This window comes from Marmota flaviventris, chromosome 3, assembly GCF_047511675.1.
Source record: "Marmota flaviventris isolate mMarFla1 chromosome 3, mMarFla1.hap1, whole genome shotgun sequence".
Taxonomy (NCBI): Eukaryota; Metazoa; Chordata; class Mammalia; order Rodentia; family Sciuridae; genus Marmota; species Marmota flaviventris.
The window spans coordinates 90,584,839-90,729,017 of NC_092500.1; the positions used below are offsets into that span (position 1 = coordinate 90,584,839).

The window sequence follows — 144,179 nt, forward strand, 5'->3', positions numbered from 1 at the left end:
TTAGAAGTGAGCTTCACTTAACCTATGGAGACTGGAGATAAGCAGTTAGGTAGTTGCCTGGGGTTTGGGTAAGAGATATACTGGGATAGAAAATATTTGGGGATAATGGAAATGTTCGATACTCAGCCCTATGTCTTGGATTTCTGAATACTCTTCTCCCTTAAAAAGAAGCAAGGTTTCCTGAGATATATTTTGTGAAAACAGCACAGGAGGATAGCTAGCTTTGGAAATGCAACTATATTTTTGCAAACTGTATTTGCCTACTATCTTAAATAGGAGCTTTCATATGCACGTATATTTGTGCATACTGTTTTGGTTTTTTGGTTGTAAATGTTCACTGAGAAATAATTGAACTTTTTCTTTTTTTCTTTTTTTGGTACTAGGGATTGAATCCAGGAGTGCTCTATCACTGAGCCACATCACTAGTCCTCTTTATCCTGTTTTCCATATATCATCTCCATTCTCTACTACTAAACACCTATAATTTTTCTTTGGAGACTTGTGAATCCTAAAAGAATACCAGAAACAAGGTCAAAGGCCAGCATTAAATTGGATTATCTAAAGATGTAGATTTATTGGGCTGAGGTTGTGGTAGAGTGCTTGCCTGGCACTGGATTACAGCATCACATAAAAATAAATAAATAAAACAAAGATATTGTGTCTATCTACCACTAAAAAATGAGAAAAAAATATATATTTTGTTGTTGTTGTTGTTTGTTTCGTTGGTTTGGTTTGGTTTTGCTTTCTAACCACTCCATAAACTCTACATACACTGAGAGCTTTGTAGACTGATCTTTTCCAGGTGAATGACTCTCTATTTATAATGAAAGTCAGCTCCTTCATAAATACTCCTTTACAGATCACTTTTTAGGAGATAAAGAAAAAATAAATAAACAAACTTGAGAGTGTGAAATTCTGCAAAGAGTGAAGGCCAGATTGTTAAAATCTTATTTGAAATTGATTCATTTATGATAATACTGTCTTAAATAAACTTTAAGACACACTCTGGCTGTTACATATTATGAAATTCCTATTACAGTTAGTTACCCACTAGAATTAGTTACATACAAAAAAAGCCCAAGCTTTATGCAAAATATAAGGAATTACCACTACTTTGTACTATCATCATGCAATATTTACATGAGAAAAGATCAATTGCTTCTTTTAAGTTATTTTTAGGTAGGGCTGGGGATATAGTTAAGCAGTAGAGTGCTTGCTTAGCATGCACAACACCCTAGTTTCAATCCCAGCCCCTCAAAAGAAAAAAAAAAAGTTATATTTAGAAAGTCTTTTATATATTTTTAATTCTATCATTTTCTTATGTGTTCTTTTTAGATACACATGCAGTAGAGTATATCTTAACATATTATACATAAAGTATAACATATTCTAATTAAGATCCCATTCTTGTGGTTGTACATGATATGGAATTTCACAGGTTGTGGATTCATATATAAACATAGGAAAGTTATGTCCCAATTCATTCTACTGTCTTTCATATTCCTATCCTCTTTCCCTTCCCCTTCCCTTCCTTCCCCTCCCCCTTGTTGTGTTAGCATTTGCATAATAAAGAATATTTGGCCTTTGGGTTTTTGGGATTGGCTTACTTCACTTGGCATGATAATCTCCAGATCCATCCATTTACCAGCAAAAGGCATAAAATCATTCTTTTATGGCTGAGTAATACTACGTTATGTGTGTGTATGTGTATATATATATATATATATATATATATATATATATATATATATATATATATATCAATCACATTTTCGATACGTTCATATGTTGAAGGGCATCTAAGTTGGTTCCATAGCTTAGCTATTATGAATTGAGCTGCTATAAACACTGATGTGGCTTTGTCACTGTAGTATGCTGTTTTTAAGTCCTTTGAGTATATACCAAGGAGAGGTATAACTGTCAAATAAATGCTAGTTCCATTCCAAGTGTTCTGAGGAATCTCAGAACACTGAGGAATATCTGTACTGCTTTCCAGAGTGGTTGCACCAATTTTCAGTCCCACCAACAATGTATGAATGTACCTTTTCCCCCACATCCTCCCCAACATTAATTGTTACTTGTATTCTTGAAAATTGCCATTCTGACTGGAGATGGAATCTCAGTGTAGTTTTAATTTGCATTTCTCTAATTGCTAGAGATGTTGAACATTTTTTCGTGTAACTGTTGACCATTTGTATTTCTTCCTTTGTAAAGGGTCTGTTTAGTTCCTTTGCCCATTTATTGACTGGGTTATGTGTTAAGTTTTTTTAAGATTTTTTTGTGTTGTTTTTTTTTTTTTTTTGGAGAGAAAAATGTTTAATGATATGATTTGTTATAGATATTTACATATTATTTTATCTTGAATTTTAATTTTTGTAAAAAAATAATTCAAGAGTTTAAGTATCCAGTGTTTAGGGCACATAGTTTGTTGTAATAATATTATTTCTTTTATCATAAAACTAACCTAATTCTAGTTGATTTCATAATTCTCCATAATAATATTTAGCCATAGCTATTATGAAAGTATATTTGATAGCCAATTTTGAAAGCTATTGTGAAATGATATCCAATTTAATACATGATTTATTATTTCATGGTGGTTGGGGCAATGCTATGACTTATGACCTTATGATTGTCACATGCTGAACTTTAAAGCTCTACCAGCCATTTGTTATGGACACTGTTTATGTTACTGTTTTAATGTTTCTTTTGTAATTATTAGGAATAAAGTTTCCTCATTTTAAGATGCAAAATTTGGTGCTTTATGTTCCTCCTCAGATTCCTTTGTGACAATTTGATTTTGGTATTCAATCACAGAAATAGTAGAAAAACAATAAACTAAAAATGAAAAGACCTAGGTTTTAAGGCTGAGCTGAACCAGTATATGACTTTGGGTACTACGATGATTTGGAGTTTAAAAACAAAAAGTTCTTTACAACTGTCTAGTTGTTTTCAAAACGTGTGTGTGTGTCTCTGAAATTCTACAATCTTCTTAAACCTCTCAATTTGGTGAAGGAACTGGGGTAGTTCATTCTTTGACATTTTCTTTATACATTATAAAGTATGAGACAAAAAAATAAACTCACAGATTTGGTATTTCTGAAAGGATTTAAAAATAATATAGTTGGTGGTACATACAAAATAAAATGTAAATATTGCTATAGTTAGAGCTCAAAAGCTGGGGCTTCTGGGTTCTCAGAGCCTATTTTGTTGCCATGATTTTAGGTTACAGTTTAAAATGGTTTGAGTACTCATCTACTCCCACCCCCTCATTTTTTCAGATGAGAAACTGAGATCCATACAAGTGTTTAGGGAAAGACTACAAAAATTAATTAGTGGTATAGCCAGGGTGAATAACCAGTTTCTCAGTTATCTAAGTTTCCAGGAGGCTTCTTTTGAACATCTTGGTCTCTTCTAGAGATCTGTAATCCCAGTGGTTCAGGAGACTGAGGCAGGAGGATTGCAAGTTCAAAGCTAGCCTCAGCAAAAGCAAGGCTGCTAAGCAACTCGGTGAGACTCTGTCTCTGAACTTAAGCTTCTGGATGACCATCCACTCTTCCTGGGCTCACAGAGAAGGCCTATAGCACTTCTCTTTCCTTGGCATCTTCTAGCATGGAAGTGGGGAGGGACTTTCACTTACACAGTGCTTTTATTTGTAAAATTGTTGCACTCTAATCCTCAGATACTTCAAACAGGACATATACAACCTGCATGTTCTATATGCCCTTTGCTGTGTTTCCCATTTCCTCTACCATTTAGATGATCTTGTTCATGTTCATCATCACTGTTCTTCTTGGTTACCTTAGGAGCAAGGGGAAGATGATCACCTAATTCTGTCCTTGAAAGTGTCCTCTCTCTTTAAAAAAAAAAAAAGGGCTGGGGATGCGGCTCAAGCGGTAGCGCGCTCACCTGGCATGTGTGCCGTCCGGGTTCCATCCTCAGCAGAAACTCCAAACCCGGTTCCAGCAGCCCTCCACCACACAGACAGGGGCCCCCACCACAAGAGCCTCCCTCAGGCGGCCTGTGTTAAGTTTTTTGAGCTCTCTATATATCCTGGATATTAATGCCCTGAGGGAGCAGACGGAAAAAGATTTTCCCCCATTCTGTAGACTCTCTCTTCATACTCTTCATTGTTTTCTTCGCTGTGAGGAAGCTTTTTAGTTTGATGCAATCTCATTTATTGATTTTTTTAATTTTACATATTGTGTTTTAGGAGTCTTGTTGAGGAAGTCAGCTCCTAAGCCGACATAATGGAGTGTTGGGCCTGCATTTTCTTCTAGTAGGCACAGGATCTCTGCTCTAATGCCTAGGTCCTTGATTCACTTGAGTTGAGTTTCATGCAGGGTAAGAGATAAGGGTTAAATTTCATTCTGCTAAATGTGGATTTCCAGTTTTCACAGGACAATTTGTTGAAGAGGCTATCTTTATTCCAATGTGTGTTTATGGTGCCTTTTTCTAGTATCAGATAACTGTATTTATGTGAGTTTGCCTCTGTCTTCTATTCTGTTCCATTTGTCTTCATGTCTGTTTTGGTGCCAATACCATGCTGTTTTTGTTATTATAGTTCCATAGTACAATTTAAGGTCTGGTATTGTGATGCCTCCTGCTTCACTTTTCTTGCTAAGGATTGCTTTGGCTATTCTGGGCCTCTTATTTTCCCAAATAAATTTCATAACTGTTTTTTCTATTTTTATGAGAAACGTCTTTGGAATTTGAATAGGCAATGCATTAAATCTGTATAGTGCTTTTTGAAGTATGGCCATTTTGACAATATTAATTTTGCCTATCCAAGAGTATGGGAGGTCTTTCCATCTTCTAAGGTCTTCTTCAATTTTTTTCTTTAGCATTCTGTAGTTTTCATTGTAGAGATCTTTCACCTTTATTGTTAGACTGATTCCCAAGGTTTTTCTTTTCTTTTTTTCTTTTTGAGGCTATTGGGATAGTTTTCCTAATTTCTCCTTCAACTGATTCATCATTGATGTACAGGAAGAAAATTGATTTATGGGTGTTACTCTTATACCCTGTGACTTTGCTGAATTCGTTTTATGAGCTCTAGAAGTTTTCTGGAGTTTTGGGGATCCTCCAAATATAGGATGATGTCATCAGCAAATAGGGATTGTTTGAGTTCTTCTTTTCCTATTTGTATACCTTAGAAAGTCTTTTACCTAATAACAATTTAGTGAAGATCTGCTAAAATATACAACATTGTATAAGAGACAAAAATATAAAGCAAAAGCAGTATGGTAAATAAAGGTCAGTTATCATAATTGGAAAGTATGATTTTGGCAAATAGCCTTTTAACTTGGGTGATAACCAGTGACATGTCACAAGGAACATCCTTAATCAATGGATTCATTAAACTGATGCCAGAGGTAAGTAATGTTCAAAAGAAATCACTCCCATGATGGAAAATGGGAAATTCCTTTTTTTTTTTCCCCTTCCCAACTCCCTCTTGCTTCTTCTATTACCTAACTATAATCCAGGTATTTTTAAAAACTGGTCATGGGGCTGGGGTTGTGGCTCAATGGTAGAGTACTTGCCTAGCATGTATAAGGCACTGGATTCAATTCTCAGCACCGCATATAAACAAAAAATTAAATAAATAAAATAAAGGTCCATCAATAACTAAAAAAAAATATTTTTAAATAGCTGGGCATGGTGGCACAAGCTTGTAATCCCAGAGGTTCAGGAGGCTGAGGCGGGAGGATGGCAAGTTCAAAGCCAGCTTCAGGAAAAGTGAGGCAATAAGCAACTCAGTGAGAACCTGTCTCTAAATAAAATACAAAAAAAAAAAAAAAAAAATTGGGCTGCGATGTGGTTCAGCGGCCGAGTATCACTGAGTTCAACCCACAGCACCCCCCACACCCCGACTCACACACAAAATAATCCCAGTTCTAGTAAAATCATTCTCCACCTACTTCGCACCTTCACCCACAGCTCCTAATATCTCGGGGCGAGTAAACAATAGTATCTACTCTCACTAAATTTATGACAACAAACCATGTGTACTATTTCAATGTTATCTGAAATAGTTCCATCACATTTTCTTACTCCATGTACTCTTCCACAAAATTAGTTTTGACATTCTCCTCTCTCCCTGGAAGCAAGACTGGAATACTTCCAACCACTTAACCTGACACTTACATGTTTAATAAGGATATTGAATGTAACCAATTTCTCTATCAAAGCTCTTTTCCAAACTAGTAAATGCTCCACCTTTTACTCAGTTGCCCTGAAAACCAAAGGTCACCCTTGGCTGGCCCCTAGACACACACACCCACACACATTACCTCTAATACAAAGAATAATTTTCCCCTTGTCAACTCCATTGTTGCTGACTCATTTAAAGCACAGGGCCTTTTTTTCTACACGCGTGAAATTTGAATAACTTTTCCTGCTTCCACTTGTATGGAGACTACCTTCTGCTCTCCACAAAACAACTTGTAATTCTTTAAAAAAAAAAAAAAAAAAAATATATATATATATATATATATATTTAGTGATAGGTGGACGCATGTCTTTATATGGTGCTGAGGATTGAACCCAGTTCCTCACGCATGCTAGGCGAGTGCTCTACCTCTGAGTCACAACCCCAGCCCAAGTTGTAATTTTTTAAAATAAATCCTATCAATTCTTACTGATTCATAATCCTCTAGTGACTCTGAACATATTTAAATTAAAACCTGACATACTTTCCAATGGTAGATTACACCTGTATCAGCAGGAAGCTAACTAAGGCCAACATGCCAAATCTGGTCCACTATCTAGTCTTGTAAATAAAGTTTTACGGGAACAGAGTCATGTTCATTTGTCTATACAACATCTCTGGCTGCTTTTCTTCTACAACAGAGAAAAGTAGCTGTGATAAAGCCCCCAAATACTAGTTTTACAGAAAAGTTTCATCAGCCCCTGACATCCTTATACCCCGAATAGTGCATCCCTGTGTTCCAGCCACACCAACAGCTTCCTGTCCTGAAGCAGGCCAGCTCACTCCAAGGCACAGGTGTTTGCCTGAATTCATGCCCACACCTTATCCCCGTGTCCACATGCCTTGTTCCCTTCTGTTACTCACATCTCTGTTCAAACATCACTCCTTCAGAAAGAACTTCACTATTAACTGAAATACCACCATACTTGTCTCTAGCTTGTCACATGCTGTTTATTCATAGCCCTTATCACTGACTTCATATATTTATTGTGGTTTATAGTCTTGTCCTTTACTTCTCCCAGAACATAAGTTCCATGATAATGGGGCCTTTCATTCTATTCATTGCTGGTATCTCTGGAACACTGCACATGATTGGGTTTCAGTTAAGTATGAACTCAACAAGTTTTCATGATCTGCATTTGTGCTATTTACTGAATGTAGGTTTCTCCCACTAAATCTATATGAATGATCCCCAACTTACTTGACTCAACTATGATTTTACTTTATCATGGTGCAAAATCAATATACATTCAATAGAAACCATACTTCAAGTGTACAACTTGGATTTTTCCTGGGCTAGCAAAATGATACTTCTGCAATACCTGGCAGTGAGCTATGGTTCCCAGTCAGCCATGTAATCAGGAGGAAGAAATAACCAATACTCTACAGTGCGCTACTGCTAAATTACGATGCTCAGTGTATTAAATGCAATAATTCCACCTACCATACTTTCAACTCATAATGGGCTTATCAGGATATAACCCCATCTTAAATTAATGAGTATCTGTAATAAATTGAAATTTACACATTGATTCCCAAGGGGAGGACCAATACTCAACCCCATTGAGAAGGGGTCATGGCATAGGTGGAGCCACCACAAAGAGCTAGTATAGGCGGTGTCATGACAAGATGTGGGAGCGACTGCCAATACAATGGGTCCAGCAGACATGACTTCTGCCTCAGCAGTGTCAGAAGGCAAGACCACAAAACCAGGGTGTCTGGAAGTGGAACAGTGAACTGAGAGTATTACTCTCAAGACTTTTTAATGGAGTTTGGTCTATTAGATCTTGGACTTACTGACTTGTTGCCTGTTTCTTCTTCCACTTTCTCTTTTTTGGAATGGGAATATCTATCACATGCCTGCCTCACCATTATATTTTCGGAGCACATAACTTGTTTGATTTCAGACTCACAAACGGGGAGCAATCAGCTTCAGGATTAATCATAAGCGAGTCCCACCCATATCAAGTTTAGATATTTAGATAACACTTTAAATTTTAGACTTTAAAATTGATGCTGGAATGAGTTTTAAAATTTGGGGTAGGGGTACTATGAACTAAAAGTAGTTTATGCAAAAAAAAAGAACATGAATTTGGGGGGAAGAGACAGAATATTAGACTGAATATCTGTGCTCCCCAAAATTCACATTGAAATCCCAACCCATGAGGTGATAAGATGAGGTGATAAGCACTTGCCTAGTTTATGCAATATCCTGGGTTCCACATCTAGTGTCAACAAAAACTGGCAGCAGAGGTAGCAGGTAGAGCCTTTGGGAGGCTAACTCTGTCAGGAGACTAATGTCATCATGAATGGGATTAGTGCCCTTATAATACAATAACCAGACAGCTCTCTTTCCACCATGTGAGGACCCAATGAAAAGCCAGCACGCTGCATCCTGGAAGAGGGGCCCTCACCAGAACCTGACCTTGCTGGCACCCTGATCCCAGAGTTCCAGCCTATGGAACTGTGAGAAAGAAATTTCAGTTATTTATAAGACACATAGTCTGTAGTACTTTGTTATAGCAGTCTAAGCTGTCCATTCTTCCTTTTTCCTCATTTAATTTCTCTTCATTCTTCATTTAAGTTCCTATATTTTGAGTAGTGGAGAGGGGAGAAATCTTTAAAACTGCAAAAATAGAAATATTGTAATTTTGCATAAGAATACTTAACCTCAGCTGATATAAATTACATAACAATCTGAAAACACATTACTGATCACTGGATATACTTAAATCTCATTTATACCAATGAAGCTACAGCCATGTATGATAGTAGATTACTGTTATTTCTAATGGTTTGAACTTCCAGTTTCTGGTCCAGCATGTAAGAATCCATCCCAACAAGAAGAAACAACTCTTCTCAGATCCATCCAAGAATTCAGATCACTGAGCAACCACTGCCACAAAAATTGGAGATAAACTGGCAAATACAGAGAACCACCTTGTAGAAATGGAAACCTCCACAGGAACAAGCACTAAGGCAAGGAAACATGAACTGGAACTGAAAAACTGCTACATGCTCACAGTGGACAAATCTGAGAGTTAAAACTCCACAGGGGGCTAGTCACATACTTCTGTGAGTCTTACCTCCAGTTCTATCCCATTCACACAGTAACGTTTAGGGAAAAAAAAAAAAAAATCCCTATTATGGTTTAGACATGAGGGGTTCTCCAAATGTTCATGTGTGAAACAATGCAAGAATCAGAGGTGAAATGATTTGAGTTATGAGAGCCTTAGGCTAATCAGTGCACTAACCCCCTCCCCTATAAGGATTAACAGGACAGTAATTATAGGCAGGTAGGGTGTGTCTGGAGGAGAAAGGTCCTTGGGGGTGTGCGGGGAGTATAGATTTTGTCCCTGGTGAGCAGAGTTCTCTCTCTGCTTTCTGATTGTCCTGTCCTGAGCTGCTTTCCTCCCTGATGTTCTGCCTCACTTTGTAGTGACACCCCCTTTCTCCACAGAAAAGTCTTAACCGGACTTCTCCAGAAATCTTCACCATCAATGATTTTCAGACTGTCAGCAAGAGTGTCTACAGAAGAGTTCAATATAGATAAACTTCCTAATTTGGTGTTGTCCTGTCTTACTTGGCCACTGGCCAGAAAGAAATCAACACTCCAGGTGCTGGACACTCCCTTACTAGTTTTTCACAAACATGTATCCAGTATAGTTGTTTGTAAAAATGTGTAAACAAGGCCTCTGGCCTTGAGCTGGGACTTCACAGAGATGTCTACATTTCTAAGATAAGAAAAGTTACCAATTGGGCTCCATGGTAACAGCTGGTAGGGGGAGGAAAGAAAGGGGAAGAAGCAGCTCTCCCTTTCTCAGGCCTTGTCCTTGATGGGTTAACTTGCCCAGAACAGTGAAAGAGAAAACTGCTTTTAAGTGAACTTCTACAGACTGTAAACTTCTGAGCCTCTCCCCTTACATGCTGGGTATAAAATTCTCAAGCTACCAGAACTTGGGGTTCAGGGGACTGATTAATTACAGCAAAAGCTGTGCCATCTGAACCTGGCTGCAGTCAAATAAAACTTTCCTGATATCATCGGTGCCTTGGTTCATTTGTCCCTACAACCACCTCAGGCACAGAGCAATGGAGTCAGCTGTCAATGGATTGAGACCTCTGAAACTGTGAGCACCAAATATTTTCTGTTTTAAACTTAGTCTTGTCAGGTCTAGCAAAAAAAAGCTGACACTTTTAGCAGGGGAAAGAGAAAAATACCCAGTTCATTCTGTTCTTCTTAAGGCTTGACTTCAAGGGAAACTGTTTAATCAGAGCCTAACCAATTGGGGTTTCAGAATCTCACCAACCTGGGATAAACTGTCTAGGTGGGAAAATGGAAATACCCAAATCCAGCCCTTTCTAAGGGGTCATCTTGTCTAACGTAAGGGAACAGTCTGACAATCACATATGAAGGTCACAGATCAAGAACACAGTCACTAAAAGAAGGAAATCTAAACACAGGACTATAAAGCATTTCTCTTTAAAAAAAAAATCCTCCCACACCTCACCTTCAATCACTAAGGACTTATTTATTTACCACCACATACTTCTACCCAGTGTATCATGTGTTCCTGTCAACCAAAAATTATAAATCATACTAAAAGGCAGAAAATACTATTTTTAATAGACAGAACAGGTATCAAAATCACATTCAGGCCAGTAGGCATGGTGGCATACGCCTGTAATCCCAGCAGTTTAAGAGGCTGAGGCAGGAGGATCACGAGTTCAAAGCCATCCTCAGCAAAAGTGAAGAGCTAAGCAACTCAGTTACACCCTGTCTCTAAATAAAATACAAAACAGGGCTAGGGATGTGGCTCAGTGGTTGAGTGCCCCCCACCAAAAAAAAAAAAAACTTAGGATGATGGGCATGGTGGCACATCCCTGTAATCCGAGGAACTTGGGAGGCTGAGGCAGGAGGATCTCAAGTTCAAGGCAAGCCTCAGCAACTTAGTGAGGCTCTAAGCAACTTAGCAAGATCCTGTCTCAAAATAAAGCATAAAAGGAGCTTGGAATGCAGCTCTGTGGTTAAACACCCCTAGATTCGACCCCTGGTTCCAAACCAAACCAAACAAAAAACAAAACTCAGATATGGCAGGGATGTTGGAATTATCAGATCAGGAACTTTAAAAAATCATAATATGCTAATAAAAACAGTGTATGCTATACAAGGACAGAGAAATAACATAAGCAGAGAGGTAGAAATTCTAAGGAATAAAAAAGAAATGTTAGAAATCAAAAATCCTGTAACAAAAGTGACATTGATGAGCTCTTTAATCAACTCAGGCAAGGAAAGAATGTCTGAGCCTGTGGATACATAAATAGAAACTTCCAAAACTGAAATAAAAAAAAAAGAAGAAGATCCAAAAATGTTGGACAACTGCAAAACATGTGATATGAGAATACCAAAAGTAAAGAAACAGAAGAAATATTTGAAGCCAAATGACTGAGAATTTCCCAAAATTATTAGACACCAAGCCACAGATCCTGAAAGCAGGATAAAACCCAGAATTTATACCTAGATATATCATATTTAAACTGCAGAAAGTAAAAAAAAAAAAAAAAATCTTGGAAGAAACTAGATGGGAGAAAATCCTATCCATAGAGCAGCAAGTGTAATACCGCTGCTTCCCCCTCCTGCCTTCCTAGGCAAGGCTGCTGCTCCTTCTTAATCCTTTTACACTCCCACTTTTGCCTGCCACTCTAAATTTTAAAGAGAGCCCCACCTACATGGTTAAGATGTTAACTGCTATATCTTTCTTTAGATTTACAGAACTTAGGACATCAGATCAGCCTTAGAGTGCTGCTCCTCAGTTTTCAGCATTAACATAAAACATGTAACTTGCTGTGAGACTAAACCCAAAGTCTGATTTAATACAGAAACTCAACAGCAGAAGATTGAGGTCTATTGAAATGTTCTGGTCAGGGGAAAAACAAACAAGGAGACCCATGTCCTGGATGATGAAGACCCTGCTCAGCATAGTCTTTCTACTTGCTGAGTCTTTCTACTTACTTTCCCCCCTCTCCTTTCCCTATTAAAGCTCTTTGTACCCCCTGAGTTACCGTAGGTGGAGCTCCAAGGTAATAGGCCATCTACCTTCTCAAAATTGCCCATTCTTGAATAAACCGGATTCTTCCTACAACACTCCTGAGTACTGGCCTCTGAAAAGTGGGCATCATGGACTTTTATTCCAGAAACACAAGGATAACAATAACATCAGAATTCTCAGAAGTTATTCAAGCAAGATGATAATGGAGTGAAATATTTCAAATGTTGAGGGGGACCAACCTAGAATCCTTTGTGAAATTATCCCTCAAAAAAAAGACAGAAAAGGCTGGTGGCATAGTTCAGAGGTAGATTTCTTATCTATCATGCATAAAGGCTGTGAATTCAATCCCCAGCAATTTACACGCACAGACACACAAGCAAAGGGAGAAATAAAGACTTTCTCAAACAAAATTTGAGGGAATTTGTTGCCAATAGATTTGCCTTGCAAGAAATTAACTTCCTCCAAGAGAAAGAAAAATAATATGGTCATAAACTCAGACCAATAACGGAAGAGCATTAGAGGAAGAATAAATGAAGATAAAATGTGTAATGGTTTTGTAACATGTTTACATGTTTACCTTTCTGTTTGTCATAAATTAAAAGTAATATCAATTGCTGGGCAATCCACTGCATAAGTGGAAATGGTTTGCAAGGACATGAGCAAAACTTGTTTAAGATGTCTGTCACCAGACATTTTCTTTTATAGATGTTTATTCTTTTAACACAGTCTTACAAAATACATTGAAATATTTGACCACATTATCAAAAACAAATACTAGAACAATCTCTGGTTTAAAATCAAGCATAACTGATACAAACTCCAGATTCAGCTACTTGCGGACTGTATGATCTTAGATAAGTTACCTGAAAAACTCAATTATGAAAACCTACACTTCATGTTTAACTGTAAGGATTAAACATGAAGGAGATAAAAATTCACCTAGCCCACTGTCCAGATAATTTTAAATGCTGAATGAATTGTTAAAAACACCATGAATCTTACAGCATCCTCTATGCACTCCTTCATAGATTAACTTAAAGTTAACAAGTTTATAACCAATCTCTGATATACAAAAACTTAAGAGGTTGCATTTTGTAAATCTCACTCCAGTAGTATGTTGCTTTTAATTTTTTCCTTATTAATTTCAAAAACTGTTATCTTGTACGAGTGGTCCACTTTATGCTTTGGATGTGGCCCTTGCTGCGCTGCCACTGTAATTTATTTTTAAAAGGAACATGCTTCTTTCTCTTCCTCTCCCCACCTCCTTCCTAATCTCTCCTTCTCCCTAATCTCAGAAGAAACAGGGATTACCATTCTTCACATCCTAGGCAGAATTATTGTAATTAAGCACACAGGCACCACAAGAACATAAGTAATTCAGACCTGGGGATGGCACCAGATCTAAGAAGTGGCTATCTCCCAAATTGTCAAGTGAATTACAGCTCCAAAGACACAGAATGTAGCCTTTGACTCATCTCTTAAACTCCCCTGTCCCCCTTCCCCAATGGGCAGAATCACAGCCTCTGGACAGGAGTCCCCTGTGTTTTCTCCTTTGCTAGCAATAAAACAACTTTTTCCTTTTTCTCAAAACTTTGTCCTCTTTATTGGATTGGATCGGGACAAGGACAGAGCTTTCACTAACAATTTTGTTCCATTATTAAAATTTTTTGAATGGCAGGGGCTGAAAAGGTGAAAGACAAAGTTTCTTACTTTCTCCAAAGGATGGAAGAAATGACCTTAGAAAGTAAATTCTAGAAATGTCTCAACCTTCAATCTTCATAACACTTCAAAGTAGACACCTGCTCATCTCTCAGGAAATGCCAACTATGCATACATTTTTGTGGTTTATTATAATTATCTTATTTTGCTTTCTTCCTTTTTGTCTTCAAGCAAAGATGATAAAATTTCAATTATTTGATATTTCTTAAATCTGTGTGGTATATACATCTCAGGCTCAAATTCCCTTATAAGAATCATCAACTTCTCTATGCCAAATGCTATTTTCTATTTCAAGAAATATCCCACATTGATAAACTCCTGTATAATTTGCAGAATGACACAAAATAAGTAATGATAGAGGAAAAAAATAATTTTTGGTCCAAGCTCATTTTAATGAGGCTACTTTCCTGCCACTTGGAAATACATCTATCTAGTCAGGACTTTGCTGCCAGTTTTGAAAGTAACATTCCACAAAGGCAAACTATTTAAAGAATTTTTTCCTCCAGTAGTGGGGACTAAACCCAAAGGTGCTCTAAGCACTGAGCTATATCTTCAGCCTTTTTTTTTTTTTTTTGGAGACAGGATCTCAATATATTGTCCAGGCTGCCCTTAAACTTGTGATCTTCCTGCCTCAGCCTCCAGAGTAGCTGGGTTTATAGACGCATGCCACTGCACTCAGCTTGAATGTTTTTGATATCTTACTGCTTATGAAGACAAAATGAACAATTCATTGTATTGGATAAAAACGTACTAAAGTAATATGATCACAGCAATTAAGTGTTGCTACTATCAAAGCAACACTTAAGTAGAAAGTTCGCTATCTTCATAAGTAATTAGAGCATTAAAGTCAAGTCTGACTGATTTACTAGGTATAGTTGACTAAGAACTGTAAAACAACACATTAATTTACCATTAATTTAAAGAATTCTAATTTTTCAAATCTTGGAAAATTACTTTTCAGTGAAACTTAAATGTTGGAAAAATCTTATTTACTCCTTACTGGAGAGGCCGAGCAGCAGTCTTTGGGCTTGTCTCCCCATCCCCAATATAAATTATCAAAACCTTTGGTTAGTTTTCTAACCAAAACCTTAAGTGGTTCCCCATACATATTTCAAAGAAAGCTCTAAGGCAGAGAGCAAGATCTTCAACAGCTGGTTCTCCCTCCCATTAGGTTTATCTCCCACCATTCAGTCCCCTAGTCTCCAAGACACCAGGTGTCCCACACTCTAGAACAGTATAACAGTAATTTCCTCAACTTGAGCTACTCCACCTTCCCCTCCTCACTCCTTGGATGATGCACACATTCTCTGAAAGTAACTCCAAGTTCTCCAAGGGGAACCTGCGCTAATGCTACAGAACTGGGCCAACCACACTCTGTGCTTCCATGTAATTCCAGGCACACCACCACCAAGCACCTTCCTCTATAACAGAACTCATGTTAATGTTACTATGATCTCCTACTCCCAAATCTGTAAAGCATAAACCCAACACCGTACTCATTTTTAATGCAAATAAAACACATGCTGGGTACTAAATATTTGCAAAATCATTCAATTTCTTTTAATTTGGGGGGCAAAGGCTTTTTTCCCTCTGGAAAGTTTCACCTTGTCCTTCCTTATCAAGTTTGAAAGTCACTTCCTCTGTGATATCATTTGCAAGGTTTATCTAAATGCAGCATCAGAAACACAGCTTAACCTCTTTATACTTGTTTCCTCCACCCTCCACCCTAGAAAGGGGACAGTAGAATACCAGCCTTCCAGTTTGTATCAGAGATGTATAATGAGATGTATTATGTGTCTAAGGTACATCATCTGGCACTTGATGCCTGATGAATATTCATTCTTCCTATTACTTCAAGTAATAACACTAATGACTTTATTCCGAATCGTTCCCTAGAAGATTTAGAATGGCTAATTTAAACCAATATTTGGTACACAGAAACAAAGCAATTGTCTTTCTGTTCCTAAATTTTTTATCACCAGCAACTTGAACCACTGAGGTCATTCTTAACCATAATTTAGTAGTTGATAAACCTACCAAAAAGTTCTTCTTCCCCAGCATTGCTTAACAAAAAAAATTATTTCTATGAGGTCTTATGTTGAATCCTTCCTATTTGTAGCTCACTCAAAAGGTGCCCAAAACCTTGTCATTGCTCAGATCCAGACTCACAAGCAGTTTATGAACTCCTCCCTGGAGGTAAAATGATAAACTTTATTTATGTGTAACACAGACTTTTAAAAAAATATTCTAATTATATCCTTATACTTGAAAATCATCTTCACTATCATTCCTGATTCATGATTTCCCCACCTAGATATCTTTTTTTTTTTAACACAATGCCTTTATTTTTATGTGGTACTGAGGATCAAACCCCGGTCCCGCCCGTGCTAGGCGAGCGCTCTACCACTGAGCCACAATCCCAGCCCAGGATCTTACTAAACATCCTAAATATAACATTTAAAGCTTAATTCCTAAATTCTTCCCTCCCCAACCCTCCTCCACGTTGCAGGCTTTCCCTCACTGTCTCAAAGCACTACATTTTACTAGCCATTTAAACCAAAAATCGTCTCATACTATGTGAACTATTAACCCTACCTTCAAAGGAATACCCAAATCCCAACTATTATTTTTTTTTATATAACAATTTAAAGCAGTTCTAGGTTCAAAGCAAAACTAACTACTCACTTCTTATCACCATTCATTTTGGTTCAAGCCAGAATTAATTAATTTGGAGACAGGAACTTGCTAAATCGCCCAGGCTGGCCTTGAACTTGCAATTTTTCTGTCACTCCCCCAGAGTAACTGAGGTTACAGATCATAACAGCCTATCAAGCCACAGATATTTTTAATAGCCTTTATCTATTCTTCCTGCTTCTGCCTTTGATCCCACAGAATTAATTCTTCAGAGTAGTCAGAGTGATCCCTTTATCTGACCTCTTTTTTTTTTTTTAATGAACACAATACCTTTACTTGTTTTTTTTTTTAATGTAGTGCTGAGGATAGAACCCAGTGCCTCACATGTGCTAGGCAAACGCTCTATCACTGAGCCACAACCCCATCCCCTGAGTGATCCCTTCAAAACATGACTCAGACCATAACTTTGCTCAAACTCTCCAATAGTTTCTTGTCCTTCCAAAGATAAAGTCTTTTCACATTAACTTTAGCCTTACATAACACTTAGCATGATGAAATGTTAAGTTCCAAGAAGCTGGGATTGAACCCAGGGCCTTGTGCATGCAAGGCAAGCACTCTACCAAATGAGCTGTATCTCCAGCCCAGTACATTTTGTTTGTTTGTTTGTTTTACCTCAAGTCTCCTCCCCACTCCCAATTTTTTCTTTATAGCACCCGCACAACACACTACATATTTTACTCATTATGTCACCAGTCATCTCCCATCTACACACTTGTTTCATGAGATCAATACTATTTACTTTGGTCACTGCTAAATCCACATCTATATTAGCACCCTGTAGTTTGCAGGTGCTCAGTATTAAATGGTACATTTTTCTGTATGTATTCACTGTATTTCATTCCTGAAATATATAAGATCTTTAAGATTTTACTTTCTATTAGTATTTTTATTAATTCTATAAGCAAAAAGTCAAGTTAATAATGACAATGCTAGTACAACCAATTTCTTTCCTAGAAATAACTTATCCTTGCTAGGTAGTGACATAAACCTGTGAATCCCAGTAACTCTGGAGTCTGAGGCAGGAGGATCACAGGTTGGAAGCCAGCCCCGACACCCTGCCTCAAAGTAAGAAAGGGATACAGATGTAGCTCAGTGGCAGAGGATCCCTGAATTCAATCCTAAATACCATAAAAAATAAATAAGCAAAAGAAATACTTGTCCCAACATCTCCAGAATATAGAAAGAGATCTCCATCCAAAGTCACACAACTACCTTAAAAACTGATTATTAAGCTTGTATAACAGGTCATTTTTAAAATAACTGCTTAGAATACTATCTTCAATGCTGCCCAACAATATCCCAGAGTAGGAAGTCTTTTGTATTTATTTAGTAAATCTTCAAGAGCAATCTGAAGACACAAAAGTTCAGATAACTGTTTATGTCCCCAATATCTACTTTAACTAGAAAAGCTAAAAAAATACTGAAAAAAGTGTTCAATATCACTAAATAAGGAGAACACCTTAATATTTATATATATTTAATGATACACTTCAAAATAATTTATGCTGAACGAAAGCAGATATATAAGAGCACATATTGTATCATTCCATTAATACAGAGTTCTAGAAAATACAGAACACAAAGTAGTTCAGTGGTTACCTGGGGTTTAGGACATTAGGATGGACTGCAAACAATGAGGAAATGTTCTGCATTTTGATTGTTTATGATGTTATATACTTCTGTCAAAACTCACTGTCCTTACTTTTATGCCATTTTTCCACCTTAAACTGCTTTAACAGTCAAAGAATATGTACTATTATGGTAGGGAAAAACAACATTCAGATCCATTCAATGAGAATTTACTTTGGTACCATCTTTTTCAGGAAAACATTCTGGCAAAACCAAGTTACAATGGATGTGCTTTGCAAACTCTTTAAGCCAGCTAACAATTCCAAGAAATAACACTATAAAAATATCATCCCAAGTATACTTTCAAGGATGCTGCTGTACTACTGGATATCTAAAATTTAAAAATAAATAAAATCTCAGTGCAAACCCAATAGAGAATGGTTAAATATTTAACAGTACATGATGTCATGTCACTAAGAAAGAAATCATATCTATGTGATTGCCCTGAGTGGAAAAAAAGACCAAAATCTCAAAACTAGGTGTGTAAGAAGTTGAATGAGCACATTTTGGGATAATTAAATGAAATATTAATCTGGAGACCAGGCAAGGGTGGTTAATTAAAGGTAACAACTTTTACTCATTCTTATTTTCTATATTAGTAAATTAATGTACTTATTTTAACTAGGTATATGTGACAGCAGAATGCATTTTGATTCATTGTACACAACTGCAGCACAACTTTTCATTTCTCTGGCTGTACACAATATAGCATCATACCATTTGTGCAGTCATACATTTATTAATTCTTTGATTTGGAAATTATTAATTCCTTTGATTTGGAAATTATAACTTTAATGACATAAAAAGCAATTTTAAAAATACTGATACTTAGGACAAATTTCCAAGAAATGTTGACTATCCTGAATTACATTTTAAAATAAGCCATTTGGAAGAGGCCACACAGAGCAAGGAAAAAAAAGCAATTACAAGTCGGGCACAGTGGAGCAAGTCTGTAATCCCAGCGATTCAGGAGGCTGAGACAGGAGGACTGCGAGTTCAAAGCCAGCCTCAGCAAAAAGCAAGACACTAAATAACTCAGTGAGACCCTGTCTCTAAATAAAATACAAAATAGGGCTGGGGGTGTGGCTCAGTTGCCAAATGCCCTTGAGTTCAATCCCTGGTACCACAAAAAAAAAAAAAAAAAAAAAAAAAAGCAGTTACAAAACCCTACTGAGTTTAGGGCAAATTTTGCAAAAAATGATTATCCTGAATTACATTTTAAAATAAATCAGATCTTTCACATGATTACAGAACAAGACAATGTAAACTTAAGCTAACTTCTACAAAGACTAACATTTATTAGGTAGACACTGCTGTTCTGGCATTAAAAGATAACCATTAGGGCTGGGGTTGTGGCTCAGAGGTAGAGCCCTTGCCTAGCATGCATGAGGTAGGTGAAGGCATGCCTCTCATAACCACAGCAATGGGTCCACTCCTCAGCACCTAGATTCAAAGCCTCCTTTCCAAAAAATTAATGCTTCTCTCAAGAGTAAAGGCCCTCTAAAATACAACAGTTTCATGCACATGCAAGATCCCTCTGTGGTCCAAATACAAATAAATCTATGAAACAGCCTTAACAGAAATGTAAATCCAAGGCAATTTCATAATAAATTTGTAAGATTTAGAAAATGTAAGTTTTCTTATCAGATATAAAACACTGAAAAAGAAAAAAGGTCCTGGGGGAGGGAAACAATCCTCTAGAACCATGACAAAATATTCAAATAAACAAACCAAATATCAGGTCCCTCTTTCAAAATAGTGTTATTTGAAAATGCTATTTGTGGGAATGTAGCACAGAGGTAGTGCTTGCCTAGTATACTAGCATGTGTGAAGTCCTGTATTTAATCCTCATTACTTTAAAAAAAAAAAGGGGGGGGGGGAATGGGTGAACAGATACAAAGATAAATAAAAGGGAAAAGATAAAAATGTTATTCATGTTTTAAAAAATATTTTTAAAGGCTCTGCCAAAAAACAAATATAATGAAATTTTTTTTAAAAAATTACAACTGAGTACATAAAAATATAACATCAATAATGCTTTTATACTGAGAATGTTTAAACAAACTAAAGCATAATTCCCTTTATAAGATTCCTATGAAAAGGCATATAATATCACAGAATGTGACAAGGTCACTTCAGCCCTACCAGTGCTTTATTCTTATAATTCTCCAAAATATCTTAACCACAACAAGTACTCACCTATTATCCCAATTCAACAAATAATAAGGCTATTTTGTGCTATGGATAATCATGCTAGGAACTGGCTATGGCAGAAGCACTGAACAGATCACAATGGTATTGCAATATACATTCATCTCCTCTCTCACACTGTAAAAGCAGTTTGGGGAAATGGAAAGAATGCTAACCTGGGGGGTGGGAGGGACTGGGTTATAATTCCTGCTGTAACCCACTTACAAGTCTGTTTTAGCTTTCAGATTAACAAAGCCATGAGTGATATCACACAAACTTGATTCAGAAAATACATCAGGGTAGGTTAAGAATTTACAACTTTTTAAACAATCAAGAGTCAGTACATTTCATTCCAACATTTTAAGGCAATTTAAGTGTATAATAAACCATTAGAAATGACAAAAAGACTCTTTATTTAAAAAAAAAAAGGAAAACTTGCAAATGTTATTTATACTAAAACCATAATGCTAGATTGCAAAAATGTCCTACACCAGGTCACAAGATTCTTTAAATATTTAAGAAAAAATTATACATATAAGCAGGAAATTTGTCTAATGAAAATTTTTTATCCTTTAATAAAGTATTTTCCGTAATTTTAGAATAGAAATATATTTTTAATTAAAAACCCTGAGACAACTTCTCTCAAAAAATTTTTTCATGTCAAATTATAAATCCTTTTTAATAAGTAGACTATATCTAAGTATCTCATTATGAGCCTGCCTGTTATACAGACAAATATATCCTTTTTTTTAGAACCTACAGTTTAAAAAATTGTTTGCCTTTCAATCACTTAATGCAGAAAGCTGTGATTAGACTCCTCCACTGAGTAGTTAAAATACTTCAACCATATTTTCCCATTTTTATATTTTACTCAAAATATATAACATTTTGTCAACTGTGTTTTAAGAATTCAAAGAGCAAACAACAGAACATATTTTAAACAACTTAACTATGGCAAATTCTATCAAGGAGTATTTACATTTTGAAAACTTTTATTTGTATGTGAAAGGGAAAGTTTTATACCCAAAGATTTACTGACATGATTTATCAAAACTTTCAATGAGTAAGACTAATCTGAAACTATTCCCTGGGGATTAATTACTATCTATCTTAATTTCTGGGGGACCTGGAAAGAACAGGAATGGGTTAAGCGGGCTGGGTAGAGTGGTAGAGTGCTTGCCTAGCACATGCAAGGCCTTGGGTTTGATTCCCAGCCCTGCAAAGAAAAAAAGTAATGTGTGGCGACTTAAGGGAAAATTTATATATAAAAAAGTTTATTAGAAAAATAAACAACTTTAAATTATACAATATTTTCTACTTCAAGAGTCTTTGAAATAAAGCAGATATGCCTATAGATTAAACATAATCTGATTTACAAAATCTCATTTAATCCTATTTTATAAAACAAAATATAAAAATACAAATGGTGAAATAATGGATTATTGTTAACTATTAAGAAACCCAACATAAAAGTTCCCATAACACCATTTGTGCATGTACCTAATATGGCAATATTTACTTTAAACTATATTAAAAAGCTTTCACTAAAATTTAATATACTAGTTCATTATCAAAAATCAACATTATCATATTAAAATGCAAGTTCTGTTGTCTATTTAAAAAAAAAAAAAAAAAGACATATCAACTAGAAAGTAATTAGCAAACTTTTTCTTAAAGGACCAGACAGTACGTATTACAGGCTGGTAGGTCCTATTGATTTCAATATTCAACTCTACCACTACAGGAAGAAAGTATTTACAAACAACATGTAAATAAATGTCACGTCTGTAGATTGTAATTTGCCCTAACTAAACTGCACATGGATTTTGAGTGAGACTGATTATTTCAGGAATCATATTATAAATACAATTTAGATGACTAAACATTAATAAATATATGTTACAGATTAAAATTTTCACTTATTTTCCAGTCACAATTGAATGTGTGTGCATATATGTACACATACAAGTTACAAAACTCATTTTTAACTCCACGTTCTTTTTGGTGTGCTAATATTAGTGTCAGATAAGCAGCAAAAAATGAGAACACAGAAGCTAATCAATAACTAAGAAATTTGATTTTGATATCTATTTCTATACAATGAAGAAAACTAATTTATTACTGTGCCCCTAAAGAAAGTATTGAATGGATATTTTTAAATGTTATTTTTAAAATTTAATTGAATTGCTACAATTTGAAGCTAAATGTGATTTGCTTTGTTTTATTAGAAAAAATACTCAAGCAAGGTCTACAATCATCGGTCAATTAAGAATGACTTACAAGAACATGAGGCAATAAAATAAAAATACAAGTACAAACTATATATCTGAAACATTTCTATTTGGCAATTTTTTAACAAATCAAATTTTTAAAAGAACAAAAAAGATTGCAGATTACTTCGCAGATACAGAATAAAGCAATTGATGAAGTGCTTAAGCAAAGGAAAACAAAAAAAAAATAGAAAACACACTGCTTTTTTCCTTTTAAAAATAAAAATCACATTTGCTACAGATCATATGGATAATACCCTTATTAAACAACCTTTCCAGAATGTCTTCTAGTAGCAGTGCTTTTATTTGCACTTCATTTAATTTTATATGACTCATTTCATGTATATAACTCTTTATCCCACTGTTAACGAATAAAGTCTCCCATAATTTTTACTATTTTTTATTTTTAAAGCAAACGAGAAATGATTTATGCATCATGGAACCTTTCCCATTTTGGAACCAAAGGTTTAATCTATATTTTTGTCTATTCTTTCTTTAAAAAATTTTTGTAAAAACTGCTGGTTTTTATATCACTGTAGTAAAGTGAAAACTCCTCAATCAGGAGTATTTTTTGCAGTTTGACTGCATATAACCACATACTTTACAATATGTCCTTCCTACAGTAAGGAAATTGATTTCACGGTCACTGTCAGAAATGAGTGCCATAATTCTATTATGGGTATAGGTCCTCCCTCAAAGACTTTCTGGAAGGATGTTCAATGTGTTTTGTTCTTATAGATATTAACAGTAGTACATAGTCCCTTAAGTCTGCAAAAGACATTTATTGTTAAAGAAGGTGCTTTATTAACAATTCCTCTGGCAGCACTAGTGAATTACAATATCCTTCAATATTATTTCTACCATAATATATACATTTTTAACTTTCATGCCTCTAGAAAAACATCTACAGTACATTTCATAATATAAAAATATATTACAAATCTGCTGAATTATTTACAAGCAATGTTCTATTATCTCTATGCAACATTTGTTTGATACAATACTAACAAGTTACACATATTTCCATTTCTGTAAGTTAAAAAAAATTCCATATGGCTTCTTGCTAACCAAGCAAGAAAGTGATTTTATTTTCCTTTTCAAAACCAACTTTGGTGCATAAAGGATTCAGTTTGAAGATACTCTTAAAAAAAATACAATTTTTCTTATATTAAGAAAGAACAACTCAAAAACCAAATGCTTTCCTCAGAAAAAAAAATTAGAGTCATATAGGTTAAATGAAAATATGAAGATTATATTCAAATTTGAAATAGAGGTTTTTCAAAAACCGTTAACAGATTAGTTATATAGGTAAATATTAACATACTGTACTCCATGAGAAAACCCTAGTCCTGAAAAGGGAGTCACCAGACATACTGCAACACTCTTTAACAGTAATTTTCAGCCCTAATTCGAAAGACGAATTTTTAGTTGATTGCAAATGTCGGTTCACTGTTTGCTTAAATACAAATTGAACACTTTTCTTATCAGAGTTCTGCAAAAGAACACAAATGGCAACCAATCACATCTATTTATCATAATTGAAAGATTAATTATCTCTTGATTATTTTCACTCTAAATATTTCCTAATATGACTTCAAATCAATAGACACTGTCAAGACAAATATCCTTACAGTGTTTTTGGTATTTGTAAGGGCACATGTTGTAATTGTTTTTCTTTCCAATAAAACTATTGTAATCACTAGAGGGAAGAAAAAAAAAGCTTAAAGCAGCAAGCATGCAAAGCCTTTAAGAAGCTGTTCCACTACGTTGCCAGAAGAGTGTTTGCTCAGTCTCCCACAGTACCATTCCATGAAAATGTGGATATACAGTAATATATTAATATATTCCACAGAAGAGTCTACTTCATTCACAGAATGTTTACACTAAGCATAAATATTATTCTAAATACTGAATTAAAAAAAAAAAAAAAAGAGGAAGGGGGTTGACTCTAATGTGCAACTTTTCCTAAACCCATTGTCAGTGACTAAGACTGCAGGTGTCCCCGCTTGTTTGCTTTTTTATGTATTTATTTATTTTTTACCTCTTCAACCTCTTCTGCGGCATTGTTCTAGAAAAAGAGAAAAAGGAATTTTCTTTTATTCAAATGAAATAAATACACTGAGTAGTTCAAAAGAGAGACATTAAAAATATCTGTAATATACAGGCATTTCTACAAATATAGATCATCATTAAAAGCTATTTCTACACTTGTCTTTCTACATATTTGTCAAGCACTATGTGTATTTAGAGATATAAATAAATAACAAATACTATACAGTCAGGGGGAAAAAAGTTAATTCCCCATGGTGGTACACATCTATATTTTCAGCTACACAGGAAGCTGAAGCAAGAGTATCATTTGAGCCCAAGAGTTCTGAGGCCAGCCTGGGCAATATAGCAAAACTCATCTTAAAAAAAAAAAAAAATGAGCAATTTATTTCTAAAACATCTGCATATGATGGAAACAAATTTAGTTACATAAGACAGCTTTTTAGTAAATCTTTTTCATATATCCTGCTAAAAAGAATTCTAAGTTTAACACATGGGCTTTATTCAACTACTACTTCTTTAAAACTGATGTTCAAAAATCCCAAATAAATTTTCTTTCTGGATCCATTTTGAAGTTACATATATTTCTGGAAGACTTATCATACTTTCATTCTGACAGATTTATGATAATTGTTTTTCCCTTTTACTTAATTTCACAATTAATTTCATTGGTATTCCTAGTCAAAATCTAGAAATTTAGGTAATAATGCCATACCAGGGTAATGATGAAGCTTCTTTAACAGAAGAACAAAAATTTGTTCAAAATTAAATCCTGGATTTTCTGGGGTACAGTTAGGAAACATTAAATCCACAGAAGCATCTAATACATCTTAAGAGCATTCTCATTTCCAAATCACACACCATGAGAACATCAATTACTGCTCCTAAGAACTTTTGAATATCAATTCTAAGCTTGTATGATATCTTGTTAAGTCACTTTCAATAAAGTATTTAAATCGCCTACCACATAACACAAGAACAAAAAAACAAGCTGATTGATGTGAAAGGAAGAAGGGAAAGGGAGAATTACAATACAGGTTGTAATCACAGATTAATATCAATTACAACCCAATACTACACAAATAAATTCTAAACTAGGTGCTAGTAAATAAAGAATACTCCATTATTTTCTTTATACATGGGCAAATTGTTAACTTTTCCATATTCTAGTAGTAGATTTCTCCATACTGTCGACAATGAATTTCCCTTTCCTTCAGAATCTACCACATCATACACAGAACAAATTTCACTACACTCGGCACCCTTGCCAAAGGATAATTTTTTTTTTAATTTTTGTTATTAGAAAAAACTCAAATTCAATGTTACCACATGGCAAGTCATATGGAATCCTGATATAGTGAATAACTTTCCAAAAAGTTGAGTCATGGAATTAACAGAACCTTTGAAATGTTCGATTACTATAAAATTAGCTAACATCATGATAGTTAAAAATCTACATTTGAGAATTATCAATTATTATGTTATCTTATTCATGTCAAGCCTAATCCTATGCAAAATACATATTCAATTAAAATTTCATTAAAAAACACATAAAGTTCTTTCATTGAGTGCCTTTAAAAAATTACTTTAAAGCATTTTTACCACCTTTTCAATCACCCTAGCATATGTCATTTGGATAGACACAATAAGGAGTTCAACCAAATACTATCTATGTAACCTTCAGCATTTGAACTATTTAAACTCTTAACTGTTTTCCAATCTGTAAAATAGTACCACCTAATTCAAAGAGTTACTGTGAAGAAGAAGTATATGTATGTAAAGCATCTAGCAAAGTGACTTAGCACATAGCAATGTTGGTCTCTTCTCCCCTTACCCATACCTTCATTAGCACAACACACTAAAGCAAAGTTCAAGTCAGAAAAATGATTAAAAATGTGAACACTGAGACACCTCTTAAGAAAAACAATAATATTTAAACTGTTCTTCTGAAGTTTGAGGAAAGTTTTTTAAAAAAACCACACACAGTCAACTGGGCATCATGTTCCAGCTTGGGAAGCTGAGGCAGGGGGATCTCAGTTCAAGGCCAAGGCCAGTCTTAGCAATTTAGTGAGACCCTAAGCAACTCAGACCCTGTTTCAAGCTTAAACCTTAAAAAGGGGGGGGGGGGGGTTGGACGGGACCACCAATTTAGGCCCCCAACCAACCAAAAAAACAAATCAGATATATAAATGATTACGTATTTAAGCAAAAGGCACTTAATTGCAAATATTTGTATATTGTAATCTAATCTACTTAAACAGGCATATAAACTTTACGAGAATATTGTCTTTCTGGATTTTATAATTCATAACTTATTATGAAGTCATTTCTACATAAAAAAGTACCAGAAGACAGTAGCAATGGTGCACACATTTAAACTCAGTAACTTGGGAGGCTGAGACAGGAGGATTGCAAGTTGAAGACAAGCCTCAACCACTTGGCGAGGACCTGTCTCAAAATGCTGGGGAGAGAGGGTGGTGCCTGAAGCTAGGGATAAAACTCAGTGGTAAAGCACCCCCAGGTTCAAGTCTCAGTATCCACCCCTCACACACACACATACCTGGGGATGAGGGAAAAACACAAGAAAGGTACACTTAGTACTGAAATTCAGCACAAGGCCTGGAGGTGTGGTGCATGCCTATAATCTCAACGACTTGGAGGAGCTGAGGCAGGAAGATCACAAGTTGAAGTCCCGTCTTGTAAACTTAGCAACATGCCATCTCAATGATAAAAATTTAAAAAGTGTTGCGGTGTAACAGCTCAATGGTAGGGCACCCTTATGTGAAATCCCATTTTTTAAAAAAAAACTGCATATATTAGCTACCCCTAGATCCAAAAAATCCAAAATATTTTGAAATCTGAAATCTTTAGTACCAACATGATTCTGAAAAATTTTGGGCTTTGAAACATATCAATTTTAGATTTTCAGATTAGATATACCCAGCTGATATTACCTATACAAATATTCCAAAATTGAAAAAGCAAAACACAAACTCTGACATGTCAAACACTTATGTTTCTAAGTATTCTGTATAAAAGATGTTCAATCTATAGTTAAAAATAAATTCTACCAGGCATGGTGGTCCAATTCAGGAGGCTGAGGCAGGAGAATCACCACCTCAGCAATTTAATGAGGTCCTAAACAACTTAGTAAGACCCTATCACAAAATAAAAAAAGCTGGAGATGTGGCTCAGTAGTTAAGCACCCTGAGGTTAAATGCCTATTATCAAAAAATTTTTTTAAAAGTCTAAAATTAAACAAAACTTAAGATTACAATCCAAAAAATAAAGCCTGAAATAAAAAAATAAATTACCTGTATATGTTTGGGTCCAAAAGCAAGGCAGTATCTTTGGGTAACTTTGATAAATGAACTACTTTTGTTTTTAATTGATGTCGTTCACTTTCATTCACCCATACATCTGGCAGACTGTAAATTAAAAAAAAAAAAAAAAGTCAACAATAAAAAATGCAGTAACTTCAGATTTATCTTTCAGATGCCTTCACATTCTCCAGCCTTTCCTACAAGTCTAATAGGGCCATCTACATTAACAAATTTCCCAAAGCTCAGCCATCAACATGGTAGCACGATATGGAATTTCAGATTAATTAAAAAAAAAAGGTGAGGTGGGGGAGTACCATTAAATTTTAAAAATGAATTTAGGGATGAACAAGGAATTTTTGGTGGTAAAGTGATAACACACTGCCTGGCTTTTAACTCACTACATAAAATTCATTCTTGAGTTTGGTGCTAGGGGAATGTGGCATCTCCTTAAGGAAAATCCCAAAAAACCTAATTCCACTTAAAAGGAAGGGAAAATGTATATAAGTGACCAAAATCTGATTTCAAAGAATTTAATCCTTAAAAAAAATTTTTTAAGAAAGCATTTTGATATTTGGATTACTTCTTTTCCATTTTGGGAGAGATAAAGGACACCAGCCATCAATTTGCTAAAGATAAGAAGAGTTTTATAATTACAGTAATTTATAATTACTGTAATTTAAAAAACACAAAATGTAAAAGGGAATGATAACAGCCAGTATTGAGAATTGAGATGTAGCTCAGAAGTAGAGCACAAATAAGGCTCTAGATTTGATGCCCAGCAATGAGAAAAACAGAGCCAGTATTGATAATAAGCCAGAGAAATAAGCTCATTAATATAGTACAGGGATTACAAACTGTTTTCAGAGGGGGTAATTCCTATTTTTTTTAAAAAAAAAATCTTAACATTATGCATGATTTATAATAAATAAGAGATTTTCATATCTTTTGAGAAGCTAAAAATTAAAGTCAACATTTAGCAAAAAGGAATTAATTAAATAAATACCATGTCCACAAAACCAATACAGGGTGTGGATGTGTGTGTGTAGGGCAATAGAGCAGGGAGAGAACTGTGAAAAATGTTTTCCACATACTAAAGAAGTATGATAATCACAGAATTCAAAAGTTAAAACAAACTTGTGAATTAAATTTAAACTGTAAATTTCAAAATCTATTTAAACACTTTTTATTCATATAATACTCATATTAACATCTCCTAAGAAGTGAGTTAAAAAACATTGCAGAAAAAAATAACAAGGGCAAATATTAGCCATATACTGCTAATTACTGAAGTAGGCATATACAATAAAATTCTCTTCGTTTAAATTTATACTATTCTGGATGCTCATCAGGCTTTGTCCAACATTTTATGATACACCTTCATTAACTTTTTGTAACAAAATTTTAATACAAAGATAAATGGAAATTTATAAATTTAGGAACATATAGATAAGGAATACTCTAGATGGATAATAAAACTCAAAGAAAAATGTAATCATTGTTAGAAAAAATGGACAATAGTTTTTCTTTTCTTTATCTTGTACCAGGGGATTGAACCAGGGCCACTTAACCACTGAGCCACATCCCCAGCCCATTTTATTTTTTATTTTGAGATGGGGTCTTGCTAAGTTGCTCAGGGCCTCACTAAGTTGTCAAAGCTGGCTTTGAACTTATGATCCTCCTACCTCTACTTCTTGAGCCGCTGGGATTACAGGTGTGTGCCACTGTGCCCTGCAACAGTAGTTTTTCTATAAAATATTATGTGCTGAAAGACATTTAGAAATTTTCTATAAAAAAAAAATCATTGAAACAAAAGCATGGCTCAGGATGATTCCATACTGCTTGGAAGTTATTAAAATTCCTAATAAATACTAAAAATGATTAAACTAATTTTACTGAAAACAATAAAAAGCTAAGGTTTTCAAGCTTATAACTTGAGCTATGCACTCATATACCTTTCAGATTCTCTCTTTAATCCTGATAACCTCAAAACACTATACCGTTTGGTTCCTCTAAATCTTTTTAATAAGCTGAGTAATTATTGTGCTTAAGACTTTAATAAAGCAGGGCATGGTGGCACACACCTATAATCCAGCAACTTGGGAGGCTGCAGCAGGAGGATCACAAATTCAAGACCAGCCTCAGCAACTTAGCAGGACCCTGTCTCAAAATAAAAAATAAGAGGGGCTGAGGATGCAGCCCAGTGGTTAAATTCCCCTGGGTTCAATCCTCAGTACCAAAAAAGATTTTAATAAAAGTGTAATATACGTCCATTAGTTACAAATAATATTTCAAATACTTACATGTCTTCAGGCATCCAATGAAGCAAAAGTTTTATCTTTCCAGAATCCTCTTTTCTCTTAGCTATTACCTAGTAATGATATAAAAAGAAATCATAAAATAAGTTGTAAAATATCATTCTCCTGTACTGTTAAAAAGCACTTTTGCCCCTATTTAAGAACTTTAAGCGTCCAAACCCTACACAAGATACTATCGCACTCAACCCTCTTTCCTGCAAGACTGAAACTTCTAAGACACAGAAATCTATCCTACAGATTCTTGTTTCATACTAAATATAGCAGTAGCAGTGTTTATTATAAATTGAATTAACTAAACTTTCAGAAATTCATCCTAAAGAAACAAGCTTGAATTTAGAAAAAGCTTAAGGATATTCATGTTACAATGAAAACCTTTGGACACTCTGGCCCTCAAAAGGGAGAACAAAAATCCAAACTTATAGACCTAGTAGTTACTAGTAGTTACTTTTTTTTTTTTTTAATCATTATCTCCACCCAAGTCACCATAACCAAAGTTCAGTTCTTCAATCTTCTAGACTTCTTCGGGTTCCCCAAACCATTCTCCACTCAGTTCCCAGAGTGCCTGGTCCAAAGCACAGATGAAATAGTAGTACCACTTCCCTGACTACAATTTTACAGAACTTCTCCTGAGCACTTTAAGACAAGGTAATCTTATTATGATGCCCAAATCATTCAGGATCTGGCTTGTCAAGTCTCATTTAGTTTTAGGTTTTCATTTTACATTTTTCTGCCTTGAACTTCAACCTCATGTTAAGACTCACTTCCCAAACTATGAGACATATAAAAGACACTTTCTGATTTCTGATCTCTAATTTTTCAGAATAATAAACTCTCTGTGCTTTGTACCAACAGCACTGCAATTTGCAGAAGAAATGGCTGTCACAGATCAGACCCTAGGCACCTGGCAGTGATGCACACCAAATCCCATTCTAGGGGATTGCTCATATGAAAACTAAGTTCACAGCTTTAGAAAACTTGCTAAAGACAGTCTCTGAAAACATAAGCATGTGCTATAGAATTACAGTAAAAAGAATGAAAATAAAAGTCTTAAAATCTCAAAGATCCACATATATGGGTATCTAATGGCTTTCAAATTGTCTGTAAGTTCTGGCTCCAATTCAAATATATAGAAACTGCAAACTACTAGATTATATATACGAATTATAAATATGGCTTAATGAAAAAATGTAACTAGAGGTCATCTAAATTCAGTTACAAATTGAGCTAAAATGTTGAAAGTATACATAATTTAGGGAGGAAGGGAAGATACTAGGGTCTGGTTATGCTGCCCAGATTTACATCAAACTCTCAATCCTCTTGCTTTGATCTCCCAAGTAGCTGGCATCACAAGACATGAAATACCACAACAGGCTTACGGTAAACACACACACACACACACACTTTTAGTAGTAGATGGACACAATATCTTTATTTTATTTATTTTTATGTGGTGCTATGGATCGAACCTAGTGCCTCACGCATGCAAGGCAAGCGCTCTACCACTGAGCTACAATCTTAGCCCCTTATGGTTCATTTTTTATTACAAACTTTAAGATAATGCTTAAATAAAATATTAACAAGACTAGGAAAACAGTTCAGTGGTACAGCACTTGCCTGGCATTCACAAGGCCCTGGGTTTTATCCCCAGAACCACAAATAAAATAAAAACAAATCAAAATGATTATAGCAGTTATAATTTCCACATTAGCAAAATAGTGCTTACTGTTTTAATTATCTCAATCTCAATTTTTTAACAAGTTTTGTTTCAACCAGCCACATTTATGTCATCCTGTGAACATACTAGAAATGAGTAAAAACAGGACTTCAAACAAAAATATAACATTTGCTCCATTATATAAAACCTGTAGTTAAATTTAAATAAACACCATAATTCTAGACTTGAAAATGAAATTAAAAAGCTCAAGAACAGACTTTGAGGTGCTAAAACAAAATGTTACCACCACAAGCCAGGCACAGCGGTGCAAACCTTTAATCCCAGCACCTTGGGAGGCTGAAATAGGAGAATTCCAAGATTGAGACCAGCCACAGCAATTTATCAAGACCCTGTCTCAAAACAAAAAATAAAAAGGACTGGGGATGTAGCTCAATGGTGGAGTGCACCTGAGTTCAATATACCCAGCACTAAATAAATAAACCACCACAATAAAATAAGATAAACAATGCAAGTCAACAAAGTACCATAAGCCCACAAACTATTAACTAGGATTCTGCTGACCTCTTCTGGAGAAGGCTCAAAGGAAAATTGTTTTAGTTATGGAAATAGGACACATTAGGCAAACTGCATACATACCATTCTTTTGCAACATGTTTCATTATTAGTATGGTTATTGCCTATAAAAGTTAATTTGATAACAAGGAAATTTAAAGCTGCCTTAAGTATGGAACTTTCTGACAACTAACAGAAGTGATTCTGCTTAACATATACTGCCACCATCAAAACCTTACTAGTATGGAGAGAACTTATGCACCTACCTCATTTCTTTTCTATTGTGTCCCAAGAAGACCCTGCCTCATTCGAAGTCTCTTCCTTCCACTTTCCTTCCCTAGCAAAAATTCTTCTTCAGATTACATTCCATCTTTTTGACTTTTCCTCAGCCAAGATACCTCTGCCTCCTTGCTGTCACTTAAGGATTCACATCACTCATTTCTCAGTTTTCAAACCATCACATACGCACATATCATGGCCTTAAATCCTCTCACATAGTTTTTACAGCCAGAAAAAAATTTTCATCTGCATAGACTTATATGGAACCCTTAAAATTTTATTTTCTTCCTAGATTCTTAATAGAAGAAAATAAAATTTTAGTTACTTCATTTTTTCCTGATTATGGCAGGGGGTATCTGTAGTCCTCCCATGGTGTAAGGATTTTGTCCAAAGGACTATTTTAATGAAAGCATATGAAAGTTAATGAGCTGGTGCTTCACCTTTTTTGGGGGAGAGGGGGGCAGGGTGTTACCGGGGATTGAACTCAGGGACACTATACCACTTAGCCACACCCCCAGTACTATATTGTGTTTTATACAGAGGCAGGGTCTGAGTTGCTGAGCACCTCACTTTTGCTGAGGTTGGCTTTGATCTCATGATCCTCCTGTCTCAGCCTCCCAAGCCACTGGGATAACAGGTGTGCACCACCAGGCCCGGCAGTACTTCACTTTTCAATCATAACTCTACTTATCATTATCAAAAACTTATTTGTAGATACTTGTTCATTATAAGACCACCATTTCATTAACTATTTGGAGAACCCCAAACCTCGGTCCTTACACTACTTTCTCTTTTCTATTTACACTGGGTTTTTAAGTAATAACATCCAATCTGACACTTGCAAATATCACTGATATGCTAAAAATTCCCCATCCTTGTTATCTGTAGTCATATCTCTCCTCTAAACTCTTACATCCATACTTACTTGTGGGACAGAGCTACATCACTACATGCCTTAAAGGCCTATCATGTCAGTCCAGATTAGAGTTCCTAAAACTGTCTCCTCTCTTAACTTGCTCATACCACAGCCAATGGCAACTCCAACACTTTAGCCAGCTACCCTGGCCAAAAAGTCGTGGAGTCATCCTTTCATCTCAAACTATTTATAATTCTTGTCAATACTAACATTAAAACATACTCAAAATGCAATTCTTCACCAAATATACAAAATCACAACAGATCTACACCAAAGCATATTATAATGAAAATGCCTAGCATACAGAATAAGGATAGAATCTTAAAAGCCGCAAGAGAGAGGAATCTGATCACATATAGAGGGAGACCAATTCGTATCTCAGCAGATTTTTTCAACACAGACCCTCAAAAGCCAGGAGATCATGGAACAACATACACCAAGCTCTGAAAGAGAATAGATGCCAACCAAGAATCTTATAGGCAGCAAAACTAAGCTTTATATTTGTAATGAAATAAAAATCTTCCATGAAAAACAAAAAAAATTAAAAGAATTTACAACTAGAAAGCCTGCACTACAGAACATCCTCAGCAAAATATTCCACAAGGAGGAAATGAAAAGCAGTGATAAAAATCAGCAGAGGGAGGGATTACACTAAAGGAAAAACAGAGGAGAAACCAAATCATATTAAATACAAAAAATAAACAAAAATGACTGGGAATACAAATCATGTCTCAACAATAACCCTGAATGATAATAGCCTAAACTTACCAATCAAAAGACATAGACTGGCAGACTGGATCAAAAAAAACCTACGCAACAATATGCTGCCTCCAAGAGACTCATCTTATAGAAAAAGACATCCACAGACTGAAGGTGAAGGGTTGGGAAAAATCATACCACTCACATGAACTGCGGAAGTAAGCATGGGTTTCCAGCCTCATATTAAATAAAGTAGTCTTGAAACTAAAGTTAATCAAAAGAGATAAAGAAGGACACTACATACTGCTCAAGGGAACCATACACCAACAAGACTTAATACAAATATACATGCCCCAAATAATAAAGCATCTATGTTCATCAAACAAACTTTACTCAAGTTCAAGAGTCATACAGACCACAACACAATAATTTTGGGTGACTTAACACACCTCTTTCACCACAGGATAGATCTTCCAACCAAAAGCTGAACAAAGAAACTATAGAACTTAATACAATCAATAACTTAGACTTCACTGACATATATAGAGTATTTCACCCTTCAAAATGAGAACACAGATACAAAATATTGAAATCTCTGGGATGCTATGAAGGCAGTTCTCAGAAGAAAAGGTTCATTGCATGAAGTTCACTCATTAAAAGAACAAAAAGTCAACAAATAAATGACTTAACATTACATCTTAAAGCCCTAGAAAAAGAAAAACAATTCTACACCAAAAGAAGTAGAAGACTGGAAATAATTAAAATCAGAGCTGAAATCAATGAAACTGAAACAGAAGAAATAAAATTGACAAGTCAAAAAGTTGGTTCTTTGAAAAAATAAGAGACAGTTCCTTAGCCATGTTAATGAGAGAAGGAGAGAGAAAACTCAAATTACTAAAATCCATGATAAAAAAGGAAATATCACAACAGACACTATAGAAACATAGAATATAATTAGAAATTATTTTGAAAACTTGTACTCCAATAAAATAGAAAATATTGAAGGCATCGACAAATTTCTAGAGTCATATGATTTGCCCAAACTGAATCAGGATGATATACACAATTTAAACAGATCAATTTCAAGTGATGAAATAGAAGAAGCTATCAGAAGCCTACCAACCAAGAAAAGCCCAGGACCAAATGGATACACAGCCAACTTCTGCAAGACCTTTAAAGATGAACTAATACCAATACTCTTCAATTTATTTCAGGAAATAGAAAAAAATGAAGCACTTCCAAACTCATTCTTTGAGGCCAATATCACCCTGATCCTAAAATCAGGCAAAGACACATCAAAGAAAAGAAAACTTCAGACAAATATCTCTAATGAACATAGATGCAAAAATTCTCAATAAAATTCTGGCAAATCAAATACAAAAACATATCAAAAAGATAGTACACCACGATCAAGTGGGGCTTATCCCAGGGATGCAAGGTTGGTTCAACATATGGAAATCAATAAATGTAATTCATCACATCAATAAACTTAAAGATAAGAACCGTATGATCAACTCAATAGATGCAGAAAAAGCATTTGACAAAATACTGCACCCCTTCATGTTCAAAACACTAGAAAAACTAGGTATAACAGGAACATATCTCAACATTGTAAAAGCTATCTATGCTAAGCCTCAGGCCAACATCATTCTAAACAGAGAAAAACTGAAAGCATTCCATCTTTAAAAAAAAAAAAAATGTAACACAGGGATGCCCTCTTTCACCACTTCTCTTTAATATAGTTCTTGAAACACTGGCCAGGACAATTAGAGAAATTATAGGAATACAGATAGGTAAAGAAGAACTCAATTAGCACTATTTGCTGATGATATATGATTCTATACCTAGAAAACCCAAAAAATTCCAGAAAACTTCTAGAACTAGTAAATGAAATCAAAGTGGCAGGAAATAAAATCAACACCATAAACCAAAGGTATTTCTGTATATCAGTAACAAATCCTCTGAAAGGGAAATGAGGATAACTACCCCATTTACAACAGCAACAAAAAATAAAATACTTGGGAATCAACAAAAGAGGTGAAAAACCTCTACAACAAAAACTACAGAATGCTAAAGAAAGAAACTGAAGAAGACCTTATAAGAGATCTACTTTGTACTTAGATAGGCAGAATTAATATTGTCAAAATGACCATACTACCAAAATACTATACAGATTTAATGCAATTCCAATCAAAATCCAAATGACACAGAAAAAGAAAAAGAAATCATGAAATTCATCTGGAAAAATAAGAGACTCAGAATCACTAAAACAATCTTTAACAAGAAGAGTGTAACAGGGAACCATCCCTACACCAGACCTTTAACTATACTACAGAGCAATAGTAACAAAAACAGCATGGTATTGGCACCAAAATAGACTTGTAGACCATTGGTACAGAACAGAGGAGACTAACACAGAGACTAATCCACATAATTACAGTTATTTTATATTTGACAAAGGCACCAAAAACATACATTGGAGAAAAATAGCCTCGTCAACAAATGGCGCTGGGTAAATTGGAAATCCATATGCAACAAAATGAAATTAAACCCCTCTCTCTCACCATGCACAAAACTCAACTCAAAGTGGATCAAGGACCTAGGAATTAAACCAGAGACACTGTGTCTATTAGAAGAAAAAGTAGGTCCAAATCTCCATCGTGTCAGAATAGCCCCCAACTTCCTTAATAAGACTCCTATAGCACAATTTTAATATCAAGAATCAATAAATGGGATGGATTCAAACTAAAAAACTTCTTCTCAGCAAAAGAAACAATCAGTGAGATGAACAGAGAGCCTACTAATTGGGAACAAATTCTTTCCACATGCACATCAGATAGAGCACTAATCTCTAGAATACATAAAGAACTCAAAAATCTTAACACCAATAAATAAATAAATAACCCAATCAATAAATGGGCCAAGGAACTGAACAGTCACTACTCAGAAGATGATCAACAAATATATGAAAAAATGTTGAACATCTCTAGCAATTAGAAAAGGGCAAATCATCAATCCCTAAAAAACAAATGCCAAATGTCTTCTTTGATATAAGGAGAGTAACTAAGAACAGAGTAGGGTCGAGGAGCATGAGAAGAAGATTAACATTAAACAGGGATGAGAGGTGGGAGGGAAAGGGAGAGAGAAGGGAAATTGCATGGAAATGGAAGGAGACCCTCAGAGTTATACAAAAGTACATACAAGAGGAAGTGAGGGGAAAGGGAAAAATAATACAAGGGGGACAAATGAATGTCAGTAGAGGGGGCAGAGAGAGAAGAGGGGAGGGGAGGGGAGGGGAGGGGGGATAGTAGAGGATAGGAAAGGCAGCAGAACACAACAGACACTAGTATGGCAATATGTAATTCAATGGATGTGTAACTGATGTGATTCTGCAATCTGTATATGGGGTAAAAATGGGAGCTCATAACCCACTTGAATCAAAGTGTGAAATATGATATATCAAGAACTATGTAATGTTTTGAACAACCAACAATAAAAAATTAAAAAAGAAAAGGGCAAATCAAAACTACTCTACGATTTCATCTCACTCCCGTCAGAACAACAATAAGTGTTGGCGAGGATGCAGGGGAAAAAGCATACTCATACACTGCTGGTGGGACTGCAAATGGTGCAGCCTATATGGAAAGCAGTAAGGAGAATCTTTGGAAAACTGGGAATGCAACCAACATTTGACCTAGCTATCCCACTCCTTGGTCTATACCCAAAGGACATAAAAATGGCATGCTACAAGGACACAGCCACATCGATGTTTATAGCAGCACAATTCACAGTAGCTAAACTGTGGAACCAACCTACCTGCCCTTCAGTAGATGAATGGATAAAGAAAATATGGTATATACACACAATGGAATATTATTCAGCATTAAAAGAGAATAAAATCATGGCATTTGCAGGTAAATGGATGGAGCTAGAGAATATAATGCTAAGTGAAATTAGCCAATGCCCCAAAACCAAATACTGAATGATTTCTCTGATTTAAGGATGGTAATTCATAATATGCTGGGGGGCAGGGGCATTAAATTAACTCTAAATAGGGCAAAGGGGAAAAGGGGAGGGAGGGAAAGGGAGAGCATAGGGTTAGAAAGACAGTGGAATGGGATGGTCATCATTAACCTAAGTATGAAGAAACAAAAGATGTGACTCTACTTTGTGTACACCAAAGATACGAAAAATTGTGCTCTATATGTGTAATACGAATTGTAATGCATTCTGTTGTCATATTTAACAAATTAGAATTTTTAAAAAAAGATGCAGTCCTTACCATTTCCACTGCAACCACACTGAACCAAGCCACTATCAGCCTCAACTGAAAGACTGGACTCTTTTCTTCCTACTCCTGACCTCCTACAATCTGTTCTCAACACCAAAAACAAAGCAAGCACATTATAGTCTGTGAGAGTCAAAACAATAGTATATTCTTTAGAGGAAAAGGTGGAGGAATTAACTGCAACACTGAGAGTGATGGGAATATTCTGTATCTTAACTGTAGTAGTTGTTTCATAGGTGAATGCAACTGTCAAAATTCACAGAATTGTAGACTTAATTGGGTGCCATTTACTTTATATAAATTATACCTCAATTAAAAAAATCAAGGAAGAAAGTCAGGTCATGCTACTCAAATTCCTTCAGTGGCTTCTCATCTCACATAGAGTAAGTCTACAAGGTTCTCCCACTTACCTGACTTAACTCCTGCTGTCTAGTTCTCTCCAGCTACACTGATCTTCCTCTTCTCTGCTTTTCAAACATTTTTCCACTCTAGTTAAAATGTCCTTTTTCTTTCAAGTTTTTACAATTTTACTAACTTCCTTTGTTTATCATGTCTCCTCCACTACAGTGTACCATATTTGTTTTCTCTGGTTTTTACCATTAGTACCTGACCTCACAGTAAGTCCTCAATATTTACATGAATGAACAAATTTGCCCTAATGCCACATTCAGCCTGGTGACCACATCTTTATTGACCTTTTGTTCGTTTGTTTGTTTGTTTGTTTAACGACAGACACACAGACAAATGGACTGACTTCGAGGTGGTATACTTCAATTCCTACGATTCAGAAGGCTGAGGCAGGAGGATCATAAGTTCAAAGCTAGCCTGGGCAAGTTAACTAGACCCTGTCTCCAAATAAAAAGACTGGGAATTATAGCTCAGTGGTAGAGCACCCATGGATTTGATACCCAGTACTGCAAAAAATTAAATGAAAAAAAAATAATAATAGAATAAATAAAGACTTCTGGGGCTGGGGAATAATATCTCAGTGGTAGAGCACTTGCCTAGCATACACAAGGCCTTACGTGAAATTCCTGCCAAACTTTGCAAATAAATTAAAAAAAACAATTTCAGACCTACCGCATTATAAACCTATGTTTACACGCTTCAAAAAAATGACTTCTATCATCACTACTGAGCAAGCCCCTGACCTTGGTACCACAGCAAAATTCCCAAAGTAGCCATTTTAACTCCTTCCAGTCTCCAAACATTATATTTTCCCCTTCAACTCTCTCATCCTTATTTAGATAACTATATTTCCTATGCTCTTTAAAAGAATGTAAATATCGTATACCTCTCTTCAAATCCAAACACACACACCTCACATCTTACAATTTCAAATAAAATTTCCCTTTCCTCTTTCTATATGCAATCTTTTACTTTCTTTCCTTTAATTACACATCTTCAATTCTTTACTCTCTCATACTCATATCTTTACCTAATTTCCAATATTCACAATTCCACCCCTAATTATTTAAAAAGCTCGCTTCGAGTATACTGATACTTAAATATTGCTCTATTTTTCTATGTTCCTTTTAATATCACATATTTTAGTCTAATACCAAAAGGGTTCTCACTATAGAATCCATGAATCAAGCTACGGATAGAGGTCCCTAAGCCCTATGTAACTATACTATGTACATACATATAACTACACTGTGTCATACTGGAAAAGGCACAGAACATGTTTAGTTCCTAGTTTTGTCATCTGAAAAATCTGAGTTAGGAACAGCAGTGCTGTATGATCAATTAAAAATATCTACAATTTAATTTTATATGATATATTTAATAATTTGTCTTAAATTGTATCAAGTTTGCCTCCATTTAGATTTATTTCATAAATACAATCCATTGTTGAGTTATTTTCTTGACCCATTCAATCTTAATAGAGCTTATAAAATTATATATCCTTGCATCTAGACTAATCTAGACTGAAATTATATCACATAAAAATAAAATATTATAAATTCGGGAGGAGGCAGAAGGACTTCAAGTTTGAGCCCAGCCTAGACACTTAGTAAGATCCTGTCTCAAATTTTTAAAATATTTTTAAAAGGCTGGAGAAGTAGCTTAGTGGTAGAGTATCTGCCAAGCATGCAAAATACTGTAGGTTCAATTCCTACTAAGACAAACACAAATACTGTAAGATCTTATTTCCAACTATCTTCAGAAAGTAGTTATAGTATTTTACCACTCAATCCTTATGATGAATATCCACAAATACACTACTAGAACATTTCCTTATTTTTAAAATGAGAATATCGGGGAGACCCAGTAGAGTAGACTGTTATAATGGTAGTACTGGAAGTTGTTTTCTAAAATGGATTGGAATGGGGAATATAACAGGTGACATATATTTAGTGAGCAAGACAGATGAAAAATCAAAAGGGTCAGAAAGAACAATAGAAGTATACACAAATATACAAAAAAGTCTAATAACTGGGAAATAGCTATAAATGTAAGGAAAAGTAAAACTGCCAAGAAAATCTCATTACAGGAGATGGGTAAAGCAGATTCAAATCCAACAAGATATAGATGTCAACAATTATTTTAATATTAAATTCTTGTTCAATTGAAATATAAAAGTAAACCAAATTTAGAATATTTAATATTTCAACAGTGAAAATTAAATACTCATTTTTCTATGGACTCAAATTATCAATAATCTGGTCTGTAATTCACCTTTACTAATTTACCTACACCAAACTTAAAAAGGACTACACCAACTTAAAAAGGACTAGAATTGGTCACAGTAGCACATGCCTGTAATCCCAGCTACTTGGGAGGCTGAAGCAGGAAGACTACAAGTTTGAGGTCAGCCTGGGCAATTTAGAGAGACCTTGTCTGAAAATAAAAAGGACTGGGGGATATAGCTCAGTGGTAAGGGCATCCCTGGGTTCAATCTCCAGAATGAAGTAGGGTGGTGGATTGATGATTAGGTAACAAATGGAAAAGGACATGAAAGAAAACAATTATATTAACTCTTAGTTAACCTAAAAGTAAACTATACTTACTTCTTGTTTTTTCAATTTGATTATTTTTCTTCTGTGTTGAAAACCTGGTCACCCAACAAATATACTGAATGTCTACCATGTGCTAGCCAAAATTCAAGGCACCCAAAATATATCAGTAAAACAAAACATTTAAAATTTTCTCCCTCAACAAACTTTAATTTGATGGCCAATGATATATGACTTTTTAACTACATGTGTATATATTGAGGGTAAGGTCTACACAACACATGGGGTATGAATAAAAAGTTTTAGACCTAAAAGAAATTTAATATTCTACTTTAAAAACAAAATAAAACACCACAGAGGGCAGAAAAGACACCTCATTTACTTAAAGTCAAAGCCCAGTCTAATGCAAGTAGCACACTATGCCACAATATCTTTAAAACTCAAACAAAAGGCTTAAATATTCACTTTAATCATAAACATACAGAATTATAGGAACTATCTGCTTTATAACCACTAATACAAATAATTTTTAAAATACTGATAAAGCATAAAGGTTTTGTGACTTTGTTAAAATGTATTTTCTTAGAATTTGAGCAATTCAGAGTATGGTTTTAAAAACAAAATAGACCTTGCAAATCTTTTTAAATTTTTCTGTAGTTACAGATGGACTACATGCCTTTATTTTATTTATTTTGTAAGCGGTGCTAAAGATCGAAACCAGTGCCTCTCACAAGCTAGGCAAGTGCTTTACCACTGAGCCCCAGCCAGAGCCCAGCCCTCGCAAATCTACATATATATAATTTAAAAGGAAAAATTAAATACTTACGGTACTATGAAAAACAACGCTGTGTCCCTTCCCTAAACTTTCTATATGAGCTGAGAGGTTAAAGCATATGGCTCGGTGTCTTATCGCATCCAGTGTTTGTGCATCGAAGAAATCATGTGGTCGTGCTACAAGTCAACACAAAAAAAAGGTAAAGAATATTTAGAAAAATATAAAGTCTATTAAATGTACAAATAGTCCATTCGCCACAAAAATAAGTTAAAAAGATTAGTTTTAAACAAGTAATTGTTTAACCCTATCTAGGGTTTAAATGCAAGATATTCTTTGCTTTCAAAACAGGGACTCTGGCAGAGAAGAGAAAGATGGAGAAGATAAAGTTGGAAAGCAAAATTCTAACTAATGCTTGAATATGGATTAATTCTCCCCCATTAAAATATGAGACTCTAACCTCAACCCTCATAATTTCATTTGCAGCTTTTTCATAAAATTGTACCTTTTATTCCAACATCTCTCCTCAGCACCAGCTCTACATTTTCAACACAGATCAACATCTAATTGACATCCTCCATCTATGCACAACACCAGGGTCTCAAACTCACCATAGCCAAACATAAATACATTTCATGGGGCTAGGGTGTAGCTCAATGGTGGAGCACTTGGCTATCATGTGTGAGACATTGGGTTCAATTCTCAGCACCACATATAAATAAATAAAGGACCATTGACAACTTAAAAAATTAGCATTTTAAAAAAATTACATTTCATGGGCATTGTTTTTAATATGTAATAAAAAATTTTTCCAGTACCAACGAAGTGACATTTAGAGATGTTGATAAGTATTTTATTGAATACAACAATTTAAGAAATATTGACAATTTTTTGGAGGGGGGGAGATATTATCCAAGCTGGTCTCAGAACTACTAGGCTCAAATGATCCTTCTCATTTGTCCCAGTAACTGGGACCATAAACATGAGCCACTGTGCTCAGCCTAATATGTCATTGAATTTTGTGTGTGTGTGCGGTGCTGGGGAATCCAGGGCCTAACACATGCTAGGCAAGCACTCCATCAGTTAACTACATCCCCATCAATACACTTCTGAATTACAATCAGTCCACCAAAGTTCCAAACTCACGAGTTATCAGCGTGCGGGGGACTATGTGCATGACCTACTTTAGACTATTTCTCATTCAGAAAATGGGAATAAAACAACTATATATTGATTAAATAAAACAAAAGCATACAAAACTATCTTGTAAATCATACATCAATTTATACCAAGCCTTATGTAACATTTTAAAATAAACAAAGTAAGAAATTGTTTAGTGTATTCACAATAAAGTCATACACTGGAGAATGTTTTTTAAATTTCTATTTTTACTCCACTAAATACTACTACAAATTGGGCTATTCTTAGTACTAATAAGAAAATTGGGCTGGGGTTTTAACTCAGTCATACAGCACTTGCCTAGCATGTGTGAGGCACTGGGTTCGATCCTTAGCACCATCCATAAATAATAATAAAGTAACATCAACAACTAAAAAAAAATTTTTTAAAGAAAATTGCTCAAATTAAAGAGTTGGTTATGTTATATTCACAGAGCTTACTGATATATGTAATGTTCATGATCTGAACTCAAAATTCAGTTTTCCTAAAAACAATGAATTGGCTTGATTTCTGGTATAAAGTATTCTGAATTACATGCAGGCTGATGTTCCATACTGTGACTATCAATAGATTTCTCAGAATACCTATAAAAATAATAAAAATACAACAGTTTATTTTACTTATTTATTTGGTACAGGGGACGGAACCCAGGGGTGCTTCACTACAGAGTATTATATCCCCAAGTGCTTTTCACTGTTTATTTTGAACCATGGTCTTGCTAAGTTGCCCAGGCCAGCCTTGAACTTGCCTGCCTCCGCCTCCTGAATCGCTGGGATATAGGTGTGTGCCACAACACCCAGCACACCACAGGTTTTGTACAGGACATTTTCACCAGTAACTTTTCTCACTAGATTTTTTTTTTCTTTTTTTCCAAGAGAAAATAAGAAAAACACCATCTAGAAATGAAGTAGCAGAACCCACAAAACCAGGAGTGCAACCATACTTGGGGTGGGAAGCAGTGATGATTTTTACCTAATGCTTAGAAACAAATCTCTCTTCTGTAGCTACTGAGGAGAAAAATGTGGTTTCATAAAAAGTTTTCCTAAGAAAGAATAAGCACTATGAGAAAATAATAATTTACCCCTTCTAATCATTCAGGTTAGTCACTCCTCCTTCAAGATCAAAACACTAAAATCATCACTTAAGTTTCAAAAATGATGAAAAGAGCCACTGAACTTCTATGCAATGCAGACCTCCACTGTTATAATAAATATGAAGAATACCAAACTAAAATCTGGAGTATAGCTTGGTGATAAAGTACACATTCAGAATGTGCGAGGCCCTGGGTTCAATCCCCAGCCCCAGACAGACAGACAGACAGACACACACACACACACTCACTCTCTCTCTCTCTCTCTCTCTCTCTCTCTCTCTCTCTCTCTCCCTGCCCCAAAGCACATGTATAATTCATTAGAATAAGGGAAATAGCACTTTTGTTTATTTCTTCATTTCTTCCTTTTCAATATTCCTTCTAAGCAATTCCTTTCAATGTGTGTTAATATTACCTACAATGTATAAATTATGTATATTACAGCTGTGTACAGTCCATGCATTTTTCAACTGATAAATACATAATCAAAAACTATGGATAGGCAATTGGATATAGTGGTGGATCCTGGGGAGCAGTAGAGTGAAAGGAGTGAAAGGGTAAACATTTTTACCCCTCCGAGTGTCTAACTCACCTGGAGGGGTAAAAATTTTTCCATTATGGCTTATTCAAAGACAAGGACCAATGATGAAAAAATTACTTATCATATATCCTAGTGTCAAGGAAATCTCAGATAAAATATCTAAAGAGGAGATGGTGAGATGGTTAAAGATGACTGTGAAAACTTTCAAGGACATGGACTAGGACTCTGAAAAAGAAAAGGAGCTTTATCTAAACGTAGCTTTACATCTTGCTTCAGATTGTTTCCTTAAGCATCCTGATAAAGATGTTCATTTACTAATGGCCTGCTGCCTTGCCAATATTTTCAGGATTTATGCTCCTGAAGTTCCTTACACATCCCCTGATAAACTAAAGGATATATTTATGTTTGTAACAAGGCAGTTGAAGGGGTTGGAGGATACAAAAAGCCCATAATACAATAGATATTTTTATTTACTTGAGAACATTGCTTGGGTCAAGTCATACAACACATGTGTTGAGTTAGAAGACAGCAATGACTTTTTTACCTAATTATACAGAACATTATTTTCAGTTATAAACAATGGGCATAATCAGAAAGTTCATATGCACATGGTAGACCCCATGAGCTCTATTATTTGTGAAGGTGATACAGTGTCTCAGGAGCTTTTGGAAACCGTTTTAGTAAATCTGGTGACTGCCAATAAGAATTTAAACAAGCAAGTATATGATTTGGCAAAGTCTTTACTGAAGAGGACAACTCAAACTATTAAACCATGTATTACCATTTTTTTTAAATCAGGATCTGATGCTTGAGAAAATATCTATCAGTTATTTGTCAGAACATGTGTTTGACTTAATTTTGGAGCTCTACAATATTGATAGTCAACTGCTGCTCTCTGTTTTTCCCCAGCTTGAGTTTAAATTAAAGAGCAACTATATTGAGGAAGGACTCCAAGTTGTTAAACTACTAGCAAAAATGTTCAGGGCAAAGGATTCAGAATTGGCTTCTCAAAACAAACCACTCTGGCAGTGCTTAAGCAGGTTTAATGATATCCATGTACCAATCCACCTGGAATCTGTGAAATTTGCTAGTTGTTGTCTCATGAACCACCGATTTAGCAAAGGATTTAACAGAATATCTTAAAATGAGGTTTCATGACTCTGAGGAAGAAGCTATTAGACATAATGTTATCATCTCTGTAGTTATAGTTGCTAAAAATGATATTCTTCTGGTCAATGATCAATTACTTAATTTTGTGAGAGAGTGAACATTAGATAAACATTGGAGAGTGTGCAAAGAAGCCATGATGGGATTTGCCCAAATTTGCAAAAAGTATGCTTTACAATCAATAGCTGGAAAAGATGCTACAAAACAGATATCAAGGATCAAGGAAAACGGCTACATATATTTTACCAAAACAGTATTGATGATCAATTACTTTTGAATGGATCTTTCCTCAATACATGGTTCCCTAAAATTTGCAAAATACAGAACAGATGAAGTGCTTTTACTACCTGTACTTGCCACATTGGATTTATATGCTGTGAAGAAAGTCTCAAATGTCACACTCTTCTTTTTATCTTTTGCACTATTGGATTTTATGGGAAAGAAGCCACAAATAGCTGTATTTAAAAATGTAGACTACACAATATAAACATTGTTTAAAGGGTAAAGACACAATAAAATACACGACTATTTTTTAGAAATTTTGCCAAAATGAGATTAAGCAATTAAAAAGCAGAGCTAACTGACTGGGGGGGGAGAGCTATGGAACATGCCAGACCGATGCCCAACCATAATCCCATTGGTTAAGGAGGTTGAAGCAGGAGGACCACACGTTCAAAGCCAGCTTCTGTAACTGAGCAACACCCTAAGCAACTTAGAAAGACCCTGTCTCGAAATAAAAAAATACAAAGGGCTGGGGGTGTGTCTCGGTTATTAAAAGCCCCTGGGTTCAATCCCTGGTGTACACACACACACACAAAAAAAAAAAACCTTTGGAAAGTTGGGGATGTGGCCCACATGACTTGTCTAGTATGAGGCCCTGGATTTAATCCCCAAGCATCTCACACACACACACACACACACACACACACACACACACACACCCTTTGGAAATCATAAAAATAGACACCCTATGTTCCAGTGGTTATGTGTAAAAATGGTGATGTGGTTATGCAGAAGAATATTCTCAGAAGATGTGTTAAGTATTTGATTCAGGACCACCCCCCTACCCCCCAAAAAAGATATAGGTAGAGAGATGAAGCAAACTATCTACTCCCATCTACTCAAAAGGCTGAGGCAGGAGGGTTGTTAAGTTCAAGGCCAGCCTGAACAATTTAATGGGGATCTAGTTAAGAGGTAGAGAGCCCTGGGTTAAGTCCCTCATACTATCAAAAAAAAAAAAAAAAAGCCATGCTAAAGACTAAAACTTTTAAGCCAGATGTGATGGTACACACCTGTAATCCCAGCTACTCAGAAGGCTGAGTCACTGCAGCTTTGCATTAACAAAAATATTTCAAGTCAGGTATGGTGGCGCATGCCTTTATTTTCTGCTGAGTCAGGAGAATCCCAAATTACAGGCAAACCTTATCAACTTAGAAAGACCCTACCTCAAAATTTAAAAAAGGAGAAGGTGGGGACAGATAGTTCAGAAGTAAAGTACCCCTGGGTTCAATCCCCAGTACTGCAGCAAACGGAGGGATGGGGATAGGGGTCCATGTTTTAGAGATTAAAGTTATAGCCTGGATTTAGTATCTGGATTTTCTTCTATATCCCAATCAAATTCCAAGAGAAGAAGGTAAGGTGCAATCTTTTTTTTTTTTCCTTCCCCCTAGTTCACCACTGCAGAGAACTCGTTTTCATTACAGCTCCATTCATTCATTCATTCATATCCACTCTGACTCATATTTCTTCGTGATAGATTGGCTAGCCAGCTGCAGCTGGCTAAAGAGCTAAGAATGGTGCTAGACTCTGGGGTTTCAATCAATTCTTTCCCCAACACTTGCAAGCCTTATCATCTAATTATTTTCTATCCTAAACATAAAGGATGTATCTTATTACCTAGTAATTAAGCACATAACCATAGCACATACGTATTACAATGGACTGTAGGTACAGACTCATAGAGTATATTCAATTCTTTTGCTTTCACACATACTACTCTTGGGAATTGATGTATTACTTAAATTTTACTTGACTTTCACCTTCACTATTTTTCAAATTTCCTAAAATGTTTCTTTTTAGAAATACCAACATGCCATGTTCTAAATTTTCTTCAGCTATAACAGAAGCAAAGTAGCCCTCAAAATCTAATTCTATACATTGCATATTCTAAGGTCATATATAATTCTATGGCTACTGCACATGTGTCACTGAATTCTCACACTGACAAACAGGTATCCTTCCTGTATATTTCTTTTAATAGAAACAGATAAGCCAAGTTGAAAGACGGTAAAAATCGAATTTGCTTGAAAGGTAGAGATATAAACAGAATCTTTTAATATACACAGATTCTCAAGTGAAACACTTACGTAATGAGCGTCGTCTTTTGTTCTTTAATTTCCTCCTTTTGTTCATTCCAGCCTTAGAAGGAGATTCTTCTTTGGCCTTTGGCTGGCTAGAAACTTTTGAGGAGTTCTGCTGACTGAAGTGTGTGGGTACGTGGCGAGCTAGCCCTCCCTGAGAAGCAAAGCTGGCATTGCAGCCACCAACAACACACTAAATAAAAATAAAAGAGAAAAAGGACATCAGAGATACTGTTTAAGTGATGAGAATTAACCTAGCTAGTTAATACTTAGTATTTTCAGAAATAAATCAGTGCAATGGAAATAATTCTACAAAAGATACATGAGAGATTTCTTTTATAAAAGAAGTTCATTTTATACATAAAACAAAGCTATTAAAGATAACAATGTTTGTCAGTGGCACAAGTGGAAAATACAACTCAAGCTTCATGACTCACCAGTCCTACTACTGTTTCCACTACATGCAAGACAAAAAATGGTGGCATGTTCTTCCCAGAAATATCTGATTTTGAATTAATCACTTTTATAACAGGAGCAGGAAGTTATTTATCCCAACAAAAAATTACTGGGATTCCTAAATTTTTTAAATTTCTTACCTTAAGATATATGCTACTTCAAAAGCTTCACCAGCTTCCCTAATGTTCTATAGTGTTGTTACAGGTAGAAGAGAAATTTATTGATCTTTAAAGAATTTTCTTATAGCTAGGCATTTACTTGAGAGGCTGAGGCAAGAGGATTGCAAGTTTGAGGACAGCCTAGCAGTATATTGAGACCCTGTCTCAAAATAGAATTTGAAAACAACGACTGGTGATGTAGCTCAGTGGTAGAGTACATGCCTAGCATATACAAGGCCTAGGGTTCAATACCCAGTACTCCAAAAATAATGATTTTCTTATAAATTTGCTCAGTGTTGGTCTTTTGTGGGCCTTTATAAGTTCCATTAAATAATGCTTCTTCAGCCTTCTCTACTTGCAAGATTTCAATGAAAAGGACAACTATCCAAGTAACCTGGCAAATCTACCATTCTAGGAACAAATTAGAAGGTTCAGATATCATCAGAATTACAATATACAAATCAGCTACATTACTCTAGTTAGATCTTGGAATATAATTTTTCCATGTCTCTTATAACAAATGGCTCTCCATAATCAAATCGTTTTCCAAAATGATCCTCAAGCAGCAAAATCCACAACTGATACCAGGCATGGTGGCACACACCCATAATCCCAGCAACTCAGAGGCGGCTAAGGATCACAAACTCCAGGACAGCCTTTGCAACTTAGCAAGGCCCTAAGCAAAGACCCTATCTCAAAATAAAAAATAAAAGGGGCTGGTAGTATAAGCTCAGTAGTAAAGCACCTCTGGATTCAATCCCCAGTATAAAAACAAAAACAAAAAAAACACAGCTGGATTGATAACAGATTTTCTATTAATAAAATGGTGTTCAGTTTATTTAGTTTCTGACTTGAAAACCAAGCAAACACCAAGCACATATATTTTTAAGGTTCAACACCAAACCCACATGCCTTCAGGTTCTTTCTTTTGATTCAGGTACCCTCTATCAGTTTAAATTACCAAAAAGTTCAACACAATCCTCCAGTAGAAATTCTAACTTTGTCACAAATTCCCTAAATCTGCCTAAAGTAAACAAGTGCTGATACTCCTTTGAGCCTATCCTTACACATTCACTGTCTATCTGCTTATCCCAGCACATAACCTTCTACGCATTTTGAAGACATAAATGCACACTTATGAGTGACGATTTCTAGAAGGATCTTGTGAATCAAACATTTCTAAATATATCAACAGATATGAATAGCAATGTGCTTACAGATTGTGATAAAAATCAATGTGGGCTTAAACATTTCACAATGAGCTCCTTATACAGTGCCAATAATTATTCCATCTATTTTGACGTTTTGGGGAACTTTTAATAGCACTCCATATTACTGTTAAAAATCTTACCCATTTTTAGGTAAACCCTAATAAAAAGAAAAATACACCGTCATTGGTGTGGTCTTCAAATAACCTGCATCAGAAATGTTCAGCTATGTATTCTAACCATGAGAAGTTTAGAACCTATTGGTTATTGCCTTCTTAGACTTTTAAGAATTCACCAAACATATTCATAGAACTACACTGTTCACTACAGGAGCCACTAGTCAAAATAGCTATTGTAAATTTTAAAATTTATTTCATTGCAACTGATTTGTTACTATTATTTGTTGAGGTAAAATTTATATAGCATTTAGTTTTTAATTATTCTGTAGAAGATTAATAATCATCATCATCATATTGAAAAATACCAAGCTTGAAAGACTCACACTACCAAATCTCATCATTTACTACACAGACACAATAATCATTGTGATATGGTATTAGGAAAAGGACAGAAATACAGATAAATAAAACATTAGGAAAATCCACAATAGACCCACACAATATGTCAACTGATTTCTGACGAAGGAGAAATTTTAACTTTGTCACAAACTCCTTAAAGCCAATTAATGGAGAAAAATAGTATTTTCGAAACTTGTCTTTTTCCAAACATAGCACAAGAACCTAGCAATGGTTACACAATTCTCAGGAGGTTGAGGCAGGAGAGCCCCAAACTCAAGGCAAGCCTTAGAAAAATTAACAAGATCCCACCTCAAAACAAAATTTTATAAAGGGCTAGAGATATAACTCAGTTATAGAGAGCGTGCCTACCATACATAAAGTTCTGGGATCAATCCCCTGTACTTGATGAGGGGAGGGGGAAGAAACATTGGAATATTTGTTTATATATAAAAAGAAAACAAAAACAACCTAAACACAGACCTTACACCTTTAACAAATATAAAAATGGTGCCAGGGCTGTGGCTCAGTGGTAGAGCACTTGCATAGCATGCGTGAGGCACTGGGTTCCATCCCTGGCAACACATAAAAACAAATAAAGGTACTGGGTCCATCTACAACTAAAAATAAATAAATAAATAAATCGAAATGGACCATAGACCTAATGTAAAATATAAAAATCATGACTATCTAAAAGAAAACAGGAGAAAATCTAGATGACTCAGTCTTGTAGAAAAATTTTGGATATATTATCAAAAGCACAAATAATTAAAGAAAAAAACTGACAAGATAATTGATAAGATGGACTTCCCCATCTTACAATTCTTTTATCCATTACCTATCCTATTGCCTTACCCAAATGGTCAACCCCGCCCCCCCAGGCTTAGCCAAGTAAAACAGTTCAGGTACTAACACTGTTCAAGACCTTATTTGGGCAGGTGCTGCAGCTCAGTGGCAGAGTGCTTGCCTCCCATGTGAGATGCACTGGGTTTGATCCTCAGCACCACATAAAAATAAACAAACAAAGGCATTCTGTTCATACACAACTACAAAAAAAAAAAATTAAAAAGACCTTGCTTATAGGGCTGGGGTTGTGGTTCAGTGGCAGAGCGCTTGCCTAGCATGTGAGGTACTGGGTTCGATTCTTAACACCACATGTAAATAAATAAATAAATAAGGACCACCAACAACTTAAAAAAAAAAAAAGAAGAAGAAGAAGTAATTGCAAATAAAAATAATAATAAAAAAATAAATTAAAAAATTAAAAAACAAGAAAAGACTTTGCTGTATTTGAGGGACAGAAAAAGAGGGGATCCAGAAGCCTGGCAACTTAGTTCTTAACAAAAAAGTGATCTCAACAAGGATCTATGCATAAAGGGTGATATGGGCATTTGAATCCTTCACTCCTACACACACAAAACATTTTTATCTATTTAATCTTCTTTTTAATAAATGAAGTATACTATCTCAAAGTATACACTTTTAAAGTGCATATTTAAAATTTAAGCAATATATGACTTTAAATTTTAAGTTGGATGTGGATTTTAGTTTAGTTAGAACACTTCCTGTAGGATGCACAGGGCTTTGGGTTCAAAACCCAACACTACAAAAATAATAATAATAAACAAAAATAATAATATATTTTAAATTACATGCATGGGAATGTGGCTTAATGGTAGACCACTTGTCTACCAAGCAAGAGGTCCTGGTTCAATCCCAGTACCATAAATATTTAATAATTAAAAATTATATTACTTAAATTATAACTTTATTTTAATACTAATGTAACATTTGGAATAACATTATGTAAAGTTAAATCTAAACATACATTTAAATTTGAATTTTAAATAACAATTTTAAAGTGTGCCATTTTAAACTGTACACTTCAGTAGAATATTTAGAGTCCTCAAAACGTGGTATAACTACTAATTCCACATCCTTGGCAACACTTGTTATTTTACCTTGTTTTGAATAACAATGTTTTAGTGAGTATGAGATGGTATCTCATGATTCTGAACCGCATTTTGGGAAAGATTTCTCTCTTTTTTTAATGTAATACCAAAGATTGACCCTGGGGTGTTTTAACACTGAATAGTATCCATAGCCTATTTTTCTGAGACAAGGTCTTGTTAAAGTTGCCCATATGATGTGGTGTCAACTTGAGATCCTCCTACCTCAGACTCCAGAGTGGCTGAGATTTCAAGTGCGCTCCACAGAGCTTAGCTATGACCAATTTAATTTTTAACTTAAAATCTGATTTTTAACTTAGTTACTGTAAAATTTTAAGTCTATTTGGAACAACTTGGGTTTGTATACTTCAATTGGAAATAATGTGAAATTCAAAGAAAGTTAAATTGTTTAACATTTGAATTGACAAAGTTTTAAGTATAAATGGCCCTAATGAATTAATTTCCTACTGTTCATTTAACCATGATTGGCATATACTTATCGAGCATTTAAAAAGTACCCTTTCCCCCCCTTAAAATAAAATGGGGTCTCTCTTTCTCATTATGTTGCCCAGGCTGGCCTCAAATTCCTGAGCTTGTAATGTGCTTCAGCCTCCCAGGTAGCTGTGACTACAGGTGTGTGCCACCACATCACCCTGTGGCTAGTCTTATTTGAGAAGCGCTGTAAGTGTCGAATACACACCAGATTTGGAAGTGTTAGCATCCCTCTCAAAAAGTACATTTCATTAATGTTTGCACATGGATAACATTCTGAAATATTGTGTTTAAGTCAAAGACATTTAAATTTACTTTTGCTTTTTTTTGGGGGAGGGGGTACCTACGTCCTCAGCATGACAGTCAAGTGCTCTACCATCAACATACACATCAAGCCCTTTTTCAAATTCTTTTTTTTTAAGGCAGGTTGTAGCTAAACTGCCCAGTCCAGCCTCAAACTAGTGATACTCCTGCCTCAGGCTCCCAATTTTCTGGCATTTGACAGGTTTATGCCATCACACCCAGTTTCACTTTTCTCTTTAAACTATTTCCAGTGACACTGGAAATTTTTAAAATGTGTTTTATATATATTTCTATTAGGCAATATTACCATAGAATAAGCCAAGCAATGATTTTTTTTTCCTTACTTCGAAAGTTCAGAAGATACCATCTCTAACCTTTCTTCTACTCTAAAATCATACATTGGCATGATGGCACATGCCTATAATTCCAGTGACTGGGAAGCTGAGGCAGGATGATTATAAATTTGAGGCCAGTCTCAGCAACTTTAGTTGGACCTATTATCAAAATAAAATAAAAAGAGCTAGGGGTACAGGCAGGTAGTAGAGCACCACTGCTTCATTCAATCCTAAGTTTTGGAAAAATAAATAAAACAAATATCTGTCTGCTGAATCTAATAATTCTGGGAATACACCATTAAAAAAAAAAAGTTTTTGTCCTTGGTTTCAGTTCAGTACTGGTATAACTCAACAAACCTACTGAAAAACTCTACATTTCAAATATTAGAACAATTACTTGCCTACAGGTTAAGGAAGAGAAGACAGTAAAGGTTCAGATTCAAGCCCTATATTTTAATTCAGAGATGGTGGCTTTACCCACAATTATCTTTCCTAGAAAGCTTATACAGTCATTTTGTCCTGCACTACAAAGAACAGGCCCTGATAGCATCTAGAACTAGAAGAGTAAATCTAAGGGTATATTTTAATGAACAATGATTTGACACTCTGAAAATGGAATCAGTATTTAAAATGCTAATAGAGAATTATTTTTTCTTTGATTTTGATCAATCACAAATCTAAAGAAGAAAACAGAAAAGTATAATTTAAAATGAAAGAAAAACTGCTTTTATAAAACTTAAAATATATAATGGAATTTAAATACAAACTCCTTTCCTAAAAAATAAAATAATTTTAGGTGTCATCTATCAACATTCTACTTATTAGCATATATCCTCGAAGATGTGAGGAGAGTGACAAATCTGTAGCTTCAAATGACCTCAGTAGCTTCACTCTGCTTTACATAACCATTTCATGATAGTGAATATAGTTTTAGTGTTCAAATATTCATCTTACATTTTCTTTCACACGTATAAAAATGCCCATGATTTAAGCTACAACACCTGGTGTTCTAATGAAAAAGCAACCTGTTTCAACCATTAAGAAAAAAAGTGGTTGTTAGACATTCACTATTTTAAATGTTTTATCTCCTAAATCCATCAAAACATCCTACATATGTTGTTACCACAGAGGTCAAGCAACTGTTTTAAAATTTGGAACATGAAATTACTGGACTTTTTTCAAAAATTTATTCAAACAAAGTAATACTAAGACCATTTTTGTTATTATGAACACTGTTTTATTCAAAATTATATTCCTGAAAGTGCTATGATGTTTTACTATGGGATACTGGAACACAGAGCAGAAAGTAATGGATTCAAAAGATGTGGTATTATTAGCAGGTAAATCTGAAGGAAAATAAATACTCCAGGTAGAAATGTTGGTTTTAGACAAATATACTATAGCATTACAAGATAACATTACAGGAAACAAATGTGATAAGTACACAGGAATTTTATCTTTGTAACTTTTCTTTTTTGGGGGGTACCAGGAATTGAACTCATGGGCACTTAACCACTGAGCCACATTCCCAGCCCTTTTATTTTTTCCTTTGAGACAGTGTCTCCCTAAGTTGCTTAGGGCCTCATTAAGTTGCTGTGACTGGCTCTGAACTTGCAATCTTGTTTGCAACTTTTCTATGAATAAAAATATTGGTCTGGGGCTGGGGTTGTGGCTCAGTGGCAGAGCATTTGCCCAGCACATGTGAGGCACTGGGTCCAATCCTCAGCACTACATAAATATAAATAAAATAAAGGTACTGTGTCCATCTACAACAACAACAAAAAAAAAATTAATAAAAAAATTAGTCTGAAATAAAGCTTTTAAAACAGGTATAAAGCACAGCCTATAAAAGCAAAATGACAATAAAATATGATTCATATGAAAACTATAAATAATGTGGTATGGCTAGAACACAATTTTCTGTGAGGGGATAATGAGGGACTAAGACTAGAGAAGCAGGTAAATATTAAATAAGAAGATCATTTATGAATCATACATAATGGAAAGAAATTTGGATTTTCCTAGCCAGAGCAATTAGGCAAGAAAAGGAAATAAAGAGCATTCAAATTGGAAAAGAGAAGTTAAAACAATGCCTCTTCAAAAACCTAAAAACTCAACAGCAAAAACAACAGAACTATTAAAACAAATGAATTAAATGAATTAAGTTGTAGGATATAAGACCAACATACAAAAGCCAGTAGCATTTCCATATTTCAATACTTAACTGGCTCAAATAGGAAATTAAGAAAGCAATTTCAGTTACAGTAGCTATGAAAAAATTAGATACCTAGGAATAAATTTAATCAAAGAAGTAAAAGACCTCCATAATGAAAACTATGACACGGAAAAAAAAAATGAAGGAGCACACCAAAAAAATGTAAAGATATCCCATGCTCATAGATTATAAGAATAAACAGATGCACAGGTGAAGTTTTATACAAACATCAGCCAAGAAACACATTGCCCTACTCAGTGTCCTATACTTTGATGATTTGTTGCAGTTTAACAGTATAGCCATAATTCACATAATCAAACTAATAAAACTTTGAAACAAGAACTAAAGAGACATAGATTAATGATCATACACACACAAGACCCTGCATTCAGGGATGAGGCTGTAGCTCAGGGGGAGACTGCTTGCCTAGCATGAAGCACGGGATTTGATCCTTAGCACCACATAAAAATAAATAAAATAAAGGTATCGGTGTCCATCTAGAACTTAAAAATATATTTTTAAAAAAGGACCCTGCATTCAATCCAACACTAATAACAGCAATAATAATTGCACACACACATGCATAAACAAACACAAGATCTTTTCCTTTTTGAAACACTACTAACACCAAAAATTCTAATAACACAATCAATAAATGGGTAAAAGATCTAAACAGTATTTCTCAAAAGAAGAAATACAAATGGTCAAAATGAAAAAATATTCAATATCTTTGGTAATCAGGGAAATGCAAATAAAAATTACACAGAGATTTCATCTCATCCCAGTTAGAATCTCAATCATCAAGAATACAAATAACAATTGCTGACAAGGATGTGGCAGAAAAGGTATACTTATAAATTGCTGGTGGGAAGGCAAATGAGTAGAACCATTACAGAAAGCATTATAGAGATTCCTAACAGACTAGGAATAGAGCCACCATATGACCCAGCTATCCCAGTCCACAGTATTTATCCCAGAAATCTAAAATAAGCATACTATAGTGCTATATGCATGCCAATGTTTATAGCAGCACAATTCCCAAAGCTAAGTTATGAAATCAGCCTAGGTATCCATCAACAGATGAACAGATAAAAAAAAAGTGTGGTGTATACAAACAATGAAGTTTTACTCAGCCATAAAAAATATAAAATTTTGCCATTTGCAGGTAAATCAATGTACTTGGAGAACATCATGCTAAATAAGTAAAATCAGCCAGACTCAAAAAGTCAAAGGTCATATATTTTCTCTCAATATGAGGAAGCCAGAAAAAGGGAGGTTAAAAAAGGAATATGAAAAAACAAAGGGGGGGGGGGAGGGAGTCTCAGAAAAACAGAAGTAGAGTAGAGGAGGAGGAGGAATTGTAGAGAAAGGGAAGGCACAGGGAAATACTGGAGAATAAAATTTATCAAATTATGCTATGTCCATGTTCAAATATACCATAATGAATCCTGTATATATACAAAATATTATAATGTACTAATTAAAATAACAATAATAGAAGAGTGATCAGCAGAGCACAGTAGGTAGGAGATGGAGGAACACAGAAAAAGAATCAAACTATTATGTGCATGTACAAATATGGTACAATGAATCCCACTATTGTATAATTATGATGTACCAATTAAAAAAGAAATACTATCATTAGGGCTGGGGAGTATGGCTCAGTGGTAGGGTGTTTGCCCAGCATGCACAAGGAATTGAGTTCAAAACCCACCACTGCAAAAAATAATAATGGATAAAAATTAAACAATAAACGCAATTAATGGGGGTAGGCTGTACCTCTGCAGTAGTGCAATGCCTAGCATGTATAAGGCCCCGAGTTCAATACCCAACACTGCAAAAAATAAAAATGGAAAATAAGGTTGAAGATGTAGTTCAGTGGAAGACTGCCTGCTTACCATGCATGATATCCTAGGTTTGATTCCTAGTACCTGAAAAAAGGAAAGTGAGGGAAGCTGGGATGGAGGGAGGGGGAAGGAAAGAAAAGGGGGAGGGGTAGGGAAAAGGGGGAAGAAGAAAGAAAGAAAAGAAAGGAGGAAGCGAGGGAGGAATAGGGTACTATTACAATGAATTATAAAATGTACATGTTTAATATGAAATACTTCCTGCATTTCGGTCCTGTGAATTGAACCAAGGGGCACTTTGCCACTGAGCCATATTAATAGATCTGTATTTTTTATTTTGAGGCAGAGTCTCACTAAACTTCCCAAGCTAGCCCTGAACTTACAAGATTCTCCTGTGTCAACCTTCCAAGAAGCTAGAATTATAGGCATACAACAACATGCCCAGCTACTCAATGTTTTTGATAAGACATGACTGTTAAGTAGTCTATTTTAAGAATCCTTTTTAGATTATGAAGCTCTCAAAATAGTCAATCTGGAAAGAAAAACATTAAAATGTCCATATTGCCCAAAGTGATCTACAGATTCAATACAATCCCTATCAAAATAATAATGCTACTTTCCTCAAAAATAGAAAAAACACTCCTAAAGTTCATATATAATCACAAAATACCCTAAATAGTTACAGCAATTCTGTTGTTGTTATGGTACTGAACACAGGGCTTCATGCATGCTAGGCAAGCTCTCTATCACTGAGCTACACTTTTTTTATATTTTATTCTGAGACAGGGTCTTGCTGAATTACCCAGGCTAGCCTCATACTTGCAAACTTCCTGTTTCAGTCTCCTAGATAGCTGGAATTACAGACATGCTCTACCACCCCGCTAGCCAAGTAATCTGAGCAAAAAGAACAAAAGCTGAAACCATTACAATATCTGACTTAAAAACATGCATGGTAGTAGCATAAGCATATTACATACAGACCAATGGAACAGACTAGAAAACCCAGAAATAAACTCACATATTTATTTCAACCACCTGATTTTCAACAAAGGAACCAAGATGTATGAAAAAATAGTCTCTTCAATAAAATGCAGGTAACACTGGATATGCATGTTCTGAATAATTACAACCCTACCTCTTATCATACACAAAAATTAACTTGAGTTGGAACAACTAAGACAAAAATCAAATCAAAGTAGATCAAGTGAGACCCAAAACTATGACATTACTAGAAGAAAACATAAGACAGATGATTCAGGACATTGTTCTAGGCAAACATTTTTTTGGCTATAACCCCAAAAATACAGGAAACAAAAACAAAAACAGACAAATGGAATTACATCAAACTAAAAGTTTCTGAAAAACAAAAGAAACAATCAACAGTGAAGAGACAACCTACAGGAAATAAGCAATTATTTGCAAACTCCAATAAGAGATTAATACCTAGATTATAGGGGCTAGGGATGTGGGCGCAGTGGTAGAGCACTTGCCTAGCATGTGTGAGGCACTGGGTTCGATCCTCAGCACCACATAAAAATAAATAAATAAAATAAAGGTCTATCAACAACTTAAAAAAAAAAAAAAAAGGCCAGAAAATATATGGAACTCAGCAACCCAAAGGCAAAAAAAAAAAAAAAAAAAAATTAAAAACAGGCAAATGAACTGAAAACACATTTCTCAAAAGAAGATAAACAAATGGCCAACACTTATATGGAAAAATGTTCAACATCACTAATCATCAGGGAAATGAAAATCAAAACCACAATGAGGGGCTGGGGACGTAGATCTGCCTAGTACACACAGGGCCCTATTTCCATCCCAAGCTCTGGGGAAAGAAAAAAAAAAATCTCACCAACTAGAAGGGCTATTATCAAAAAGACCCCCAAAAATTATAAAATAAACTAAAAAAGACAAATGCTGACAAAGATGCAGCAGAAAGGGAAATCAGCCTACCGTTTATACCTGTAATCCTAGCTACTTGGGAGGCTGAGGCAAGAGGATCTCAAATTCAACGCCAGCCTCAACAATTTAGCAAGATCTTGTCTCAAAAATAAAAAGGGCTGGGGAGGTAGCTCATTAGTAAAGCACCCTTGAGTTTAATCTTTAGTACGAAAAAAAAAAAAAAGAGCAGGGGGTGGTGGTTCATTTCCTATTATTGGGAATGTAAACCAGTATAGCCATATGTACCAATAGAGATTTCTCAAAAAGCTACAAACAGAAAAAATAGATGAAGCAATCCCTTTTCCTTTTCAAAAGGAAAGGAAATCACCATGTTTAATAAATATGTGTTTCTATGTTCATTACAGTACCATTCCCAATAGCCAAAACATGGAATTAACCTAGTTGTTCAACAATGGATAAATAGATGAAGAAAATATGCTGTACACACACAACAGAATATTACTTGCCACAAAAAAAAAGGGGCATCACATCATTTGCAGCAATATGGATAGAACTGGAGGACATATTAAGTAAAAGGCGACAAAGAAAGACAAATACTGCATGATGTCATTTATACAAACTAAAAACGTTGATTTCACAAAAATGTAGTGTAGAACAGTGGTTACCAAAGTCTGAAAATGGTGTAGAGATGGAAAGAACATGGTTAACAGGTACAGGAGTATAGCTGGATAGGAGGAATAAATTCTAATGTTACCCTTTCACAGTAGGGTAATTATATAGTTGACAACAAATTGTATATTTAAAAATAGCTAAAAGAGAGTGTTTTGAATAATCCCCAAAGAAAGGATAAAAATTCCCCAAGTACCCAGGGCTTAATGCATGCTAAGCAAATAGTCAACGAGTGAGTTAACTGTCCACCTTGTTTTAAATTATGAGACAGGTCTCTTTAAGTTACCCAGTGTAGCCTTAAACTTGTGATACTCCTGCCTCAGCCTCCCCAGTAGAAATTACAGGTATGCAACCGTACCCAGAGATAATTTTAGTATATTTAAAAATTGCCAGACCTGGGAACAATATTGTACACCTATAATCCCAGTGGCTCCAAAAGCTGAGGCAGAAGGATCTCAAGTTCAAGGCCAGCCTCAGCAACTTAGCAAAGCCCTAAACAACTTAGTGAAACTCTATCTTAAAATGTTGCTCTAAAAAAAAAAAAACTCCTAGATAAACTAATTTCCCTGATCTGATCATTACATATATACCTGTCCTGAAATACCACACAATATGCCAAAAATATGTTCCATTATTGTGTGTACACAAATGAGATTTGGATTTTAATTTGTAGTGAGTTGGCGTTTCCAAGGCCATGTAAAATAGAATAACTAATTAAACTCAAAAAAATGAACTACAGTACACTGAAAAGTAGTAGTCATGTTTAAAATGTACTAAAGATCAAAGTGACAAAATCCGCTAGCATCTGGGGTGAAGGTGTTGAGAAGAAGGAGGTTATCTCCCAATCCTTCCACACCAGCTACTAATAGGGATTCTGTTACTTTTAAAATTACGGTATTAACTGGATGGATGATTTTTACCATTTACTGAGTCTAGAGAACAAACATGTCTGTAATAGAAAACCTCAAAATTTTGAACAAATTTGAAATGCTCTATTAGACATCCAAGCTGAATTTTCTATTCAGTAATTCAAAACAGAAAGTTAAGTCTAGTTAGAGATAAACCTTACAGAATAATCAGAATATATATAGCATTAAAATCAAAGGATTGGATAAGACCAGGGTTCAAAAGTTTAAGAGAACACTCTCTAATACCTAGAAGCTTGACAGAACAGAGGCCAGCAAAGCAGACGAGAAAGAAGTAGCCTAAATTTAGGAGTGAGGGAAGAGGGATGGAAAAAGGAGAGTGTTGACATGTAAGTTAATAAAAACAAGATCCCTGCTGGGCACAATGGCACACATTTGAAATCCCAGCAGCACAGAAGGCTAAGGCAGAAGAATTGCAAGTTCAAAGCTAGCCTTAGCAACTCAGCAAAGACCTAGGCAACTTAGTGAGATCCTGTCTCAAAATAAAATAAAAAGGGCTGAAGATGGACCGGGGATGTGGCTCAGTGATAGAGTGGTTGCCTGGAAAACATGAGGCCCTGGGTTCAATCCCTAGAACAACAAAAAAAAAAAGGGCGAGGAGGGGGGGCTGAGGATGTGGCTCAGTTGTCAAGTGCCCTTGGATAGGGAGGGAGGGAGGGAGGAAGGAAGGAAGGAAAAGAAAATGACTAAGAGAGAATAAAGAAAGTCAAAATCCTAGTACTGTAAACATTTGTCAAGTTTTCTGACCCTTTAATAATTAAAATTTTCACTGCACTTAACAAAATGGCAACATAAATTCTAAATGTACATTTAAAAAGTAGAGGTATGTACATACATAGTGAACAAAAGAGGGGTGGGCATCAATTTTATCTAAGAATTCTCTTGACACTTTACCAGAAATACTTAAAACCCTTGGCAAAGATACTATATTTACATTTTAAGAGTACTTTCCAAAACTTAAATTTCATAATGACCTTACACGCCCAATTATTTGAAGTGAAATAAACCTTCTACATCAGTCGTAAGACAAATACGTTTAGGGGTCTTAAAATCAGATTTAAATCTAAATGACACATGCATGATTTAAATTTACTTCCAATATCAAGTCAATTAGTTTTTGATATTAGTCAATCACCAATGGAGACTCTTACCCACTTAAATCTTAAAGGACAGTTGCTCCAGAAGCCACATGTGCAAGGAGAGACAAATTCAATATATAAAAATATGAGGGCTAGGGATGTTGCTTGGTGGTACAGTGCTTGTTTGGGTTCAAGTCCCAGCACCAGAAAAATACATACATACATACATTCACAGACAGACAGTTATCTGTTAGAGGACAACCAAAATAACAAATCATCTATTATAACCCAAAGAATAAAATAAGAATACACGAGTTCATTCTGTAGACAGATGGAGGCAAAAAAGGCAGGCAGGCAGGCAGGCAGGCAACAAGTCTGGTTCTGGGCTGGGAAAATATCCCAGTGGTTGAGCACCTGCCTATCTTGCATAACCCTGAGTTCAAACCCCAATGTCTACCCTCCCCCAAAAGTCTCATTCTGCAAGTAGAGCAAACAACTAATAAATTCAGAAGTTAGAAAAATACTTGTTTTGTAATTCTCACAGTAATTGATTCAGGCAATTGTCAATGGATACAAAAACTAATTTTGATGGGAAGTAAGAGTTACAGAAACTCAAATTCTCTCTCCATAAAACTATAAATTACAAAGATACAAATTAATAATTTTATAATGTATAAATAATGGTAGGTAAATAATGGTAAATAACTTCATCTGTGATGGCACAAACTGTCATCTTGATATGATTCAGTGAGAATTTTGTTTTTTCAAAAAAACACATAAACTAAAATCTAAATCAAGTCATTACCAAAACACCAAACAACTCAAAACTGAAGAGATAATACAAATAAATGGCTTAAATTCATCAAAAATGGTAGTGCCATGGAAGATAAGTAAAGACTGAGGCAACTTTAAGATTAAAGAAGCCATAAAAGGACCAGGGTTGTTGCTCAGAGCTAGAGTGCTTGCTTGGCATGTGAGAGGCACTGGGTTCAATCCTCTGCACCACATAAAAATAAAATTTAAAAAAAAAAAAATGTATTGTGTCCATCTGCAACTAAAAATATATATTTATTCTTTTTTTTTTTTTTAAGAGCCATGAAAACTAAATGCAGGATTGCATCATAGCTTCATAGTAGACTAAGTGTAGGTGGGGCCCTAGGCGCAATTCCCATCACAAAGAAACAACAACAACAACGAAATGCAATGCATGATCATGTACTGGATCCTAAATTAAGAAAAAATATATAATTAAGGACATTACTGGGGAAATTATTAAAATTAGAATAGCTAACTAATATCAATGTTAAATTTTTGGATTTTGATAACTGTACTAAGGTTATATAATGAATGCATGAAAGTCACTGTTAGGAAACATACTAAGATATTTAGAGAAAAAGAACAGGATACTGCTCCTCTCAAATAGTTCCCCCAAAAGACTGAACTGGTCTGACTCTATCTATATGAGAGAATACAGGAAGGGGAAAAGGGCAGAGAGACAGAAAATGAGAGAAAACAGATAACAAAATAGGTTAAGAGGTTAATAAATGGAAGGGATATTCAGTGGCAGGCAGATATGTAGATAAAAGCACTGTGGGACTGGGGATGTAGCTCAGCAACAGTACTTGTTCTGGAATGCATGAGGTTATGAGTTCAATCCCCAATATGGAAAAAGAAATTACAGGGGGGAGGAGGGTTGTGATCTGGCTCAGTAGTAGAACACTTGTCTAGCATGTCAAAGTCCTGGGTTTGATCCTCAGCAATGTGGAAAAGGGGTTAGGTGTGGCACACTGGACTCCAAATCACAGAACAGCGGCAAAACACTATCTGGTAAATCTGGGTTCAGAGAACTTGAGAGTTCTACATGGGAAAGCAGCATAAAAAATTCAGGAACAATCTCAAAATGAGCAAAAAACGATGCTTTTTCTCCCCCTATTTCATAAAAATGAATGAGTTCCAAATGATTTCCATCCTAAAACTAAAATTGGGGGTGTCATTAGGTGGCAGAGTTCTTGCCTAGCATGTGTGAGGCTTCACACGCAATATTGTACTGTCTTAAATATAAAACTAAATATTTATATTATATTAGAGCAATATATTTTCCTAATTATCATTTTACATTAAAACTATATTTAAAAATTAGAATGAGGGGGAAAAGTCTAATGGAAAAAAAGTCAAAGCTACCAGGTGTGGTAATGTGTACCTACAGTCTGCTACTCAGAAAACTGAGGAAAGGGAATGGCTTGAGTCCAGGACTTCAAAGGCCAGTCTAGGTTAATATAGGGAGATTTTCACATAAGCTTGCTTTTGATAACTATTGCTAAATTCCTCCTTCAGTTTATACTTTAACATGAAGGGTTTAATTTAGTGCCTATTTCTTAACCTTGCTGAAGCTCAGTTTGTTCAGCTTCTGCAAGGTTAAGAAATAGGGTAGTTTCGGGAACAAACTCACTAGTTTGACAGTTTACAGGAAAAAAACTCAGGGCCTGGCTATTGTGGTTTAGATGCAAGGTGTCCCCCCAAAAGCTAATGTGTGAGACAATGCAAGAAGGCTTCAAGGTGAAATGATTGGGTTGTGAGAGCCTTAACCCAATCACTGCACCAATCCCCAAACAGGCATTAACTGAGTGGTAACTAAAGGCAGATTTGATGAGGCTAGAGGAGGTAGGTCATTGGGAACACGCTTTTGGAGTAGACCTTTTTTTAGTATTTTTACTCCATCTGCTATTATTTTTATTTGTTTTAATGTAGTGTTGAGGATAGAACCCAGTGCCTCACACATGCTGGGCAAGAGCTGTACCACTGAGCCACAACCCCAGCCCCATAGAGTATATATTTTATATCTGGCAAGTGAAGTCTCTCTGCTTCCTGATAATGTCCTGAGCTACTTTCCTCTACCATACTCTTTCACCATGATGTTCTGCCTCATTTCAGGCCCCAAGAAAAGGAGTCAGCTATCTATGAACTTAGACCTCTAAAACCATAAGCCCCCAAATAAACTTCCTCCTCTAAAATTGTTCATTTCGTCACAGCAGCAAAAAAAAACAAAGCTGAATAAAACACTGCAATTGCCAGGTAAGCACTCCACCACTGAGTTGTACCCCAATCTACCAAGACTCTATCTTAGGGGCTGGGGTTGTGGTTCAGCAGTAGAGCGCTCACCTAGCACATGCAAGGCGCTGGGTTGGATCCTCAGCGCCACATAAAAATAAATAAATAAAATAAAGATAGTGTGTCCAACTACAACTAAATATATTTTTTAAAAAAGACTATCTTAATAAAATAAAAGAGCAAAGTACATGAATAAGAAATTTAGAAGGGGAAAAAAGGTCAAAAGATATAAACACATTCAAATCTTGACAGTAATAAAAAATGCCTAATAGAACTCCAAAGATATTTATTTTAAAATACCAGTAATACCAACAGCTTCAGCAAGGTTAAGAAATAGGCACTAAATTAAACCCTTCAGGTTAAAGTATAAACTGAAGGAAGAATTTAGCAATAGTTATCAAAAGCAAGCTTATGCGAAAAAAATGCACACAAACTTTGGCCTAGCAAAATGCATTCTAGAAATTTATGTTAATTCTCAAGATAAGTTTATAAAAATGTATTCATTGACTACATTGTTTTGGGTTTTTATGATACTGGGTATTGAACCCAGGAGTACTCTACTACTGAACTACTTCCCCAGCCCTTTTTGAGACAGAGTCTTCCTAAGTTCCCAGGCTGGCCTTGAATTTGCCATCCTCCTGCCTCAGACTCCCAAATCACTGGGATTACAGGTATGCTCTACCACCCCAAGCTACATGGCTCTTTACATTGGGGGAAAAAAATTAAAAATACCCAAGAAAGGACTAGTTAGATAAAATAGGATAAATCCTCACATGAGAATATTACACAATCTTAAAATATTAGTTAAATAAGTTTACTAACATAAAATGATGCCCTGTAAAGACCGAAAAAGTAGACTATGCATGTATAAAATGACCCCGTTTAAAAAAAAAAAAAAAAACAAATGACTTCACTTATTGAGAAACATGTCAACAACAGACATGTTGAAGAATAAACCATGGCTTTCTATATATGAAAAATTAATTATATTTATTATTTATGCTTTTTAATATCAATTTTAATAGCAGGAAGTATTACTTTCATAACATACGTAATTCCACATGACATGTGAAAGAAAAACAGAGACTATCAAGAATTAAGAAAAGCTGGGGCTAAGAATGTGGCTCAAGCAGTAACGCGCTCGCCTGGCATGCGCGGGGCGCTGGGTTCGATCTTCAGCACCACATAAGAATAAAATAAAGATGTTGTGTCCACCGAAAACTGAAAAATAAATATTAAAAAATTATCTCTCTTTAAAAAAAAAAAAAAAGAATTAAGAAAAGCTTTGTTGCCAGATGCAGTGGCACATGCTTATTATCCCAGAGACTTGGGAGATTGAGGCAGGAGATTGCAAGTTTAAGGCCAGCCTCAGCAATTTAGCAAGGCCCCAAGCAATTTAGTGAGACCATCTCAAAATAAAAAATAAAAAGGGCTGGGGATGTAGATCAGGGATAAAGCATGTCTGCATTCAATCCCTAGTACGACAGGAAGGGAAGGACGGAGGGGGAAAAAACTTTGTTGCTTTCCTGCACAATAATGCATGCCTGGAATCCCAAAGACTTGGGAGGCTGAGGCAAGAGTATCTTAAGTTTATAGCCAGTGTCAACAACTTAGGGAGCCCATAAGCAACTTAGTGAGACCCTATCTCAAAATAAAAAGAAAGGGCTGGGGATACAGCTCAGCAGTTAAGCACCCTTTGGTTCAATCTCCAGTGTCAAGGGGAGGGGAGGGGAAAGGTTCCCGTTGGTGTGAACTCCATATGTCTGTCAAAGCCAGTCAAGGTTGAGTGCTATTAGTACTTTCTTTCCCTTTCTCAGGTTTTATTTTAAAGAATTAATAGGGGGATGGGGCTAGGGCTCAGCGGTAGCATACTTGCCTGGCATGTGTGAGGCACTGGGTTTGGTTCTCAGCACCGCAAATAAATAAATAAAATAAAGGTCTATCAATGACTAAAAAAAAATTAAAAATTAAAAAAAAAATTGACAGGTTGAGGTTGTAGTTCAAATGATAGAGTGCTACGGGTACAAGGCCATGGTTTTGATCCTTAGCACCACAAAAACAATTTAAAAAGTGACTAAAAAATTACCAACTTGAAATGTTTTCAGTAAAGTCCATACACGTGTAAGAATTCTCAGCAAGCGAGGGGCATATACCTGTAATCCAGTGGCACAAGAGGCTAAGGTAGGAGGATCATTGGTTCAAAGCCACCCTTAGCAACAGTGAGGAGCTAAGCAACTCGGTGAGACCCTGTCACTAAATAAAATACAAAATAGGGCTGGGAATGTGGCTTGGCTGAGTTCCCCTGAGTTCAATCCCCGGTGCCAAAAAAAAAATTCCTCAGTGAGATTCTTTTTTAAATCAATTATTTCACAAGGTACTCAACAACAAAAAGACCACTGATTTCCTAAGATATGCATAAAATAAGTCCTCAAGCGCCCCCTCCCCACAAAAAAGCACCAAGAAAAGCCCATTTTTTGAAACTACTGGAGATTGAACCCAGAGCAGCCTGTTGCATGCTAAGCAAGCATTTTACCACTGAGCTACATGTACCCCAACCTTTCTCTTTTGAGAAAGGGGTCTTGATAAAATTGCTCAGGCTTGCAATCCTCCTGCCTTAGCTTCCCAAGTCGCTAGGATTACAGGCATGTGTGCCACTACACCTAAAAGAGAAAAAATTATTTAACTGCCAGTCTAAAAGATATTAGGAGATAATAACAGATAGTAATCTAAGGACAGAATAGGTGTATAAATATTGAACAGGAGCTATTCTGCATTATAACTAAGAAGAATTATAGTATAATTGGTTAAGAACAGAGACTCACAGCCTCTAAAATCCCGAATCTGTCACTGATTGACAATGACAGAAAATATTTAACCTCTTTTTGTCTGTTTCCTCATCCTTAAAAGGAGAACAACAATAATTTAAAAACTATTATAAATATTAGTAAAATATATAATGCAATAAGATACCTATGCAAAGTGCAAAGCACCAGGTAGTATCATTCAAGCCCTGGCTGTCATGATTATTTCTGCCATCCATTTAACCTCACTCAGTGCATAAAAAAATACTAGAATAATCAACAAGAAACTTTCTGCAACCAACTTAATTTATCATAGTTCAAGCTTCATAGTAATAAATTCTAGTTTTTAAAATATTTCAAATTGCCACCAAGTATCACATATATAAAACTGCATGATACCCCCTAAATAGTTTATTCTTTTTTTGCTTTGTTATGTACATACACGTTTTCAATATATGCCTAAAGTATCCTCCACAGCATGAGACACAAGACTCCATTAAAAAAGGGAAAGGGGACTAGGTGCAGTGGTGCACACCTTGTAATCCCAGCTACTTGAGAGACTAAGGCAGGAGGATCAAAAGTTTGAGGTTAGCCAAGTGAGTTAGGCTAGAACCTGCCTCAAAATAAAAGGAAGTAGAGTGCCCCTAGGTTCAATCCCCAGTACCAAAATATAAAGGGAAAAATGAGACAGACTAGGAGAAGATATCAACAATACACATGTCAGACAAAGGGTTTCTTTTCCAAACATATGAATAATTTCTATAACTGAATAATAAAAAAAAAACCACCCAATAATAAAATAGGCAAGACATGAATAGAACCTTCACCCAAAATATGATATTCAGACAGACACAGCACATGTAAATGTACTCAAGAGCATTATCAACAAGAGAAATAAAAACTAAAGCCAACAATGAAATGCTATTACTCACGAACCATGATGGCCAAAATTAAAAGTGCTGAGTGTACTAAAATACTACACAGCCAAGAGGAATGAGTGTGTGTACGCAATGAGAAGACAAGTAGAGGGCTGGGATGTGGTTCAGTGGTAGAGTGCTTGCCTAGCATGCATGAAGCCATGGATTCAATCTCCAGCACTGAAAAAATAAGATATGTAGAGAAATGCCTAAATGTCTACAGGGCAGCTTGATTAACATCAGCAAGAGAATAAACTGGTTTATCTGCACTACGAAATTTATTTTTTAAAATGACACATACAACAATTTGGATCAATCAAATAATTTAGTAAGTGAAAAATGACACAAGAGTTCATACAATCAAGACAGGATGACAGAAATCAGAATACAGACTGGGAGAAGAGATGGAGGACAGAAGGACAGACTAGAAAGAGACATTAGGAAAACTTGCTTTACTGAGAATACCCATTAGGGTAGTAGTTAAACATATGAAACAAATCATTAAGTTGCTAAACATGTTAAGTACACTTTAGACACTGTATATTACACCCAAAATAAACAAAGATAGTCACCTTAAATATCACCTCATTGCCTTCTTTCTGTAGTCAACTTCCACTCACCTTTTACTACTCTTTCCCAGCCCGTTGATTTAACTGATTCAGAATCCATGCATGTTCCCAAAGAACATTTCATAAGTCACTATTAAAAATCTGAAACATTTCATTATTTACATGTATTTAAATCTATATAACTCTAAAAAAAATAAGTTCCCTGAATGGTAGAGGCCTGTTTTTCTTATTCATCTTACTTCCATAATGCCTAGCAGAAGGAGTGTTATTAACTTTTACACATCCATAAAATTCTTTTTTTTTATTTAAATGATTGTTATGAAAGGTATTGAAGAGGGCTAGATCTGATCAGGATGCATTCTCATTATATGCATGCACTGAAATATTACACTGAATTCCACTAATATGTACAATAAATGTTAACGAAAGATTTTTTTTAATTATTTCTCTTGATTCACAGAATAATGTTACTAAACCATATGCCTTCAATTCTTTTTTGTTTAACAAAAGCTTCTTTCCCCTCTCCTATCAAAATTTTCCTACAGCTTCTAAGAAAAGGATTTAGGAAAAATACCCATTTGTACAAGGTTTAAAATTAACCTACATATCATAATCAACCACCTATAGAATGGACACCTTAAAAATATATGGAAATAAGTGAGAAAGTATCTTTTTTTTACTCTTAACAATAATAATCTCGTATTTATTGAATATACACTGCACAACAAACGCTTACCAAGTAACACAGAATTACCCAACTACATATTAGACAGGAAGTTAGGAATGCAGTTCCAGGTAGAATTTCTAATAAACATCAGGACCAAGATCTATAGTATGACTACAGAAGATTAGGGTGTTAACGTTACAGGACTCAGACTGGGAATGCAGCTCAGTGGTAGACCACTTGTCTATGATGTGCAAAGCCCTAGGGTTTAGTCCCCAGTACTGCAACTACATAAAGATATAATTTTCCACCTATTAGTTTGACAAAATCCAAAAGGTTAAGAGCACCCTCTTAGCAAGGCTTTAGAAAAGTCAAATGCTCTACCACTGCTAATGGAGAGGGTACAACCTACAGAGAAGGTAATCTGGAATATTTATAAAAATCACCAATGCTTACTCAACTCATTTTTTAGGAATTTCTCCTAAATGTTTAATTATACATATACAAAAATTTTTATATATGTTCACCATTTTTAATAGTAAGACTAAAAGCAACCCAAGTATCTATGGAAATTTGGTTAAATAAACTTACAACCATACAATATAATATTCTGAAGCTGCTAAAAGAAAATAAAAAATATTCTGAATTTATGTGGACAGATCCAAGACTAAGTCTATTCAAAAACTAAGGTACACATTCACACAATGTAAGATGTTAACAATGGCAGAAATTTCTGTACTCTAATCTTTGAAAGGTATCTATATATACTGATCCAAAGAAATAATTAAAGAAAAAAGGTACAAATAATGCTTACTAGATTTTGTGTAAAGGAAGGAGAATGAAACTACATATTTATGTTGTAGTTTTGTAGAATAATACTAGAAGAGTTCACAAGACTACTAAAAGTAGTTATATATGTAGGGGGTAAAGGATATGAGAATTAAAAAAAAAAAAAAACAAGATTTCTAAATCTAAAAGAAAAAAAAAAAACATTTTTTTACTTAAGAGACCAGGTGTCAAATTTCTGGTTTTCAGCAATCCTCCTGCCTTACTCCCTGGAACAGCTGCGCTATATGCACGTGCCACCACACCTGGTTGTAAATTTTTTCTGATTTTTTTTAAACTTATTAATTACTGCCTTTTCAAAAAACATTAAGTGATCTTTTAAAGCAACTTCATAGGAATTACCTCATTCTCTGATGAAACCCAAGGGAAATTTCTGGCACAGTATTTACATTCCAGTAGAAATTATGGATTTAGTAATTATTAAACCTCTTTAAACACACACTTTTAATCTGAGGTATATGCTTTCCAAATATTTTGTCTATTTCCAAAATATTAGGTCTAAATTTTTAATGAAGATAAAATGGAAAAATAATTTTTTCCAAAAAGCCTTTTTTTTTGGTTCTAGGGAATACACCCAAGGATACTTTACCACTGAGCTGTATCCTCAGTTCTTTTTCATTTCCTATTTTGAGACAGAGTTTTGTTAAATTGTGGAGGATCTCACTAAGTTGCCTGGGCTGGCTCCGCCTCAGGTTGCTGGGATTACAGGTATGCATCACCATGCCTGGCAATACTTTCTCTTTGTAAAAAATTTCCCAGACACATCTATTTGGACAAACTGATCTATAATTAAGCTCAGTAGTGTGATCTCAAAACTGAAAGGAATATCTTAAAGATCTATAATTTCTTTACTTCATACAATAGTCAGTGTTATTTGCTAATAATGTTGAAACCTCTAACACTGAGAAAACAATCAGACCACAAGGTATCAACCACAGTCAAGTGATAGACAAAGCTTAAAGTAATCAGTCTATCTACAAGTTGTTTTTAAGACCCTCACCTAATAGCAACTTTTTTTCTGTTCTTCAAACTAAATATTTTGGATTAAATTATCTACATCTACTTTCCAAACCTATGCACCTATATGAATATTAAAACAAATAGTTCTTTTAAAAAATTTTAGAAAGACAAAAGTATATCCAGTAAGAAACATGTCAGCTTAGGGGTGGGGGTTTTATTTTAATGACAAAATGCTTGCCTAGCATGCTGGAAGTTCTGGGTTCAATCCCAATACAAAAAGAGAGAGAGAGAGAGAAATATCTTAAGTAGAAGTTTAACAAACAAAACGAAAAAACCCTCACATACATACCTTGAAAGGTTTGTCTCCACTGTGTGTCAGCATATGCCTCTGTAACCAACTCTGACTGGTTGATGGAGTGTTATATACTTTACAACCTTTCCATAAGCAAACAAACACCTGTTAAAAGAAGAGCCATAATAATTTTCATCACTTATCTCAACAAACAGTTCAATTCCTTGTTAATGCAATGAACACAATGTAAGTCTTCAATTGAAAAGAAAAAGCCATTTAATGTATACAACAATCAAAATTATTCATATAACTAACTTTATGAATTTTCCATATACAGGCACTATTTTAATCCTACTCCCCTAAACCTGCTCACTCAATAAAGAACTGAAACACCAACTGCAAAGTACCATTCATAAGAAAATATATAAAATATAGACAATATATCTATAAGAAGACAATAAGCCATTATTAATATTTTTTAGCTACTACATAAGAGAACAAGCATTAATTTTTAATTTTAAGGATCAGGAAAATATAAAGGCACAAATAGTAAAAATTAAGATATCAATAAATGTTTAATATAGTATATATTATTCAAGAAACTGATGTTTTCAACTTCAAAGAATGACTTTTTATATCAAATTATCAACAGGTATGGTGGCACATGCCTGTAATCCCAGGAGTTTGGAGTCAGAGGTAGGATATTTCAAGTTTAAAGCCAGCCTTTGAACGTTAGTGCGGCTCTAAGCAACTTAGTGAGACCCTCTCACAAAATAAAAAATAAAAGACGTTGGTAATGTGACTCAGTGGTTAAGTGTCCCTGGATTCAGTTCCTGGTACCAAAAAAAAAAAAAAAAAAAAAATCAAATTATAGTTTTTCTATTCATGAATTCTTATTCTCACATGCATGGTAACATTATTTATTCTTATACAGTTCTATCTATAAAAATTTAATTCCAGTCAAGCCCAGTAGCCCAAACCTGTAATTTCGCAGTGACTTGGGGGGACTGAGGTAGAAATATCACAAATTCATAGGTCTCACAAACTTAGCAAAGACCTTGTCTCAAAGTAAAAAATAGAAAGGGTGGGGATTGGGAATGTAGCTCAGTGGTAAAGCACGCCTAAGTTCAATCCTCAGTGTTAAAAACAATAAAATTTAAAAAATTAATGAATTATTTCCAAAGCCAGGCAAGGTGGCACATACTTTTAATTCCAGCTATCCCAGAGGCTAAGGCAGGAGTATTATAAATTCAAGACCAGTCTGGGCAATTTATCAAGATTCTGTCTCAAAATTAAAAGGATTGGAGGTATAAATCAGTAGAATACCTAGGATTAAATCCCCAGTGTCAGCAAAAACAACAACAAAAAAAACTATTTCCAAAAATCTTAATTATGAAGGGGATTAAGGGTACTAGGGATTAAATCCAGGGTACTCCAAACTGAGCTAAACCCTCCTTGCCACACCCTTTTTTGTACTAAGGATTGAACCCAGGAGCACTTTACCACTAAGCTACCTTCCAGCCCCTTTCACTTTTTACTTTGAGACAAGATCTTGCTAAACTAATGAGGCTGGGCCTCAAACTTACCAATCTCCTGCCTCAGCTTCCTGAGTAGCTGGAATTACAGGCCACCACTACTATGCTTGGGTAGACATGCGCTTTTCTTTTCAGCTCCTGTGCCCCACACTCATGACTGAATACAGGGGTGCTCTACCAGTGGGCTACATCCCAAGTACTTTTCTTTTTAAGACAGGGTCCCACTAAATTGCCTAGGCTCTAGGCTGGCTTGAACTTGTGATCCTCTTGTCTCAGCCTCCTGAAACACTGGGATTAGAGGTGTGTACCACCATTCCCAACTGGACATTAGCTTTTCTTTAACAGATCTACATTCTTAGGTTTAATCAACTGCGTATGACTGGATTTGAAAAGTAACAACTCTAAAATTCTAATCTTTATTATCTTCCTATTACTGAGGTATCAATTTACTAATTGATGATACTTCATCAAATTCAACACTGTAAACTGCCACACAACTACTACAACCATTACCTTCAAATAACCACTTTTAGTCTGTTTTTTCCCTAAGGTAAGAACCATTATAAAAAGAATAACACTTTGAATACCTCAGCATAATACATACAGAACATATCAAAGATGTAGATGGAACTGAAGAAACATGCTTTAAGAGCTGGGGCTCTAGCTCAGTGACAGAGCACTCGCCTAGCATATGCAAGACCTTGGCTTCAATCCTTGGCGAAACACACACACACACACACACACACACACACACACACTCACACACCCCTAGAAAAAAAAAGATCAACAATCTAGGAATAAATAACTGAGGTCAAGTTTTCCTCTAAAACTTGACCTCTAAACCCTTTTGTCAAGGTCTAACAAGCCAATTCCACTACTGACAGTGGTCAAGGTTATTTAGATGCTGATGCCCATCCTGATTCCACAACAGATTTCTATTTTCTTTTAGTTAAGTAGATAGAGGAAGTCATAACATATCCTCCTTCATATTTAAGATTCCTTACGCTAGCATGTTATAAAATGATGCTTAAGGTTTTCAGAGTTTTAAAAGTGACTTTTAAAAAATAAATCTACAAAGAAGAATTAAAATGTTACATGCTATAGAAATTCAATTCTGTTTGATAATCACAAGCAGATAATAAACACTATCTACCAATTTCCAAAGCTACTAGACTCATTCTTAAATTATCAATCCAAGAAATAGATAAGAATTGGGTTAGTTTAAAATTTTCTCAAGTGCCAGGTGTGGTAGTGTTCAAGTGCCAGTTGTGGTGGTGCAAACCTGTAACCCCAGCAATTCATGAGCCTGAGGCAGAAGGATTACAAGTTTGAGGATAGCCTCAATAACTTAGCAAAATAAAAAATAAAAATCCCCCCTCCTCCAAAAATATTTTTTCTTCTCACAATTGATACCACATACTTGAAAATCCCTTAAAGTATTAGGGAAACTTTTACATCATTTTTGTAACCATTTTTTAACAGTGAAGAATTCTATTGATATAACTCTTAAGTGACCCCTATTCAAAAAATGTAGGACTTATAGCTGCTTTCATATAAACACTGCCTCTATTTATAATAACCCAACTACTACATTTGGGGAAAAAAAAACAACAACAGTTTTTTACTTATAACTCTTCCCCTAGCAGCAAACTGGAAGCAATGGCAGACCACATAAGAACTTTAGGTACAGCCTTTATTAGAAGTAGGTATGGTCTAGACTCCACATGCAATTATGTCTAGTAACACTACTAAAGCAAACTTCAGATTTGAAACTTTCAGTTTAATAAATTTTATAGAAAGTGACATGTATAAAGAAACCAAAGTTAATGATGTTTAGCTGCATTTGAGAAAATACTTTAAAAATAATTGGTGGGGGAACACTAAGCTTCCACAAAGATGGTCTTGACACACCACCAGCAATAAGGTATCTACAAAAAACCACCAAACTTCAGAAGCAAAATTTCCTTTCCTAACCTATGTTAGAAAGGTCCCTTGATAAAAGCAGTCCAAAATCTGATAACAGGGTCTTCTTCAAACCTGAGACTTTGTAGATGCACAATTGGGGGGGGGGGGGGGGACTTTATTTTTAGAAATGCTTCTACTGTAAAAATTAACCTGAAAACCAAATACAACAGAATTCAATCCAAATTTGAAAGGAGCCAAGTCTATAATCCCAGCTACTCAGAAGGCTAGTACAGGAGGAATGGAAGTTTGAGGACAATCTGGACAACTTAATGATACCCTGTCTCAAAATAAAATAAAAAAGGGCTAGGGATGTAACTCAGTAGTACAGTGCTTATCTAGCAAGGCTAAGGCCCTGGATATGACTCCTCCAGAATCAAATAAATAAATAAAAATTTTAAAAGGAGGGGTGGGGTTGTGGCTCAGCAGTAGAGCGCTTGCCTCCATGTGTAAGGCCCTGGGTTCAATCCTCAGCACCGCATAAAAATAAATAAACAAAATAAAGGTATTGTGTCTGTCTACAACTAAAAAACAAAAATTAAAAAATTTTTTTTTCAAAAGGAAGGAATATGGTTCAAGAATTCAGTGTTGAGGTTATAGTTCAGTACCTAGCACATATGAGGCACTGTGTTCAATCCTTAGCAGAACATAAAAATAAAATAAAGGTATTGTGTCCACCTACAACTAAAAAATAAATATTTTTTAAAAAAGAATATAATTCATCATGGATCATATTTTAAAATGGCTCATATTTTTAAATGGATCATATTTAATTAGAATATTTAGGCAGTAGTACACAATCTACTCTCTCATGACAGAGATTTGTGTAATCCAGCCAAGCGTGGTGGTACACATCAGTAATCCTAGTGGCTCAGGAGGCAGAGGCAGGAAGATTTCAATTCAAAGACAGCCTCAGCAACTTAGCAAGGGCCTAAGTAATTCAATGAGACCCCATCTCTAAAAAAAAAGTGCTGGGGAGTGGCTTGGTGGTTAAGCCCTTTTTAAAATTTTATTAGAAACAGGGTCTCACGGAGTTGCTTAGGGCCTAACTAAATTGCTGAGGCTGGATTTGGATTCGCAACCCTCCTGCCTCAGGCTCCTGAGTTGCTGGGATTACAAGTGTATGCTAAGGCACCCAGCAAGAACTTCATTCTTTTACAAGATGTAAACATAAAAAAATAAAATACACTGTGGATCCAATTAGTATGTCTGTTTGCTCTTTAAAAATGCCAGCAAAGCAGTGGTATACACCTCTTGATTCTAGCTTCTCAGGAGGGTGAGGCAGGAGGATGGCAAATTCAAGGCCAGCCTGAGCAACCTGGCAAGATCATGTCTCAAAATAAAAATTAAAAAGTGGTGCTTAAGTTGTAGCTTAGTGGTAGAGCACCTGCCTATCACATGTGAGGCGCTGGGTTTGATCCTCAGCACCACTTACAAATAAATAAATAAATAAATAGAGGTATTGTGTTCATCAACAACTAAAAAAAAAAAAACCCTTAAAATTAAAATTTAAAAAATAGAAATTAAAGAGGGCTGGGGTAGTCAGGCATGGTGGTGAATGCCTATTAACCCAATGACTAAAGAGGCTGAAGCAGGAGGATCCCAAGTTCGAGGCCAGTCTCAGCAACTTAATGAGACCCTCATCAACTTAGAAAGAACTTGTCTCAAAAAAACTAAAAAGGAATGGGGATGTAGCTCAGTGGCAAAGCACCCCTGGGTTCAATACCCCAGTATTAAAAAAAAAAAAAAAAGTTGGGGATATAACTCAGCAGTGAAAAAAAAATAAAAAATCTAGGGGCTGGTGATATAGCTCAGTTGGTACAGTATTTACCTCACATACACAAGGCCCTAGATTCAATCCCCAGCACCAAAAAAAAAAAAAAAAAATCTAGTCCTAAGACTAAACTATTTCTCATTTCTTATAAAAGATATGACCCATTTTATGTTGTATTTAGGATATGCCTAGTTGGTAATCAAAACTCAAAATGACCAGGTTAGGGAAGTAGTTCAGTGGTAGAGAACTTGCACAGCATGTGTTATGATCCTAGATTTGATTCCCAGGACCACAAACAAAAGAATAACAACAACAAAAAAAAAAAACCTCCTAAGACTTACTTAACTTACTTAGAATACTAGAAACCCTCCCACAAATTCAACATAGAAATTTTATAAGATATAAAAGTGTCAGGCTACATTAATCTTCAAATACCCTATTATCCCATCACTCCAAAACATACCCAAGAATATTCACAACAGTAAACAAACTAAACACAAATCCTACATAAGAAAGCTGATTTCTTTCTGATAATTCCCCACCACCACCATCCTTTGACATAGCAATTCTTTTTAATGTGAGTAGTAGTTAAGTTAAGGCAGAAAGAACAGTACATGAATGGACTTCATACTTAATCGAAGATGAAGCTCCCAACAAGACTTAGGTATATAAAACAGTAAAGTTTGAAATTTGATTTGTAAAATAGTTCAAGGTCTGGTTTGGGGAGCTCAATAAAAGGAATTTATTTATTCATTTTTGCTTATTTATTTTGTGATACTGGGGACTGAACCCAGCAGTGCTCTACCACTAAGCTGCATCCCCAGTCCCTTTTGTTTTAAATTTTGAGATAGGGTCTCAATAAATTGCCCAGGCTGGTCTCAAACCTGTAAAGCTCCTGCCTCAGGCTCCTGAGTAGCTAAAATTATAGGTGTGCGCCAATGTGCATAGCTTGGTTACTTATTTTTTAATTGTAGAAAGCATTCTCATGTGTATAAGAATATGCATAATTTGCTGAATGTGGGTAGTAATGAGACCCTGATTCAAAATTTTAAAGAAGGGACAGGGATACAGCTCAGTGGTACAGCACTTACCTAGCATGGGAGAGGTTCTGGGTTTAACAGCAAATACTAAAAAAAAAAAAAAAAAGTTTATATACACAAAATATTTATAATTTGGTGTTTAATGGTTAAATGTCCATCAATCCACTCTGATATATAAAATGGTCAAGATAATCTAAACTGCACTTGACTTCTGCCTCCAAACCCAACTTAAGTCTACAGGTACAGAGCAACATAAGTACCTGGGGGTGTGGGGGTCCTAAGCTATTAAAAGATGGTTTTGTTTTTTTGTTTTTCCTACGGTAAGGATTACAGTGGAATGAGAAGAAGAGGAATACGATACTTAGATCTTGCCTAACTTACTGCTCCAGCAAAACTGTCATGTTTCAATAATTAGGAACATAAAATCTTCTAGAGTAACAAATTTTTTCCTCATTGTTTCTATTCCATGATGACAATTTAACACTTAGGACAAAAAAAAAAGTATAAGAAAACAATTAAGCCATAAATTAAATGTTTTTAGTTAGATGATGTATGAAGAACAAGTCAAATTCATAGAAACAGAAAGTTCAGTAGTAGTTACCAGGGACTGTTGCCAGAAGAGAATGAGTTTGATTAATGGTTATTGACTTCAGTTTGAGATGATGATGAAAAAGTTCTAGAGACAGGTAGTTAGTGATGGTTGCACAATGAATTTACTTAATGTCACTGAACTACACACTTAAAATGGTTAATAAAAAGTTTTTTAAAGTTATCTTCAAGGAGGCCATTTAAAAAAAAAAAAAATTCAATCCACCAACTATACTTCAAAACACAAGACCCAACTTCAAATTACAAATCAGTTCAGGATTTCTCTTGTGTCTTTTATAGCAGTACTAAGTATGAAATTCTCTACACCAGTGAGTGGTATGTAGAAAATGTGTATGTTTCTTTCATCTTTTATCTTTATAATGAAGAAATTAATGTCTTTGAAATATCAAGAATCATTTATTTGGTCAAAACAGCTTTACTACTAAAATCAGCTAAGAAATCATTAGTAATAAAGAAATATTTTAATAAGGGCTCAAGAAATTACATGGGGAATTTTAATTTCAATAAAATTATATTTATAATAGAAATATCAGGATTTCATAACTAGTTCTATAATATCAATAAGGTACATGTAATTGCAGGTGATTACATAATACTTCTACTTTAGAAAATTAGAAAAGTCAGTTTGTTACTGCATTTTTCCTACAAATTTGTAAAGGACTGAAAACAATCTTTTAAGGATGTGTGCCAACTCAATCTGTAGGATCCAAGACTTAGAAATGTGAAATTCTCCCACACCTAAGAGAAGCCCAAGGATCTTTTTACATAATTTGTGATCCCATATATAGTATATAAGTGACAAGAAAGTTGCTAAGTGACAAAAAAGCATCTGCCAAGTCTCAAAAGCAGCACATACCAAGTCACATCAAGCATTGGTTCACAAAAGACAGGGTTTTTTTTTTTTAATAGTAGCAAGGAAACTAACCTGGTAAGACACTTCACTCTAAATATGTTGAATAAGGAATAACCAACAAACTGGCTTTAACAATGAAAATACCATAATATGAATACAGTTTCATTAAAAGATCATATGAAAGTACAAAATTTGACTTACTCAGATATTCTAAATTTAAGAAAACAAATGTATTTATGTCTCACATTTGAGTAAACAAAAGATTTCTGGTACATTATTATATTGTAACAGGGATGAGAATTTCTTAAATCTCAAATGTGTTCATATGGTTGTATTTTTGGTTTTGGAGGGTACTAAGGACTGAACCCAGGACCTCACCCATACTAGTCAAGAGCTCAACTACTGACCTACGTCCACAGTCACAGCTGTATGTTTTTTTTTATATTTCAATACTATAATCTAAGTATCAATACAATCTTGCAAACAGTTGCCTACTCAAACTGTGATGATTTTAATCACTTCAGCAACAGTGTACCTCAACGGTAATGGCAGGCTGATAGATAAATGGCCTAATAAATTATCTGTACTTACGATGTAACATTAGTTTCTAGAATATGTAGTAAGTATAACTGTTCAAGACAAACCTAGGCAAAGCTGAAAATAAGCTGGGCACAGTGATGCACACCAGCAATTTAGGAGGCTGAGGCAAGAAAATCACGAACAAGTTCAGGGCCAGCCTGGGCAACTTAGCAAGACCCTGTTTCAAAATAAATAAAAAAGACTGAAGCTGTAGCTCAGTGGTAAAGCACCCTTGGGTTCAACACCCAGTAATCAAAACAAAAACTAAAAATAATTATAAATATTCGAGTCCATTACATTTTAACTCATCTAATTTGCTTAGTTCTTTATTCACTACCCATTAACGTGAAATTTCATGAGCTGACACAATTAAATGTATACCTGAAAATGTATAGGTCAATAATGACTAGTCAGAACTTTCTATCTAAATGAGTTCTGACAAGACCTGGAACAGATAATCAATTCTTATCTATGAAAAATGAGTTCAGGTTGTCATTAAATAGAATTGCATATACTAATTCTAGTACCAATAGTCTCTCTAGTTGATTTCAGCAACAAGGTTAATCTAGAACCCTCTAACAAGGGAAATCCAGGACAATGCCAATTCCTAAGTGTTTTCAACTCAAAACATTAGAACCTTGAAATATATTCATTTATAATATTTCCATACATTTTTTAAAAGTCTAAATTCTTCAAAATAACATACCTAGAAGCAAACTAAAATCCAATATGTAATATATCCTATTTTCATTTGATTCTATCAAGTAGATAGGGGTAGTAACTAAAGAAAAATAATCATCTGAAAAAATAAAGCCTATGTAAAAATAATCCTAAATTACTTTTGGGGGGGAGGGGAAGGAAAAGGTCTAACTAGCAATTACAAATTAATAAAACTAATGAAAACAGGGAGTTGGAAAAAAAAAAAGAAATGTCAAAACCAACCCCTCCTCGCTGACCATCTACATGTATGGAACGGATGTGATCTGCCAGATCTGGGCTAGAGTTGAAGCAAGCCTGGCACTGGTCCCAACAACAATTATAGGCAATATTTTTGCTTGAAGAAGTAGTGCTTCCTTGTCCGTTCATCATTGCTGGAGTTGAACGCCCACTGGAAATTGTGCTGTCTACATCCATTATAGTACTGCTTATGCTACAAAAGAAGAAAAAAGGCTGTGTTATTCCTAGAAATTCACTAACATGATTTTATAAATATTTAATCAAGATTACCACCACATTGTGCTCCACACAAATAAAGCATACTAACCACATTCTCTATTAGAAAACAGCAACATTTTGAAAATTATTTACTTGGAAGTAAAAGTACAAATAGAAGCAGAAACACAACAGCACCTCAAGCAACTCTGACAGATAAGAACTGCCCCAATACTATACTACAGAAAACAGGCCCACACACACAGCTTTGTCCCATTTCATCGATTCCCTGGTCTTAAGAAGCACAAGACAGTAACTCTTTCTAGCTATAAATAATTCAGAATCAAAGCATTAACTTCACAGGTCTGAAAATCATTTTGATGACCTGAAATGTTTACTTCTATTCATCAATATGAAACTAACTGCTATCACATCTTACCTCTTTCCAACTCAAAAGAGTTGGGAAATTTTGCAGTACTTCCCCTTCTAAATAAAATAGTAGGGGCCAGTTAACTCAGTAGTAGAGAGCTTTCCTAGCAGCTGAGAGGCCCTGAACACAGTTAATTCTAAGATCTTGGTTTTACTAAAGTCCAAATAAATAACTTTTATTCTTTTTGTTTGTTTTTTAAGATGGATTTTCATCATGTTGCCCAGGCTTATTTTAACTATTTTTTTAATAGTTAATCATCTCTATCTAATAAAAAGATTGAAAATGCCGATCAATCCTTTTTATGTCTTATTTAATAAAATACTGCATATTAGTAATTGTCTTATTTACTAAAACAATTACATACTAAGCATGGTCAAAATACTCAAAATTTCACACTACTAAAATGTACCACACTTGAGCCTTCATTTTAAAAGCAATATAGAGCTAGGGATGAAACTCAGAGGTGAAGCATTTACCTGGCATGTGTGAGGCCCTGGGTTCAAAACCCAGCACCATAAAAGAAAAATTAATAAATATTTTTAAAGGTAATTAAATTTCTTATTATCTTTCCTATAAATAAAACTACATAAAAGTAGCTTCAATGACACAAGAATTAACTGGTAAATTAATTAGTTTTCAGACTAAATTCACCAAAAGCTGTGCATCTGCTTGTAATTTAAGAAATACCAGGCTGTATCGGGAAGATCACAAGATACAGGCAAGCAATGTCAACTTAATAAGACCTGATTAAAATTCTATATAAAGGCCAGGCGTGGTGGCACAGACCTCTAATCCTAGTGGCTCAGGAGGCTGAGGCAGAATGACAAAGGTTCAAAGCTAGCCTCAGCAACTTTAGCAAAGTTACAAGCAACCTAGTGAGACCCTGTTTCAAAATAAAAAAGGAAAAGGGCTAGGAATGTAGCTTAGTGGTTAAGCGCCCTTAGATTCCATCTCTGGTGCAAAAAAAAAAAAAAAAACCTTCTACATTTAAGGGTTGGGAATATAGCTTAGTGGTAGAAAGCCCCTAGGTTTAATTCCCCACTACCCCCCCACACACACAATTAATTAATTAATTAAAATGCTGGGGGTGTAATTCAGTAATTAAGCACTCCTAGTTTCAATTTTAAGTACCACAAAAAAAATAGTAATTATGATTATATTAACCTTTCAGATGAGGTCTCATTATGAATCTCAGGCTGGCCTTGAACTCCACCTCAGCCCCTGAGTATTGGGACTACATGTATGCATCACACCCAGCTTTTTTATTAACTTTTTAGGGGGTATGCTACCCTCCCTGCAACATCTTATTATGGAAAATTTCAAAGACACACAGTGCTTCTGCATCTGAAACCAATGAATATTTTGCCCTATTTGCTAAATGTAGTGTTTTTTGGAATCATTTCAAAGTTACACTTCAATCACAATTATTTCAGCATATACTTTCTAAAAAGAACATTCAATCAACTATATACCAATATAACATTATTGATTCAAACCTTAAAAAATTAACAATATGAATTGTATTAATTCATTATGTGATCTTTATAATTACTTAACACCAAAAATACACATTTTTAAAATCAGCAAAAGTAGCCAGGGCGCACGCTTATAATCCCAGCAGCTCAGAAGGCTAAGGCAGGAAGATTCCAAGTTCAAAGCCAGCAATTTATTGAGGCCCTAAGCAACTCAGCGAGACCCCAGACTCTAAGTAAAAAACAAAAAGGCCTGGGGATGTGGCTCAGTGCTTAAGCGCTACTGGATTTAATCTCTGGTACCAAAAACCAAAAAAAAAGTTAGTGAAAATGTTTGTGCAGAATGCTTTAGATATAAAATATATCTCAAGACAGGAATGGTAGATAACACACACCTATAATCCCAGCCACTCCTGTAATCCCAATCACTTGGGAGACTGGGGCCCTAATCCATTTAGCAAGACCCAGTCTCAAAATAAAAAATAAAAAGGGCTGGGGATGTAGCATCAGTAACCAAAAAAAAAAATATATTTATATACAACCTCGAATTTCCCCTTAAAGAATATTCTAGTATTTAAATTAATCTGGCTGACTTCCTGCCAATTAATATAGATTCTAAATTTCAACTCCTAAGGCTTCAAAAACTTCCAAATGTGGCCAGATAAAGTGGCACATGCCTGTAATCCCAGCTACACCAGAGGCTGAAGGAGGAGGATCGAAACTTGGAAGCCAGTCTGAGCACTTTAATGACAACCTGTCTCAAAACCAAAAAATCTAAAGGGCTATAGCTATGTGATAAGCATGCCCCTGGGTTCAATACCCAGTACCACCAAAAAAAAAAGGGGGGGGGGGAATAAAACCACTCTCAAATATGATCAGCTCTCCAGTATCTGAATTTTCACATTGTTTGATGTTGAACAAATAAACTGTGGATACAGGGGTTTTTTTTAAATATCAAAGTACATATTTTAACCACTAGAAATGTCAAGTTTCACCAGGTCCTTAACCCTAATATAGCTGCCTTTTTCCTTACCACTTGCTTTCTCTAAGTTAAAATATCAACTATAAAGCATTTATTTACATGATTATACTAATTTAACTCCAAAGGTAAATATTTATAGTTTCAAGTGATCAATCATACCCAATTTATAAACAATCGCAGGAACAGTAATAAACCTCAACAAATTATGGTGGAACAATCCCCAAACTATAGTTAAGTAACACACACACACACACACACACACACGCAGGATAATAAAGTTCCAATTTGCATACCTCAATGGATGAAGTAAGATATACACAGAACTATCCTCTAAAGGCCTCTTGAAGATACACAAACCACAATAGACATTTGTGGAATGAAAAGGAAGGCTACAGGAGAGAAACTTACCCTTCACTGTATATGTCATTTTTAACCATCTAACCCATACTGCTTTTATTAAAAAGTTAGTTGAAAACAAAGCCAAATCATTGTTTTTAATTGGGCAAATAAGGTAAGAGAAACTCATACACTTGTGAGACAACCATCAACCATCAACAACAGAACTATCTATAGAGTGTTTAACATACTTTTTTTATTTCCACAAAAAGGGAACCTTACCAAAAAGAAAAAAAGTTGAAAGAACTATGAACACTAAGCATTGTTTAGTCAGTTTGTGTGTGATAACATTCATTAGAAAGAGTACATCAGTGGGCACTATGGCACATGTATATAATTTCATCTACAAAAGGCTAAACCAGGATTCCAAGTTCAAGTCCAGTGTGGGCAATTTATTGAGATGACATCTTAAAAAATTATAATTTAAAAAAAAGTGCTGGAGATATAGCTCAGTGGTGGAGTGCATGTGTTCAATCAGCAGCACCTAAACAAACAAATAAATAATAAAAATTTTAAAAAGGGATGGGGATAGTGCTTGGGTTGTGGCTCAGCAGTAGAGTGGTTGTCTAGCAAGGCACTGGGTTCAATCCTCATCACCACATAAAAATAAATAAATAAAATAAGGGCACTGTGTCTATGTACAACTAAAAAAATATATATTTTTTAAAAAGCATAACAGTACTTAAATAAAAAAGATGGCGATACAGATATAGCTCAGTGCTAGAATATCTCTGGGCTAGTCACAATACCGCAAAAAAAAATTTTATATATATATATATACATATACATATACATACACACATACACACACCCAGACACACACACCCAGACACACACATAGCTTTTTAAAACATATGTATCAAATTTAGATAAATAGCATCAGAACCATACATAGGACTCCTAATTTAATGGAATAGCAAGGTAAACTACTATTTGGCTATAGGTGATATTCCTTTCATCTATAAATAAAATCCTTAGTTGTTACTAGAAATACTGTATATCTCTCCTATACTGATACTCATATTGAAGGTAAAAATTCAAAAACAATGCAAAGCATTTGAGAATACCCTATATCTTGGAAATCTGAAGCTATATACCTGATATTATACATTTCTCAACTTTTTGTTGGAGCAGACTATATTATGTGCCCTGGTACCTACTGTAAATCTGACAAAGGGATTAAAAGCTAAGCCTCAGCCTGGCACATGGTGCTCGGCTTGGGAGACTGATCAGGAGAATCAGGAGTTCAAAGCCAGCCTCAGCAATGGCGACGCACTTAGCAACTCAGTGAGATCCTGTCTCTAAATAAAATACAAAATAGGGCTGAGGATGTGGTTCAGTGGTTGAGTGCCCCTGAGTTCAATCCCTGGTACCAAAAAACAAAAAGCTAAACCTCAACCAGTTTGATTTTACAAGAAAATCAACACTCTACCTGATACTCATGAATTTCTCTTCATGAAAAAAGGGATTATACAATTCACTATATTGAAACCTATATCACAAAAGTCACTCTCTTTCTACTTTTCATAACAGCTAACAACACTTATTGAGCATTTACTATGTGTTCTGCATTATTCTATGTGCTTGTGTCAGGTTGTATTTTCCAAAAAAACTCGTAACAAGATTTCTCATCCTACTCCTTAAAATGTGGTGTCAAGAGATAGGGTCTATGTTATCACCCTTAAATATGAGCAGGTCTGAAACTACTACAGAAGTGGTACTGCCAGAATTCCAAGACTAGGTCATAAAAGGAAATATAGTCTGCTTCTATCTCTTGAGACACAGAGCTTAAAGACCTGAACTATCAAGTAAATAACCAGGTTCCTCTAAAGCCACCACGCAGAGGAGAATCTGTGAAGAACATAGGCAGAGAACAAGAAGCCTTGAGAAATTCCACTGTTCCAGTCCCTGATATGTGGGTGTTTCGAGCACAGGCACCAGTTTGTGATAGACACATAAAGAAAGCCAGTGAGCTTTGAGGATTCCAGTACCCAGCCTTTAAGTTGCTCTACAAGTTGACAAGAAGAAGAGCAACAGAGCTAACTACCGAGCCATGCTCAGATTGCAGATTCACAGGCAAAATAATAGCTGTTTTAAACCACTGAATATTAGGATAGGCTGTCATATAGCCATTAAGTAGAAAAATGCTTTACACATATTAGTGTACTCAATGACAATCCACAAATAATAAGTATCTTCATCTTTTAGAGAAGCTAAGACACAAAAAGTATGTGACTTGCCCTAAACAAGTACAAGAGAAGATGTAATGTCAAAAAATTTAACACATTGCTATATATTCAAAGGAAAAATTTGAATACGTTATTTACATTTGAAAAATTCGATGAGACAAGATGATTGCAAGTTCAAGGCCAGTATGGACAACTTACATCATCCTGTCTCAAAATAAAAAGGGCTGTATAAATCAGTGGTAGAATACCCCTGAATTCAATCCTCAGTTCCACTAAAAGAGAAGAAATAAATAAGCCAGGTAAGGTGGTGCATGCCTGTAATTCCAGCCACTCAAGAGGCTAGGCAGGAGGATCACAAGTTTGAGGCCAGCTTGAGCAACTCAGCAAAACCCTATCTTGAGATAAAATAAAAAGGGCTAGGACAAAGCTCAGTGATAGAGCATTCGCCTAACATTAGAAAGACCCTAGGGCTGGGGATGTGGCTCAAGTGGTAGCGCGCTCGCCTGGCATGCATGCGACCCGGGTTCGATCCTCAGCACCACATACAAACAAAGATGTTGTGTCTGCTGATAACTAAAAAATAAATATCAAAAAATTCTCTCTCTTTAAAAAAAATAAAATAAAATAAATAAAGACCCTAATCAATTCCCATTACTGCAAATTAAAAAAAAGGAAGAAATGAGATATAGCCTATAACATACACCAAAATTACTGACACTGATTCATTTACTATGCATACAACACAAATATTTCTTTAGTTTTACATGTCATTAGCATAGACACACTAAATATTTAACATGTATATATAATTTGACTTGTTTTCGGCAGATAGTTTTACTTATAAGATAAACTAAGTTTTACTTATAAGATAAACTAACAAATTTAAGTTTCTGGAGCAGAAGTGGTGGGGCAAACGCCAATAATTCCAGTGACTCCAGAGGCTGAGAAAGGAGAAACCCCACTTCAAAGCCAAGATCGGCCATTTTGCAAGACTCTGTCTCAAAAGAAAAAAATAAAAATCTCAAGGTCAGTACCTGGTATGAGGAAAAAAAAATTTTTTTTAATTTAGTTTCTGCAAATCAATTAGTTCCATTAAAAAATTAATTCAAATTTAGACACAACAAGTAACACTGTTCTCAGGTAGATATTGTCCCTAATTAATTGAAACTAGGCCACTGAAACAGATGTGAACCTAACAATGTCAACATAAAACACATCTACTAATATTCATTCCAGGGACAAAGATATAGTCAATTTACTTTTTCTTTTATCAAAGACAAATAGTTATAGACACTGATTTTAAACAAGATAAAATCATTTAGACCATCAGATTTCTGTAAGGCTGTGAGGATTTGCTTTCTAAACTGCTACAGTGTTATAAATCAGGTCCTTCCTCAGAAACAATTAGGAAGAAAAGTATAGACAAGTGCCTATTTTACTGTATGTGTTATACATATGTGTGTTATAAATAAGTCAAATTTCCCTAAGGCCCTTCCTACTCACCTAAGGTAGAATGAATTCTGCTCTCTTTGATCCAATTAATTTGTACTGTGAATTAGCTATAAAACTCTCCTTTAAAGAAAACTTCCAGATCTAGCTTGCAACTCGCACACAGTGGATGCTCATGGTTCTTAGTGACAAATTTAAGTAGGACTTTTAAGGTAAGTAAAATATATGGCTTCGTCACAGTGACATAATAATAAAAAAATTAATTAGAGGCACACTAAAAATCATTAGCTAAATCCAAGATAATATTATTATTATTACTACTACTACTACTACTATTATAATTACGAGCTATTATCACTGTAATTTAAAAAGCTAAAATGGATTTTTCTAATCAAGAAAAAGACTACTCTCTATCCCCACAATTATTTCTCTGGATAAAGACAAAAGATTTTTCTCCCTAAGACCCAGCAGCATTCACTAAATTAGCCAAAAGGGACTTTATGCAACAATGATGAAATATAATCTATGGAAAACAAGGAGGCTGCAGTCTTTCATCACCACTATGCACTGTGCACATTACTTTAAATGTGTTTCTCTTCTCAAGCCTATTGCGCTTAAAAGATCACTCCACCCATATTTTTCATCTAGCTTGAGATCAGCAAGCAAAGCAATTATCTTGTAAAAGACAATAGTAAAAACATCCTACTTCAACACAATTACAAAATACATAATGACCTCTTACTCTTTACTTCATAAGGAAACAATCACATTTAGTTTTTTTTAAATCAATAGAATGATTTTTCCAGATGATTTTCAAATACATGCTAATTACCAGAATGAGTACAGCAGTGCCCAACACTTCAAAAGATGTTCAAATGACTAACTTCCAAGATGAGTTTAAAACATTTAAAAAAAAAAAAATGTTTTGCCAGCCGGTCACAGTGGCACACCTGTAACTCCAGCAGAGAGGATCACAAGTTCAACACCAGGCTTGGCAACTCAGCAAAGACCATGGCTCAAAATAAAAAAATAAGGACTTAGGATTCAACCAGGGGTAAAGCACACCTGAGTTCATCTCTCTCTCTCTCTCTCTCTCTCTCTCTCTCACACACACACACACACACACACACACACACACAACTAACTATTCTCAGCTAGGTGTGATTGCACACACCTGAGGCATAAGGATTCCAAGCTCCAGGCCAGCTTCTGCAACTAAGCAAGACCCTGCCTCAAAATATGAAAAATAAAAAGGCCTGGGGATATAGCTCAGTGGTAGGGTGCCTTGGATTTAATTCCCAGTACCACACACATACACACACACAAAAAAAAAAAGAATGGGTAAATAACAAAGCATGATACATACAAAGGAACATCACTCTCAATCATGCAATGGAATATTACTCAATCTTAAAAAGGAAATTCTGCCAGGCACACCAAAAATCCCAGCTATCTAGAATGCTAAGGCAGTAGAATCATAAATTCCAGGTCAGCCTCATGAACTTAGCAAAATCCAGTCTCAAAAAAAATAAAAAATAGGGGCTGGGGTTGTAGCTCAGCAGCAGAGCGCTTACCCAGCGCATGTGAGGCCCTTGGTTCGATCCTCAGCACCACATAAAAATAAATAAATAAATAAATGTATTGTGTAAAAAAATAAAAAAGGGCTGGGGGTGTAGCTCATTGGAAAGCACTTACATAGCAGGTATGAGGCCCTAGGTTCAATCCCCAGCATCACAAAAATAAAAAAACAAATTCTGACAAATGCTATAACATGGATGAACCTTGAGTATATTATGCTACATGAAAATAAGTCAGTCACAAAAAGAACAACAGCATATGATTCCAATTATATGAGGCACTTACAGTATGCAAGAATGGTTACCTTCTTGTTTCATGTAGCCCCACTAACGAAGACAGAAAAAAGAAATATGCATCTGGTACATCCACATTCAATTCAATTCAACCAATTACTGAGTTACAAAATAGGAACAGCTTATTATTAAGTGTGGTAGTTGAGTTCTGAAAGCATAAAGATAAAAAGACTTAGCCAGGCACATTTGCACACAACTGTGGTTCCAACTTCTCAGAAGGCTGAGGCAGACTGCATTAGCCCATGAGTTTGGGGTAAGCCTGAACAACACAGGGGGATGCCATTTGTTTAAAAAAAAATAAAAAAAAAAAGGCCTGGTAGTGCACACCTGTAATGCCAGCTACTCAGGAGGATCTAAATAAAATTCAAGGACAGTCTGGCAATTGAGCAAGACCCTGTCTCAAAAAAAAAAAAAAAAAAAAAAGGAAAAGAAAAAAATTTTTTTGGTACTGGGGATTGACTCCAGGGGTGTTCTACCACTGAGCCACTGAGCTACATCTCCAGGCTTTTTCTTGAGGCAGGTTCTGAGTTGCCCAGGCTAGCCTCAAACTTCAGTTCATCTGCCTCAGCCTCTGAAGTAACTGAGATTATAAGTACGTGCCACTGTGCAGTCTCTAATCTTTCATCCTGAAGATATGACAACAGGCTCAGTGGTAGAGGGCTTTCCTAGCGTGCACAAGGTCCTTTTCTCAACCCCCAGCATTGCAGGGAAAAAAAAAGAAAATTACAGCCAAGGAGACAAGAATGAGTATTTCAGTACAACACCAAATATATGAAATAAAAATATGGCAACTTTTGAACTCAGAAAAACCTTTGGAAAGTATCCTTGAGGGTTGCAGGTGAGACTCAGTGGTAGAGAGCTTGCCTCAAATGCTCAAGACCCTGAGGCTGATCCCCAGCATCATTTTAAAAAAAAAGGGGGGGGGGGGCGGAATATCCCTGGCTGGGCATGGTGGCACATACCTATAATCCCAGTGGCTCAGGAGGCTGAGACAGGAGGATCACAAGTTCAAAGCCAGGCTCAGCAAAAGCAAGGCACTAAGCAACTTAATGAGACCCTGTCTCTAAATAAAATACAAAATAGGGCTGGGGATGTGGCTCAGTGAGCAAGTGTCCCTGTGTTCAATCCCTGGTACCAAAAAAAGGATCCCTGATAGCCTAGACACAAGCAAAGTTAAACTAGTCAATATTCTGGGTTTGTCTAAAGGATATATAATATATTCGTTTGACTTCAGTTGGAGTACTTGCCAAGTCTACAGCAGAATCCTCACAACTGTACACCAAATTACTTTAAACCATTGTGTCAAAATCCTCATACTGATTGGGCTGGGGATATAGTTCAGCTGGTAGAGTGCTTGGCTAGGACACCCAAGGCCGTGGGTTCAATCCCCAGCACCACCAAAAAAATTTAATTTAAAAACCCTCATATTTAAGAAAAAGGATCCATCTGACGTTCAGAGACACAGAATCACTTGCCAAAGTTCCTTCAGGAAGTACCTAGTATTTACTAAGCCAAGATAGCAACACTGATCATTTATTCTCATTGCATATTCCTTCCACCATCTCTCTCTCTATGAGAAATGAAATAACCTCTCTGAATTAAATAGAGTCCTGGGCCCTTTACATATGTATCTCATTTAATCCTAAGAGTAAAACACTGAAGACTTTTCTGGGGGTGGGTATGGTACTGGGGATTAAAACCAGGGCTTCCAACATACAAAGCAAGTACTCTACTATTGAGTTACATCTCCAGCCTTTTTAATTTTATTTTGAGACATGTTCTCCCTAAATTGCCTGAGATGGCCTTTCAATCTATGTTCCTCCTGCCTTACCCTCCTAAGCAGCTAGGCTTACAGGCATGTATTACCTTGCCCTGCTAAAAAAGTTTTCATTCAGAAATAATAACTGATTTTTGTCATGGCCTATCAAGAGAACTAGTTTTTCCCCTCATATTCTATCTTAACTCTCTTCAGTTCACACATGTACTTATCTGACCACCTCCTAATTTCTCCCAGATTCTAAACTGTCCTTCTCTACCTTTGCCACATATTGTCTTATAACACATTTAACTTTCCTCATTCCTCCAAAATCTATTCAAAAATATATAAAACATATGTCAAACTCTGTGCAAGGTGCAACAGAGAGAGCACTGATTAAGACAGACATAGCCCCATACTCAGGGAGTGCACAAATCAGCAAACAATTACTCAAATTTAACAGAGACATTGAAGAATTCATCTGCTGACATAACAACTCACAAAGAATCAGACAGAATGTTCAAGATAAGACCTGATTGGAAGTTGGGAAGAGGCAAAATTATGTGATTCACAAACCTGTACTAAGAAAGATGTGCAAAATGGTGTAGGTATAAAAGGTCCTCTGTACTCATTAATTATTATATCCTACATCTAGTATGGATCCTCAGATCTAGGCAGCAAGTCTCCTGAACGTGCTAGGTTCATTCCTGCCTCCATGTTTCAATTAGGCTTTCTCAAATTCTCTCTTCAACATTCATTTAAACCTGGCTGGATCTGTAGCTCAGCAGTAGAAAGCCTGCCTAGCATGCACAAAGCTCTAGTTCAATCCCCAGCACCAATAATTTTTAAAAGATTGCTGTAACATTCACCTAACCCAAATATGTCATCGCCTTCTCCCAACAATTTTTTTTCATTGCACTGCTGGGAGTCCAAACCAGGGCCTCACCAGTTAACCAAATCTTCAGTTACTGACTATACAATACTCTCCAACTCTAGTTTTAATGCACTGTGACAATTTACAAGAGAAAAACAGAAAATAATGCAATCATCTCTTTAACATTCTCATTAAAAACTAAGCATCTAAGAAAGTATCATGGTATCTTTTTCTTATCGCTTAATAGGGTACAATGCTAACCATCAGTTAAGTGGTCAAGGAATAATCTCTTAAACATCCAAGCATCATGTCATCACCCATCCAAAACTGTCACTTTTGTTCTAAGGCTAGTATAAAAACTACATTCACAAACGCAAACTTTTGTGACTGGGTTACAAAAATGAATTTAAGGCTAGGAATGTAGCTCGTGATAGGAAACATGCTTAGCATGTTTGAGGTCTTGGGTTCAAATACTGGCACACACACACAACCCAAAACACAAACACATCATAAACTCAACATATAGTTAAATCACTGTACATCCCCATAACAGCAAAACATATTCCATATTCCAAAGCCTTTACAATCAATGCATACTAGTTTCATATTAAAAATGACTAAAATTAAAATGTACTATGAGGCATTTCAGATCCATTAGAATGCAGTTACATTACAGAAAATTGATTAAACAAGGCAAGACAGGGTGAGGCCCAAAGACAAATTTGCTGGCAACCGACTAACACCCTATCTCAAATTGTTTTTCCCCCCCACAGATGGTTGAATGCTTGCCTCGAATGCACAAGGCCCTTGGTTCATTCCCCAGCACCATAAAATAAATAAATAAATGTTAAAAGAAAGCTAGATTAAAATATAGATTTTTATGATGAAATACTTTAATCTACCATAGCACTTTCCAAGTTTTTGCAGTACTGCTTTGCAAATATTTGCCATACATTTAATGCTTGATACAGCACTCTTTTTTGGTATTACAAATCTTACACTATTTCATAACAGTAATTCATTCAAATGCAAACAATAATAATCATTACTAACACAGTTCATTTGTGCAGAATCTTGTCTCCTACACTCATGAAGTCAGGATTTGGTTTTGTTCACTGCTTTACTTCCAGCATCTGGCACAGATGTAGTATCTGGCACATAATGGGGATTTTTTTAAATAATTATTTTATTTATTTGTATACAATGCTAAGGATCAAATCCAGTGCCTCACACATGATAGGCAAGCGCTCTGCCACTGAGCTATAGTCCCAGCCCACATAGTGGGAATTCTACGCACATCTGTAGAAAAAAATGCCTATCAGATAGTGAACCCTTAATTATTTTGCTAATATTTTACAAGTAATCCACCTAACAATCTTACAGGCTAGGAACTAGTATTGTCCCCCTTTGATTTTTTATTTTTAATTTTATTTGAGACAGGGATTCAATTGCACAGGCTTACCTCAAACTTAGAATCCTCCTGCCTCAGCCTCCTGAATAGCAGGGATTACAAGTGTGCCCCCCACACACACCTTTTTTATGGCTTTTCTCTTTAGGCTGAGAATGATTTTTTGTTTATGTTTATTTTTATTTTTTTATGTGGTGCTGGGGATCAAACCCAGTGCCTCATGCATGCTAGGCAACACTCCACCACTGAGCCGCAACTCCAGCCCTGTGTGCCCCTCTTTTACAAAATGAGACATCAGAAGTTATTAAAGATAGTAAATAAGCAAATCCGATTGTTGGCATTTCAATTTATTGCTAGTGGTATTTGAGGATTCACCATATCCAAGGTATTATTAGGTACTACAGAAACCTAAATGAGCAAAACTGTCCCGACTTCAAAAATGTCATTCAACAGGAAAGACTAAGCAAGCATTCAGATAACATGGTTCTATAGAACAGTTCACAGGATTTTTTTTTCTTCCTCTTTTTGTACTGAGGATAAACCCAGGGGCACCCTATCAATGGGCTACATTACATTCCCACTCCTTTTTGAGACACTAAGTTGCCCATGCTAGCCTCAAACTTGCAATCCTCTATCTTCAGACTGCTAAGGTGCTGGCATTACAGGTGAATGCCACTGTTCCAAGCTCACAAGATTCTTTTAACAGAAATGATGTCACTAGTACCTCAGAAACACTTTAATAATGCAGGTGGTGGCACACACATGTAATCCCAGCACTTAGGGAGACTGAGGCAGGAAGACTGCAGGTTTGAGGCCAACCTGGGAAACTTAGCAAGATCTTGTCTCAAAATACAAAGTAAACAGGGATGGAGATATAGCTCATGAAAGACCACTTAGCTAGCATGTGTGAAGCCCTAGGTTCGATTCCCACTACTTTAAAAGGAAAAGCCAAGTTTAAGGCCAGGAGAACATTCATTGCAGAAATTTGATGGGCTATAAACGGTTATGTCAAAATTTTTGAAGAAATTCATCAGAAACTATACGTAAAAAAAAAAAAAAGCTAACCTGCTAAGTGAAAATACACAAACATGAGCAGATATATTTGGGTCATAAAAGATCACTATGGCTTCCTTCTCTTTCTTTATCAACTCACTTGGGAGAAATGGCTACACAAACAGCCCTATGGAGATGTTGAGCTAGTAAAATGTTGAGCCTTCTGCTCAAGAGCTACATAAGTGAGCCACCTTTGATGATACTTCCTATCTCACTGCAGTGCTACCAATACCTTTGCTGCAACCTTATAAGAATAAGCCTTCAAGTTGCTAAATTATGGGGAAATTTGTTACCCAGCATTAAACAATAGGCAAGGAATAAAATCTGTTCACATTGGATGTAAGGAAGTTTTCTGCTAGGAGCTACAGAAAAATCTACCTGGATTAAAAATCTAACTCCAATAGGCAAGATGGATGAAGTGGGAAGCATTCTAAACATAGTAATACCTGTGTTTGGTAGCAACCTAGCCTACATACAGGACTTCCTAACTGACCCAACAAAATAGTCATTGTTTATTGTTGTTTTTTTTTTTAAGTTCCTTAGAACCTCTCCATATAAGTACAATATTGAAATCTGTGGGGGTTTTATTGTCCTTGTTTCATTTTAACACTGCCAAATCTTACTTAACTGAAAGCAACAACATGTCACCAATGAAAACTAAGAAATATTAGAAGCTCTTTTTCCTGTTTCATCAAAATAAAAGAGGGTGCTGAGTGTAGTAGATACATAACTGTAATCCCACCTCTATGAGAGGCTGAAACAGGAGGATCACAAGTTTGAGGGCAGCCTGGGAAATTTAGCCAGACCCTGTCTCAAAATAAAATTTAATTCAGCCAGGCACAGTGGTACACGCCTTTAATCCCAGCAGTGGGAAAGGGGGGGGGGGGGGGGGCCTAAGGCAGAAGGATTTAAAGTTCAAAGACAACCTCAGCAACTTAGTGAGGACTTAGGCAGCTTAGGGAGATCCTGTCTCAAAATAAAAAGGGTTGGGGATGTGGCTCAGTGGTTAAGCACCCCTGGTTTCCATCCCTAGTACCAAATAAATCATAATAATTTTTTAAGGGCCAGGCGACAGGGGTGCTGGATATATACCACAGTGGTAGAGCACTTGTCTGGCATGTGCTAGGCCCTGAGTTCAATCCCTAGACTGGGGCGCGGGGGGGGGGGGGGGGGGGGGGGGATCTGGACAGACTGCTAACAGCTGCAATTTAATTAAAATGGGTAGCTAGTCAGGCAGTAGCACACGCCTATAATCCCAGGGACTCCAGAAGCTGAGGCAGAAAGATCAACAACACGTCTACAATGCCAGCAACTCCAGAGGCGGAGGCAGAAAGATCAGGAGTTCAAAGCCAGCCTCAGCAATGGCAAGACACTGAGCAACTAAGGTGAGATCCTGTCTCTAAGTAAAATTTCAAAAAAAAAAAAAAACACGGCTGGGGATGTGGCTCAGTGGTTGAGCGCATGAGTTCAATCCCCAATACCAAAACGAAAGGGGCAAGGGGTAGCTAGTGAAAGGGAGTTGTAGCATCAAGTAGGAACAATATATTACTTTACGCAAAGTATTTTTTGACTCAATTGTACAGATCCTTAGTAAATCTTTTTTTTTGTGGGGGGGGGGGCAGGGGGAGGGTGGTGGTGCTGGGGATTGAACCTGGGGCCTTACGCATGCAAGGTAAGCACTCTACCACCTGAGCTATACCCCCCCAGCCCTCCTAATCATCTTACTGGGATACTGGACTATATAAACAAATTTTCCTAATGTCCAAGCAAGCTATATCTCAAAATTTGCAACCTGTAGGGCTAGGAGTTCCAAACTCTGACCCATAAAATGATAAAGGCCTATGTCCTTTGATGACTGTTAATTCTATACTAAATATACCCTTTCTTCTTAATTCCCAATGCTTATGTATGCATCTTCCACTTTACATCTGGATTACTCAGAAAGACTGATAATTGAAAGTTATCTTAAGGTTTTTATTTATTTATTTTGTAGTATTAGTGATTAAACGCAGGGTGCTATGCCTCTAACTACATCCCCAGCCCTTTTTATTTGTTTGAGACAGGTGTCACTAAGTTGTCCAAGCAGGCCTAGAACTTGTGATCCTCCTGCTCAGCCTTCTGAGTCACCAGGATTATAGTCATGTACCACCAGGCCAGGCCAATTTAGCTTTTTCAAAGTAAGTCATGGCTTATACTGGAGGAAGAAAAAACAACAACCACCACAAAAGATAGGCTGTTGTCAAATTAACCATATATATAAGAAGCTAAGAGCAGTACTTTCATAAATCTAATTCAACAGCAAGTACTTTAATAAGTTCACGGGTATTTTATGTTTAAAATTCTATTTTAAAAAGTTAATTTACTACTTGAAACTGAGACCATGTCTCCTGTTTTCTCATCTTCCCCCACCTAACCCCCAAGTACTGGGGATTGAACCCAGGAGCACTCTACCACTGAGCTACGTATCTACAGACCTTGTTATTTTTTCAGACAAGGTCTTAAGTTGCCCAGGCTGACCTCAAACTTGCAATCTTTCTGCCTCAGCCTCCCTAGCAGCTGAGACTACAGGCATGCACCACCATGCTCTGCTTTGGCATTATCTTTTTAGTATCAATACATATTCAGTACAAGTGTGGCATTTAATTACTATTTGGATGATTCACTCAACAAATGTTTCCTAAATTGATTTTTTCCCCTAAATGTTTTTTTTTTTGAGAGAGAGAATTTTTTAATATTTATTTTTTAGTTTTCAGTGGACACAACATCTTTATTTTATTTTTATGTGGTGCTGAGGATCGAACCCAGCGCCTCGCGCATGCCTGGCGAGCGCGCTACCGCTTGAGCCACATCCCCAGCCCCTCTCCTAAATGTTATTAGAAAACAGAAATGAGAAAAAGGAAATGATGTATTAAAAATAATTTTTTCAAAGTTAACTTAGTATCATAAGTATCTTAGTTAACTTTTTTAAAAGTACCTAAAGTTTAGATTCAAAGTAAAAGAATAGCTAAGTTTTAGTGGGGTCACACAGCTAAATATACCCCCTGAAGAAAATTCTATTATCTGCATTACATAAGTAATATTATATATCAACTTTAGATTTTCAATCCAAAACAAACATGTTTGTAAATTTATCACTGGCTTTAAATAACTTTCCCTAGGAAAAATAGTCAATATTTTTTGTATCAAGTGTCATTTAATCATTTTATAAATTAGTCACTTTTCATTACTCAATACTTTCAATACATGTTTGTAAATGACATCTCAGGTCACAAACTCTAGTCTTGGTTTTAATTCTCTTAAATAAACCAGCACACCTGTAGTCTGTCACTTGGTAGGCTGAAGGAGGAAGGAAGATTGCAAGTTCAAGGCCAACCTTAGCAAATAAGTCAGACCATCAGCAACTTATCAATACTCTGCCTCAAAATTAAAAAGTAAAAAGGGCTAGAGGGTGTAGCTCACTAGTAAAGTTACCCCTCTGTTCAATTCCCAGTACCAATAAATAATAAAAATAAAAAGCACCAACAAAAATATTTAACAAATTTCAACAGCCTAAAGCACATCAGATAAAAAAGTATAATATAATTTCAAAACAACAGAAAAACAGAATAGATAGTCCAATATAAACAAGGTTCTAATGATAATAGAATTGCTGTCACAGGAGTGCTCCAATATTTTAAAAGTACTTTAATACTACTATACTCTTCCACCAATTACAAAAGATTACCATGAAATCAACCTATGATATCCACATAGAGTTGTGTGATCTGAAGTATAGTTTGTAAGAATTACGAATCCTTCCCAAATTTAAATAACTCTGAAAACAAAAAAACTTTCAAAATTAACAAGGAGGTTATTTCAGAATATAAAGACCACAGTCCAGTTTCACTACATAGGTTTTCTCATACAAGTAAAAATCTACCACCATGAAGTAATAAAACTATAATATTTTGCAGTCTCTAGTATTTAAGCATTAAAGTAAATTATGTTTGGTTATCAAATTTTAATCCTTTTTTTGACTTGGAACACCAATTTTACTCCTTACTCTGAGATAAGGTATAAAAATCAGAAATTCAAATAAATATCTAATAAATATCAAGTGAAACCAAAATTTCACTTGACCAATATATATAATTCATTGTCTCCTGAAGTGATGTAATAGGTAGATGTTAATTAAAACAAAACTGAAACATACCACTTGTTATTTAAGGTGATTTATTATAACTCTCCTGAAGTGGAGACACTGAACTTGAGAACCTTTGTTCAGATTCAGCTCTATCATTTCCATGCCATACACACAAACTGCTTCTTCATCTGTTAAATGGAAGTCAAAATATTACCTATCTTGTACCATAGTTTTGAAGAAGAGGTGGAGACATTTAAACTGCAGTGCAAGGCAGTTTAAATGTCTGTCACATTATCCATTCTAGGTAAACAGAAAAACCACCATTGGATGCCGATAGCATAAAGTCAACTTTCAAATGTGTAGTGCTATCAATGAAAAATATAAATAGTAAAATGATAAATAGCACATGCTTCATTCTGGAATTCACATCAATTTTTAATTTTCTGATGTTCTCCTTCCTGTCTATCTCCGTGCCTATACAGTTCAAAACCTTTCTTAAGGTTTAAACCATTTATTTTATTCTATATAAAGGTATCTTGTTAACTAAGTATTAAAATGTCAAAAATAATTTAATATTAGATTTTCAAAATATTCCAATTCTTGAAGTCCTTGGAGCATTAACTATACGGAGTTCATTTTTATCAGTTAACAATCAGAATTCCTAAAACTTCAGAATTAAACTTTTAAATTAAAATCACTATCAACTTTTTAAAATTCTATTGTTCATTAAAACATTAGCAGATAGTCAAAATAAATGCTAACATACTTTAGAAGCAGAATATGCATGATTTCATTCTTTTTAAAATACATTAAAAACACACTACTTAAAATATTAAGTATTCCAAAGAGATAATAATAGAAGCACATACTATTAGAACAAATTTCTTAAATATCCTGGGGGAGGAAAATGGGGGATGCTTTTTTGTCAATCTCCAGTTACTTCTAACGAGCTTTAGAAAAACACTAATTGGAGACCTCACCAACACACGACTTTAAATATTATCAATTAAACCATGACTCTCATGGTGAAATACTACCATGTAATAAAGATTTTAAGCTACATACTGTTTTACCTTCATGAATACATTTTGTTACCACTTCAACTCTCTTTGATTGAGCGAAGTTATTTTAAAAGGCTATTAATTCACTATTCTTTTCCACAATGATTTTTGTGTTTTCAACTTTCTCCCAGATTTGATCAGAAAACAATTAGGACAGATTAAAATCTCGTTGGAGACCGCATTACTGAGTACAAATATGGAATTTTGGTGGTAATGATTAAATATAAAACAATTGTCTTTTTTTTTTTTTTTAAAGTAGAAAAAAGTGATAGTTGGGGTCTCCTCCCTGGACAAGGAAGTTCTGTTAAATCCAAGCGAGACCAGCCATATTGGAAAACACTTGTCAATTATAGTTCTGACAAGTGTTCACGAACACGGTTGGATGAAGCTAACCTTGTGTACCGAGGTGTACATCAAGGCCCTCTTCTGCTCGGCCAGAGGGTCTGGGCCTGTTTGGGGATTGTCTCCGAAGTTAGAGCAGTCCTTAGGTCCGAAAGGAGTGCAGAGCCGAGGGGAAAGAGGGCGGGGAAAGGAGAGTTGGGGGGGAATGGTTTGAGAGTTGGAAGCCGCTATCCGAGAGGGGCGCGGCGGCGGCCAGGGATTTCCGAGTTGAGAGCCTGGGGGAGGGGCCGAGAATTCGGGGAGCTGGGGAGATCACGGCAAAAAGTCCCCTTGGTCCCTGTGAGGGGTCCGGGAGTTCGAGAAGAGGAAGGGAATAGGGAAACGCTTCGGTGCACTGACCTGTCTTCCGAGTCCATGCGGCTCAGAGGTTCCCCGTCCGACGACATCTCCAGGCTGCCTCGCCGGCCCCCGGAGGTCGCGCTGCTTCCGCCTCCCCCGGTCCCATAGCCTTCGTCGCCGCCGCTAGAGACGACGCTGCTACTACTGCTGCCGCCCCCGCCGCCGCCCTGGCTGCCCCGCGGTCCCTTGGGCTCCTCCAGGCCCTCCTTGCCGTCCCCATCCCCGCTGCTGCTGCTGGCGGCGCCGGGGCTCAGCGAGCGCGTCTCGTCGCTGCTACTCGCGCCACTGCTGCCCACCAGGCTCTCGGCGCTACTCTCCTCCTCACCCCCGCCGCTGCTGCTGCTCTCGTCCTCTTCCTCCTCCTCGTCTTCCTCCTCGTCCTCGTCCTCCCCGGCCTGGCTGGCGCTCTCAGGGCTCGGCTCCGACATCGTCTCCGCCTCGCCGCCCCCCACTCCGCCGCCGCCTCCGCCGCCCCCACCGCCGCCGTTTAGCAGCAGCGCCGCCACAGCCTCGGCCTCCGCCTCCTCTTCCTCCTCCTCCTCTTCCTCCTCCTCCTCGGGGGGCTCAGTCCGGCCCCGCGCCGCTGGGCCAGGGCTGCCGGGGGGCAGAGGGCTCAGGCGGGAGAGCTCCTCCAGGTCGGCCATGTCGGTGATAGCGGCGGCCATGGCGGCGCCAGCTCCTCCTCCTCCTCCTCCTCCCCGCCCCACCGCCTCCCTCTCTCTACTCTCGCTCCCTCGCCCCCTCCCAAACGCCCAAAACTCCGCTGCCGCCGCTGCAGAGCAGGAGGAGGGCTCGCGAGCTGCGTCAGCCTGCACACGCGCTACGGAGCCCGCGCGGGGACAGGCGCGCGACTGCGCGCACTCACGCGGAGAAGGCTGCGCGCCTGCGCGGCGGCACTAGAGGGCACCTCCCCCGCGGCGAGTTCTGCGCCCGAACCCCCGCCGGGCCCCACAGAGTGCTCAAGAGTTTCCTCCCGGCCTTCCCACGCCCTTCCAGCCGTCGCGGCCGAAAGCTGGCTGGGGATTTTAACCGCCCTCCGAGTTCTCACGATTAAGTCATTCATTCAGGGGGTGTTTGGGGAGTGTCTCCTAGATGCAGGCGCAGAGCCAGCAATCGAACAAGTGCCTGGCCTTCTGAAAGCTTACATTCTGCGAGGAAAGGCAATTAAAATGAACAAAATAAGAATTACAATGCAAGATATTAAGTCCACGTGTGCAACAGAGTGCCACAGGTTTTAATCTAATGTGTGTTTGAGTATCCCAAGGGATGGAGAGATCACAAACTGGAAGCCAACATCCTTGGTTCAAGGTCTTGAAGTTTTTCAGTTCATGAGCCCCCTAAAACAGTTTTGTAAAGTTTAAAGTGACATCTGCATTCTTTCCCAATTTGTTAATTTCATCTATCTGTAACAGGGATTGAATCCAGGGTCGCTTAACCACTGAGCCACGTCCCCAGCCCTTTTTATTTTTTATTTTTAGACCGCGCCTGGCTAAAATGCTGAGGTCCTGAGCTAAATTGCTGAAGCTGGCTTTGAACTTGGGATCCTCCTACCTCAGCCTCTCCAGCCTCTGGAATTACAAGTGTGGGCCACCATGCTCCGCTGTCTCATTTTTAAAAATGTATGGAGGGAATTAATTTCCACCAATATCCACTTTTTAAAATACAACCCTTGGGCTGGGGTTGTAGCTCAGTGGTAGAGTGCTTGCCTCGTACATGTGAGGCCCTGGGTTCGATCCTCAGCACCATATAAAAATAAATATATATAAAAAAATACAATCCTTTTTATGCTTGGAGAACTTGAAGTCTTTGTTGTAGTTTTCTGGAACTCACATTTACATTCCACACCCGCCCCCAAATTTTATCCTAATGATCCAGTTACATTGAACTCTTATTGATTAGCTTACCAATTTCCCTGTAGTAAAAATGTGTACCTAAGTTGACATGTACAGGTTGTGTATTTTCTGTGACCATAAAGGTCTAAGAGTCTCATTTCAGCCGGGCGCAGTGGCCCACACCTGTAAACCCAGCATCTTGGGAGGCTGAGAGGAAGGATCTTGACTTCAAAGCCAACCTCAGCAAAATTGAGGTGGTAGGCAACTCAGAGAGACCCTGTCTCTAAAAAAAATACAAAATAGGGCTGGGAAGCGGCTCATGAGTGAGTGCCCCTGAGTTCAATCCCCAGTACCAAAAAAAAAAAAAAAAAAAAGTCTCATTTCAACTGATGAAAATAAATAATCTTGAAATTTTGTGTAATTAAATGTTCAACCCAAAAGTAAAAATGTACTGGAAATGCATCTTTGGGACATGGAATTGGGTAGACTTTTTCCAACTAGTTTAATAGTGGATAAGTATTAGTGAAATAAGAAAGAGTTCAGCATCGATTCTCTTCCAGGTTTTCAATTCCATAGACACAAAGTGAAGGAAAAGCCAAGAATGAGAGACAGAAACTAGGCAGAGATACATACAAGAGTTTATTTGTCAGAGATGACAAAGGCCATCTCTCTATGAGAGAGAGAGGCAAAACAGGCTTGAGTTCTGGGACTTTTATGGGGGAAGCTCAAAAATCAGAGTTGGCTTTTCTCAGAAAGGCCCTTTGAAGGGAAAGCAAAACTTTTTCCTTAAAGTGGCAGCTGTCACTTAAGATGGCCATCCAGATGCTAAGCAAGGACTTTATAATAAGCATTGAGAAAATTTTTCACATAAGTAAGCAGAAAAGAATGAATAGTGGTTCTCATAATCATGGTACTCAATTCTTCCAACTCCTTCCACCAAAAATTAAAAAAATTGCACAGCTGGTTTTGTGGCTCAGTGGTCAGAATGCTTGCCTAGCACATGTGAGGCACTGAGTTGGATCCCCATTACCACATGAAAAATAAATAAATCACAGAGTTCTAACAAAGAAAAAACACTTTTAATCATCTAGTAGTTAGCAATTCTTTCAACTTTCTTGCGAGTAACAGAACCCCCCCCCAATATGAAAGGATATTACCCATTACCCATTCTCATTCACCAGTCAATTGTCCCTTTTTTGAAGCCCTTAAGATTTTTGCAGAGGTATTTTCCCTTAGTAAGATTTTATATAAGAGGAAAAGTTATGCCTTTGCTAAAGAAAAGCAATTAGGCTAAGAGGAGGTTGGAGAGGAGCCCACATTACATCCTGACCCCAGGGGACATGATCTGATACATCAAGTTTTGGAATGCTTACTCAAGGGAAATGAAGATCTAGAACTGATTACCTTAAAACAGAGTCTCTGGTTGTAGCCTAGCTCCATGGTAGTGTTGTCTAGCATGCATGAAGCCCTGGGTTCCATTGCCAGCACTGCCCCCCCCCAAAAAAAATTACAGTCTCTGTGCTCCAATACATCCTAGAAAGTGTTCGTTATATCTTGAGTACACCAGTATTAGTCCTTTGGATGGTGGTAGAGGGAAATGTTGCCTCAAGGGAAAGCAAAAGTCAAAACAGTGAATAATAAATGAGACATTATAGTTTACAAGATATCCTCACACATGTGCCTACACTGCAAGGTACTAATTTGAAACAGTGAACACTTCAAAGCCTTTCTTTGAAAAAGATAAGGAATGTATTACTATCCTGGATTGAAAATAAAAAACTCTCCCAATTTAACTGAAAATTAAGGGTTTTTTGTTTTGTTTTGTTTTGTTTCCCCCATACTGGGTACACTATCACTCAGTTATATTACCATCCTTTTTTATTTTAAGACAAGTCTCACTAAGTTACCAAGGCTGGTCTGGACTTGAGATCCTCCTACCTCTGCCTCCGGAGTAGATGGCTGGACAAGGTTCACTTTTCAGAGTTCACCAAGAAAAACTTAGTAAAGTATGTAGTATTGCAACAGATGCATGTAGCAAAAATATAACAACTACATCTAGTTTCATTATTTAGAGCTGGGTCACAAAAAGTTGTGAGAAACAGTACATTGGTCCACTTTCAGAGTATAGTATTTAGCCAGTTGTGCTGGTTCACACCTGTAATCCCATCGGCCTGGGAGGCTAAGGCAGGAGTACCGCAAGTTCAAGGCCAGGCTCAGCAATTAGCAAGACCTCAACCTTAGCAAGACACTAAGCAACTCAGGAGACCCTATGTCAAAGTAAAAAAATACAAAGGGCTGGGGATGTGGCTCAGTGATTAAGCACCCCTGGTGTCAATCTTTGTTCCAAAAAAAAAAGAATCAGAATATAGTATTTAGCCTTAATTGGAATGTAAATGTGTCTTCTCAACCTGTATCCAATAATAGCCATTTTAATTATGACCCTTCCCTTTGCCCGCCCCAATTTAAAAATTAGCCAATAGTGTAGATTGTAAACCCAAGCTCCTCCTGTCAGAGCAAGAGGCAGTGCTGCATCAGGGATAAAACCAGATGGACTGTGCTTGCTTGCCAGACTACCTTCAGTAGCCCACTCTTCAGAAGAAGTAAAGTTTGCCTTGCTTAACTACTTCTGAGCACATGTTTGATTCCTTGTGACACTCTGGTATTTCTAACAGTGAATAGAAAAAATTGTATGTAAGGGTTAACTCTAGAGAAGCAATGGATGGAAGAGTGTAAAAGTTTATTTGTGCCAGGGGTGGTGGCAAACACCTGTAATCCCAGCTACTCCAGAGGTTAAGGTTGAGATAAGAAGACCTCAAGTTCAAGGTCAGCCTCAGCAACCTTGAAAGGTCCTAAGCAACTTAGTGAGATCCTGTCTCTAAATAAAATATAAAAGGGGCTGTAGATGTGGCTCAGTAGTTCAGGGGCCCTGAGTTCAATCCCCAGTACCAAAAAGACAAAAAGCTGGGACTGGAGATGGCTCAGTGGAAGAACACTTGCCTACTATGTGTGAAGCATGAGTTCAACCCTCAGTCACACACACACAAGCAAACCCTAACCCCACAGGGCTAATTAATCATAGAAATCACAGACAGCTAGAAAGCTTACCAAAAAAAAAAAAAAAGAAGAAGAAGAAGAAGTTAAAGATTAGATTGCATCCTGTGCCAAGCCCAGCAATTTCATTTTATGGTAAGGAAATTAGAGTTCAGAGAAGAGAGTGGATTTGTCTGTAATTATAGGACTGTCAGGCTGGATGCAGAAGCCCCACTTCCTGATTCCTATTTTATGCCTATCTCTTAACATTCTGGCTGTCCCTTCCAGGCCAGAGCCAAATCACTCAACTTCTCCGCTCTACACACTCAGCTTCTAGGTATTTGTCCATGTATACCTTAATAAATGTTTTTGCAGTTCTTTTCTGGACCTATTCTAGTAAATATTGTGATAAAAACTGTATCTAGTGCTATATTGAGGTTCTGATACAGAGATACAGATAATTTGCTGGTTTAGGAGTCATTATTTCAGAATATCTCAGCAACAAGTTAGCCATATGTAATTTCTGTTAACTAGTCACGTCATCACTCTGCAACCCTTGGATCATCTTGTGGCTGTGCTATATCTTGTGAAAATAAATAGGGGCTTCAAACCAGATATCTGCAAACATAAATGAAAATGTGTCAGATTTGGAGTGCAAAGGCACAAAGAAAATAAAGAGGAAGCCATTGAATATTTGTTCATGTGTGTGTGTATGTATTACATACACACACATGTATAAGATTAGATTACAGAAGGTTTTGAATTAAAAGTTTTAACATGGACAGACAATGGGTATGCACTGAGATATTTTAATGAAGATATGATGTAAACCAGGTTCTATGTAATAGCCCATGCCTGTAATCCCAGCAACTCAGGAGACTGAGGCAGGAGGATCACAGGTTCAAGGCCAGCCTGGACAACTTAGTAAGACTGTGTATCAAAAATTAAAAAAAAAAAAAAGGACTGGGGATGTGGTTCAGTAGTAGAGAGCCCCTGAGTTCAATCCCCACTATTAAAAAAAAAAAAAGATGGAATATGATTTAATTTATACATCTATCTAATGTATAGGAGAGAGAGTTAAAAAAAATGAATGGAAATTACAGATATCAAAGCCACAAATGAAAAATTGTAGCTGCTTTATACTTGAATACTAAAATGAAGCATCTTAAAAATGGGCTTTTTGGAGTAAATCATGAGTGTCTCTTTGCTACAGTGTATTTTAAATGTCTTGACAATACTCTCTCCTTCCCCCACCCCGCTTTCCCTATCTTCTCTTGGTTTAGTTGCTATCACCACTATCACAACTGTCTGCATTTCTTTAGAACACAGCCATTCTCCCATGTAATATCAGTGTTCTACCCTCAAAGTTTAAGTCCCTGAAGTGTATAATTAGAGGCAGGACTCTAGGTGATGGATCTTTTCGGCAGCAGCAGGTGAGAAGTTGGATAATACTGTACTAAATGTGGTCTGCAGAACAGTCCCTATTGAAGGCTGTTCATTAGCAGTCAGCAACTAGATAAGTAAAGAAATTAGCTTTTTATAGAAATTTCTGTAACAACTGACTACATAAAATTACTAATATAATAAAAAAATTAGGGCTTATATTCTGTCATCAATTATTTAATTATTCTGGTAACTCACTTTAACTGCATTTTACAAATTTATCATGCTACTGACAATTGAAAAAAAAATTTTATGCTGGGGGTGTAGCTCAGTGGTATAGCACTTGCCTTGCATGCTAGAGGCCCTGGTTCTATCTCCAGCACCTATCTTTCATGGATTGAGAATCACTGTTCTACAGTTATTTCCTTTCAGCTTGGAGAATGTGTTATTCTATATAAATAAAGTTGCCCAGTAACGCACCATTCCATAGGAGCTATTCGATTGGAGATGGTTTTCAAACTTACCAACCATCAACCTATTATTCCAATTAGGAACAATAACTTGAATTTTGCTGGGTATAGTGGCACACACCTATAATTCCAGCAACTCAGGAGGCCAAAGAAGGTGGATCCCAAGTTTGAGGCCAGCCTCAGGGACTTAGCAAGATCTTACTTGAAAATAAAAAGTAAAAAGGGAAGCCAGGCATAGTGGTGCATGCCTGTAATCCCAATGACTCAAAAGGCTGAGACAAGAGGATTGCAAGTTCCAGACCAGCCTCAGAAATTTAGTGAAATCCTAAGCAACTTAGTGAAACCCTGTCTCATAAAATAAATAAATAAATAAATAAATAAAAAGGGCTGTGGCTGTCGCTGTGGCTGTGGTTTTAGCTCAGTAGTAGAGTGCTTGCCTTGCTCATGTGAGGCACTGGATTAGATCCTCAGCACCACATAAAAATAAATAAAGATATTGTGTCCATCTACAACTAAAAAAAAATATTTTTTAAAAAGCAGGGGGGCTGGGGATGTAGCTCAGTAGCAAAACACCCCAGGTTCAATCCTCAATACAAAAAAAAGTATATATATATATATATATATATATATATATATATATATATATATACACACACACACACACACACACACACACACACACACATACATATATGAATGACTGGGGTTGTAGCTCAATGGAATAACTTGAATTTCACTAATTCCTCTACCTCCTAAGCCTCCTAAATTAATCAGGACATCAGCTTTCCGAGATCCCTGGGGTGGGTCTCTCAGGTGCCCAAACACTTCTCTCCCAGCCCCCACCCTGCTTTACTGTTCTAGGCACTACAGGCAGGTGTCTACCAGGATTTACAATCCAAACAAAACAGCAAAAGCCAGGGCATAGTTAGAAGAAATGGAGATCACTGTGTCCCACCTCTGTTAGGGGAACCCCGAAGCCAACTGCTATGCCTAGTATTATACACAGTTTTCAGTGAAACAGCTCTTTATGTTTTTACTCAGAGCTCTGTTTCCCTTAGAGATCCAGACATGCTTTCATGAACCTAGATTGGTGACAGATTTGAGTAACAGCTACCCCACGCTGCATTTATTACTCCGTATCCAATGACTAAGTCTTTCTTATAAGGCTTCTCTGATTCTGTCTTCCACTAAAATGGGTTCTGTTCTAGAAAGCAGCCTCAGCAACTTGTAAGCAGTTTTCTTTCAGTCCTGCCTCACCAGTTTGCCAGACATGCCCAGGCATGCTTGAACCCCAGCGACAGACCCAGTTTAGACTTAAACCAAGACTAAGTCTATACTACAAATGAGATGCTTCTCAAAAGTCTCTAAAATTGGAAGCTGTATTACATTTTACACCTTGATTTTAGGTTCCTTTATTTAGTTTTTGAGTGTTGATACTACCATGGTGAACAAGATCAATAACACCATAATGACCTCATCTCTGAGTGACATAGAGTTTAAGGAAAATATGCATGAAAAGAGGTAACATCTTCCCTGGTACAGTGATGCAGGCCTGTAATCCCAGTGACTCAGGAGGCTGAGGCAGGAGGACCTTAAATTCAAGGCCATCCTTAATAAAAAGTAAAAAAGACTGGGGATGTAGCACCCAGTACTGGGGAAAAAAAAGTATCATTTTGTAAGATGTTCTATTTTTTTTTGGGGGGGGGAGTACTAGAAATTAAACCCCCAGGGTGCTCTACTATTGAGCCACATCTTGGGCCCTTTTTACTTTTTCTCTTGAGACAGGATCTCTCTAATTGCTGAGGCTTGCCTCAAACTTGTGATCCTCCTACTTTAGCCTCCTGAGTTTCTGTGATTATGGTCAATTAGGAATCTGTACAAGTGTTTCCAACTGCAGACTGCCATCTTACAGAGTCCTAAGCCAGGGGACCCTGACTTCAGGGAGTTTCAACAAATCAGGTTTGATCACTTGTCCAAATGACAAAGGAGAAGAAAAAGAAAGGAAATAGAAAAGAATTTAATATTTAGTATAGCCATACTGTGAACACAAGGGGAATGAGTGTCCTTGGCCCTATCTTCTAGAGTACTGATAGGAGCTTCAAGCTTAAATAGGAGAAGAACTGGGGCAGGGAACAAGAGCAGTATTGGTCAAACTGTGATCTGGTTGAACACTATTATCCCTCTGTTCTGCCAGGCCCTGGAAAACCATCATGATGTGGGGAGGCAGTTGGTTTCCATGATGAGATGAGTGTTCCTGCTATGCCTCAGTTCTCTTCATGGGGAAACTGCTCCTGCCTAGAAGGTCAGTCTTATCATGGGGTGATCTGCTTGCAAGGCTCCCTGTTCCTTGAATCTTGAAAATATCTTAGTTACTCTTATCCTGACATCTTCAATCTTGATGTGGGATGAGATAGGTTAGGTAAATTTTATGCTAATCAACTTTGTATCACCAGTTTTCAGCCAGATACTCCTTAAAAGATCATTGTGTATGTGCAGATTTGAGCAGGAATCTGACTCCAAGTTAAAGGTAATAAATGAGACAGATACACAGTAAAGGTAGGAATGCCAAGCTTTATCCTGCTTTTAGTCACCCATTGGAAATCGGCAGCCCAAGTAGCCTGTAAGTCCCCGTTATGCAATGGAAACACAGCCAAAACATTATAGATTTTGAGTTCGAATCTATCAGTATAACCTTGCCATTTTGAGAATTAACTGCTTTGGCTGACACCCTTCCACACTAAAGAGGTCATGTGTGTACTGGTATTTTTGGTAGTTTCTCATTTTGAATTTAGTAAAATGCTTTCCTATAAACTACAGATAAAAAAAATTAGGTAAAATGTGAAAGATGAGTAACATAGTCATATTTTTTGTCACATAGTTTATGTCTGACTTTCTAGCCAATTAAAGAAAAACCCTTTATTCAATGTTCAAAACTCTTAGCTTTTTTTCCCCACCAGTACTGGGAATTGAGCCCAGAGGTACTTTGAACAACATCTCCAACCATTTTTGTTTTTTTATTTTGAGATAGTCTTGCTATGTTGCTGAAGCTGGCCTGTAATTTGTCACCCTTCTGCATCAGCCTTCCACATTGTTGGGATTACAGGTGTATGCTATCATGCTTGGCACTTGCCTCTTTTTTCCTTTTCCTCCTTGTTTCTTTTTTGGTCTTGCCCTATCTAAATTTTAACATCTTGGTAAATTATCTAAATTTTTTTTTTCCTAGGCAGGGTCTTGCTATGTTGCCCAAGCTGTTTTCAAACTAATAAACTCAATTTATCCTCCTGTCTCAGCCTCCCAGGTTGCTGGGACTATAGTCACTTGCTACCACTCTTGGTGTGTGTGTGTGTGTGTGTGTGTGTGTGAGAGAGAGAGAGAGAGAGAGATGCTGTGGATGGAACAGGGCCTACTTACGCTACACAAGTACTCTGCCACTGACCTATATTCTGAGACACCCTCTTTTTAAAATATTTATTTATTTATGCTGTCTGTGCTCTACTACTGACCTATACCCTAAGCCCAAAATACAGTATTTTAAACTGAATTTAATATTTTTTTTTTTACATTTTTTAGTAGTTCCATGACTAAATTTTCACCATGACAATGTGAGAAGAAGTAATATAACATCCTTGCTTAGCACCTGGATGGCCATCTTAAGTGACAGCCACCATTTTAAGGAAAAAGTTTCACTTTCCCCCCCAAGGACCTTTCTGAAAAAGGTTTACCACTCCCTCATACCAACCACATTAGGTTAAGCCCGCATTAGGACCCACTCAACTCTGATTCCTGAGCCTTTCTCATAAAAGTCCCAGAACCCAAGCCTGTTTTGCCTCTCTTTCTTACAGAGAGATGGCCTTTATTTGTAAGCTCTGACAAACTCCCGTATGTATCTCTGCCTGGTTGCCTGATCTCTGTCTTTCATTTCTCACTTACCTCTCATTCCTTGTTTTCCCTTCATTTTGGTGCCAAAACCCAGGATCAGGTAACCCATTGTGCCTGCTTCCCTCTTTGAGGGTCACTGAGCTTTCCCCAGGACTCCGATCCAGATTCCATCGTGGGACCAGGTCCTCCATTCTGCCGAAAGCCCTCTCTGCAACCACCACCGGACATTTCAGGTAAGACCACTGTCTCCAGTCGACCTAAAGGACTTATAAGTCCCAGGAATTGACCATTGATTGTCCAGCACAATCCCAGGGTTACCCTGTGGTCAGGGGTAACTCCAGCCACAGCTCTCACAGATACAGCTGATCTCTACAGTTTACCGAGTCTATAGGTGGTCTTTTATTTGAGTCCTGGGTCTTAAGAACACACCACTGAGGACAATTGGGAGTCGTTCCTGGTGAGACTACCTCTCAGTTTTGGGTTAATCTCTACGGGCTTCTGCCCCTACTATGCAGTCCCAGCCAGGTGCCCAAGTGCCTCTACAGGCTCCTGCCCCGATGCTTATCCAGCAGTGGTGACAACCCCCTGAGTGTAACCATCCTCTCCACTAGGTGATACTAGAGACAGGGGGACATGCCACCTCTAAACTCACCTCCTACATCTCACCATGGGCAGCTCCTCATCCTTTCTCTCCCATACTCCCCTAGGCTGCCTCCGGGCTAACCTATGGTCTCTCTCTCACCCTGGACCTAAACCCCCCAAAACTTATCCACTTGTGCAATCAGATCTGGCCTCAATATCCTTTGGATAACAACTCTAAATGGCTGCTTACTGGCATTCTAGCTCCCAATATTATCAGGAGTCTTTTTAACTATTGTGAGCGTTTTGGAAAATGGAAAGAGATATCATACGTTCAGGCCTTCTCCTCTCTACGTTCTCAGCCCTCTCTCTGCAACTCTTGCTTTCCACACAGGTCCTCTTAGCTCTCACCTCCCCTATGCCTGCTTCCAAAGGGACAGAAGATCATACCCAGGACTCCTCCTCCTTCAACCTATCAGATGAGCCCCTACCTGCTGGGAGCCATTAGCCAAGTAGGTATGACAATTTCCTTGCCAGCGTACCCCATGTTGCTGACATGTTACAGTGACATTGAATGTAGGTGACCTTGCTCAAGGACCAAGGCAGATTAGGGTGTTCCCGGTTTAAGATAATCATGTTTAGGGCGTTCCCGGTTTAGGTTCCAGGTTTAAGGTTTAAGATTATTCCTGCTGGGAATAGGGCGTATCCTGCTGCCTGAGTTCCCCTTGAGTTCTCACGGGATTCAGAATATATTTTGGAGATAGAAGCCAGTGGAGGTGGATTTGGGCAGAGAACGTGGATTTCCCCAGAACGTGATTGTAGACGGCTGGTGTGAGTTCGGGAATAAAGAGTTGCTGTTTGAATCTACAAGCTGTGTGGTGGCTCGTGATTGTGTGCCCAGCCAGACTGCGGCACCTACCATACCATAATTCTCTTTCTAATGAAGCCTCTGCAGTGTTTCTCCAAGGACTCCCATCTTCCTTAAGTCTCTGAGGACCTCAAGGACACTGAAGAACCATGAGTACCATCCTTCCCTTTTTCATTTTTGCCCTCCTCCCTCATTCTGCACTCACCTTCCAGGGGTACTACTGCCAGGGATTATCATTCCGATTTCAAGGAGACTTATAGCAACTTGCTGAAACCATACTAACCATACAATCCCAGCTTGATTCTTGAGCTGCTCTGGTTCTGCAGAATTGAAGGGGCCTCCATCTTACAGCAGAAAAAGGCGGACTTTGTACCTACAGGAGGAATGTTATTTTTATGTCAATGAGTCTGGTATATATAGTAAAGGATAAGATGAAACAATGCCAATAGGACCTTGAACATCAGAAACAACAGCTCTCCTCTGCTGAAGGACGGCAGCCAAGTCACCCCTTCTCCAGTGGGCACTTTCTTTCCTGACTCCTCTCCTTGTCATAGGCCTTCTGTTAATGCTTGCCTCATGCATCATTAGATTGGTTCAAGAACAGATCCAAAAAATCTCTAACCAAACTATAAACCAGCTTTTGTTACAGGAATACCAATCCCTCACCAAAAATTGGGCTGCTGGGGATAGCATTCCACCACCACTCAACCTCTGTCATCTTTCCAATAACATCCTGCGCCCCCAATTAGGGATTCAAATGCCACCCCTTCCCAGAAGGAAGCAGTTATAGAATATTGACCTACATCTCTGTTCACTAAGGGGCCCAATAAAAAACAAAAAAGGGGGGAATATAAGGTCCTTGCTTAGCACCTGGACAGCCATCTTAAGTGACAGCCACCGTTTTAAGGAAAAAGTTTTGCTTTTGCACTCAAGGGCCTTTCTGAGAAAGGCTCACCACTCCCTCACACCAACCTAACCACCCGCATTAGGACCTACTCAGCTCTGATTCCTGAGCCTCCCCCATAAAAATCCCAGAACTCAAGCCTGTTTTGTCTCCTATAGAGATGGCCTTTATTTGTCAGCTCTGACAAATAAACTCTCATATGTGTCTCAGCCTGGTCTCCGTCTTTTATTTCTCGCTTATCTGTCTCTCATTCCTCGCTTTCCCTTCACGTAATGTGTACAACTTCCACCTACTTTGCACTTGACTTCCTTTCCCATGTGCTGGAACAAAACTGGTTTTTATTTTTTGTGGGCTTTTGTTGCTGTTGTTGTTTATATAACAGGGATTCACTTGATATTTTGACTATATCCCTGTGGCTTTGAAACTTACACGTTTTTTTCTTTTTCCTAATCTTCTTTCCCCTAAACTTCTCCTCCCTGATCTTCTTTTCCCTGAGCTCCTTTCTGATCTCTCCTCCCTAATCTCATTTTTTTCTGAATCACCTCTATGCTGGTGGGCAGAATCTCACAGCCATTGGGACAGGATTCCCCTGCATTTCTCCTTCTCTAGCAAAGCTATTAATAAACTTATTTTCCCTTTTTTTTAAAACCGTGTTCTCATTATTGGATTGGCACTGAGGACAAGGACAGAGCTTTCAGCAACATTTGTACCAGGGATTGAATTCAAGGGTGTTTAGCCACTGAGTCACAACCTAACCCTTTTTAAATAGAGTCTCACTGAGTTGTTAAGTGCCTCACTAAATTGTTGAGGCTCGCTTTGAACTCACAATCCTCCTCCTGCCTCAGCCTCCCAAATTGCCGGGATTACAGATGTGCACCACCGCACCAGGCCAAAAACATTGTCTTGACCCAGCTTCAACGTGAGAAGATGGTGAGACAACCATAGGGAAGGAATGTAAATCCCTCTGACTTTGTGGTATAAGGGTGCATGCCAGTTTAGCCAAACTAGACTGTTCCATGGCAGAGGAATAAATTTCTATCTTATTTAATCTACTATATTTCAAACCCTCACTGTCTTTGAATGGCAACCTAGCCTTTATTGAAATTAGCAAACCATTTTTGTCCAGCACAGTGGCACACACCTGTAACCCGGGCTCTCCAGGAGGCGATGTAGGAGGATTACAAGTTCAAAGCCAGTCTAGACAATTTAGTGAAACCTGTCTCAAAAAATAAAGAGGCCTGGGGATATAGCCCAGTGGTTGAGAGTCCCTGGGTTTAATCCCCAGCACCAAGAAAACAAAACAAACTCGACCAGTCCCAAGTTGAGGTTGCCCTCTTAGGGAACTCCTCTGACCTCCTCCAGTGACAAGTTCGTTAACATGATCAACACTTTCCACCCTACACATTTTCCATACATATTGATTCTGTTTTCATCTAAACTTCCAAAACATGAACTCTACTTGTTTTTTTCCACTTTCTAACTTCCCATCATTCACTACAATGTGATATATCTCATGTATTTTTAAAAACTATTCTTAGTAAGTAAAATCATTTACTGCTAAATCTAGAGGGTACAAATTTGCTACAATGAAAATAGGTCTCATACCAAAATCTTTTTTTTTTTTTTTTAATAAAGGGCCTCACACGTGCTAGGCAAGCACTTTACCACTGAGCTACATTCTAGCCCTTTTAAATTTTATTTTTGAGAGGAAGACTTGATAAATTGCCCACACTGACTTGGAATTTGTGATCCTCCTACCTCTGCGTCCCAGGTCCTTGGGATTATAGATGTGTACCACCATACCAGCTCAAATCTCTTCTAAAAGCCTCAAAGAGCCTCAAACACCCTAAACGCTGCTATACAGCACTGATACCTCCTTGAGATATAAGACCCTTAATCTGTACAGTTACTGACATCGAAATTTTATTTCTCTCCTTCTCAGAGTATACTGGGCTTTCCCCCTGTATTGCAGATTTACCTACCTCAGCCAGTTTGGCAATTCAGCAGCTGTCAGGTTCTTTCTTTATTTATTGATTTATTTATTATTTTGTGTGCTACTGAGCTACATCTCTGGACACCCCCTCCCCTACACACACACACACATACACACACGCACACACACTTTTATTGATTAATTGATTGATCTTATTAAATTTGCCAAGTCTGGCCTTGAATTTGGCCTTAAACCTCTTGCGTCAGCCTCACCAGTCACCGGGACTACAGGCATGTACCACCATGCCTGGCTATCAGGTTCTTTTAGTAAATATTAATAGCATCCATTGATTTATTTATGGAAGCTAAAAATGTCTTCCCCAACAACTTCAATATCAGGTCGTAGATTACGAAGTATGCAAGACTCAGTCCAAATTCTTCCAAATATATAAACTTTTATTAGTAAGTAGACTAAAGAAAAGTCATACCACCTGTTCATGTAAGGTTGAGGAAAACTTGACTCTGTCCTCAGGCATGCCTAAGAGCATCTTGCATGAGAGGTTCACTCTTAGGAGGCTGCAGCGATCGATATATAAACAGCAGGATCAGCTAACCTTCTATTCAGGTCTATCAGCAGAGGACTCCAAGATTTAACTGATAGCATTAGGGAAGAGTAGCCAACACAAAACCAAATAGAACTTAGACCTAGAAGGTAGTATGTTGCCAGGTTTTCTAGCACTTTATTCACCGTATATTGAATATAGTGAGTGTCAACTATGTGTCAGGCCCTGTTGTTTTTTTATTTTATTTGGTTCTGAGGATTGAACCCAGGGCCTCATGAATACTAGTCAATTGCTGTACCACTGAGCTATTTCCCCAGTCCCACAAGCACTGTTCTTAGCACTGGATAGATATATAGCCATGAATAAAGATAATATACTGTTCCTGCTCTCATGAAACGTATATTCTGGTCAAGGGTTCTTACATCTCATTACACAAGATGGTAAGGCTGTATAGTCTTTCTAACCAGCTGTATGTCTGTGAGACCACTCATTTTACCAGTGAAAGTGTACTTCTGACATCCTTTATGCTAATTAATAAACCTTCTAGTATAAATTTCAATAAAGCTCCTTGAAATGCTTAAGTAGCCACCTGGGGAGTCTGGATTCCTGATTAGGGCACTTCAAACAATAACCATCCCTGGAGTGTAAATTCCTAAAAGGGTAACTCTAATGATAACTCATGTCCCCTAGAGGGTAGATTAAAGTTCATTTACACATGAGTACAATGCACTGTATATAAGGAAGTCTTTAAAGTAAATTATAACAGAGGCACTATAACAACATGGCAGGAAGCATGGCTGCCCAGAGCTCCCAAGTGTCATATACCATTTTTTTAAATACTGAAAGACATCTGTATTACAGGTAAATTGCTGCTGACTGAGTCCCACAAATGCTCTTGTAGGACCCATGGGGCCTCCCATGATCTAACAACTACAGGGAGGAAGGACATATCAGGGGCTCCAGGCCCTGTTGCTTGCAACATGGTCACATTCATTCTGAATGGCAGTGACCCTGTTATCTCATTCTTGGATTTTTTTTTTTTTTTTTTTGATACCAGAGATTGAACCAAAGGTCTTTATCATTGAGCTACATCCACAGCCCTTTTTTATGTTTTATCTTGAGAGAAGATTTCACTAAATTGCTTAGGGCCTCACTAAATTGCTGAGGCTGGTTTTGAACTTGGAATTCTCCTGCCTCAGCCTCCTGAGCTGCTGGGTTTACAGGTATGTACCACCACACCTGGCCCATTCTTGGATATTTTGAATAAGACTCCTGATCAAGTCTTTGGCCATAATAGAAATGACACAATACTTTGAATCTCAACTACAAATTATCCAGGGGAAGAAATTTTAATCATCCCAGGCTGAACCTGGGACTCATGCCAAAATGTATTGGAATTGGCTGCTCTGCAGGACCTTTACTTAGGTGGCTACTGTGGGATGGGATGGTGGAGATGCTTGCAGACCTGTAGGTGCCTATGATAGGCATACTGGATAGCTCAAGCATCAGGGGTTTTATAGGAGGGTAAAACAAAAGAGCAAAGAATAAAGAATTGATTATATATGCAAGTGGGGCATGGTGGCACAAGACTGTAATCCCAGTGATTTGGGAAGCTAAGGCAGGAAGATCGAAAATTCAAAGCCAGCCTCAGACAATTAGTGAGGTCCTCAGCAATTTAGAAAGACCCATTCTCAAAGTAAAAAATAAAAAGGGGGGGGGGGCTGGGGATGTGGCTCAAGCAGTAGCGCGCTCACCTGGCATGCATGCGGCCCGGTTTCGATCCTCAGCACCACATACAAAAACAAAGATGTTGTGTCTGCCGAAAACTAAAAAATAAATATTAAAAAATTCTCTCTCTCTCTCTCTCTCTCTCTCTCTCTCTAAAAAAAAAATCAATAAATAGGATGGATTCAAACTAAAAAAGTTTAAAAAAAATAAAAAGGGAAAAGAGTTGAGGATATGGTTCAGTAGTTAAGCGCCCCTGGGTTCAATCCCTGGGACAAAAAAAAAAAAAAAAAAGATACAAGGAAGACAGTGGAAAATAGAATATAAATTGGTAGAAAGGAAAGGAAAGACAGAAGTTTTTTTATTTTGGGGCATGGTAGCACCTGCCTGTACACCCAGTGACTGAAGAGGCAGAAGGTTTGCAAGTTTGAAGCCAGCATAGGCAATTTAGGGAGACCCTATCTCAAAAGAAATGATTAAGGGCAGAGGTTGAAGCTCAGTGGTAAAGAACCCCTGGGTTCAATCCTCTGTACTGAAAAACAACAATGAAAAAAAAAAAAGATTCATGAACTTTTTTCTTTTTTCTAGTACTAGTGATTGAACCCAGGAGCACTTTATCACTGAACTACATCCCCAGTCCTTTTCATTTAATTATTATTATTATTGTTTTATTTTATTTTTTGGTGATGCTGGGGATTGAACTCAGGGCCTTGTACATCTGAGGCAAGCACTCTACTTCATTTAATTTTGATTCAGTGTCTGGCTAAGTTGCCCAGGGCTGACCTTGAACTTGCAATTGTCCCACTTCAGCCTGTTGAGTCACTGGGATTACAGGTATCCACCTCCATGCACACCTTCTGGTATACAGTATTTTGTTACAGCAGCCAGAATGGACTTTTATAGCATCCCCGACATCGACTTTATTTCTGGAAGATATAAGTAGACAAGGAGATTTCTTTTCAAGTAAAAGTCAAGATTCCAGAGAATTGGATTGGTCATGCAGACCCTCCAATATTCTTGGCCAGAAACCCCTTGAGGAATTTAGTCTAGGGCCTCATTACTAAGGGCCACCTTTATAGGCCTCTTGATATGTGTACACTATACTTAGGCAAGGGCAAGGAGAGTGTCTGCAATCATTTTAGATAATCACATATCTTGAATATCTTTCATTTTGAAAAAAAAAAGCCTCTCTTCTAATATGTATTATGTCTACCAACAGACCACTATTATTATCAGTAAAAAATGATTTCTCACATTTAGTAGACAAGTTACAGTGTCATTGTTGATCAAGATATCAGAAAAGTTTAAAGAAGTCTGAAGAACAGATGATTCCAACACCATACTTAACACTGACACTGGGCTGTGAGTGTAACCCTTGCTTAGAATTGCCCTACCTTCAAATCCCAGCACTGCAAAAAGAAAAAGAAACACTGACCCATGCTAATAATCTCCAAAGGGTCAGGTATGACTCTGAAAGCTCTTTAGAATTTGGCCACAAACCACTTTTCTCTACTGGACACAGTGGCACATACCTGTAAATCCCAGCTACTCAGGAGGCTGAGGCAGGTGAATGGCAAATTCAAGGCTAGCCTGGGAAGCTAAGTGAGATCCTGTCTCAAAATAAAATTAAAAACAGGACTGGACGTAGCACAATAGTAGAACATTTGCCTAGCCTGCACAAGGCAATGCAGTCAAACCCCAGGATGGGGAAAAAAAAAGTTGTCAGATTTCCAGATCCTCTGAGAATCCATAAAAAGTCTTTATGTGACTTTAAAAAGGTACTAGCTCAGGACAGACACAGTCTTGTAGAGGGCACATGGTAGGCAAGAAGAGTCTGGCTTTGCTGACCTGACCAGTGCCCTGTGTAGCTGCAGAAGCTACACAACTTCTGTGGATAGGGATCTTGTGATTTATGTGGTTTATGTGGATGATGTGTAATGAGTACCAGACTCAGAATCAGACACACCTACTGCCATCCAAGCCAGCCATTTTCCAGGAAGTTTGGGCTTCATCTTACCTGGTCTCACTGAGCCTGTTTTCCCATCTGTAAAGTGTAAGTAATAATAATTTTTAGAGCTTTTATGAGGAGTAAATGAGTTAATACATGTAAAGTGCTTTCTTCCTGTGGTATAGTTGGTGTTCATTAAATACTAGTTTCCCTAGAAGATTACTACAAATTTTAATGAATATGTTTACTTCTGGAGAGGGTCCAGCAGTTGGCGGAGGTCTCAAATCTGCCAAGGGCCTGAGATAAGAATAATAGTAATACTAGTAAGTATTTATGAGATGTCTTTACTTGTGCCAGGCACTGTTTGAAGACTTTACATGGATCAACTGGTTTAATCTTCCCAACCCTATGAGGTAGGAATTTATAAATCTCCTTTTAGAGATGCAAAGGGGCCCTGGCCAGAAACTCCTGGGGCTCCTCTAATAATAACAGCAAAGAGCCAAAAGCCCAAGAAGAATTTCTCTCTCCACTTTCAGTCCAGGAGGCTACCTGGCCACTCTGGGTCTCTTTATAGTGTGTCAGTTAGGGTAAGTGTGTCCCCCTTGACTGATCTTTTTAAAACATTGTGAATTAAATAGTTGTAACACTCCAGCTAATAATGTACTGTAGTATTGGGTGTTTGTTCTTAGTAGTAGGGATTGAGCCACAATTCCAGACTTTTATATTTTCTTGTTTTGACACAGGATCTCCTTTAATTGTAGAGTCTATTTTCCATCCTCTTGCTTCAGGCACTCCAGTCACTGGGATTACAGGCATGCACTACCACACCTGGCTGTAGTTGTATTTTATTTAATTAATTAATTAATTTGGGGGGTACTGGAGATTGCACTCAGGGGCACTCAACCACTGAGCCATGTTCCCCAGCCCTATTTTGTATTTTATTAAGAGATGGGGGGTCTCCCTAAGTTGCTTAGTGCCTCGCTTTTGTTCAGGCTGGCTTTGAATTTACAATCGACTGCCTCAGCCTCGAGAGCTGCTGAGATTACAGGCGTGCGCCCCCACAACTGGCCTATAGTGGTTTTTTATTTTATTTGTTTATTATTTGGTACCGGGGATTGAGCCCAAGGGTGTTTAATCACTGAACCACATCCCAGCCCTGTTTTTTCTTTTTTAATTTTTAATTTTGAGCGAGGGTCTCACAGAGTTGCTGACGGTCTTGCTAAATTGCTGAGGCTGGTTTTGAATTTGCAATCCTCCAGCCTCAGCCTCCAGAGCTGCTGGGATCACACATGTGGGCCACTGCGCCTGGCTATGTTGTTTCCTTTTTTAACATAACTGGGGATTGGAACCTAGGGCCTTGCTTATACTAGGCAAGTGTTCTACCACTGAGCTATAAATACCCAGCCCCACAAAAGGACTTTTAATCTTTTGCTAATAGCTTTGCCTATTTTTTAGTTTATTTGTTAGCAAAATGGGTTTTGTTTCACATCTATTAACATCCCTAGGAGTATTCAGTGAACTTGATCATTGCTCTCTATCAATTTCACTGATGTAGACATGCAGGTGAAGTTTAGTTTAAGTAACAAAAGTTGTTTACTCAAAACAAATGATTCAATTTAGCACTTGTAAAGCAAGATAAACCTTCCCCTCCACCCTCAAAAACAGCTATTTACAATTGTTAACATATCTTTGGAGTTCCTTGTCCCATGCCAATAATCCCAGCAACTCAGGGGTCTAAGTTAGGAGGTTCTCAAATTCAAAGCTAGCTTCAGCAATTTAGAGACACTGTCCCCACCCCACTCCCACAAAAAATTGCTGGGGATGTATCCCAGTGGATAGCAGTGCCTCAGTGGGTGTGTAACAGTGGTCCAGTTTATGCTTTGAATATGGCCCTTGCTGCTCTGCCACTGCGATTTATTTTTAAAATGGACATGTTTCTTTTTCTCCCTCTTTCCCAGCTCCTCCCTAATTTCTTTCCCTCCCCAATCTCAGGGGAAACAAGATTACCTTTCTTCCCCATTTTAGGCAGAGTTATCTGTCCCTGAGTACACACCCAACACAGGACCAAGGGAAGGTACCAGAAGATCTCAGAAATGACTTGTCTCCCAAATTAACTATTGAATTAACAACTCCAACCCAAAACACGTGGAATGTGGCCTTTGAGTCACCTTTTGAAAAGCCCCCTATCCTGCTGATGGGCAGAATCAGCCTCTGGGACAGGAGTCCCACATGTTTCTCCTTTGCTAGCAAAGCAATAAAACTTCTTTATCTTTTTCTTAAAACATTGTCCTCATTATTGGATTGATGTCAGGGACAAGGACGGAGCTTTCAGTAACAGGTTCAATCCCCAGAACTGCCAAAATCCACGTGGGCAGACAGTCCTGACCATTTCCCAGTCTGGCCAACAGGTCACACGTGGCCATAATTTGTTGTTTTTATTTACTCAACAAATGTCTACTGAACACCTACTACGTGCCAGAATTTGTAGGGTCTCTGGTAAATAACACAAATCTGTTAGCTGTGCTTGGAGGTAGATAAAACCAAGAAACAGGATAGAAGCTGTTCTTGGGGCACAAGGAAGTCAGAGAGAGAGAGAGCAAGGCACTAGACCTGGCTCCTTTGGCTGGAGCAAACATCTATAAAGGACCAGACACAAAGCAGGGTCTGTCTCAAATATTTGAATCCCTTCCATCTACACCATTTGGCTGGCAGGAAGTCCCTGCTCTCTGTGGATTTACTAATCGAGGGGACAAACCTCTGACATAATGAAGTGGCAGGAGGTGTGCTTACTCTGGCCTCGCTTGATGGGAGAGAAAAGGGGCAGAAGTTCTTTCTGTGAATCCCAGGGTGCACATTTACGTGTGGGTGCACGTGCTGGCATGCAGGCGTTCATTAAATCCGACAGGCTTCAGCTCTGTAAAACCGAGTAAGTTAATTCATTTATACTTTCTAACAAGAGTGGGATGAGAAAAAAGGGGCTCAGCCCTGAAAGCTAAACTGCTGGCCCTGTCTTAGAATGAGAGAAAGGTCTGATTTCTCGCGAGAACTCACTGGTCCTGTTTCAGGCCCTGGTCTGCTCCATTCTTTCATGACTGCACAAACAAGCTACGGGCTGAAATCAGGTCCCTAGAGCATATTTAGCTACCAGGGAACCTAGGGAAACTCTTGATTTTAGAAGGTTAAATCAATGATTCAGAAAGTTTACTTTTAAGGAGAGAGAGAGTATAATATTGCTTATAAGAAAATTATAATGCAATTCAAAAGTAATTAGGTACAAAACCTAAGTTAGATGCAGTACTCGCTAAATTGACTTTCTGTGTGTAACTTAGAAAAGAAGATACAGACACAAAGCCCACAATAGCATAATGAAAAAAGCCGCTTCCTGAGTCTGCTCTGATTGACTTGGTCAAGTGGTATATAAATTAAATCCATCTGAAGAATCTGATCTCCAAATGGGATTTTCATTTGTATAAAACTGTAGTTTCAAAATGTATGTGAAGTAAGAAAGTAAGAGTAAAATGATTTCCCCCCACGGCTGGTGAACTTGGCAGCCCATGTGGAAAATGAGCCCGTTCTTCCCCTGCTGAACAAATCCATTCAAAATGATTTCATAGTTTTCCTTCCTCATGCTTCGGAATGTGGAAGCCATTTTCCAGTAAGTTAAAAAAAATACATTTCTGAAATTTTAACTCTTTGAGAGAATATATTCATTCTCTCCTTTTTAGTTTTCCAAGGATATGTAGAATAATGCAATGGGGATTTTTTTTTTTTTTTTAGCACAAATGCTGTAGGCATTAAGTTGATAACCTTATTTAATTAGGACCCAAGGGAAATAGTTATGCTTAATATAATGCGAAGTTCTGTAATTGAACTAATATGATTTTGCAGCCACCTGCCAGGGAAATACTAATGCAGGTAGATTAAATGATACAGGGAAAAAAATTTTGCTTTGGTATTGCAAAATTAAATAAACTAATTAAAAATTACTAGTTGAAGACTATTAGCTTTTGTAGTCAAGTTGGATTCTTTTTGGAATCTATCTTGCTATCTTCCCTTTCCCAATATCTCCCCAAATTCTATGTCAAACTCTATTCCACTCAGAAAAGACATATACATCATGGCTTATAACCGCATACAATATGTCTTCTGTAAGAGGAATACATGAAAACACAAAAAGATTTTCTTCCCCTCCTTGGTGCTAAAGATTGAAAAAAACCTTCTGTTTTGCACTATTTTTTCATTTTAAATTAATTAATTATTGTGTGTGTGTGTGTGTTACTGGGGATTGATCTCAGGGGTATTCTACCACACCCCCAGACCTTTTTGTTTTGTATTTTGAGACAGGGCCTCACTAAATTGCTGAGCTGGCCTTGAATTTGTGATCCTCCTTTCTCAGTCTCTTCAGTAACTGGGATTACAGGCTGTGCCTGGCAGTTTTTTTTTTTTTTTTTTGTGAATAGGCAATTTATTTGCATTAATCTAAATTCAGAAAGCCTATATACAAGAAAAGTTTTTCCACTCCTGCCTCCCAGCCCAGATTCCTTTTCCAAAACATATTATTAAACTAATATTATTAAACTAATATTTTAAGTTTTATGTTGTGCTTTTGTTGTGGTGGGGAGCATAACTTTCTGAGCTATTTTAAGGATATTTAACTAACTAACTACATATAGGTACTCTCTAAATTCCTGTATTTCTTTTTTGTTTTTGTGGTATGGGAAATTGAACCCAGAGGTGCTCTATCACTGATTTACATTCCTAGCCCTTTTCATCTTTTATTTGGAGACAACCTCTTGCTAAATTGCCCAGGCTAACCTTGAATTTGCAAACCTCATGCATAGTTAGCATTACAGACCTTTCCACCATGCTGGGCTACAACCTTTGTTTATTTTAGTACTGTGGATTGAACCCGGGGTGCTTTAACACTGAGGCACATTCCCAGCCCTTTTATATTTTATTTTGAGATAGGGTCTTGCTAAATTGCTGAGGGTCTTGCTAAATTGCTGAGGCTGGACTAGAAATTGTGATCCTGCCTCAGCCTCCTGAATAGTGTGCCACTGTGCCTGGCCAATCTTTGTTTTTATATAAAGGATAACATGGCTTAATATTAATCTGTGGCTCACAATTAATGTGCTATCTATCTATCTGTCTATCTATCTTGGAGTCAGGCATGATGGTACACTGTAATCCCAGTGAATTAGAAGGCTGAGTCAGGAGGATAGCAAGGTCATGGTTAGGCTTGGCAATTTAGCAAGATTCTGTTTCATAATAAAAAAAAAATCAAAAGGGCTAGGAATGTAGGTCAGTGGTAGAGTGGGTTCAGTCCTCAGTAACAACCACTCCCAATAAAAGCTAACCCTTATTTAAAACAGCTATATATTATAAACCGAAATCATAAATGAGGTTAAAATAAAAGCAAAGACAGTTTTATTCTGGTGCAGTTTAAATTTGCTAATCTGGAAACTGACACAAATAAGGGTAGCCATAGATTTTGTAAATTCATTGGAATGTCCAGGTCAAGAGGCAAAATGTGGTCACTTCAGTATTTCTCAAACCTTGCAAGGTATTCTAAGATTCCAGAAAATTGCTCCCTCTGGCAGATTCAATTTCCAACATAATGTCTGCGTGCCAATTTACGCATTTCAGTTAAATCTCCAAAGCTCAGAAAAGGAATTTTGCTCTTCTTCTTCTTTTTTTTTTTTTTTTTAATACAATGTCTTTATGTTGCTTAGGCTGGTCTTGAATCTGAATTCAAGTGACCCTTGAGTAGTTGGGACTATAAGTGTATGTCCCTGCATCTATCTATCTTTTTGCCCTCCCTCCCTCACTCCCTCTCTCCCTCTCCCACCCCCCCCCCCGCCTCTCTCGGTTTTGGAGATGAAACCCAGAGTCACTTTAGCACTGAGCTACATCTCCAGCCTCTTTTATTTTTTATTTTGAGACAGGGCCTCTCTAAGTTGCTGAGACTGGCCTCAAACTTGCGAAACTTTGGCCTCAGCCTCCCGAGTAGCTAGGATTATAAGTGTGTGCCACCACACCCTGCTCTTTTTGACCATTCTGCAGCTGCTTGGGTTTTTCTGTTATTAATGTCTGCCTCTGTTCTAAGTGCTTTACATGCATTAATTCATTACAATTTTTGACGAAGTTTATATTTTTACTTTCATTTTATAGATGTATAAACGCACAGATAATTTAAAATCACACCACTACAGAGGAGTAGAGCCTACATAAGCAGTTTAGATTGTTTTTTGTTAGGTTTGTTGGTTTGATTTTGGCAGTGTTGGGTCTCACACATACTAGGCAAGCGCTCTGCCACTCTCTTCTCCTGCAATTTAGTTTCAGAGACTCTTCCCCGAATCATTAGGCCATATTGGCTGCTAGTTGCCAAATATTGTGTTTTAAGTGTATTGTTTCATTTTTAATCTTTATAGTTCTGCCAGATTAAAAACTTTTTCTTTTTTTTTCCAGTATTGAAATCAAGGTTGTTCTACCACTGATATACTCCAGCCCTTTTTTCACTTTTTAATTTATTTTTATTTTATTTTTTAGTATTAGGGGTTGAACCCAGAGGTACTTTACCACTGAGTTATATTTTATGGTTTATTTTGAGACAGGGTCTCACTAAGTTGCTTAGGGCCTAAGTTGCTGAAGCTGGCCTCGAACTTGCGATCCTCCTGCCTCAGCCTCTGGAGTTGCTGGCAGTATGCCACCATGCCTAGCTGGATTAAAATGTATGAAACCATTTTACATCTGAGGAAATTAAATAATGTGCCTAAGGCTACAGAACAATCCTGGTGTTACTAGTATTTCAAAGCTGACATTACTCTTTGCCCCATCTCATTTTGTCTATCAAAATGCATTGTTTGTGTATGAGAGAGAGAGAGAGAGAGAGAGAGAGAGAGAGAGAGAGAGAGAGAGAATTTTTTAATATTTATTTTTTAGTTTTCGGCGGACCCAACATCTTTGTTTGTATGTGGTGCTGAGGATCGAACCCAGGCCGCACACATGCCAGGCGAGCACGGTACCACTTGAGCCACATCCCTAGCCCACATTCTTTTATTTATTTATTTATTTTTGGCAAGGTTCTAGGAATGAAACCAAGGACCTTGCATATTTTAGGCAAGGGCCCAGGCTCCACTGAGCTATAGCACCAATGCTTGTTCTATTAATTTGATCTTCAGTCAACGATAAATAAATCTTGCAATCAGAGCTTCTGATGAAGATGAGATAACCAGAGATACAATATTAATGTATTATTTTAGTCAAAGCAAATAACTTGACATTTTAATGAACCTATTTAGCCTTTGTAGGGACATTTATTATATTTTTCTGCTTTTTAGAAAATGGCACAGTTTTTTTTAAATTCAACATCTTAAAGGGCAAAACTCACATTCCCATGAAAAATAATTAGCAGCCCTTTCTCCTCAGCGTATTATAAAACACCATTAATTTATATTTATTATTAATTTATCATAGAACAAGTACTATCCTAAGGGCTGGGCTATAATGGTGAGCAAAACAGACTTTGTCCCAGCATGGATGGGAGCTTCCATTCTAATGGGGAGGCAGACATTAATAAATAATCATCCAAATATATATTTATGAACTGTGATAATTGCTCTGGTGGGAGAGTATAAGGTGATTTGAGAACCCATAACAGGACAATGGTCTAGCCTTGGCGTGCATGGTGGGGAGGGTAATGAAGATGAATCCTTTAAGAAGTTAATATTTGAGCCAATATCTGCAGACAGGGGTGATCAAGGAGGTATGCTCAAGGGACTGAGAGGGCTTCAAAGCATCTGGAGCACTAGTTGTTGATAAGACTCAAGAAGTAAGCATAAGCCAGAGAGCACACAGGGCTTCCTGGGACCTTAAGTACTTTTTGGTCTGTAGCCCAAAGCAATGGGACTACTTTGAAGGTTTTTAAGTGGGAGGGTATACTCGGGTTTCCATTTCTGAAAGAATTACTCTGCAAGGTAGAATATGGATTGGCACTGGGGAGCAGGTGTTAAAGTGAGTGATGGTTGTGGGTGACCTATGTTCCATCTAGGAGATGGAAGAAGTGAAGGAGATAACAGCATACACTTGAGGGACAGGAAGCTATAGCAGTAGGAGCACACAGGTGGGGAGAATATTGAAGGCATGTCAGGGACAAATCCTCAGGTTCTGTGTGTGTAGCTAGAAAGACACTAATCACAGAGTAAGAACTAGAGGAAGACTCAGTTTAGAGTGAAGGTGTGAATTCAGTTGGCAGCACCATGCTTTTTGTTTTGGCATTTCTGAGGATTGAACACGGGACCCAGCACAGGCACAGCAAGTGCTCTCTCCCTGGCCTACATCCCCAGCCCTTTCTATTTTTATTTTCAGACAGGATCCTCACTAAATTGCCCAGGCTGACCTCAAACTTGCAATCCTCTTGCCTCAGTCTTCTGAATTGTAGAGATTACAGGCGCATACCACTGCACCTGATTCAATGCCCTTTCTTAAATTAATAAATTTATTTATTTGTTGCAGTGCTGGGGATTGAGCCCAATGTCTCTCCCATTGAGCTATACCCTCAGCCAAATTTTCAAAAGTAGTTTTAGGTTCACCTCAAAATTGAGCAGAAAGTAAATTTCTCATGTAGCCCTGTTTTTCTGTACAATCTATATCCTTTGTCATAATGATAGCGGTAGAGATTGTACATATACTGACACATCCTTATTACCCAGAGTCCATGGTTTACATTAGGGCTCACTCTTGGTGTTGTATACGCTATGAGTTTGGAAAAATGTATTATGGGATCCATCAACAATGTAGTATCACACGGAATAGTTTTACTACCCTAAAAATTTTCTGTGTCCTGCCTATTCATCCCTCTATCCCCCTAATCTCTGCCAATTACTCATATTTTTACTATCTCCCTAGTTTTGGCTTTTCCAGAATATCATAAGTTGGAATCACACAGTACACAGCCTTTTTGGACTGTTTTTTTTTTTTTTCACTTAGTAATATGTGATTAAGTTTCCTCCACTTATTTTCAGGGCCTGATGGTTCACTTTCCAATGCTAACTAATATTCCATTGTGAAGATGTACAGTTTATTTATCCATTTACCTGCTGAAGGACATCTTGATTGTTTCCAAGTTTTGGCCATTGTGAATAAAGTTGCTATGAACATGTGTGTTCAGGTATTTGTATGGTCATATATTACCAATTTGTAAATACCAAGGAATGTGATTGTTGAATTATGTGGTAAGAGTAAATTTTAAGTTTTATGAGAAACCATCAAATTGTCTTCCAAGTTGCTGAACCATTCCTGTAAGTAATGAATGAGAGTTCCTAGTACTTCATATCTTCACCAGCACTCTACACACATATTAGAATGGCTAAAATTTTTCTAATTTGTTTTGTTCTTGGGTACTGGGTGTTGAAACGAGGGGCACTTTATCACTGAGAAACATTCCTAACCCTCTGCATTTTTTTTTGAAACAAGGTCTTCCTAAATTGGAGACTGGCCTCCAATTTGCAATCTTCCTGCCTCAGACTCCCAAGTAGCTAGGATTACAGGCGTGCACCACTGCACATGGCCAAAATAATATTTTTCTTTTCTTTTTTTTTAAAGAGAGAGAGAGAGAAAGAATTTTTCAATATTTATTTTTTAGTTCTCGGCAGACACAACATCTTTATTTTATTTTTATGTGGTGCTGAGGATCGAACCCAGTGCCCCGCGCATACCAGGCGAGCACGCTACTGCTTGAGCCACATCCCCAGCCCCCCAAAATAATTTTTTACAAAATTTTGGAGCTGGGATCAGTGGCCCATGCCTATAATCCTTACTACTTGGGGGGCTGAGGCAGGAGGATAACAAGATTGAAGCCAGCCTGGGCAACTTAGATAAGAAATTAAAAGACCTACGAGGGTTAGGGATATGACTCAGTGGTAGAGTGCTTGCCTAGCATGCATGTGTCAGGCCCGGGGTTAAATCCCCAGCACTGCAAAAAACAAAAGTAGTGAGGAGTGCCTAGGGATGGAGCTCTGTGGTACAGTGTTTTTCTCAGCATCCAGGAAGGGGGAAATTTTGGGATAAGGATGTAGCTCAGTGGTAGAGCATATGCTTAACATGCACAGAGTCCTAGGTTCAATTCCCAGCACCAATAAATAAAGAATTGACTGTTTATTTTCTAAAGAGTTGGAATATATTTAATAGCAAGGCATGTAAAATACATCAGAACTAAGAATTATGTAGGGATTTCCCTCATAGGAAATCCCCAAATATGAATTTGTAAAACTGTAAAAAATTAGATATAAAATTAGACATAAAATGCAGGTTTTACCCATTTGGCTCAAATTAGTACATAATCAGTGTTCTCTATCTTCTTGTAACAAGTATAACATTGACAAATAAGGATGAGAGAACTAGGTATACCTGCAGGTTAACTAATAAATAAATCTATATAAAGAAGTTAGCTAAAAATTTAAGGGGCCATTTCATTAAGTTTGTTTTTCTTTCCTGACTAAAATGAATGATGATAGCCAGCCTGTAATCCCAATAACTCAGAAGACCGAGGCAGGAGGATCACAAGTTCAAAGCTAGTCTCAACAACTTAGACACCATCTCAAAAAAACAAACAAACAAAAATAACTGGGATGTTGCTTGGTGATCAAGCTAGGTGAACCCCTGGTTTCAATCACCAGTATCAAAAACAAAGACATACATAAAAAGAATGACAACATTTGTTTCTCTGTATTATTTGTAAAGATCTGGGACAACAGGTTGGTAATGTTTGCCCATTTGTAAGTCGAGCCCTGTTATAAATTATGTTTGCAGTGCTGTCCTTACTCACTTGAAATGCCCTTTAATATCCTTCTAAGAAACCTCCCATTCAATTACTTAAGAACACTTTAACTTCATAAATTGTGAGCTGTTTGGACAGGTTGATTCAATTAGGAGTATAAAAAAAAAAAAAAGCCCATATAACTATTGTCATAAAATTCTTCAAAATTATGCAAAAGCCACATGATCTTCCTGAGGTTGGACTGAAACACAAACAGAGCTGTTTTCTTTCCACTGTGTGTTATTAAGTTTAATTGCTTTATTCTTGTGATTGCTTTTGAAAGAGAAGGAATCAATCAAGCTTTCACCAAAAGCGGATGCCACTGCATTATGTATGAGGTTGGCAAGGGAAGAGAGACCTGTGACCTAAAAGGAAATCAGGATCTAAAGCACTTACAAATGTGAGGCTCTGATGGTCGAAGTCTCCTTTGTTCAGAGGTATGCTGCCTTTGAACATTAACTTCAGTATTATTCACATAATGTAAAGTTTCTCAAGTTTATTTTGTAAGGATAGGGCATGCCCTTGAATATGAATACTACTGATCCAACAGTAAAAATATATATATAAAGACACACTTTCCCCAGGAGTGTTGAAAGGGTCTTGTCTACATAGTCTCCTTAAAATCCCTTGGGAATTTCCAGCATCCATTTTTGAGATGACAAAGCAGGATTAGGGGTGTTGATGATGGAAGAAAATTTGCCTCTGTTTGAATCTCCCAGCCCCCTGGGGACAAGGCCTTGGCCTCATTCACATCAGAGTCCAAGGAACTCAGAGAATTGGTTCAGACTCTACTTTAAAGCAATTATTTCATATCTGAATGTGTTAAGTGAGATACTAAGAGTATATAAAAAAAATAAAATCCCTGTTTCTCTCCTGATTTCTAAATCTGTCTCCAAATTAATGAATCTGTGTCCTTGTTATAACAGGAGGTCTCTGCTGGGAACCACAGAACATTCTGAGTTTTAGAGCCATGGTAGAGCCCAAGTTGTCCTTCAGCACACGAGCAGCTCAGTTTCTCATATTGAAAGCTTTCCTGTCTGACCTGTCAGCAAGACTGGGCTTCATTAATGGGTAATTTGTTTGTCATCTGTGTAGGCAAGATTCAGCACGCAGCAGAAACAGCCAGCAGAGGCGGAGTAACTTAGGTGGAGTGAATCCCTGGAGGGGAAATTAGAGTCTTGTAGAGAAAGTGCCTTTTAATGGCCCTTTCTCTGGAGAAATCATCTTTTGGCCTGACAGAGAGGTTGACTCTCCAATTACTATAGTTCTGTCCAACCTAAATACATTAACAAACAACTTAAAAGCCATGTTTCTTTTGAAAACAGGAATTCTTCTCCTAAGTGTCTAATTCTGACCCCCACCACCACCACTTTTGGTACTGAGAATTGAACCCAAGGATGTTTTACCACTGAGCTACATCTTTGGTCCTTTCTATTTTTTATTTTGAGACAGGATCCTGCTAAGTTGTTGAAGTTGGCCTTAAACTTGTGAATCTCATGTCTCAGCCTCTGGAATCACTGGGATTACACGTGTGTGCCACCACACCTGGCCTTATTTCCTTTTTACTAAGAATTGTTTTAAAACTGGGTGCAGTGGCAAACACTTGTAATCCCAGAGACTCTGAAGGCTGAAGCTGTTGAACTGCAAATTCAAAGCCAGCCATGGCAACTTAGAACTTGTCTTAAAAATAAAAACTAAAAAGGGCTGCGGGTGCAGTAGAGTGCTTGCCTACCTAGTGCATGACCCTGGATCAATTCCCAGTCTTGGGAAAAAAAAAATAGTTTATCTTAGTTTACCAAACTGTTGAACTTGGAGCTGGACTTCTTGAGCCCACTCTCTTCTTTCATAGCTCTTGGTAGATGGGAGAAGAGAAAGGAAACTAACTTTTTTTTTGATAGCAGTGTCCTTGAGACAAGGAACCGTAACAGGCAATTCCTCCAACTACCTTTTATAGAGCTGAGGAAACTCTGAGTGACATTAAGGTGTCTGGTGAGGGTGAAGTGTGAGCGGTACTGCAACTAGTTCATGCTTAACTTCAGCACCTGGCTGAAGAACTGGTCCCTGGTGGAGGGAAGAAATTCAGGGATTGCGTGACTGGAGCAAGAGAGAACAGAGAGTGTTGTTTGTGGGACCACCTTTGCCCTGGTAATATGAGTGGAGTGGACTTCTGTGCTATAACTGTCATAAACAACTTACCACATGGCACAGTGCCCGAAACCTGGTGGAACTCAAAAGAGTTTTTTTTTTTTTTTTGTAATTAACTCACATTAGCATCATTTAAAACGTATCTTTAAAAAAAAACATTTTTTTTGTAGTTGTAGATGGACAGCAGGCCTTTATTTTATTTATTTATTTTTATGTGGTTCTGAGGATCCAACACAGTGCCTCACACATGCTAGGCAAGTGCTCTGATTTAGGAATGGGACAGAGGGCCATGTACATTCTACCACTGAATTACACTCTCAGTTCTAAAGGTCAAGTCTTGCTTTAGTATGCTAGCAAGAATAACAAATTTAGTGCTTTAAACACTGTTTTATAAGCAAACAGTGCTTTTTCGCCCATTTTGGGTGCTGAGGATTGAACCCAGGGCCTTGTGAGTGCTGAGTATGCTCTCCCATTGAGCATATACCCCATGCATAGCTTACAGTTCTCTAGGAGAGAAGTCCTGGAAGAGTTGACTAGGTTCTCTCTTTCTCTCCCCCCTGGTATTGGGGATTGATACCATGGATGCTTTACCACTACATCCCATTTTTGGTGGCGCTGCGGATCGAACCCAGGGCCTTGTGCATGCAAGGCAAGCCCTCTACCAATGGAGCTGTATCCCCAGCCCCATCCCAGTCCTTTTTATTTTTTATTTTGAGACAAGGCTGGCTTTGAACTGACGATCCTTCTGCCTCAATCTCCTGAGAAGCTGGAATTATAGATGTGCACCACTGCGCCAGCTTGACTAAGTTTTGTCTAGATGTTACAGAGCCAAAGTCAAGGTGTCAGACAGGCTGGGTTCTTATTTAGACATCTGAGGAAGAGTCTCATTCAGGTTGTTGTCCCCATGTCCTTGCTGGTGTCAGCCAGGGGCTGCTCTGTTCCCCTGAGAGTTACCTGTGTTCCTTCCTGCCCTTCTTCATCTTCAGTCATTCACAGTGTAGCATGGAATCCTTCAACTCTTAGGCTTTTTCTGATTTTCCTGACACTAGTCAAACAACACTGTTTTATTTTATTATTGAAGGGCTCATTGAGAGAGATTAGGCCCATCTGGAAACTTTGCTTTTCCATACAATGAAACCTAATCGGAGGACTGACAGCACATGGTATTTATTCACGGTTCCACCCACATGCAGAGGGCAAGGGATTATACAACATCAAGGTTTATTAGAGGTTGTTCCTAGAATTCTGCCTACCCCAAATATCAAAGTCTGTTTTCTCTCATTGGATGACAAAAATGACCAGCTAGTTCCACCTGAAGGCAGCATTTCCCTTTTGATCTTTCCAGGAAGATTATAGAACCAAGACTGATGATCTTGGGGGCATAAAGAAGTCGTATGGGTTTCACTCTCCCACTTGAATGTCTTCTTTTTTAAGGCCAGAATCAGACTTTTAGCACAGACTCATCCCCATCCTACACGCTTTTAGCAAAGTTGGACTTTCCAAAAGCGGATGCTTTTTTTTTTTTTTTGGTGCTGAGGATTGAACCCAGGGCTTTGTTGGTGGAAGGCAATCACTCTACCAACTGAGCTGTATCCCCAGCCCTCAGTGCTTTTTTTGTTGGTACTGGGGATTGAAAATAGGGGCACTTTACCACCAAACTACATACATATCCCTTTTTATGTCTTGTTTTGAGACAGAATCTGTCGAAATTGCCCAGGTTGGCCTCAAACCAGATCTGCCTGCCCCATCTTCTCAAGTACTGGGATTCCAGGTGTGTTCCACCACACGTGGATAAGTTATTGAATTTCTTATTGTTTTTTCCCTGTGATATTCCAGATCTCTGGAGCCTTAGGAAATACTAAATATTTGTGTTAAAGACAACAAATATTTAGTACATACTTATTCATTCAGGAAACCTTTGCTACATGCAAAGCCCAAACCCTGCTAAGTGGTGGGGAAATTATGGTGATATAGACAGTTGCTGACCTCACACAGTTACTAAATTCCATGATGGGAGAGAGGTAAAGCTGTGAGGACACAAGAGGGGTGTTTTGTTCCAAGAGGGATGAGGCAGTCAAAAAAGTCCTTCTAAAAATAGTGAGATCTGAGCTGAGTCAAGGGTAAGAAATTCCTTGGACAAAGGGAAAGGGTGAGTGCGTGGGGTTTGGGTGTGATTACATGCTTACCTGCAGGGTAGGTGTCCCAAGCAGAGGAAAACAGCATATCTTTTTGGCTACTTTGTTTTTGTTTCTTTTTGTTGTTGTTGCCTGTTTTTATGTGGTGCTGGGGGTTGGGACACAGGGCCTTGCACATACTAGGCAGGTGCTCTACTTCAGAGCTATATTCTCAGCACTTTTTGACCGTTTTGGATTTTCCATGCATTTCCACGCTCTATGAAACATGAGCAAATAGTGAGTTTTCAGATGACAGGGAAGTTAGAAGATTGTTTTCCTTAAGAGCACACTTTGGTCTCCTGTCCTTTTTTTTTTTTTTAATTGTGGTAAAATTCGTGTAATGTAAACTTTACAATTTTAACAATTTAAGTGTACAATTCAGTAGCATTAGTACCTTCACAACTATGCATCATTGCACCCGTCACTATCTAATTATAAAACACTTTCGTCCTCCCAAACCCCTACAGTAATAGATTGTCACCTTCCCTTCTCTCTAGCCCTTGGCAACTACTAATGCATGTTCAGTTTTAATTTATTTGCTTTTTGTGGATATTTCATGCCAATAGAATCATACCACATGTGACCTTTTGTATCAGGCCCCTTTCAATTATTATTTTTTGGGGCACTGGGGATTGAATCCAAGGTCACTTTACTACTGAGACATACACTTTTTATTTTTTATTTCAAGACAGGGTTTTACTAAGTTGCTTAGGTCCTCACTAAGTTACTGAGACTGGTCTCCTAGTTGTGATCCTCCTGACTCAGCCTCCTGAATCTCTGAGGCCCCTTTCAGTTAGCACAATAGTTTGGGGTTCATCCTTGTTGCAGCATGTATCAGCATTTTGTTTTGTTTTTCCAGTAGTGATTGAACCTAGGGGTACTCTACACTGAGATATACATTCCCACCTCTTTTTGAGACAGGGTCTCAATGAGTTGCCTGGGCCAGCCTCAATTTTGTGACCCTCCATGTATGCACCCTCATGCTCAGCTTTAGCACTTCCATTTCTTTTATGGCTAAATATATCCATCCCACTTTATGACTATACCACAACCATTTATCCATTAATAGATATTTGGATTGTTTTTATGTTTTGGCTAATGTGAATAGTACCGCTAGAAACATATGTGTACAAGTTTTTGTTTGAACACCTGGTTTTGATTCTTTAGGATATATACTTAGGAGTGGAATTACTGGGTCATGTTTAATTTGTAGAGAAACCACCAAATTGTTTCCACAGTGGCTATACCATTTTACATTCTCACAAATGTGTGAGGATTCCATTTTCTTCACATCTTTTGTCCACTCTCTAGTTATAAATGTTAGACCTACTATTCATGAGTTGTAAATCCTCACAAAGTCCTTAACTTCTGTAACTCAGTTTTTCTCATCTGTAAAATTATGAAAATAATGACATCTCTTCCTCTAGATTATTGTGAGGATTAAATTGATATGGTTACATTCAGTTAATATGTATAGGGTACTGCTTGGTATGAGTTGGTGAAATCATATGAAATCACTGATTGACTGTTATTGATGTTTGGAGGGTAAATTTTATTTATTTATTTATTTGTTTACCAGGGGTTGAAACCAGGGCACTGAACCACTGAACCACATCCTCAGTTCTTTTGTATATTTTATTTAGAGACAGGGTCTTGCTAAATTGTTTAGGGCCTTGCTAAATTGCCGAGTCTGGCTTTGAACTTGAGATCCTCCTGACTTAGCCTCCAGAGTCGCTGGTATTATAGGTGTGCACCACTGCTCTAAGCCGTATTATTTGTTTTTAATTTAATCTCCTCCTCCTCCTCCTCCTCCCCCTCCCCCTTCCCCTCCTCCTCCTCCCCCTCCCCCTTCCCCTCCTCCTCCTCCTCCTCCTCCTCCTTCTCCTCCTCTCCCCCCAGTGGTTCAAACTGAGAACTTTGTGTATGCTAGGCAAGTACTCTATTACTGAGCTACATCTCAAGCCCCAGAAAAGATAATAGTATATGATTTAACCTAGTAGCAAGCAGTTTGTAACAATTTGTTTTAATTAGGTAAGGGCCAAGAAATATAATTTATCTTTGCTTTAAGACTAATAGGGCCCTCATTAAAGAGTTTCAAATAGGCAAACAGGGCACTGACATAACTTTAGAAAATAGATTGAGGCTGGGTACAAACAATGGTGCACACATGTGTCATCTCAGCTACTCAGAAGGCTGAGGCAAGAGGATTGCAAGTTCAAGGACAGCCTGGGCACCTTAGTGTGACCCTTTTTCAAAATAAAATAAAAAAGGCTGAGAATTTAGGTTAGTGGGAGGAGAGAGAGAGAGAGGACATCAGAAGAAATGGAAAGGAATGGTGTGTCTATCAGATACAAGTATAAGCTAACTTTTTTGTTGTTATTTTGGTACTAGGGATTGAACCCAGGGGTGTTATCTACTAAGCCACATCCCAGCTCTTTTATTTTTTATTTTGAGACAGGGTTTTGCTAAGATGCTTAGGGTCTTACTATTTTTCTGAGACTAACTTTGAATTTGTGATCCTCCTACCTCAGCCTCCTGAGTTACTGGGATTACATGCATACACCAACATGTCTGGCTACTATATATTAATTTTGTTGACTTCCTAGCTTAAGTATAAATATTACTGAAACATAGCTAGTTTTCCCCAACTCTTTTTCAGTCCAAGCTGTCATCATCTGTCAAGTAGAATGCAAAAATGATCACCTAATAGTCCTTCCACATTAATTATAATAGTAATAATTATTATTAGTAGTATTTGCAGTCCTGGGGATTGAATCCTGGGGCACCCTACCAAGTTACATCTCCAGCCCCAGAGATATGAAAAATTGAACTCTATATATGTAATAAGAATTGTCATGCATTCCACTGTTATAGAAATAAATAAATAAGTACAAAAATTAAAAAATAAAAAATAAAATATTTTTCTTGGTCATAGAAAATACGTTTATTATTATTTTTTGTTGTTGTTAATATCTTTATTTTGTTTATTTATATTTATGTGGTCTGAGGATCGAACCCAGTGCCTCACATGGTTTCAGGCAGGCCCTCTGCCACTGAGCCACAACCCCAGCTTGCAATACCTTTATTTAATTTATTTATTTATATGTGGTGCTGAGGACGGAACCCAGTGCCTCACACGTGCTAGGCAAGTGCTCTACCCCTGAGCTTTGGCTCCAGCCCCTCCAGCCCTTTTTTTTGACATAGGATTTTACTGAGTTGTCCAGGCTGGCCTTAAACTTGTGATTCTCCTGCCTCAGCCTCCGTAGTAGCTGGAATTACAGGCATTCACTACCATGCCCAGCTCAATTATTACTTTTATTTCATTGTTTATTTTTATGTTTAATTTTTTGTGGTACTAGGGATTGAAGGGATTGAATCCAGGGGTGCTTTATCACTGAGTACAACCCCAACCTTTTTTTATCTGTGGACAGGTTTTGCTGAATTGCACAGGCTGGCTTCCAGTTTGCGTCCTTCTGCCTCCATTCCCAAGTTGCTGAGATAACAGGCAATGCACCACTATAACCAGAGAGGATTTTAAATGTACTTACCTTAAAATAACATTTAAGATGATGGATATGCAAATGAACTTGATTTTTGATTACTCAAAGTGTATATATGAATCAAAGAATCACATTGTACCTTATAAATATATACAAATATCATGTCAATCAAAAAATAAGACTAATATTAAAAAAGGAATAAACTAATATGCAACAACATGAATCAATTTAAAAAACATGCTGGGTAAGCAGACCAAACATAAAAAGTACACTATGTGAGTCTACTTACATGAAAGTAAATAATACAAAACGAGTTGATAGTATCAGAAAGCACATCAGTAGTTGCATAGGGCTAGGGCTCCCAAGGGTGGGGTGGGAATGTGATTGCCAAGGGCACAATGGAACTTTTTGGATTTTATCTATTTTTTTACACAATTTTTGTTTGTTTGTTTTTGAGTGCCAGGAATCAAACCCAGGGCCTCACACATGCTAGGCAAACACTCTGCCATTGATTGAGCCACCTCTCCAGTCCCATACTTGATTTCTGTTTTAATCAGCTTTTTCCCTATTGTGACTAAGGGACCCAACAAGAACAATTTTAGGGGAGGAAAAATTTTATTTGGGGGCTCACAGTTTCAGAGGTCTCAATCCACAGAGAGCAGGCTCCATTCCTTGGGGCTCAAGGTGAGGCAGAACATCATGTTGGAAGAGTGTAGTGGAGGGAAGCAGCTCACATGATGATCAGAAAGCAGAGAGGGAGATCTCCACTTGCCAGACACGAATATATATGCCAAAGTCAAACCCCGAATTCCCACCTCCTCTAGCCACACCCTATCACTTCAGTTAATCCCTATCAGGTGATCAATTCACTGACTGGGTTAAGACTCTCACAATCCAATCACTTCTTCTCTGAACCTTCTTGCATTGCCTCACATGTGAGCTTTTGGGGGACACCTCACATCCAAACCATAACCATTTTGAATCAATCCAGAAAAATTTTGGCTATGATTTAGAGTTCTCTTGGGGACAACAATCACCAAAGAACTCAAAAAGCTTAACACACACACACAAACAAACAAACAAACAAAACAAAAACAAAAAACCCAAATAATCCAATCAACAAGTGGGCAAAGGAACTAAACAGATACATCCCAAAGAAGTATGAGTAGTTAGCCAGGTGCAGTGGTGCACACCTGTAATCCCAGTGGCTCAGCAGTGAGGCAGGAGGATTTTGAGTTCAAAGCCAGCCTGAGCAAAAGTGAGGTGCTAAGCAACTCAGTGAGACCTTGTCTCTAAATAAAAAACAAAGTAGGGCTGGGGATGTGGCTCAGTGGTTAAGTGCCTCTGAGTTCAATCCCCAGTACCCTGTGTCCCCCTGTCCCCCAAAGGAAATATGAATAGTCAACAAATATATGAAAAAATATTCAACATCACTAGCAATTAGAGAAATGCAAGTTAAAACTACATGGAGATTTCACCTCACTCCAGTCAGAATGGCAATTCTCAAGAATACATGTAGCTTTAAATGTTGGTGAGGATGTGGGGGGAAAAGGCACACTCTTACATTGCTGATGGTATTGCAAATTGGTACAACCACTCTGGAAAGCAGTATGGAGCTTCCTCAAAAAACTGGGAATGGAACTACCATCTGACTCAGTTACACAGCTCCTCGGTATATATCCAAAGGAGTTAAAATCAGCATACTATAGTGATGCAGCCACATCAATGTTTATAGCAACACAATTCACAATAGCTAAGCTGTAGAACCAAACTAGATGCCTATCAACAGATGACTGGATAAATAAAATGTGGTTTACCTACACAGTGGACTATTACTCAGCCATAAAGAAGAATGACTTTATGACATTTGCTGGTAAATGGATGGATCTGGAGACTATCATGCTAAGTGAAATAAACCAATCCCAAAAAATCAAAGGTCCAAAGTTCACTCTGATATGTGGACGCTAACCCACAAACGGGGGCAGGGGAGTAGAAGAATAAAAGGTCTGTGGATTAGACAAAGGGGGAGGATGGGAAGGGAGGGGAATAGGAATAGGTAAGACAGTGGAATGGATCTGACATAACTTTCCTATGTACATATATGAATGTGAATCTCAACACATGTACATCCACAAGACTTGGATCCTAATTAGCATTAGATACATTCCATGTTTGTATAAATTTATCAAAATAGATTCTGTCATGTATAATTAAAAAGAATAAAAAAACTCACCATCAGATGGGAATGGTTGATATCTTGCTTGTAGAGGTTATGTGACTGTATATATCTGTCATGAAAACACTGAATATATTTACAATGAGTGCATTTTGGTGATGGGAGTGGGTACTGGGGATTGAACCTAGGGACCCTTTACCTCTGAGCTATTCCTTAGTCCTTTTTAAATTTTTATTTTGAGACAGTTGCTGAGGCTGGCCTCAAATTTGAAATTCTACTGCCTCGGTCTCCAGAGTTTCTGGGATTACAGGTGTGTGCCACCATGCCCAGCAAGTGTATTTGTCTTACAAAAATTACAGCCTAACAGTAGTTTATTTAAAAATTAAAGAGTGAACCAGTCATGGTGGTGCATGCCTGTAATCCCAGTAGTTTGGGAAGCTGAGGCAGGAGGATCACATGTTGAAGGCTAGCCTCAGCAATTTAGTGAGGCCCTAAGCCACTCACCCAGCAAGACCCCATTTGAAAATAAAAAATAAAAAGGGCTGGAGAGGTGGCTTGGTGGTTAAGTGCCCCTGGGTTCAAGCCCTGGCACCAAAAAAAAAAAAAAAAAAGAGTGAAAAAGAAAAACTGTTCAGCTTCCTGGGTATATTCCTGACTTCATGAATAAAAATATTGGAATGGTAGGGTCAGGAATTTACATTAAATGATTCTGTTGGTCAGCTAGCTGTAAAGAAATGCAGATTATTTAGGAAACATAGATAAGTATATTTAATAAAATGTTTTTTTCACTACTAGGGAGTGAACTCAGGACTTAGGCATGTTATGGAAGTGTTCTATCACTGAGGACTATATCCCCAGCCCTCTTTTTGTTTTGAGATAGGATTTTACCAGGTTGTCAAGGCTGATTTTGAACTTGTGATTCTCCTGCCTCAGTCTCCATAGGTGTGTACCACCAAGCTCAGCTAGTCAGGGATGTTTTAAAATTTTATATATATGTATGTAAACACACGCACACACACTTTTTTGTACCAGGGATTAAACCCAAAGACACTTAACCACTGAGCTATATCCCCAGCCCTTTTTATGTTGAGACAGGATCTTCCTAAATTGATTAGAGCCTCACTAAATTAATAAGGCTGGCCTTAACTTGCGATTTTCCTGTCTCAGCTTCCTGAGTTGCTGGGATAACAGGTCTGCACCACTGTGTTGGCTTAAAATTTGATTTTAAACAGTATATTCCTTGGGTTTCATGAGATATTTTATGATGCCTTTTGGTGAACTCTATCCTTGAGGCCAGGAATTTCATTGTTCTCTTGGACTCAACCTGATACATCTTCTGGGCTTTGCTCCCTCTGCCCCAATCCACATGCTTAGACCCTTATTATTGGTTCCAGATTTCTATTTTCTTTATATCCTTTTACTTTTGTATATCTTTAACTTATATAAAAGGACATTAAGGGATCATAGCTTATATATTCTGTTCACAAAGTCTATGTGTTGATTCTGTTTTCTTTCAACTGCAGAAATCTTGTGAGAACTGATTACTGTCACTTAGAAAGCAATCACAGCTTTCCTGTGAGTTTTCCAGAATATTTTGGGCCATATAGTAATAAGTAATCTGCTCAGACCAAGACATATCATTTTTTTTAGGGCTAGTTTTTTTTTTTTTTTTAGTACTGGGGATTGAACTCAGGGGCACATGACCACTAAGTCACATCCCCAGCCCTTTTTTTGTATTTTATTTAGAGACAGGCCCTCACTAAGTTGCTTAGGGCCTTCTAATCTGCTGAGGCGTGCTTTGAACTCCTGGTCCTCC

The 144,179-nt window shown here is 37.1% G+C and overlaps 1 protein-coding gene and 1 pseudogene across 1 annotated transcript; one reads left to right on the plus strand and one right to left on the minus strand.

Moving 5' to 3' along the window:
* Nucleotides 1-22,102: 22,102 nt before the first annotated feature.
* On the minus strand, nucleotides 22,103-103,114 carry Aebp2 (AE binding protein 2). The gene is made up of 9 exons (XM_027955994.2): nucleotides 102,440-103,114; nucleotides 82,425-82,632; nucleotides 73,188-73,295; nucleotides 48,929-49,115; nucleotides 42,640-42,764; nucleotides 30,430-30,497; nucleotides 28,121-28,234; nucleotides 24,799-24,825; nucleotides 22,103-24,249 (listed from the first exon to the last, which is right to left on the minus strand). The coding sequence occupies exons 1-9, from the start codon at nucleotides 103,102-103,104 to the stop codon at nucleotides 24,204-24,206; spliced, it is 1,548 nt and encodes a 515-aa protein (XP_027811795.1). The 5' UTR covers nucleotides 103,105-103,114; the 3' UTR covers nucleotides 22,103-24,203.
* On the plus strand, nucleotides 45,451-47,049 carry LOC114108376 (sister chromatid cohesion protein PDS5 homolog B pseudogene; annotated as a pseudogene).
* Nucleotides 103,115-144,179: the final 41,065 nt, after the last annotated feature.

Excerpts from the sequence above, each read along its gene's own strand:
- Aebp2 (XM_027955994.2), bottom strand. The coding sequence starts at position 103,104 with ATGGCCGCCGCTATCACCGACATGGCCGACCTGGAGGAGCTCTCCCGC. Across the intron at positions 82,633-102,439 it reads CGCATGGACTCGGAAGACAG|CATAAGCAGTACTATAATGG; the intron begins GTCAGTGCACCG and ends CTTCTTTTGTAG. Across the intron at positions 24,250-24,798 it reads CCGCAGAAGAGGTTGAAGAG|AACTCTGATAAGAAAAGTGT; the intron begins GTAAAAAATAAA and ends GTTCTTTTGCAG.